Here is a 144,179-nt window from a genome sequence, read left to right on the forward strand (position 1 = left end):
ATTTCCCAGCATGATTGCTCTTAAAGAATCCCACCAGCCAAAACAAGCCTAGAGAGGCATGAACATGCATATTAAAGTCTGGTACAGTTACACAACCTGCTTAAAAAACCCTAGGAGAGCAAGTTCAATCATCCCAAACAACATCCCATTCCCTTTACAGGTATCACCAAAACCAACAAAATAAAGCCCATAATTATCAATTTGAAAAGTTGTGTTGCTAGCCTGTTCTTTTAAAACAGAAAAAAAACCCCAAACCCAGTTGTTCCCAAGATACCTAGAATTACTACTGAAAATTGCGACAACATAGCATTTCTTCACTAAAAAAGCAAGTTGCAGAAAAAAAAGAAATACGCTTTTTCTAAATTCTTGTACTACATTCTGTACAGAAATATAAAACTAATTTAACAGTTTGTAATAATAAAACAAACTCAGCTGTTCTATTAAGTACTTTAGAGCCACTTCTTTGCACTCAGAAAGTAACGGGTGAGGTTTGATTCTAATGCTGCATGATGCGGTAGGTGTGCTTGCAGCCCTGTGACTTTCCACACCTTTGCTATTTGCAAGTTACACATTTCCTTGGCACTGCTCTGTAACCCAGACCCTGCTCTGAGGATGGGTAAAGCCAGTGGGGGCCACCACGCTCAGACCTTGTCTCTCAAAGTGAGATACAAGCTAATAGGACAATTTAAAAACACCTCTGGTTTCATTCCGATCCTTTTATTTCTTATTTTGAAAAAAAGTGGACTTTTATTTTCTGAAGTGTAGCATTTATCACGTATCTGTAGTATATTAAATAATTTATCACTGTGGTACGTTGGGGGTGACGCTGAAGGAAGATCTTTGTGGTAGAATCCACAAGAAGCGAACCAACTGTATGTTAACATTGACTTTTCATTGTTGAGCAGCTTTTCTAATTCTTTCCATTTGGCCAGACTAGATGGCAAATCTATTCTAAATCTAAAAAATGACAGCATTTTATCATTTACACAGGTATATGAGTGATGCATAAGAAACACTGCGCAATGGTGTGAAGTCTGCCACTTAGCCCGTAACTCCATTCCGGAAGCTTAACTGAGTCATTGCCCTTCGTGGGCTCATGCCTGCTTCCTTATTGTTAGCCAGACAAAGCCAAAATTTTTGGAAGAGAGACCAAATGTTATGTGCTGGTTACAAATATCTTTGCATTGAAAGAGGTTTTAATTAAAATGACAAAACACAGACAATCATAAAAAAAAGACAATATGACTGTATGTTTTGAAGATAGTAGTAGACTGTGGAAAGCAATGCTTACGATCTGAAAAAACTCCAATCTAATTCATGGAGAAGTTTCAGTTTTACAGTTCGGTATGCCTTCAAATCCCTGCACGCACTGACACACCAGAAATTGTCTAATTTCTTTCTTGAAGTCCTCTTTTTGATACTGTTCATTGATAGAGAATGTGTACATAAATCTACCAGCCCAACTATAAAACTCTGTTTGCACTGAAAAAGTATTTCAGAGAGACAGGAATCTTTCATTTTTAAAAATGTCATTCCCCAACTTACAGAAAATAAATAATAAAGCCACATTCCCTGTCTTTTCTCCTCCTGCCCTCCTACCACAGAAGGAGCAGTAAGAGAAAATACTTTCCATTTTTCAGCCCACTCTCTCTCTTCCTCCTCCTATTAGAGGAAACAAGACCAGGTTTTCAAATAATGTACTTTCAAAAACTTTTTGGTTTCTACAGGAAAGACATTTTAAATTGAATTAATTTGGGGCAGGGGGAGACAAACATTGAACATCAAGAGGTCTTGGAAATTCAATGACAGACATGTAGATTTAATGAAAACACTGGGGGGTTTTTGTTTTGTTTTAGGGAAAATGTTTAGAGATATGCAAATAATATCTACCTATTTGTGAGGAAACTAGAACCATATCCTCTGGAGCAGGAACAAAATAAAACCCACAATTATTTCTATGGAAATAAAGCAAAGAAAGCACACAAATGACTTGTACGTTTGTGTGGTAACAAAGATTATTTCAAATGCATTTTAGGATGAAGCTCAGCTTAGGGGAGGTGTGCATATTTTGAAACCCACATCCCCTCAACTAACTCAAAAATATTTCAATTCACAGCAAATCATCTTTTCCTTTCATTTTCAAAGGAGAAACATATAAATATAATCCTAGAGTACAAAAAAGCTTCTAGGTAGTTTAATCATTGATTTGTTGTGTGATTTCAAGCAAATGAGTTAGGCAATCATACCTGCATTTCTTCATTAATGAAACAAAAATGAGAATTACTCTTCTTTGTAAGATATTTGGCACACCTTGTAATAAAAACATACCCAGAGAGTATGATTTCATTTTGTGTCAGTTCCCAATGCTGCTTGTAGAGTATTTACTGAGAATCAACAATGAAAAAAAATCACCTTGTTAGGAAAGGAGATGTGGTGGTTTTAAACATTTAACTAAAGAACGACGAGAAATTGTTTTACAATCCAGATTTTGTTTTTCTTCTTGCACTAAACTTACACAAAGCCTTCTTCAGATTTACATTTTAGATTTCTTTTCAGCTTCTGCAAAACATATTTTTTGAGAGTTTTCAAAGAGAGCCGGACCGGGTCCTGCCTACAATATGAGTCCAGTTCTGCCTGGTGCACTTGGACAAATCTCTATTTTCTTACTTGGTCTGACACTTGAGCAGCTCAGATCAAGCACTGATTTGATACGACTTAGGTTCCTATTCATCAGTACTGAAGGAAGGTACAGAAGTAACATCTAAGTTACATAGCGTAATTACGTACTTCCACATTCTCGTCTTCCTGAAATACCAACAGAAATTGGAACAAACTAAAAACCAAGCGACAGCAACGTAACCATGTCACGCTCTTTGCAGACAATAACAAAGGGCAGAAAATATATTGCCGATTCTGATGGATCTTTAAGAGATTAATGTGCGCTACCCAAAAAGGGCATTCCTGCACTTCCTGTGCCTGCCTTCATGTCGATCCAGTTGAAAGCTATTATTTTCGTAAAGTTAGTTCTCAACACCATCAGCGGCTCTCCTACAGCAGCGTGGCCGGGACAGCTAGTGCAAGGGAAAAAGCAGCAGCACATGGGGAAAGCAGAGGAACGGAGGATACTCGTCTCGGCAGCAGCGGGGGCTCAGCTGGGGTAGTTTATCTCACTGCCCTGGAAGGTCTTTAACTCCACAACAAACAACAAAACTTGATTCTTGAGGTTTAGGACTATAAGACTTTTGAAAGTTTCCACAGAATTATAGACTGTCCAACCCCTGGGCAGAGATCAATAGGCCCGATGCTGATTAAAATGATGTAGGGCGTCGGACCAGCAGATACTATTGCTTTCAGTAATGAAGCTTAGATTAGGTATCTAGAGATCCCTGACCTAACCTGACTTAAAGTAATTTCATTCATTGATGTGTGACAGCAATTTGGAAGGTATTTCAACTCCATTTGAACCAAAATTGATTAGTGTGCTTTGAAAGAATCTGTAGCAATTCAAGACAGTAACAAGCAAGCGAGATGCAGCAGAATCCGAATAGTCAGAACAATAAGAAAATGAGAACAGTCCTATGTTTCAAGACCCACTTAGGTCTTCAGAAAATATTGTACATCGATACACATCAAAGGATTTACAAAAGGAGGTTAGGGGTTTTGTTTGTTTGGTTTGGTTTTTAGTTTATAGCTGCAGAAACTCAAGTATGGTGCGGTAAAATGACACTGAAAAACTGTCTGTCTCTGAACCATTCAGAATAGAAACGTTTTTTGTTTTTTTCTTTTATAAGTACCTCATAGCCACTCTGAGACAAATTATGTCTCTCCTCCGAGAAAATGACTGAAAATCTTTAAAAGGCTTTTAATAGATCTGGAAGACTTGGGAGTATCAAAAGATCAGAAGAGCTCACGTGTGGTGCCTTAAATCCACAAAAGGCTGAAAACAGGAAAATGGTATTTGTGGGAGCTGGGTTTTGTTTTGAAAGAGTAATCACAGTGAGATTAAAAAAAAAAAAAGGAACAGTTAGCTGTGATAAACATTCTAGGCTTTACCTAAATTAGCCATTAGCCCCTACGCTGACACACATCAAGTCCCCACGTATTTTCTCGTATTAATCCAAGAGCCCATGGCAAAGCAGTGCCAGTGCAGTTTTCTTTCCAAGCTGCTCTCTCACACCTTCCTCCCAGTATATCCCTAGGACAGAAAGCTTCTTGTAGACTGCTCTACAAACTACAAGATCATTCAGATTAAAACCAGACTTGTTTTTTCACCTGGAGCCTCAGGTGTGAGGAAGCCAGTATTCAAAACAAGTTGCCCTTTAGAAGTGCTGAGCAGAAGAGGAAAGAGATCTTTTTTTAAAGGTGTGTACCCTGAGAAGGCACCTGCTTTGCACAGTCTAACCACCACAGCAGGGAATTAACCTGTTTCAGAAGGATTCGGGAAAGACATTTCTGCAGGAACAGGTCAACTGATGCCACTTTTTTCTTTACAAAATACAGCCATGTCATTTCAGTGTCATTATTTCAGTATGAGCAAAAATATTTTCGTTCTAAGACACTGTTACACATTTTTGGACTATACTGTAGTTTTCACAAAATAACATAAGCAATTATGGTACATTTATAGAAATGTAAAAGTCAAAACAAAATATTTTACCTCAAAAGAAAACATTAACAAAGTGCTTTGTTAATCTTAAGTGCTGATTTGCATTTTGGTGTTTCGTCTCAATTTCCATTTTCATTTCAAAGGAAGTGTTGACAGTTTGTTTTTTATTCGGATCCAGAATGAAAGCAAAATTTCCAAACATTGCTATTTCTTTTGAAGCACAAATAGCAATTCCTTATCTCATGCCAACGATGGTTCTTCGGGAGGCTGAAGTCTGCACGGATCCCAGCGTAGATACGCACTTGCCTCAAGAGCACAGTGGGAGAATGTTTCCAGCCTCTGCGGGGGACAACCCATGTACCTGTGCCATCCCATCTCTGGGCAGGTACTTAAGTGCCTATTTACTAGCATTGTATTTGACTATATCTGACGGAGAGGAGCAAAACATTCTCTGAAAGTTGGCTCCGTTGTGGTTACAGGTACCCGATTCTTAGGAGAGGAATCTCTTCTTGAAGCAGTGGGAAAGAAATTTGAAATTAAATGATCAACAGTTTGTGCTAAAGTTGATAAAGTGTCAAGATTTATCCTAGTAGTAAAGTCTCACATTTTTTTCGGTTAGTTGTACTTTATTCCCAGCTCTAAATGTCACAGAACACACAGAGAGGTTATCTCTACTAGAATTGTACTTATGAGGATGAACGTAAAATCATAGCTGAGCTCCATTTACTCATGCTCCACGACAATGCGACGAGGATGTCTCCTGGAGTCCGAGCCACCGTTATCGATGTGCATGCAGCAGTGAAGGCAGGGGAGAAAGAGACTATTCCAGTACCCAGGACCCTCAGCTGCGGGTAACCGAGCTCCAAGGCCTTGCTTCAGTGAACTGAGAGTTTATGTGATCCAAATAGGAGAGCTGCAGCCGACGAGACTTAAGACTGATGTAACGAATCCAGCAGTACGGCAATGGGGACGGGGGAAATCACAGTTCAGGTCCTTTCCTCTGATTCACCAGCAACAGGTCAATGCCCATCCTGTTGGCTGTTGTGCCCGTGTTACCTCTGCCTAGCCTGTACCTTGGAAAAACCGTGTCTCCTCCCCACAGCAATACTGACTGAAGCCACATTTGCAAGTGAAAAATCTTGGATCAGGACGTCACCGACCAGTTGGATTATGGCGCCTGTAACCAAACACCACACAACTAGACACTTCCCAGGCCAGAGATGAAGAAACGCTGTACAGAGTACTATTGTTTTACAGCTGGCCTTACCTTTTCTCATGAATAGCAATGGGAGTTTTATTCTTGACTTCAAAGAGAGCGTGACTGAGCCCAACATACCATACAGTTGAGCAAGTTGAGCAAGTGAGAAAACAAGTTCATCACCAGGCGGACAACTGGTTTGGCTGAGTAGACAGCTCACAAACTTCTGTCACACAGAGATGTCGCAGCACAACCAAGGACATCGCAGCAGTGACCATACAAGAGGGTCAAAAAAATAAAATTAAATGCAAGAAGAAGGGAAGGGAAATGATACTAAATGACCAAATCCTCTAAGGAGCAGAAGATATTGGAGAAGCAGTAAAAAGTAAGAGTAAAATGTAAAACTTTGAGTTTCCTTTGAGAGCAGGTTCTGATCTATGGTCACTGTAACACAACCGGAGTTGCAGCATGACACATTAGCACTTTGAGGAAAGTTAAACGTATGTATTTGTCTCTTTCAGTAATGTACCCAATATAATACTCTCTCACTACGGTAAAATTGTAGAAGAGTGACATTTTTGTCTGCTCAATGCAGACATACCCCATATACGTACACTATAACGTCATTAATACTAAACTCCATCCCAGCCAGACCCAGTACACACACACACACACAATCTTGCATTTAAAAGAAAACTATCAAAATACAGAGCTTGCTTAAAACTTCATTTATTTGCAATGTAAGCCAAAGGATCTTATCAACACAGAAATGCACTGCTAGGCCTCCTTGGGAGCTATAAACAATTGGTGCACTTGTCAAATAAAAATACACAAACAATTAAATGATAGAGAAAAGGTACAGAATTCTTTACACGTACGCTCTTGTTCTGTACACGCGCACGCACACACACACACAAACACACAGAGAGCAGTTTCCAGTTTCCACCTGTAAGCGAAATGAAAGCGGAGCTATCTAAGCCCACTTTGTAATATGCAGGCAAATAGCCTAGAAAAACTCTCGCGTTGTATAAATGATGCAACCAAATGCTTCCCACTCTGGCAGTTCTTTGTTGTACAATGCGCACTGGTAGCCTGACACTTTCTTAAATGGCTTTGGGCTAAAAGGAGGTACTCAGCAGCTCTTAATATAAAGCCCCTATTTATCTATCTTCGGCAAGTTCAAGTATAATATAGCAAATTTAAAACCTGAATATTTGACGCTGATACAGCAAGGACTTGGTTACGTGCTTAACTTTATGCATTGCATATAAGCCTACTGACTACACAGGCAAAATTCAGAGTAGCAAACATTTGCTGGGTTAGGGCTTATGTTCAAATAACCTGGGCACAGTTCTCTGGGCTGTACCCTGCTGTTTCTTTCGCCGCGTGAAAGGTGATTCTCTTCCTTTGTTATCAATACATTCTGTGTGCTGGAGTTTCTATTCATTTAAAGAAAACTATTTTCGTTGCCCCCCCACGTTATGATGACACTGCTCAAGGTGTTACATGAGCAAAGGTGTTTTGGTTACATTATACGGTTGGGAATAACTAAAATACATGAGACGAAGGGGAAATGAGGATATAAAGTCTATAGAAGTATTTACACATCCCATTATTAAAATAAATGAAGGCTAATTAACAAGGAATTAGCCACAAGTATGAAATACAAAGTGAATTAAAACTGGTTTCTAAATAAGATTAATACTAGAATCAACTACTGTTAAAACCAAAATATAACATGGTTTTGGAAGCTGTAATAAAATATAAATTAGTAATTCTAACAACAACAACAAAAAAATCAAAGTTACATAATTGTTTTAAAACACTTTGGAGAGCTCAAATGATAGCTTTTTTCCTCAGAAAAAGCACAGCAGGGGGGAACCTCCCCCATTCTTCCTGCAAGTTGGTATTACATTAACAAAAGTCTTCATGTTAAAGCATATACTTCATATATTTTAATAGCTGTTGAGAACATAACACAGTTCTTTCTAAACATAATGTAGCACCTCCTGTAAACATAAAAAGCTCTGTTTTAATCTCTAATCATTTTATATGCAATAATGCCTTTGTTTTGTAATGAATTCCATTCCTTCATTTTAATGTGCCCATAGTTGCAGGGTTCTGCTGAATCATAGCTTACACAATCACAGCCTCCTAAACTTCAGAGGCTTAGCACCAGAGTTGCAACTGTCTGGGCAACAAGACTTTTGCTCTCCAACTTTCTGTGGCTGTAGATACCATAGAAATGAGGAATTCAGAGTGCCCAGCATGCGTCTCATCTAGCCTCGTTTGACCTACAGTCAGCTTTACCCTGATGCTTGAAAATAAAGATCAAAAAGCAAGCTAATATTTTTTACAAGTTCTCAGTATTGCTAGTCTAAAAGGTTTACCTGTCGTGTGTTAGGCTTACATTATCTTAAACTTTTTAAAACAGCATATTGAATTTTCCTTTCATTGCCTTCTGGCTCTGAAGTCTTCAAGGTTCATTTGGGTTACGTTTTCAAACTTTTCTCTGTAGCCAGAAATGTACTGTTCTTTTTAAGTAGCAACTAAAACTTCAGATAAAAATAGGAAGTACTAAGGCAAGCTGCGAGAGACAGTAACGTCTACACTTCAGTTTAAATGGGTCCCGGGCTTTCAATCAAAATAGATGCAGAGCTGCCTCTGTCCTTTGCATGTCGATTTACACTTACGTGGCAAAGGCTGCAAGATAACGGATCTGAGTCAGAAACACGCACAAGTTGTTGATTAGAATTTGCAGCACGCAGAGGCGCAAACAACAGACGTTTCTGTTTGTCATGCCTGTGTGCACAGACCAGCAGTGAAATTGCTAGCACCAAGACCGTCTGCCCCTTATTCCAAGCCTCTATCTTAACACTTCCTCTACTCGGATGGCTCTGCAGTGATGCTGTTTGCCATGTGGTGTCATTCACCATGCACACTTACGGATGTGTCACAGACATTTTCACACTCTAGTGTTTGGAAAAAGTTTGTCAGCACTTCATCCTGTGTACAGGCTGTTTATCTGGCAGCCTGAGATGCCAGCAAGGCCTGCATTTTCCCTCCTCTCATGAGCTGCCACACAAGGAGAGAGGAATGTGCAAGCTAAAAGAACTTTCTCTTGGAGTCTGTTTTCTTATGAAACTGTGCATCAGTCCTGACTGGATAGGGTAGAAACCCCCAAAACTGCAATTCTTCAGAAATCCTACCTTTTAACTCAGGAAACATATCCTTTCCCTCATCCACACACACCAAATATTTATCTCGAATAGATGTATGTTATATGTACAGGACATACAATCTGTATCAGTTTTTCTTTCATTAGAGAAAAGCTTCATGTATCTCACCCTCCTCACCCCTCTCCTACTTGCCTATTAGACGTAAAGTGAGTAGTTCCAAGTAATGGCTAATTTTTTTTGCTGAACAGACTTGAAAAGTAAGATCATTTTCTCTGCTGTTTTCTTCAAGCGCTCACCTACACACACCCCTCAGGGCTTACACTTAGAAAATGCCCTCTGGGAGTCTGCTCTTCTATCACTGCTTTTTAAGAGTGTCCTCACTTTCAGTTCCCCACTGACTCGTCCCAAGCACCTTTCAGCTACTGCAAGTTTTAATAAGCTCATCTGTGCATATCGTAAGATGATCATCATACTTTCGAAATCTAAACTAAATGAATTATTTTCAATAAACATCAAAGCCATCATGTATCCTCTTTTACTTTGGGGCTATTCATTATGATCCTAGCATAAAACTCTTGACTTCCAAGAACGAAGGTGCCAGGCAGAAATACATTTCTATGCCCCAGGCTTCTGGTGAAGCAGAAGAGGGGAGTCAGAGGCAGCATTCACAGTCTCCCAACATAGGGATGGAAGAACGGTTGTCGGTGGCATACCCTTGTTACTCTGCAGTAAATACCAATTAAAGGGGATTAATTAAAGAGTACTTGTTTTTGTACTCTTCATTCACAATATTCTTGGACTGTGTCTAATGTAATTAGTATTACCAAGTTAGAGAATACATTCTGAAAACTGTAAGAGACTGGAGGGGAAGACCATGACTGTACTCCACGCAAGAAAGGATTCCCTTGCTGTTCTCCATTGGCTGGGCAGGTGCCACAGCTTCCGCTGCATCGCCCTCCCATTTCTTGCACATGGTTTTCCTATTTATGCTGTAATTATTTTCATTCTAATTCCTTCACGAGAAGCCCTCACAAAACTACTGAAGAGCAGAAGGGAAAAATGACAATCACTAGACAGAAAGTGCTGTAAAATACAAAGTAAATAGGCACTTCTATTCCCCTAATCTTTTTAAGTAAGAGAAATCTTAGGTCCTACATGTGAAGAATAGCAGGTAAGATACCTTCAGACAGAAGTGCAATTTTAAGCAAATACTTTCCCTTCACTATAGTAAATTTTAACTCATCCTATCACAAGAGTGATCTTTTCGGTAATTCAGTATTCTCATGACAGTCAAGAACATTTGCCCTATCATTTCAAGAGTTATATTCCTTATGTTACATAGCTCAAGCCGTAACTTCTTTGTAAAGCTTAAGATCAGTACAAGCTTTTGCACAACTTCCAAAAAAGTTACAGTGAATACAGCTGTACTTAAACAAATAACCAAATTAACTCGTCAAATAAAAGTGAGAATCATCACCTCTCCCTGTTGCAACCAAGAGTAAACGTAGGAAGAAAACAAAAGGCCTAAGAAAGGACAGTTTAGGTAGACTTCTAGGATTTCCTCTGCTTTTGTAATTTCAGGGGTTATTAGGAAATTGGATAAGGAAAATATTTTAATTCTGAGTTTCAGTAAAGGAGTTCATACTCTTCATTTATATGCTTCATGAGATGAGGTGCAAGAATTAAAAACTCTGCATAAAAATACAGCTACATTTAGTATCTGTGGTTGGCCCCCAAGTAGACAATGACACGATTTTCATACACTTTCTTCATAGTTTTCTCAATTTGCTTCAAAAATACTTGTGGAATTCTCCCACATAAAGTGTGCACTGTATCCAGAAACTTAGACTGCAGAGGGTAGTACAAAGACTGGAAGAGATTGTCTTCAAATGGAAACTAAAGAAAAGAAAAAAAGAATTATTAGTTTTCACTAGTTACAAAATGGCATTTTAGAAGTTTCTGTAAGATAAAACCTTTTATAGGTGGGCAATGACTTGTCCCTCACCTTCCCAGAGTGTCATCAAAGCCTATCAACTTCAAACACTGGTCTGCTTGAGAGTGCTTGCTTTCAGAAAAGTTTGTCTGGGCGTATTACCTGAAATAGCCAACTTCCCAGAAACTGTACTTCTAGAGTCTGTATTTAAAGGAGGTTTACTGACATAGGGATACTGTAACGAAACAGATATTTTAGAGAGTGGAGTTGTACGTGAAATGCAACATTCAAAGTGGAAATATGGACCTGTGTCTGTGTGCAAGCTTCTGCCTCCCATGTGCCCAGAGGCTCTAGGTGCTCAAGGAGGAGAAGCTTTCATTGGGTATTTACGGACCAGAGCTGCAGTACCAGCAGGAAGAACTCCATTCAAACGCTTTTTTTCTACCTCCAGTATTATGGGAAAGCAATTTATCAGCCTTTTGGATTAGAAGTTTACTATAATATGAAGGAGGATCGTTTAAACCACCTCAAATACACGCATGCAGTAAAACAGGAGAGGCCAAAGCAACCTTGTTATTTTGTGTCTGATGGATATACATAAAGCACAACTATGGTCAGCCTGATCTGCTGGAACAGCAATGGGAGTGACCCAGTTAAAGCAGTAATCTACATTGAAATAAAAGGACTGCCTCTATCGAGATAGAAGACTTACATCACGTATCACTTCATAGAGTGCCTTGAATGTAGGCTGTTTGTCATCATGGTAGACACCTCTATTTCCATGCAGAATAGAGACACCTTCTTCTTCTGCACCTTTACAGTTGCTTCCATACATACAGTGATCAGGCCGGTAGTTCCACTGACATGGAAACACATAGAGACATTCTGCCAATGTCGGTCAGGGGAGATGTGGGGGTGGGGGGGAGAAAAAAGACATGTCAAACAGGAGTTAAAACAAATTCAGTCATGTTTCTGTGAAAAAGCTGGGACTGATGATCAGAAAAATTTCAGTTACTTCGTCTGCAAATATCCCAAGCAGCAGCTAGACACAGAAGCTTCCTTTCCTCAGGGCATGACTCTACAAATCTCAGCACTGGTAGAGCTGAGGGCAACACAAAGACTGGGTGCAAACATAAACCAAGACAGCAGTTTACAAAGCTAGAAGTGACAGAATCAAACCCAGAGAGCATGCAGCAGGTGGCACTATCCAGGGTCCTCTGCCCTAGTAAGAAGTTTCTGGAGTTACAGAAATGATTAGGGAAGCACACACAGCAGTTATGCAAAATCCTGAATCCTTCTGGAGACAGGATGGGAAAGCTTGCAAAGTATGTCCAGTGTTTGCTGCTGAAGCTTTCACTGACGCTATGACAATTTGTTATACTGAGGTACAGCAGAGCATAAGAGGTAGTGTGTTTTAGCCACAGTCCTTCTAAGAGTTGGCATCCATGAATTTCACAGGTCTTGGTTATTTAAAGATGAGCCTAATTTCTCGAAAGGGCTTATAACCTCCTTTCTCCTAGTCATTTTTTTTTTTAAACTTTCTTCATGCACCCACAGTATTTGCAATATGCTTATAATAAACCACACCAGTCCCTGTGACCTTTTTGCTTCCGAAATGGAGTACAATGACTCATTGCATGATGCCAGCAGGTCACGTCAGAAGCACTGAAGACTGAATTCTTCACTTGGCCTTTCCTAGCTTCCCAGGAAGTCTGCAGCTGGTCTTGTGTGGTTCTTGAAGAAGTAGGAGAAAAAGTTTCTGAAACATTTCTTCCCTTAAGGCCTCTCTAGCAGGAGACTTCTCCAGAAAGGGTAGATTGTAAGTGGTTTCCATTCAGTCTGACCTATCACACATTCAGAATTGCTCCCCAGTGTTGCTGAAAGGGCAGGAAGAGCAGCAACGCCTGATCAAACCCAGTTACAGTTAACGGGGATCCTTTCGGTAACCCTGAACAGATGTTTGCAAGTACAGTTCATCAGCAGGTCGCTATGGGGAGAGGATGTCGTCAGGTGCTTATTAGCTTTTGTACATGTCACTTGAGTATTCTTGATCTTCTCCTCACTGTGACGCTTTTGTGCATTTTTTGCTGTCCCAGCTGGACTCAAACGCTAGCTGCTCTGTGAGCCTTCAGATCCATTAATCATCAGAACAGCCTTCGGAGATGGGAAAAAGGGTGCATCTCTTCAGGCCCCGGGTAGCACAGTTCCGTGTATTTTTAAGCCAACGTACCACATCTATAAAAAGCCACCTGCAGCAGTCTTGACTGATTCCTTCCCAGGCCAGTCTCAACAATCCAGCAGTTTAAAACCTCGGGAAAGTCTAGTTTTCTGTTTTAATTGTATCCAGTTCTTTTGTTTTCTTTTCTTGTGCAGTCTGATGTTACGTAATACGTAAAAAATTATTTACCAGTTACAAGGAAAACACAGACTATGGTGCAGAAAAGAGTCTCAACATGTGGATTTGATAGAGAATACTCTCATTACAAAACTAAAATATTTTTGCAATCTTTGTGTTTTTCCTCCATGCTTAAGTTAGCAGCTTGAGTTTGACTTCACAACTAATCTGGCTTCATCTTTTTCTTCCTCCAGTAGACCCTATTCCCATAACATTAATTTCTTTTTGGAAATTAATTTATGATTTCATAATGAAGATTTCTTCCACTGTATTTTTTCCCTAGGATTGAGGGTAATACATGGCGTACCAGAGACACTGATGTTTGACATCTGTCTGCAGTAAACAGATGGTAGCTTATTGCTTTCCTTTTGCTCTCTCCTTTTATTTGCCTGGATTTGGGTATATCCAATTACCTACCCTATGACTCCTTAGAGAAAAAGAAAAGGGAACAGAATAAATAAAGATAAATCCAAACTTATTCTGTTCTTAAGATCACTTGAGGGAATACAAGGTCACATAGGAGACAAGGAAAAGCAAATAAGAATAGATACTCAGCATCCATTCAGAAGCACGAAATAAGGTTCTCAGCTTCTTTGGGAAGCACGTACTATGCTACGATTTTGAAATCCTTGCATTTCTCAGATGTTACTGTATTTGGAAATGCCTGAAGTCATTTCTGTGTCATCAGTGCAAAATACTTACAAGGGGCTGAATTTCCAGAAACTGTCTCAGCACTTGTGGAAAAAGTCACACCCTTTTAAAATAAAGATGCCTAAACTTGCCAGTTCCTTGGAAATACACCCTCATGAGAATACAGCTCCGATTCAAGAGGAAATGAAGGACAAACCAGAAATGTTACAAGTTGTTTATGGAAGCATGGTGCAAGGGTGACAGGCAGGAATCAAATACGACATTTTGCTGGGCTGACAAGTACATACATATTGGTCACGCTGGTCCACGCTAGGACAGGTGGCTTATGCCATCTGTTCTCCAAGAACAGGGTTTTGAGAGGCTTGAAGTCCTCCATAGCTCTTCATAGTCCCAGAGCAAGCAGAATACAGGAAGAGTGGAAAATGCACAAATCTAAGCAGCAGAATACAGATGACAGCATCCTGGTGCCTGCTGAGGCTGGATCAAGCAGCTGAGAGGCTGGAAGCATCTTTCTCAAAAAGTAAGTTTCAGTGAAGGGATGGAAGTAGCGAGGGCAACAGTTTTAGACAAGATATTCCAATGGCTGTGTCCATTTTCTGTTCATATTAGCTTTGTTACTCATTTGCATAAATATCAGAATTCAGCTAAATTTCAGAAAAATAGACCATAGCTTTGGAGAAAATTTGGCAATTTCAGAGTCAGATAAACACCTGAAACAAAAACATTTTTTCAGCTGGGCCCTAGTCCAGTGACACTCTTAAGCACACATACAACTTGAACTTCATTCCTGCATTTGATCATTAATGTTATACTTCCTTATTTTCTCAGAGTCTCCAGAAAACAGATTTACATATTCAATGGAACCAAGTCCGAGCCAAGTTCTGCAGAACTTTCAGAAGTATTTTCATAGGGTGTAAATCCTAGGTGCGCTTACACATTAACTTCATGCCAGAGTACATTATACGTATTATAAATAACAAATAGCACTTTTTTTTTTTAATTTTTCAAGTTCAAGAAATTTTCTTAACACAGATAATCATGACTCCAAGAATCATTACTTACCTGGGTTAAAGTAAAAAATTATATTTAGTAAATCCTGGTCTCCCCATGTAATGTAATTTTTGTACTTTTGGTATAATGGATATAACATTTCCTCCCAAGTCAAACCACTTGGTATCATGCTGTTCTGCAGGTCAGAAAAACAGAAGCAATGGGTTAATACCATGAACAGTGAAGCAATATATGACTCAGAGTGTGGCACCCACATGTTTGTAAGCCTGCTAAGCCATGTCAGATATCTAGGTGAAAAAGGAAGAACTGCCAGGAAATGTTAGACCTGGATAGGGTTGGAACAGCAGGGCTGACTGTGCTCTTGTTTATCTAAACAGGAAAGCAAGGTCTCCTGGGTCTGGCTCTGATGTCAGCTCCTGCTATTCACAATCTTCCTATTCTGAGCAATGGGAAGGAGAAAAAGTGGAAAAATGCAAAAATGCAGGGACAAGGTGAAAACCGAGGTATAAAAGTGAGGAAAAACGCAGACTAAAAATTATCTTTCCTGGGAATTATGATATTAAGAGCAAGGGCTTTTTTTACTCAAGCTGCTCCTGTAACAGCATAGGAACCCCCTGGCCTTGACTGAGGAACAAGACCACTTGGGGTAAATAAAGTTTTTAAAGAGATTAGAGACTACGTGCTCAATGAAACAAATAGAGATTTTACAAGTCAGGCATTTCACAAAAGAGGGAAGATGTCAGATGTCAGTGAAAATGTTCCCTTCTCATTTATATCGATTCATGGACTCACTTCATCTGCAGCAGGATACAAAATTCTATTCACATCAGATGCAAAAAATTACCAATTTCTCTGGATATTTACATCAAGCTTTCCAATTTTAAAAACAATACAGTGACTGCAATGAAGATCCTTGAGTTTATTCTTTCATGTATCTTTCAAGGGAAAATGAAATGTTGAAGAAGCCATTTTTACTACCACTAACAGACTGCTTCATCTGCAAGTTCTCAGTGCCCCAGCCTCTTGAGGAAGTTTCACTTGTTTTAATAATAATTTTCACTATAATTGCTTTTAGTATCCAATTATAGATATTCTATATTTTTCAGATTCTTTATATTACAAACTTTGTATAATTTTACACTAAGTTTTACAAGCTGCAAAAAATACATAAATCATTAGTTTCTGCAACAGCTGTATTTCTTCTCACCTTGAACTGAGTGTTGCGTATCCGTGTTAAATTCATTAGCATCACTCCAGAATTGACTCCAGTTGTCCCATAATAAGGGTGACGCGCAAATCGACTATACCAGCCAATCTTTGGTATTTCGTGTTCTGGGGCCATAGCAGCTAGCTGTGTGGAGTTGAACTCTTTCAGGATGTGCCAGATGTCATCGATGGGCCTCAGGAAGAGAACATCAGTGTCCACATAAAGGAGAGAATCCACATCCTTTAAAATGACCTTTTAGGTTTGCATAGTGAGGAGAGGAAGAGACGAAAAAGAAACCAAATAGACAACAAAAAGGAAGATTATTGGCAAAAACACTTTTATTTTCAACTGATAATTTGAAAGAGGTTATTGATTTGTCAGCTAAATGTAATTACACATAGGAACAACAATTATCAGGTTATTGGCTTGTTGTTTGTTTTGTTGGTGTTTTTTTGAACTGCACAGCAAAACAGCTACCAGACCACAGAAGCTGGATTCTAACCTTCATATGAAACAGTAATCCACTGAGCTCTCAAAAATACCTGCAAGGACTACTTAGTATCAGTTCAGAAATAAAATGCAAAGAATATATATTTACATAGCTTTGTTAGTTCTTTTCAAGATCTGTAAGTGGTGAAACATATAGCTTCCCCCCCAGACAGAAAGGATAAGATAGTATAACAGAATTAATCTCCATTTCGTATCATGTTTCCTTATGCCTTTCTAATGACTGTTTTTCCTACTACAACCTTGTGCTCCTAGGAGACTTACACTCAGTATTAATATACACAAATGTTTCACATTAATTAAGAAAACCCTATTGATCACAAAAATGTATATGTATCCTCCTGAAGAACAAAATTTGCTTGGTAAATAGAAATGTCATATTAAAACTTATCAGGTCAGATTCTCATCTCTGTTATTGGACTCTATATCAGGAATAACCACAGTAAAGTTAGTCAAGTCAGAAGGGTGTAAACTGTAAATTAGAGCCAGGATATTTAATCTATTCTTGTTGACAATGTTCCCCCTTGTGGCTATCCAAATCCTTACACGCTCATTCATTAATTTTAGTAGGGCAAATTTATACAGTGCTTCAACAGTCCAAGAAAACTCCCTTGACGTTTGCACTAGCTATCTGTGAGGTTGTTTGTTAAGCAATAAATATCATTAGCTAAAGTTGACCATCAGTTCCAGCTGCATTTTTGTTGCTCTTCTTCATTATTTGCTAAAACTGTCCAAAAATTCCTGAAGGACTGAAGTTTTCTTACTTTGGTCTCAGCCAAAAGCCCTATTGCTGTTTCTTTCTTTGAAAAGCAAATCCAAAAGGCTATTGATTTTCACCATGTTGTGGAACAGAACAATCACTCTCTCATCCAATTGCGATGACACTAATGACAAACTCTCCTATTTATGCAGGTAAAAAATTCTACTAAAAAAATTGCATTTTACATAAATTGAAATGTATTGTGACTGAAGATTACCTGTGAAATAGAGTGAACAACATTAAGATTTTGAACAAGTGAGGGGAAAAGATTACCTTTAAGCATGCTCAACAGGTATCCACTGAGATGCCAAATCCATGAGTATGGACTTAAATTAGATTTTTCACCTGACTGAACACTTTGGGATTCGGACTGACATTTAGCCAAGTTTAACAAATCCCTGACCTGTATTTCTGACATGGTAACTACATGTTCTTCCTACGTAGCAGGACAAGCAGGAGAAGGCGAGTGTCTCTACATTTAAACAAAAGTTATGCTTACAAGCAACTCCCTGTAAACAAGTCCAACACAATCCAGATCACTCTGCTGGATGGAAGATTATAGCAATACACCATTATTCCACAAAAAATACAAAACAGCATGTGGAGGTATCAATAAATGAGTGACACAAATAGTTCAATAACACAGTAAGAGCTCAGAGGTAAATATTTGCAAACAAGTATCCTGGAGTCCAGTACTAAAAAAAAAAAAAAAACCAAAACAAGTGAAAAAAGACAGCTACTTTAAGAGTAAATCAATAGAAGACAGACAGTTGAAAAGAAGAAAGATTTTTTCAGCTTAAGGATATCCTGGATGTTGTATATTATTCTGCAGCACCTAGAAGCCCTAATTCATAGGGACCTACTATATGAAGTCATATAAAATCAAAATATATTAAAAAAAAAAAATCACCCCAAAATTTAGTCCGAGACAGGAGATAACACATGAATACAAAGAGAGCAGAAGCTATTAGATTTTGCCTGAGGGATCCACAGCACACTGTATACCACATAAGATTTTTTCTAAGGGTACCCTGGTAGAGAGACAAGTCCAGGCATTTTCCAGCAGAGGGTTAAGGAGGAAGTTTAATGGGTGCATATAGACACTCCTCTCAAGCGTAAGTGACAGCCTGGGCACTGCTTCTTCCAGCAAAAAACTGTTCTTTTAGCAACCATAAACATACACATAAATTTAAGTCTGTGGAAGTCAATAGACTGTAATAATTTTCCAGTATATAAATAGATTCAAGCAGGTATTTCAGTTCTTTGTGAAGTGGGTGCCTACCAGCATTTGACCCATGCTTTCCACCTTGTATTCCTCCACTCAAGATTCACATGCGCTCCTTTCTGGTTTGTCAAAAGATTCTTCCCTCTCCTGTGCCCGAGGTGTTGCCCTGCAGTGACACCCAACAGGCTAAAAGAAAAGCTGTGCTACTTCCTTTAAGCCCTTCACACTTTTCTCTTTCACATGTGAAGTGTTAAGACTAACTTAAAACCTACACGTCAGTTTGAATTGATCACATCCCCTTCTGGCTGTGCATTTAACTTCGCCTTGGGTAGGGGAATTTAGTTTCAGAAATTGCGGCTGTGAGAGTTCCTTGCATAGCTCCCGGGATTTCAAAGGAGTTTCACTGGGCATAAACTTCATTTAAGTAACTCTGGCATTCCCAATGTCCCATAGCTTTCAGGTAGCTCTGTTCCCAAACTAAATAGAATTTTCAAAAAATTTCAGGCTTTACACAGCCCTTAAAACAATATTTAGCTTTTACTTATTCAAAAGCATACAAGAGAAGACGATGTATTTTTGACTCTACTGATTTTCAACGTCAAAAGCAGTTGAGTAGCGCAAGGCAAGCCTGTGGTACAAGAGACCTTGCTCCAGCTTGCTCTGCCTGAACCAGACGCTGCGCAGCTAGGGTTGGCAGCGTGCCGAGCCTGCCAGGAGGGCTAACCAGAGGGACATGACTGCAGGTTAAAAATGACGTGCATCTGACCTGGAGCATAAGCAACGCAAGACTGTGTCTGGTAGTCTGAGTTCACGCTTGCTAGCACAAACCATGTAGACGTACCTGACAGGCTGTGATTTTTTGAAATGAATGGTCAGGAATATGGCTTGACTGCGCTTGTCTTCCTCCTCGCTCTACAGGCGCTTACAGCTTAAAAGAAGTGTGATTTTTTTGCAGCTATATATTCTTAGTAAATCTGTCAAAAAGTTCTGCACAGAACTGGCTATATTTAGCCTGACACTTCACTTAAATACTGAATTATCTGTAATTTGATTTCACAACTTCTGTCTCCATAGATTCTCCCTGTGTTAGCAAGGTTGGCAAGTAATAACACACTACTGTGTAAATACATATTGATGTATTGTGAAGCTCTGTTACCTAATGGTTTGCAATGGCTAGCATGGCAGTTTATCAGAGCTTCATCCAAAATGAGGGACAGATCTCAAATCTTGATGCTAATGTAGCAGTACCATGAAGTAAGTTACTAAACTGAATTGTAGTAAGCAATTAACTCAAGTTACAACGGAGACTTTTGTCTAGATAAGGTCCTGGCATCTATTCCCAGTGCTGCCACTGATCCACTGGGTTGGATACGTCAGCGTACTCAGGAGGACAGCTATTATACAGGGATATTGCTAATCTACCTTAAAAGCTCTTAAATAGATAAAGTGTTTTGAGAAGGGTTCTAAATGTTAGTTACTATTAGAACTAAAATCATCCAAAAATCCCTTAAGCATTTCATGATACCTTAGCTGATTGTTTTGGTAGCTCCAAAACAGCAATATAGAGGCAGCTGCAAGCCAGCTCTGTGGTATGCAACATTCATGAGACCAGAAGACAGTTTTTCACCTGGTGTCTTAACATCCACGTTAGTATTATAAAACAGTTCCAAGTGATTGCTGAGAGCATTACCCCCCTAGTTTATTTTTAAAATTTCATTTTGTGCTCATGTTAAGATCCACATCTTCCTTATTCTGTCTTTGCAAATCCCATTGATGGTTTTATGGTAGTAGACTGCAGCAAGAGATTTAGACTTGTCAGATTACATGGAGGCTCAATCTATTTTCTCTGCACATAAGTGGTAAATGTGATCAGATGTCACAGAATGCCTCTACAAAATGCAGGATGCTGTATGATCTTCCTTAATATTTTAGCAACCCAAGTAGATTCAACAAGCTGGGAATGTGTACATCAACCTGTTACCCAGGACAAAACAGTTCATTACTACAAGCTGCAGGATCACATCCCAGAGCTCTAGTTTTATCAGTGAGTAAAACCATTGAAAGATTCTTATGCAATTTTCCCTTAACACATTCCTCATACCCTCCTGTCCACTTTCACATGCCTGCTGGTGCTGCAGAAGAGAGATTTCTTTGGCAGGAGAGGCACTTGTGAATCAAAGACTCACATTCCACTCGGGCTTAGCATTATCAGGAGCAAGACAATTTGCACAACTGAGAGCTAAACAGCTGATAAACTCAACTACTGCTCTCCTGGGGTCCTCCCTAAATCCAGTCACATTTTATGCCGTTGCAGGGGAAAATGCTTCGTACAGGGAAGGATAAGAAAAAAAGGATACTGACATGCTGCTGGTATTTATTTAAAATAAAAGTCAAAATAGTTCTCTAAAAAATAACACTAGAAACCCTCCGCTCCCGCTGCGTGCAGGCTGGATTTCTACAGCATTGTCCCGTTCAAATGGGGTATCAGGACTTAGTTATCAAGCACTGAAAAAAATAACGGTGGCTGAAATTACCCAGAAACAGCCCAAGGTTCTGTCAGCCTGTGAACTTGAGTACCAAAGTCCAAATGGACACTTGTCACCTCAGCTATTACTACAACTTGATTTCTTTACTATATCCACATCAACTTAGTGTCAGCTGCAACTACTCTCGGACAACCCCTCCTATTCAGAGCCATAAACCTCAGCCTGACCACACACAACATTTTGCAACTGCCCCAAGAGAAACAAACATTTACAGTTCAGGCTGCCTTCTAGTTTTGCTAAGACAACATCCAACAGTCTAATATTCCTTACAAGAAGTTACTGGAGAACTTCAGCAGCATGTGAGGGACAAAAAAGGAACCAAAAAAGCACTGCTCAGCCTAAAGGAATCAGCATGAATACATAACCCTTTTCTGTCATCAGAAGGGTGATGACAAATAAAAGTAAAACCGTTTCTGTGATGAGAGTCTACCAAAATGATAAAAAACACACAGAAATAAGAAGAACAGAGAATTGTGTTTATCCAGTGAAAACAACCCCATTTGAGTACCTCCTTACAAACAATCTGTATTGAACAAGCTAACGCTTAGGGATTATTTTCCAGGTGATATAAACATTTACTCAGGGAAGAGAGGATCCCTGCTGAAGTTGGAGTTACTTTCAGCCCATCTGGCCTTTGTGCATTTGATAGTCTACCCCTAAATGGCAGATAAACAAAACTGCTGACAGCACATATTTTCTCACATATGTATTCATAGTCTACGTATCTGGATGTGCAGCTGTCTCCTGATTGTTTCCATCTGAGAAAGTAAAGATTTCTTTGTCCCCCCCCATTTCTCATAAGACAGCAATCAAGAAATCTGGATCATGTGAATAGCATGTTACTTTATTGGAGTCACCCCAATCAACGGCAATGCACAAGATATTTTTGATAGATGCTCTCAATTCCACAGAAATCGCTTTATGCAAAAGTTCTTTCAATTTCTGATATTTCTGCATATGCAAAATTGTTATCAACACCTTCCTTCTCTCCAGCAACCATAAATATTTTCCAAGTTTATGACACTAAGTATTATATAGTAAAGAATACAAATTTTCAATGAACCTGAAGATCCCAGGATACACAGGGCTCTTGCATGAAATCTGGCTGTGAGCACATTGGAATTATTACCTTAAGGGCAAATCTGACAGTCTTGGAAAAAGAAATAAAACTCAAGGAAAAGGGATTGCTGAAAGCATCAGTCTAAGGGCTAACATATGGAAAGGGAGATAGTGGGTAAAGAGGATATGATGACTGCACGCTGAAAAGAATGTTATTTATGGAAGGCATGCAGCATCTACCCTGAAAGCATCTGCCCTGAAAGAGCTCTTGCGCTGAGTCTTCAGAGTCTGAGAGGCTAATGGAACTAGAGACAAATAAGAAACACACATCCTTTGTTAGCAAGAGAAAAAGCGAGGCTGGATTTCTGTTTTGTTTTTTTAAGTGGCTAAAGCACAGATTAAAACATCTTTAAGCAGATATTTCAGCCTGAAAATGGTTTTAATATTACACCAGCAAAGCTTCCTTTCTGTGGAATTAACCTTTTCCTAAGGCGACCTACTCAGAAATCCAGGTGCCTTACCGGAAGAAAAAGGCGCTGGGCAGCACATGGTTTGAATAACTTTTTCCATTCCTGAGCATTTCCTACTGAGAAGGTTATTGGGTAAATATTGTATTCAAACTTCTTTGTATATGAGGAAGGCCATTCCTTTAACTGAAAGACATGGGGGGAGGAATTAGACACTACATGTTATATAGCTTTAAAAAAAAAAAAAAAATGCATGCATAGGGAATTTATAAACCGCGTACAGTAAAAAAAAGTGCTTAGTTGCTACTTGTTGATGTCAATGTAATTTTTCTCAGAGATTTATGAATTATAACTAACTCATTTATTTATTTACCAAATGACAAAGAAACTCACCTTCTTCTCAAATTCAGGCTTAAGGGAATCCTCAGCAAAAATGTGAAAACAGAGCCTCCTGTTGCTAAAGAGAACTGCTGATTTCAGCATGATTAGCGTTTCTTCCAGCCGGTCCCCACATGCCACAACTGCCAGATGCATGCACTGCAAAGATGAAGGCTCTTTTGAATGTTTCTGTTCTCCAGGCTTCCTGAAAATTCATGAATAGGCATATAAATAAATAGAGGTAAACATGAAGAGAATCCCGCATTAACAGATATCAGGGTTTTTTTCTTCCCTTTCATTTTGTAAGGGATCGGGAGTTTTTTTCTGATTAGATATCCACAGAACATGCAAGTGGCATGCCAATTTTTGTCAACGGTACAAATCAAGAGTGTTAAAATTACAACACAAAGAAATATGCTATTTTCAGAAATTTTCTGGTTATTCCTACATTTCTGGATTTGCATAAATCACTGCATACACAGATGAAACTAATTCAATAGCACCTCAAACCAGACAACAACTTGCTCTGTGCAAATGATAGCTTTTTTTCCCAGCTTAGAGGTTATGAAGCCAGAATGAACTTATTACTACCTAGCCAACTTTCTAACACAATGCAGCTCACAGAACTACATCCAGTAACTTCATTACCAGGCCCATAATGGCTAGACTGGAAGAAGACATCCATACTTCTTAAAAAATCCACTCTATCCATATGTAAATTGTTCTAACAGTTAATTAATTTTGCTATTAAAAATGCATGCCTTAATCCTGGCCTGAAGGTACTGGCATAGTTTCAAAGGACTGCTCTCCATTTCACCCGGTGGAATCCCTGAGATTTTGCTAAAATAGAGATTTTTAAAAACAAACATATTCACGTGTCCCAGATGAATCAGACTATATTCCACAAGCAATCAAGGGCCAAACTATGGGTTTTTCACTTAATACCCATCTGTGCGGGCTTTAAATAAATTTCAGCTACACTATAGGGGAATCTGCATGTAAAAGGCACATTGAAGCTACTTGCTAGCCAGAAAAATCAGGGTTCTTTTGGGGAGTTGAAGACGTTTTGAAAATATGGCCTTTTGGTTTTGTGTGTGTGTCCCCCATCAGTACAGAGGTAAAATCACATCCTTCAGGAATGCTTCTACTGTATTGTATTCACATTCCAACACGGATCGCATTTATACTCCCTTACATGGATGTGGGCTGACAAAGCAACTAAATCACAAGCATCGTAATCATTATAGGAGAGTTCAAGAGGCTAATCATAGATCACTAGCAGTTCTTGACATACCACTGAACAGAGGACATCAATCCCTGCCTCTTCTCAGCACACACAATTACATACATACAATTAATCAGTAAAGTTAATACTAGAAACAAAAGTTCTAAATAAAGAGAAAAATGACAGTTAATAAAGCTGTCATTATCTTTTTCCAGACATTAAAATGCTGCTCTGTGTAACAGCAGCCTTCTATACTACCGACTAACCCACCTCTGTGTTAAGGAATACCAGCCAATGGTACTTTACTGACTATACAAAGCAACATGTTTCATTAAGGGTTAAAAGTCTTAGGCTTTAGTCTTAATTAAACCCCAATTTCATCAGTGTATAAATAATGGAATACTACATCTATGTGAAGCGGTATTTACTTTCCAACCTATTAGTGTAAAAACCACTGAATTATTGAAGTGAATAATTAGCTGCTCACCCAGATCCCCTTTTCCCCCCTTCTCCCTATCTGTTTAATGTTTCCTCTTAATTGAGTCTCTAAATCAAGCCATATGCAGGATGAGAACTGCTTTGATATAGCTTGTGGCAATGGAATTCACTGGCAGAGGGACTAAACTCTAAGCTTTTATTGCAACATTTCAAAACCCAACACCAAAGCACTAAGCTTTTCTTTGCAAATTTTAGCCACAGTGAACTCTCCATTATGCAGCTATTTTGATATGAAAAATCCAGTATATGTAGACAAGCACTTCCAACGAACAGACTCGGCAGAAGCAACCCTTGATGAAAGCAGAATGCCCCGTAAGCCCATGGGAGCTACGGATGAACAAGAGAGACCCCGCCTGCCAACACAGACACCCTCCCAGCCCCAGAGAGTGGAGGAGAAAGCTGAGTCTTGGAGACGAGGAATTATGAGTCACGAAGGCCTGGGCTGAAGGGGTTCAGGAGCCTGCAATGGCCTAAGTAGGAATAAAAATCGCCGAGAAGAGGAGCATGAGGTAGTATTTGAACTACCTCAGTAGTAGTCCAGGACACTGAGGGCAACAGTTAGTGAGGGAAGTAGCAACGAGGTACAGAAGGACACTGGGACACAACATTTTGCATCTTTTTTATCAGTACATCAGGAAACCAAGAGGACTGTGAAAACAAAGGTGAGCCAGAAAGGGAGATAAAAGAGTGCCATAGCAGGATGCATTTAACAGTAATTTTAGCTTAGCCTTTACAAAATTACTATTATTATCCAGAAGTCTGAAAAGAGGCAAAGTCAAACTGCTAGGAAGGCAAAAAAGCAAATTACAGCAAAGAACATCACAACTCCCCTTCCCTCCTCTGTTTATACGTGCACATACAATCAGTGCAAGGAGGAACGGAAGGGATGGGGAGAAATAACATCTGGATGAAAGGATATTCTGTAAAGATCTGCAGGACATGGCCAATGTCTTCAAACCAAAACAGTTCCAGTTTGTCCAACAGCATCTAGGATGCTTCTGCCTCACATAGAATAAATGGTTATGCTGGCTTATCTGGATCCCCTCTTGAAGTCAAGAGGGCCTCCACCATGTGTTGTCACGAGAGAAACTGGAGGTTAGAACTTAGCTCATACCAGTGGAGCAGCTACTTCTTTTCTACCAGGGGTAGGTCAGGCTGGGCACCAGGAGCCTTCTCGTTCAACCAGACTTACTGCTTAATGAAAGGCCTTCTTTACGCTGAGGTTTCGTATAAGGTACACACTGAATCCTGATTCGACACAGTATATCTCCTCTAATTGCAAATGTTTCTTTATCATGTAGTTACCAGTGGTCGATGCAAACATACTGGGAAGCTAAGAGTTTTCCGAAACACTACCTGCTCAGATGTTACTAGACAATACAACAAATGGAATAGATGAAAGATGCATACTTTGTTTTAAAGGATGGAGTATGTTCATACTGTGGTAAATTGTACAAAGGATAAAATTTGTTACAAAGAATAAAAAACAGCTGGCAAGCAAGAAAGAATATATTGCTAGGTTATCAACCTAAGACATTAATAGGCTTTTGACATGGAGAAGTACTCAGGTAGTGGTTGAAGGGTAAGTGAGCACTGTTTTATGGCTCTGTTTCAGCCCCTGCAAAGCTTTGGGTGAGTCATTAATTCTTTATGCTTTAGTTGTCCTACCTGTAAAATGGGAACAGCTGTTACAGTAGTAATAGTTACCTACCTCAAGAGACTTCCAAGCACATTAAAAAGCACATAGATCCACAGAGTACTACAATTATTATTATTAGCCAATTCTTCCTAACATTTATGCGCGCATTCATTCATTTATAGTCTAACTTATTGGTTATGGATAGAGTCTATAATTGGATTTTATGACCTAAATTAAATGTTTAAATGCATCTAAAACAATACAGTGACCTGGGCCTTAAAGTTTAATGTGTTTGACAAGAACAAATAAAGAAACTATATACACAAGGTCTTTGTTGCCTTGATATCCTTCTTCTAATTTCAGTACATAAATGTAGCTTGTTGATATATCATAAATCTAACTTATGTAAGATGTCAAACTCTTTGCTCTGTTCCCTGTTTTACCCATCTGTTCAGAGAAAATTGCTTCCTGCTCTCCCTTACCTGCTGTTCTCCTATTATATGGCTTTAAAATTAAGCACTGTTGCCTAAGATTAAGCACTACGGAAAGCATCACAAAATACTTGCAGAATACATCCCTATGAAACAGCTGAAGACAGACTTGGTAAGACGTAGCACGATAAAATGTTTATAGCAAAGGCCTTCCAACAATACAGACCAAACCCATCCAGTTGCCCAATGGTATTTTATTTACTGCATACATTTTTTTCTGAGAGGCATGGGTATTGACATAGCAGTAGAAGCCTGAGTGCTCAAGCACAATAGTGTACATTTCTAGGTCTTAAAGTTTAGATTACATGCAATTTTCTTATTAGTCACAGCTAAAGTGTCTCAAACATAATTAACCCAAAACCTGTCTAAATCAATCCAGATCCATTCAAAATAATGCATTCCCATCTCATTACAGAGCCTGCTAATCTATTCAAGCCTTCAAATTTATTCCTGAGAGAAAGATAATGCATGCAGATTCTTACAAAATGCAATATAGTTGTTAGTTTTTGAAACCTTCTTCATATTATGATCTCATTTACTCTTGCAGCATAAACAAGGTTAGATTTAGGCAATGTATCAAAACTGGTGATTCACTAAATAGGCTCCTTTCCTGACAGTCAACACTGAGTCAATGTCCCAACAGTGGCTCCATTATATGAAACACATTCTCTCACACACTTCAAAATATAAATTAGAAAGGCTCTAAGAGTTTTTAAATAAAGTTTTCTCACTTTAATGCAGTTGCACAAAACTGACTGTAGCTGCTGACAATCAAAAAATTGTTGAAGTTTCAACCTCCTTCTACCGCTCAGAGAAAGGGGAGAAAAACACTCAAAACCAGAATGGATGGTTGTATCTTCTTTTATCAAGTGGGTTCTTTGTTAGACAAGTATGAGGTATTTGGGCCTTCAGCATGTTATTATAGGCTATCAAACTCAAGCCAAACTTGCATGTGTGTGCACACAGGCTGCAAAGAAAGAAAAAGTATCTTGACAGGTTGCCATGTAAGAGATGTTTTGCTTTGGAAAAGTTACTTCCAGGGAACTAAATGTGCTGGCAAAGGTTCACTTCCCGAGCCTTGCCACGCTGGTTTAATAGAAAGTGCGGTCACATCTGCCCTTCAAATGTAAAATAACCCTTTTGCTTTTGGATACTTTGCACACATTCGTTTGGCACATACTTACAATTCTTCATATGAAAAAAATCTTACTGAAGGCATAGGACTTGCTACTTCCAAGACGAAGGATCAGTAAAACCACCATCAAAAATCAGTTTTCAAAGCTAACCAGAAACTTAAACGCAATGCTCATCTAGATTTGCCAAAATTATCTAATGACCCAAGCAGGACACGTGAACGTATTTACTAACATTTGCTAGGTACCAGCCAGCTAATGATACGTGACTAAGTTAAGCTTTTATTATGTATGACCACTTATATTAGAAGAAACCTGCACTTCTTAAAAACTAATGTCTTCTATTATTATCATGTGACTAGAGAAAGCAGTATTACAAAATCCCAGTTAAACTACAATTCACCTTGCCTGCAACATGACTGATTGTTACCAAGCAAACACACGTCCTAGGTAACACCCTTGATTATTTCTGAGTTCAGACCAAAACCTGCATCCTTCTGACGAAACTACAGAAATCAGCTTCGCAAAACTAATTAAAACTTTTTACATTCACATAGACAAAACTTTGCTAAGGTTATTTAATCAATCATGCAGCCTACATACAAACACATACATCATGATCAGATCACAAGATCTTACACAGTCATAATCAGATTTTTTTATTATCGTGAAGGAATCAGATCATATATGATCTCTCACATCAAATTAAAAAAAAAATCTTCCTTTGCTCATAAGGAGTAACTAAAATAATAATTATTTATATTATAGGAATGAACAGGCAGTAACAACCCCGATTCAGCATGTTACATTGGATGTGCTTTACTGTAAGCACATGCATAAGCAAATCCTATTAAATCAATGGCAATACTCACTCCCGAAGTTCATAACTAGTTAAATCGTTGTCTGTTTCTTCCACTCCAAATTCAAGCCCCCTGGGAACAGCCTCACACTGCTTTCAGTGTACCTTGGATCAGGCTTTTTAAGCCAAGCAGATCCCACCACCTGATGCCTTCACCATGCGAGTGTGGATGTGATTCATTCCAGAATGGCACCCGTTGGCGGGTATTTCTGCCTTTCCAAGAAGGCAGGCATCTCCTCAACTCGGACCACGTTATGTCACCCCCCCCCCCCCCCCAAAAAACATCCTTTTTTATGGATACCCTCACTTAAATTTTATTTTAGTAGTAACTAACACAATACAGAACATTTCAGCAAGGGGCAGAACTGGACCCACAGAATTGCGCTTCCCAGTTATACAAACTCCTGCTGGTGCCAATGGCGCAGGATCATGCCCTGCCAGCAGATGTGAGGGGAAAAAAACCCCAACAACCAAACCCCACAAAAAACCAAACCAAACCAATCTGAAGAAGAGGCATGTTTTAAACACAGCATTCCTCTCTCTTTTTTTTTTTCTGTTGTGTTGCAGACCTTGTAAAAAGTACTTGCAAAGTCAATAAATAATAGGAAAGTTAGATAATGTCAAATTTTGGAACATGAAGATGCTCACTGAAAAGCTCATTGAAATGGAACAGTTGTTTACACTCTCTAGCAGTTTCGTACTTTCTGGGCTCCTTCCTTCAGCGTTCTTCTTGATTTCCATGATAATCACAGAGATACGCCTTAAAGAAAAATGACTTCAGGAGGTACAGTTGCTAGTGGAAATAATCCTGCTTTAATACATGCATTTGAATTCTGTCCATGATCCATTCTCGGCCACAGTAAACATCTCTTGCATTCAGTAGGGTAACAATGCTTGTAAGAAACCAACTGCTTTAATAAGTTAAAGAATAAGAGCTCAAAAAACAGGAATAGTCTTTCATTCAGGACATCTCTGTGAAATCATGAATCAAAGACACAAAGACATACCAAGTTAATTAGATATATGAGGTCACACTGACCATAATATAGTTGGAATGCAAAGGGGAAAACAGTCCTCCACCCACCGAAAGCACGCTGCCCGTATCTTTCTCTGAAGTAATTACCGTTTTTTAAAAAATACTCTGCCTGTAAGGTGCTGAAAGAGGAAACACAACACACCACGACTTCAAACTCTTTTTTAAAGTTCTGCTAAATTAATTTACATATAAAAAGCATTCAAAACAAAAAGCTCAAGAGCTTAAAATCCGCCGGTGCCTCACAGCTTGGAACCCAGTGGTACCACACAGAAATAGCCAGCCACCTTCCCTTTTCCCTGTAGCATTAATGAAAAATTTGCAGAAGTGTAGCTCCCGAGACTGACAGCAGCTCCTCACGGGCTCCAGCCAGCGAGTACCACATTCCCCACGTCAGCCTTCAAAACAAGGCCAAAACTAATGGAAAAGCAGCTATTTCAGAGGCCGCCCTCGCACTGGCACGCAGAGGAGGTATCGCCCCGCTCGGACGCAGGGACCAGAGGCGGAGGTAAGACCTCCACGCACTTTCGTGGCATCTCTGGCAACCACCCTCCAAGTGAAAACACGCAGGAAAAAGTTTGTGCTTCTAAAGCCAGAGCAGTTTGCACAAGGGTTTCTAATCACCGGTCGCTGGCAGAGGCGAAGGGAAAAAGCTCTGGGAAAGGGAAGTGCCTGAAGGACCGGGCGGCAAAGAGACACCAGCGAGCGGCCACAGCAGAGGGGACCCGCGGGGCGGGAGGGCCCGGACACGCGTGGGGCTGGGCACCCTGACAGCGGGCGGGCTCCAGCGGCCGGGCCGCAGCCGGGCAAGAGGGGCCTGGCGGGCTCCCTGCCGAGGGCAGGGACCGGGGGCGGTCGCGCGTGGGGCGCCGGCCGGTCACGCGTGGGCCGGGCGAGCTCCCGCGTCCCGGCGCCGGCCGGGAGCGCGGCGGCGGAGGCGCCACCGTTACCTGGCGCCGGCGAGTTTGCCGCCGGCAGGGCTCCTCCGCGGCGGGCTCCGGCTGAGCCGCGGTTGCCGGCGGGCGAGCGGCGCGGCGGGTCGGGCGGGCGCGGAGGGCGCGGGCGGCGGGCGCGGCGGGGCGGCGGCGCTGCCCGCCAGCAGATAGAGCAGCAGCAGGCTGCCGAGGCACAGCAGCACCGCCGCCACCTTGCAGGAGAGCCGCATGGCGCGGGAGGTCAGGGCGCGGGGCGCGCCGCCCGCCCGCCCCTCAACCCGCCCGCCGCCGACATCGCCCGCGGCCCGGCCCGGCGCGGCGCGGGGACGTGGCCGCCGAGCCCCGGCCCGGCTCCCGGCAGCGGGGGCGGGGCGCGCCCTACCGTACTCTCTGGACTAGCCGCCCCGTCCCCTCGTCGGCCCCCGCAAGGCGGGGGGGCAGCCTGCAGCCGCACGGGCCTGGGGACGCCGGACCGGGCAGTGGGACGGGGCGGGCTGGTCTCCGCAGCACTCGCCCGATCGCCACAAAACCTGTGGGAGACGTTTCGCGGGCAGAGGTAACGGGATAGCAGAGGCTTTGTAAAGATCTTACTATTAGATAACGCAGTCGTCAAGTAGCATTGCCGCGTTGTAAGGAAGAAAGGTGAGGCGGGGCTCTGGGATCCGAGCTGCCGGCAGATTGTGTTATTCAAAGGTACCTTTGATTTCCGCGCCCCGCAAAGATCTCTGCTCGTGTAGGTGTGCAGCGCTGGAAGAGCGTGAGTGTGCACAGAAAGGTGAGCAGGAGAACAAGGTGAGAGAGGAAATCGGTCTCTGAAGAGACCAATTTCAACTGTCTGTGCTAACAGGCGAACTGGTGCTGAGTTTCCCGCCACCTTGCAGCCCCAGTTTATCACCTACCTACACACTATTCTTGTCCCACCCGCCAGGAAGGCAGGTTGTATCGCGATAAACTGCAATGCCTGTAGAACAGTGAAGGAATATAAGCATTCACTTACTTTTGGGTGGCTTTGGACTTGTCCTCGTATGACTGATCATATGTCCTCGTATGAGCTGGTCTTCTGTGCAACATCAGCAGAGATCGCAACACTGTGAATTTCACAGAAATAAATCCTACTTAGGTTCGTAACCTGATTTATCACCTTTAAATGTACAGTGTGACAGAAATACAAGTATTCTTGCTGCCCCACGGAGCTGGAGCATAAGCTGCGCAAAGAATGGAGACACCAGCCTTGGAATGGGGAGAGCAGGGAAAATGGAGCCTGACGTGTCCCTCACGGTGTTAGTACTGGAAGAGAACCAGACTCTGCGTGGCCGGTTTCAGCTCCAGGGACTGCTGTGCAGTGCAGTGACCACACGCTGCTGAACTACGCTGGAGAAGGGGTATGGGGCTGATGCCCAGCATAGCTCTCATCGTGTCTCTCACCTCTGCGGAGATGTGCTCTCCTATTTGATCTGTTAGATTTAAAATAAATGCTCAGTGCTACAGCTGTCCTGTGAAGACCACCACTGAAGTCACAGTGCTACCTGCGGGGAAGCACGACACTTCAGACAGGTAACCACACAGGCTGCGAGGACAAAGTCTCTCGAATTTGTCAATCAGGACCTTGCCAAGATAAGGGCATATTGTCAATGATGCGTCTCGTGCAAAAGGGTGAACCTCCTGCTGCACAGCCCTACTCTGTAAAGTCAGGTTTACTTTTAGGATAAATCTTCCAAGAGTTGGTCCTTTGCTATTTAAATGGCATTCACTTGGCCGTGAAACTATGCAGCCTGGCCACTTTATACTGCTGTCACAACAAGCCTTCACTAATGGTATCCCAAAATGTACTTTACCTTAGTAACAATGCAAATGCAATGAACGATTACTGTCTCAGAATTTCATCCAACTCAGATTCTGAGCAGAGGTAAAAATATAAATTACTTCATGCTAAGAGAAAATAGCAATACTAAATGAGAAACTACAGAAAAACCACAGTGCATAAACATATGCTCTTTTCTGAGAATATACATGCTACAATAAAACCCTACCAAACTTTATACTTAATAAAAAACCGAGTACCAGTAGCAGCCCCCTGAAATCCTCAACCTATACAAACGTGTGACTTTATACTACCAATAAAATCTCTTTCATATATAGGAGATGTGTCAGCAATGTCTGCATAAAACTACCAAGGTAAACATTATGAAATCTGAAAAACATTCCAAGGGATTTTTAGAAACTTTAAATCTGTGACATGCTGTAGTGTACCACTTACCTGCCTACTTGGGCCATTTTCTTTCAAATTAAGTTGTGCAAATATCAACTCTTCTGTGCCACCAGTGTGTGTGCTCAAACAAAATCAGTTCCACTGCTGGACTGAAACAGAATTACATTGCACAGCTTCAGATCAGCGCTGCTGAATCCACTGCGCTCTCCAAAGTGTTCAACTTTGGCAGCAAAGCAACAGACTGGCCACAATGTGCAGTCTTGATATGTGACAGTGCCTACTGAGATATTCAGTCAAACTGATGGCTTAGATCTAAAACAATAGTGAGAGCCAGCTGAAGTAAAACTTTACTTATTTTAGACTTGAACAAATTTATTGATACCAAGTGTGTTCGGCATATTTTGTATTGCAGACACAGTATCATGGCATCATCGTAGATATTAAAAAGCAAATCATTCAAAGGCCTGTGCCATAATGTAAAATTTTTTTATGTAGCTCTGTAAGGAATTAATTTAAAGCATGGTTATATTTTGAGAAAATCTTAAAAATGAAGCTTTCTTAGTCAATTTGGGCGGGGGATTATAATTTCTAAGGTTGTGTAAGAGGTGCTATTTTCTGCAGCAGCCAAAGATTCAAGCAACTTAACGCGAGCGTAAGTGACTGGGTTAAAAGAGCCAGGTTCCCAGGAACAGGGCTGTAACAGAAATGCACCCTCTACAGATCAGGCATAGAAAGAAAATTATACCACATACTATCTAGTGAGTAATAAATTTCAAAAATTCACTGTCCTACAACTGAGCTAAAAACCCAGACTAGCAAACAAAGGTGTTTATATGCTACTTCTGGAGTTGAAGAACTCCAAGGGCTCTTAACACACACGAGACCACAACAGATCCCTAGGAAGCTGTTTAAAAACCTGAAAGTTGCTTCAGCACAAAAAAATACATTTGCCACAAATACGTGCCATACCTGATGTACCTGCCTCGGCACTACTCCATGGGCCGTTGATCGAAGAACTCTCTTGCTTAGCCGTGGCAGGTCAGGCTCTCACAGAGGTTCATTAGGGCCTCTGTGTTACAGTTACTAATATTACAGTTTATGTCCTTCAGTCACGAAGAAGCTAAACTGTAACTTGGTCTCTCACATGCAAACTTTACATACACCTACTTCAAAGCAAGTCGGACATCTGTCTAGCAGGTAACACCACAAAATGTAACGCCAGGAAACATGTTACATATTTACATCCCTAAGTGTTACAATTTTATTCTTGTAAAGACTATTGCAAGTTTGAGCGTGAATTTATGAAAGACCACCATCCTGCCTCTAGAAACCCATGTTGTTATCCTTATCTGAAAAAGTACAGAAGGTCTTTGTGATCCAGGATCTTTCCCTCCTCCAGAGAAATAAAATGAGAAGCTTCATAATCTTTGGATAATGGAAACTGCAAGAGGAAAGAACAAAAATAAAGCTATGAAGATATCATGGTATTATGAACACAGTATTTCTGTAAGTGAAACTGTTAAGGATTATAAACTCCTGGAAAATCAAATCTATGGTGAAAGGAAACTCAGATTAAAATGCATTAGATTCGGAGGAATGCTTCAGGTCACTTAGACAAAAGAAGTCAAAATATTTGGTTTTCGCTTGTTTTCAAAGTTAAAGGGAAGAATAATACGAATTTTACTCAAGTGTGCAATGATATCTTCTATCTCCATCTCAGGAAAAGCCCTCAATTATCATTTACATTATTCATTTACGCAGAATTTTTGCAAAGTGTAAGTCTGACAATTACAGAACTACTTCTAGTTATTTATAAAAATTATAGCACTGATAATTTAGACAATGGAAATAGTTATGGAGTATATTGTATTTCATAATGTATTTCACAGAGAAATATGTTTCTGATTGAAACATATACCTACTTTATTTCCATTTGTTTCCTGGGTAGAGAAACAGTTTTATTCCTCTTTTTACTTGTTAAACTAAATGCATATTTTGTGTCTGGTTACCATTTTTATCTACGTGCCAATTACATATCTAGAATATAGTATGTATCGTATCCGTGGGATTATGCCAGATTTACTTGTTATTATTAGCCATGTAGAGTCAATTGTGCTCGTAAATTGCAAAGCTTCATGTTTCTATTTTTCAAAGGGACAGCAAGTTTTACTAATTACTTGCCCAAAACATTGTAGATGACAATGCATTTTCATTCTTCAGTGCTCCATTAAACATACAGCACCCAAATTCACTTCTTCATCAGAAAGATGCACCAAAAGATGTAGTCTTTCTACATTTCTAAACAAAACTTTTTCATTACAGTTCTAAAAAACTCTGTAAGCTTTTTACAGAAGAAAGCAATACAAATTTCTTTGATGAGATGCTCCTTCATACTTTACTTGGATGGAAAAGCAGAATGGCTGATGCACCATTTTCTTCACTGAAATCAGCATATAAATATTTCTTTTACAAGGAAAGTATTATCAGACAAAAAAGGCTGGGAGTTCTTAGACTCTAAAAAAATAATTCTGAGGCAGTCTTGCCAAGTGTCAGTTAGACAAGAATAAACTCTCTGATGAAACTTCTTCCTTATCTTTCATAGACTTGTCTTATGCAAATTTGAACTTATTCAGAGAAGATGGTGCCTACTGGTTCATAATTCAGCTTCCTGACCAACATTCTTGCTATAGATTACATTGGTAAGGTCCAAAAGTTAATTAGTTCTCTGGAAATGCATCAAAAGCTTCTAAGGACTTGATCGAGGCCTTGGTCCTAGTCAAATCAGCATCTGAAATTAGATGTTATTAACTTCTTAATATAAAAAAATGCATTTTATATGTCATGCATCTTCAAGTTCTGCATGTAAAACCTGGGACACAAGAAAGTTTAGGCTGAATATTAAAAACATCCATCAATTTTAGATCAACGGGGAGAATGATCTATTTTGAAGCAAGTATTTATTTTTTGTGCAGTATTTAAACTGCTGGTTCAGTTCTGTACAAGAGTGAAGATGTTTTCTCATGAAGAGATGTCATATTCAGTGGATTTCCAGCAAGAAATATCAATCTTTATCAGCCTGGAAGATTGTTTGTCTGTTTTTTTAAAAAAAAAACCTTCATGAGCAGAAATTACATAATTGTGTGTTTTCCCCTCCAGGAAAAATGTTTGAATGCATTTCAGAGTGGGCAGGGAGAGGAAGAGAGTCATTAGCATTTAAAAATGTAGAGAATTATCTGGAACCAGAATACTTTTCATGGTATAATGACAGAAAAATCAGAATAATTCTACATTAGGTGCTATATTTAAAGATAAGTAAATTATGGCTTTTAAACCAACTTTTCTGCTGTTAGCAATTTTTTGAGCTTCTTGTTGCATTTTCTTCTTAATGCTGTCTTTCTTTTGATTCATCAGGATCAGCCTCTATTCACATTGTCAATCTTGTTCACATTTATCTGCTGTCTTAGAAGAGACTTATGTAATTGGGAATTCCTATTCTGACAGTGCTCACGGGGTCACTCTTCTGTTTATTTTTGCAGTCCTCCACTTTGATGTATTTCAGTTCTTGAAATCATTTTATCCTTACCACCTCAATTTAAATTACATTAGGTCCAAACCTTCTGTTCCTATTTACTTAGTTCTTAACTTCATTCTCTTCTCTCCAGAGGTATTTGTTCTCACTGCATGCTTTACTTATACATACAAGCACTTCTTCTATTCTGAGCTGCGAGACACACAATTTACTTTCAGTAGCCTGTCATATTTAAGCAGCAGTGTCTGACCACGTCAGATGCCTACAGTTTTAGGTATGGCTGCAGCTATCACAAAGGAGGAAAGAGCTGAGGTTATGCAGGCAGTCTTCACACTGCAGCACCCCATCCTCCGACTAGCATTTTGATCGCTTTATCAGGATGACAGTAGTTGAGGGCTAGGATCTTATCCAATACTGCTTTCATCTCTTGAGATCGTTAGACATCCCTTGAACCAGGACGTCAGGCCCACCAAATCACCACTTTTGTTAAAAAAATAAAGCCGGCTGGAGGGAAGGGTCCCCCTCGCCGGCGGGGCCCGGGGCCCCCCGACCACCACCAGACTGTGAGGGAGCGTGAGGGAAGGCCAGGCCCGAGGGGTGGCGGAGGCTTTCCCTCGGCCTCCCCCCCTGGGCCGGAGACCGCTCACTTGTCGGTTCTACGCTCTCACATCTCTTCCGTTTTTGTTCTCTTCCGAAGGCGGGCAGCGGCCAGAGGGGCGGCCATGAGGGGAGCGGCCGGCCGCTCCGGGCCGGGGCAGCCCTTCGGGGCGGAGCTGGTTCCCGCCCCGCCGGCGCTGCCTGCGCATGCGCCTTCCCCGCCTCAACGCCACGCGCGCGCGGTGAGGGCGGGCGGCTGTGGGGAGCGGGACGGCGGCGGCGCGAGGCGGGGTGAGTGGCGGCGCGGCGCCGGGCGGGCCGCTGCTTCGGCGGGCACGGCCTGAGGGGGAGCGGCGCGGGGACAGAGCCGCGTCCTCGGAGGGCTCTCTCCCCTCAGAGGACCTCGGGGAGGTGGCGGCGGTTCGCGGCCCTCGGCCGTGGTGCGGGTCTGCTGGTGGGGAGCCCGGCTCGTCCCTTCCCTCACCGCGTCCCCGCGGCCTTGGCGGCTTCTCCGCTTGTCCCGCGGTCGTCGGGGGTGCGGCCGAGGGGCTTTCTTCTTGTGTGCCCCGCGGTACGGCTTGAAAGTCGGCCTTTGACCCAGTTTAACGAGCAGCGGAGGGAAATTTTGACCCAGTTTAACGAGCAGCGGAGGGAAAGTATGTCTTACTGTAGTGCCTTTGAGGGAAAGCAGAGCAAAGCGTTTGTCCCTCTTCCTGCCAGCCCCTTGCTGCAACAGAAACATTTTAGTTCTGCATGCTGTTTTTTTTTCTCTAGTGCATAGCGGTCTTTTTACAGAAAAGGCTGGGAAGCGTAATTATTTTGGGGTACCTGATTTTTAGGTCATGGCATGCGCTGGTGGGGATTGAATATCGTGTTGTTGTGGGATGGGTATCGACGGTTCCTGGGCTGTGGTCTGTGAAATACCTGGGGTTTGTGTGGGAACCTCCACGTTAGTTTGGGGTCATTAGTTTGTGTCGGGGATGCCAAAAGTGCAGCAGCGCTGAGAAGCTCAGAGTGGGAACAGCTGGGCCTGGATTTGGGGCTGCTGTTAAATGTTACAAACCTCTGATTTTGGAAAATAAAAATGCAAGCTGGCATATCATCCTTGAAGGGTCTAAATGGGCGGGTGGATTTTTGTTACCTCTTACCCCATGTTGTTAGACAGCGTGTGGTGTTTAAAGAGATAAGAAGAAAGTCCACAGAAATGTACATCTGCTTACAGGTGTTCGTCAAGCCAGGTATTTCCTATCTCGTTTCAACTGGATAAGCACATGACAGCTTCTCAGCCTGGAAAGGGTGAGAATGTTGCCCTGGAATCAAGTGATACGGTGAAATGGGGAGTTTCACTTCTTTCATACCTGTCAATTGAAGTAGATTACCTGTATGAATTACCTATATGAAAAAAATGGGTAATCTGTTAATTTAGCCCTATTAGTGGTTAATGCTCCATGTTTGCTCATGAAGTTGTAAGAATGGGGATATGTTTAATAAAGATAGCTGTGAAAGTCAGTGAAAAGTATCTCTTTCCCAGATACTAGTTCTGGTTTGCATTTTTTGGTAAAAATATTTTTGTCTTAAAAAGTTAATTTTCAGAAGAGTGTGATCCTTCATATCCCCCCCCCCCAACTGGATTCTGAGTTAAACCTGAGGAATTGTCTTGCATTTAGAAGCTACTGAAGGGTCAGACAAGTTGTATGTCAGGTGAATGGTACTATGTAAATTCCCTCTCTCATGCTAAATACATACACATGCCCATGTACATACATACGTATGGTTCTGATGGATGTTCATCTAAGCTGTCCTTAAAAGCACTTGGTGAAGGAGATCCCAGATGTCTTCTAGGTAATTTAATTCAGTTACAACTACTGTATTATTTATGTCGTCTTTGAATCTTTGGAATGAATGTGAGGTTTTTAGGATGCTTCTTCAAGATTTGTGAGAACCCTGCAAACTGATCAAAATAGTAAGCTTGTTCGCATTGGACATCCTGAGTGTGTCAACTGCTCATGTTTAAACTGTTCAGACAGCTCGTGTGTCATGAGCCTGCTGCAAAGGAGCATCCTTGACTTACTGTACATGTACTATCCCAGTGGCTTATGCATTAAATTTGACATGAAGAGCAGTGTGCTTAGTGTGTGTGCTCAGATAATCTTTGGGGTGTACTGAATCTATTGCTTGTATTCTGGCTAATATGTGTATGAATTATGAAACACAGCTCTAATTTTTTGAAAGTATTACTGTTTTTCAATATTTTCTAATAGTGGTTGGTGATCAGTTCACTAATGAACTGTAAAGATCTAACATCTGCTACGTGTGAAATTATAAACAACAGTTACAAAAAGCTGCCAAGTTCTAGGACTGAATTTAGTGTGTTTTTTATGCGGAATATAATAGGTGCTTTCCTGTGCTCCAAATGTTTGCATTCATTTACGTTCAGTTGTTTCATTAAGGTGCAGAGAGATGGTACCTTCAAATTCTTGATAACACTTTTTTTTTTTTGTTTTGTTGCTGTTGTCATGAGTGTTTTCTTCTTGACCATGCGGAAGATAATGCTGTGGGAATCTGAAATGTTCTTCTTACAGAATTTTGAAGAGACACTATTTGCTCTCATAAATTGGAAACTACAATAATCTTTTCTTGTTTTCCTGTTTTGATAGGGCCACACAGCCGGTGGTTGCTTTTCCTGCTGGATTCATCATGATAACTCCAGCTTTTGAACTGACCCAGGATCCGGATTTTCTTACAATAATAATCAAAGTACCTTATGCCAGAGCTTCAGAGTTTGACGTGTATTTTGAAGGGGAAGATTTTAAATTTTATGCTAAGCCATACTTTCTCAGGCAAGTAGTGGAAGGATTTAAAAAAAATCGAACTTTATAAAATAAATAAAAGTCAGTAGAGAATGAACTTCATTTTGGTCCCTTCAGAACATTCCTCATCTGCCGCTTTTACACTGTGGACTGCAGACAGCCCATTTTGTGCAAAGAATTGTTTTTATGGATCTGGCCTCTTTGTTTCTAGGATTAAATCACATTAAAGGGAGTTTAAAGAAATACTTTTCTAAATTTACTTTACAATAGATTTTTAATTGTAAAATGGCAAGACGACTCTCTGGATGTAAGTAAGTTGTGTAGAATAAGTGTGTATTTTCCCCGTTGAGAGCCAGGTACAGTATATTTGGTGAAGAATGGATTTTGATGCACTCGTAATAACATAAAGGGAGAAAAGCCATGTGAGTGGAGGCAGTAGGAAGTGAGGTTCCAGGCTGTATCTTTTCTCTAGATAACAAGTTCCCCACTACACTATAGAAAAGGAACAAGAGGCAATCTCAGTATGAAAGTGTTAAGAGAACCTTTGTCATGTAAGAGCTGACGAGCTATTAACCTTTCTTATTTTCTGTTTCCTGTGTTCTTGGACATGCTTCTCCTATATACATTAGTAGACCACAAGGGATTTTGGTGGACTGGTAGAATGCAGTGACTTAGTTATTCTGAATAAGCAATACAAGAACTCTGGATGAGTTCTCATATCCTGTCACTGTGGGTTAGCTTAGAGTTTTTAAATTGCAGAATCTTCCAAATGTTGCACATAGTGCCAAGGGCGTCATCTCCGTGGTGGCTGTGACCTCATCCAAGCTGGGAAACCAGGAGTCACAAATTTTCTCTAACTCAGATGCTGATCTCTTGTGCCAATAGTTAGCGAAAAAGATTTTGAAGTACATGGGGATTTAACTGCATGACTTCCATTACTATCAAAAGGAGTCACATAGTTAAGTCCTTTGTGCTGCTTTTGGAATGTGCCTTACATTTTTATAGGCTGAGACGTTAAGTTGCAGAATTAGTCAGGCATTCAGTGCGGCATCTCATTTTTTTACCGCAGATTGACGCTTCCTGGAAGAATTGTAGAAGATGGCAGAGAAAAAGCATCTTATAATACAGACAAAGGTATTAGTTAATGTTGTTGTTATATGTGTCGCTAAAAATGCTACTAACTCGCCAATAATTTACACTTTGCTGCACTGGAATTGCATAGAACTTTAGTGAAGTATATGATATTGTAAATAAATGTAAAGTTTCTCCTATGTTATGTAGTATAAAAAAATCTTCCTCAGGATTTATTGTATGTACTTAGGCCATCCTTAAGCACAAAGAACATGTTCAGAACTGCCCTAATAATGAAAAACTTATGTACAAGTCCTCTTCAAGCCCTGTGGGGGCTAGACATGTTACTGTACCAAGATCACTAGTCTAGTAAATCTGCAAAGAAGTCAGGTAGTGCTGAGTAGAAATGAGATAATCCTGAGGCAGTCTCATGGCTACATCTTAAGAGAGAAGACATTAGCCTTTCTCCACACCTTAAGGTGGAAGGTATTTCTGGAATAAAATATGTACCTTCTGGAATTCATGTATTAATTAAAAAAACCCCAGCAATAAAACTTATGATTTGCTCCTTGCAAAGCCTTTATTACGTGTTTGACTTAAGACAATAATCAGATTGCTGAATGTAGTTTCCTGTAATCTTTTGTTGATTGCTTGATTGGTGGAAGGATTAAAAATAAAATAAAGCTTGTATTCTGTTTGTTTGTGTTTATACAATGTGAGTCAAGAGACCACAACTGGTTAAATATTCTCTGTCATGCTTTATCATTAAAATCTTTGATTTTTGTGAGACTTGTGAAGTAAGGTTAAAAACATGCACAGAGATTGATGCATAATAAAGTGCTACCTGCATGTGTCCCAGTTCCTGTGAGCCTTTTTCATTAGCAGGAAAATGCATGTTTTTGTTTGTCTTGGATATTTTAATGCAATAACTTTATTCTGACTTTCCTTTAAGGAACTTTTACAATTCGGTTACCTAAGGAGATTCCTGGCCAGTATTTTGAGGGACTGGACATGCTGACATCTCTTTTAGCACCAAAGAAATCAAGATCAGCAAAACCATTAGTAGAAGAGATAGGTATGACCAAAAAAATCTTGTTTATACTAGTGATACATGTACATAATGAAATAGTTATAGATCTACGTAGTGATATATGTAGAAAAATACAGTATTGCTATTATTGTCTAGTCCAAGGTACGAGAAGGGTGTGAATGAATCTGAAAGTATGGGTAAGTATAGAAATAAATGTGTTGTAGGTGGTATACATTTCATCTTTATAGGCTTAGTTATGTTTACATTTTTCCAAAATGTGCTTAACATATGCTAATCCTTTGTAGATCTTTGTACCCCTCTAGTGGCTGTATAATACACACAGATTTGAGTCTTCTGCTTTCTACAAGCTAGCACAACTGGGCTTTGAGCTCAAATGGTGGAAGCTAATTAAAGCCACAGGTTCTAGTGGATGACTTGCTTCACATCAGTATTTAACAGACAAGAATGTTTGACTATCTGTGTTTAATTTTTTAATACCTGTCTTAAATTATTGATGACATCACTTTGCTCCTGTCAGGGTTCTCTTAGCATCAAATTCTGATCTTGTTGAAATCAGTGGAACAATTATTTCAGTCTTTGAGGGAGTATACTTAAAAACTTTAGTGTTCCCAGTCTTTGTTTTTGAAAGTTAGAGAATTTGGAGCAGGACCTATGGATTACTGATGTAAGCTTCTGCCTATATGACCCAGTGTTGTAGAAGATTTCTTAAAAGACGTAGTAAAATGAGAAAGGCTGATTGTGGTACCAGTGTTTGCCTTTCTATTAAATCACATATATTTTCTATGTAATAATTTTCTTTCTCTGACCATGCAATATATATAGCTGCCTCTGCTGAGTTGTCTGAGGAGGAGGAAGAAGAATTTGACTGGGAAATAGAGCAGACCCCTTACAAAGAAAGTGCAGAAAGCACTCGACCACTACAGTACTGTTATGGATTTGGGAATTTGCGGTCAGGGGTGTTCCAGCGGCTGCAGGTAGATGCATTTTTGTCTTTTCCTATCATAAAAGTTCTGAGTAACTTTCTTGTTGGGTAGGCTTCCTGGCTCATTCCATAGTCAGGAGGGATCATTAGGTGACTGTTCTCCATTATCCCATTCTGTGACTGAGAATATTCTGCTTTTGCATGTGGTAGTACAGACAAATCCTTGTTCCTGCAGAAGTAGGGGGTGGTTGAGACTGAGTTAATTGTGTAGCAGAGTCAACAGACCGATCTGTTTCTGCAATAATTTCAGTGTTAGAGGAAAGGGCTGAATGGGGTCCTTGGTAAAAATGGCCTCTGGAAGTGGGCTGCTGTCACCAGCATGGTTCAGCTAGCCTGTGAAGGCACGGAGAAGAAGGCCTGTATGAAGTAGGCCATGTGCCAGGTGAATAGTTCTGGCAAGCTGCAAACAGTCTACAGGCTGTTAGCTGTCCGCTGTTAAGACTTTTGCTTTATATTTGGTATTGCCTTCTGTTCTGACTTCAAACATACTTAACGTCAATGTACAGTATATTTCAGATGCCATGAATTTTAATTTATTTTTAAATTAAAAAGAAATTACTCAAAAAAAAATGCAAAATAAAGCTGGCTAATCTATAGGTCTTGTTATGGTAGTTGCATTAAAATTTTGTTCATTGTGAAATTCATGGTAATTTTCTCTTTGTACTTTTTATTTTAGACTTGATTTTCTCACAAGACAATAACTTTTGAAGTGTGCACTCTTCAAGGTGTCTGCCCACCTGGTATCTGGGATTTACTAGGGTTATGCTGATGCACTGAAATATGCTTTTGTGGATTAATTGGTAGGATAGGAGCTTTCAAATGCAGTTACTTTGCTCCTGTGCATTCAGCAGTTTCTTTAATTCATTAATAGCTTGAAGCTAATCTACAACCTGTAGCTTGCTAGGTAGTATGATAATATTTGTAGTATACAGAGCTTTTATTAAAATAGTAGATGATAACTTAATTTTTTGTGGTGTTCTTACTCTAAGCAATTTAAGTTTTAGCTGTTTAAAGCAATTTAATTATGTAACTCTGTAACTCATTATTGCATGAATTACAGTATTTTCAGGGTTTGGAGCAGAAGGATTGCTATTTATGGAGAAGGTATTTACATTCTCTTAGGATATATACACTGGTTTATTACCATGAAATTCATGAAGAAGTACATTTCCCATCAGCATTAATGTACTGCTACTTGATGCTTAAAAGGGCACTGCAATTGCCCATTAATTAATGTATAGCCACTTCAGAGTGTGAGGGTAATCTCAACAGTCGCAAAACAGTATCTACGGTTTTTATCTTGTCTTTGTTGTGGTTGTGTGCTTTTGTTTAACATGGCAAATTTTATTGTAATGCAAAATAACCTGCCTGCCTTATGATAAAAAGGCCTGAATAGACTTCATAGTGTCACGAATTCTAAGGAGCTTCAAATAATTGAATTTCCTTGGAATTTTGAGGTTTTATTTGCACAATGGAGCCTGAATTTGGAAGATTTGAAAGGGAGGTTTAAGAGCAACTAAGGATTTCAGTGTAATGCTGATAAGCATCCTTCCTAAACTCTTACTAAATAAGCCTTGCATATCATACTTGTGACTTGGTCATATAATTTTTGTTCCATTTGCAGGATGAACTCAGTGATGTTATTGACATTAAGGATCCAGACCAAACTCCTGTAGATGAACGTAGGAGGAAACGCCTGGCAGCTGAGGCTGCCAAGTTTGAGCCTGATCATTACCTGTGAGTATTGATTTGCTTCACCTGGTCAAGTAAAAGTACCTCAGTTGAAATATATTCACATTTTCTTTTCATAAATGATTGGTTTTGAGATCACTTTTGGAAATAATAGCTTTACTTCTTATTTGTCTGTTTCTGTCTCATCACAGCAGGCCTTAGAGGGTACTCTTAAGTGTGACACTGACACAAGACATTGCTTATCTGTTTTGGGCTTACTCTACTGTTTAATTACTGCTTAAGTCTGTATTCAAGCAGGGGCTGCTGTGAACTGTTGCAAAAAATTGTTTCATAGTTCACCTCTTCAGCAGCTGAGTAGCCAATCCCTGCCTGCATTTTGGGTTGTAGATGTCAGAACTTTGTTTTCCCCTTTTGAAACAAGGATTACTGAACCATCCTGGTCTATGAGGAAGTAAATTTGAGTTTTGAAATGATGAAGATTTTGTCTAGGCCACTTTGTTTTTTGCCTTCATCACATGAAACCTTTTTTAGGGCAGAATGAGGAAAAGTTCCAAACCAAGACTTTGTGTTTCTTTGTGCTTCATCCCATGTAATGAAGGTAGAAATGATTCTTTGTGCCTTTCGAGTTGGAGTATTTCAGGTCAAGTTAGGTTCAGAAACTTCCAGATAAGTAAACTAAATTGAAGCCATGAGATCTATTAATACAGTGATTCCTGCTAGATTGATGAGGTGGGAGAAGAGTGTATTCCCCAGTAGGGAGAATTAGTGCTTGTGGTGTGTTTTGTTGGGGAGAGGTAGGCTTAACCCATTTTGAGTTGTTTCAGAAGGTATCTTTGCAAACTGGGAATTTTTCCCCAGTCAGGTGTTTCAGAGGCAGCTGCATGTCTTTCTGTAGCACATAGAAATTAGAAAAGCTCTCTTGAAACATCACTTGGAAGTACATTTCACTAGAACCGAAGTAGTTCCTAACCTATAATGTGATGCAAATTACAGTAATTGTAAGTTTCCATCTTAGACCCTGTGTTCTAGCCTGGTAGATGAGCTACAACTGTTTAGTTTAACGGCTGTGTTTTGGATGCTTCAGAACAGATGATACCAACCTTTCTTCAACAAAAATTGTTTTCCTGTGTACCCTGATGAGAAGAACAGATCTGGGACAAATGGTGGCAAACAAGTGTTCTGTTGCCTTTGAGGAAAATGTACACTGGCTGGTACCTTTAAGTTACTTTATGAAGACACTGAAGGAAGGCATCAAAAAATCTGTCAGTGTGAGAATAAAGCGAATTACATTCTGTGTTCAGTAGACTGGGCAGGTTTTGTTTGATGATTAAGAAGGTATTAAGAAACTTCCTGCATTTTTTTTTTCAGTTCTCAGTTTTTATACTATTGTTTGGCTTGAAGAAAAAGCTAAATTGATAAGAGGAGGCTTAGAACTTGAATCCTTTAGTATAATAAATCCTCCCAGAATTACTATATTGATATTTTTACCACAGTGGCTTTGTGCTGAGATGGAGGTAATCTCTCTTCCGGAATTCATGTACGACTCTTCTACCTTGCTACAGCATGCTTTTGTTTACCTAAAAGTCAGTCCCTATCCCTACTTTATCTTTGCCCTTCAGCTGCATACCCTTCTTCCCCAAAGGATATGCAGTTTTGAAGTGGGAGAGCTTCCCAGTAAAATCAAGTTTGCTGCCAGTGACATTCTCTGAGAAGTCTTCTCTTTGGAATGTTTTCCTTTAGATTCATCCACAACAAATCAGGTTTGTTCACCTTCATGTCATGCTGCAAGCTCATCAATTTCCTGGGCTGCTGGGTGGCTCAGGAAAGGTAGAGGAAGTAAGTAAGGGGTACTGTAAGATAAGAAAATGTTGCTTATGCTTTTAATAATGATTATTTTCTGGTTTTAAGTCAAAGAACAGATCCTGGTCAGGTTTGTTGTATTTCTAATGTATGGAAAACAGCCTGGAGCCAAGTCAGATGTATTCTATGTATGCATTAAAATATACCCACATGTACTATAAACTGAAATAAATAGCCTATGACTTTTTTTTTCTAGAGCCGATTTTTTTGAAGATGAAGCTATTCAGCATGTCTTAAAGTACAAACCATGGTGGGTTGATGCTCATAAAAAAATGATAGCCTTGCAGGGAGAAAGTCATAAGGAACACGACACTCGTACATTTGGTGAGAACATATATATCACACACCTGTTGCTTGAATGATAATTGCGGTGATGCTGTTACATTCTAGGTTATTGTTCTTAAAGGAAAAAGTATGGTTTTACCCTACGATTTTCAGTCTTAACTGTTCTTCTTAGATGAATATTCTGTTACTTCTGTCCTCAAAGAAAAATTTTTTTCTCTGACAGACAGTTATATACTGAAATCTTTGAGGCAGTTGTGTGTGGAGCAGTTGACAGTATATTATAAAGAGGTCATTTCATCTTAAGCATTTAGCTGTTAGTTATGTAGTGTAGTGTGTGATCTCTTTTTTGTCTGCACAACAAATTTTGGAGTTAACTGTTCATAAAGGCCATCCTAGAATTTCAGGTATCTATGGAGAAAAAGTTCCCTTTTAAGGGTATGCTGTAATCTTTAAGATTTCAAAGGAGCTGCCAGTGTCAGTAAGTCATGGCATCTAAACCTATCTTTGTGTAGTGATTGTAATAGCTAGCAAATGGGTCCTTTGCTGGTGCTTATCTCCTCTGTTTTTCAGATTTTTCAAGTAACTGTTCTCCCTTTCCTAGTTGTATTTTCAATGGAAAAAAAATAGTCAAAACTGTTTTTTGTGCCCACTTCCAAATATGGTGCAGACACTTCATAGCAAGTTTTCCAAGAATCAGCTGTGGAAGGCTGTACTAATATCAGCCCTTTTCTCTGTCTGATGAACATGTCTTCTGTAGGATGTTTTATTTACACAGTACAACAGAAGGTCATGGCATTTATTACTCTACTGCTATTTTTATGGGTCTCAGACTTTTTTCAAAGGAAAATCTTTGTGTCCTTTTAGAAACTAAAAGGGATGGTTTCAGGTTTAGTAGATGACGTTCTAACAGTACCGTTAGCAGATAACTGAGATTACCTTTCTGTACACAGTGATTGCAGAGCATTACAAGTTACTATTATGCATATTCTTTTATTGTCCTTTGTTCATTTCCTATGTAGTATGAAAATTCGATATTACTAAAGTAGATAATGATAATCCCTTCACCAGAGGTTCTTAACGAATATTAGTGCACTAATAATACCTGCACTTTCACATTTTCTACAGGAGAACAACAATGGAATTTGGGTAAATGTTGTGTATTTTATTGTGAATGTAATCTGATCTTCATTACTGGTCTCTTTTCAGCCTCTGAAGCCAGAAATTGTTAATTCTATCAGTAATAAGCATTTGATTTAAAAAGCATTGGACAAAGGTACAAGAGGCATGAAAATAGAATAATGAGGGGTTCTTTTGTTTGTTTTTATCCATTCACTCCTTAGTAAATGAAACACTGCTAATGTTTGAAAATGAAGAGCTGCTGGATGATTTTATTGATAAAGAATGTTTTTACTCCAAATTGAGATTCTGAAGAAAAACACATAGGTATGTTGCTGGGTCTTAGGGGCAACAACAACAGGCAAACTACTCAAAAGCCTGGCAAGCCTGCTAATGAAAGTTACGCAGAAAATGGGGCTACATAAAGGATCATCTTTTCTCTAAGTCATTTGTTATAACAGATATATAAGGATGATCAAAAAAATTTAGTCTGACCTTCGTATGGATGAGTGAAGAGGCTCATGTAGTTTTGTGGATCTTCAGGAAATTTAAGTAACATAATAGGCCATCTGGTGTTTGGGTTATGTTAAGGACAACCCACCCTTTCCCTTAGCAAGACCTCCGTTTTGATAACATTGTTACTGCTGTTTGAATGGCAACAGCGGCTGGGGATGGCAAGCGGCTGAATGAGGATCTGAAACCTTTGGAGGTTCCTAAACCTGAGTGAGTTGTGGTGAAAGAAACCACCATGAGAGGGAGTACAGGTTCCACTTGAAGGTCTCTTATGAATGGAAATACGAAAGGGCAGCAGGTGGGTCCAGGCTCTTGGACCTGGAATCTGATCATCAATCAATAGGATGAGTTCCCTGTGGTTTTATATTGCTTTTATGCTTTATCTGATCAAAGGGATGGTCCAGCTAAGCTGAGTTACAGATTCAGGAACTCTTACAAGCTGAATGCAATTTGACTGCATTGCTGCATTAATATGTATTCCAGTATGCATGCTTAGTAAGTGGAAGTGACATAAAAAAGGCACATAAAAGAAACACAGACTGTGCTAAGTGAAGGACCTTCTTTACTACTTGAGAAATTTTATGTTATTTCCACTAGAATTGGGGAGAAGTCTGACTGCATTAAGCCAAGGTGTGCTATACAGCTAGAAGGATGAGGCAGCTGTCATTGGTATTAGAGTGTGCTTGTAGTAAGAAGCCTTTGAACACTAGTGCTTAGCTATAAAAAGCCAAAGGGTACTCGAGCACAGAAGCTCTAGGGGCACAAACGTTATATGTATTGCAGTATGTTTCAAGGTGTTTTATGAAGTGATGTGTGGTGATTCTTGGAGCCTGTATATGCATGTATCCCCCTGCAGGTAGGTGTGAGGTCAAACCTTTTTTGTTATAAAAATCAGATACAAATGTCCCCTGTTTACTTCTGAACCTCTTTAAGGGCATAAAGGAGGAGGTACTGAAACCTTCATGCAGTTTCTTTTTATTGCTTATGGAGAAGAGGCGTAAAATGAAGAGTACCCAGATTTTGTACTCTTCCTGAGTTCCAAATTCATGGCTTGTGTTAAGGAAAGCATCTAAAATAAGGTAATTTCCATCATCTTCCATGATGAGGACTTTGAAGCATACAGCTTGTAAAGAGACTTCAAATATTGGGGTGTTTAAAATGTGTACAGCTCGTGGTAGGTGTACTGCCATGGCCAGCTTGCAGAAACATTTGTCTGTCCTGTGTGAAGGAAGGTTATGTTCTTGATTAAACATGTGCTGTCCAAAGCCATTACACAAGAACATGGAAACTGAGAGATATGATGGAAATCGCATGCTGTCAGATGTGCAGCATCTCGTACTGGGGAAGTCTGCTAGCCTCAGACATGAAACAGTGTATCTTTTTAGAGGGTTGTCTATTGAAGGTAAATGACTGGTGAGACAAGAAGGTAGGAATGGTAATGTTAAAGCTAATGGTAGATTACAGTACAGGCTACCACAATATTGGGGTATTGGCACTAGAATTTGACAGCTGGTACCTTTAGAGTCCCTGTATTTTGTGTTCTGTTACTGCTGCCATTAGGACAGTTCCCACCTATCTGTGGAATCAGGAATGTCATTGGGAACTGACTCTTCGAGTTACTACATGGAAAAGCGAATTTAATGTGGGAAAGTGACATAAAAATTAACAGGTTCTTTAAAAGTATAGTTTCTTATTCAGAAACACTGAACTAAGAGAATTATTTTTTGTTTCTTCCTTTTGCTGATTTATATTGATGTCCTTTTGTTTTTTATCTTCATTGGCTTCTTGGAACCAAAAACTTGATTACTTTTGTCTTTATAATGTCTTTGGCTACAAGGAGTAATTAGAAATACAGATCGCTGCCCTTTTTTTTTTTTTTTTTTTTTTTTTTTTTGCATGGCATTACAATTAACTGAAGATTTTGTTTGGTTGATTACTGCTCTTACGTTCATCCCTGGTTATTCTCTCTTGTTTTTACATCATCAGGTTTTTTTAATGTCTCATTACAAGATTTTTTTTCTTTTTGGATCAGCTCTTCTCATTAGCATTTAAAGTCTTCAGCTTTCTTCTTCTGTCCTTACCTTGTATCTATTTTTATTTAACCTTTTTACTTTTTCTCCAGCTTGTGTGCATGGTGTGTGCGTTTTGTCTTTTTTTTTTAGTTTCTTCTTTTATTGTCCTAAGTGTCTCTTCTTTCTTTTGTCCTTTTTTACATTTTACTGTGTATTGTCTCTTCTTGCCCTTTGTGGTTTTTTTGTTTGTTTGTTTTCCCCTTAGGCTTGTTAGCCACCAGGCAGCTAAGGTTATTGCCTTTGCAGTGTGGCTGAGGAACCAGAAGAAACACTAGAGAGCAGGTTTCACCATCATGTTTGTAGCAAAATATCATTTTTGGAGTGGATGTTTTCTAAAGCTGAAAGGCCCAGATTTTGTTCACGCTTACAATGTCTAATGCAAGTCAAGTAATACTCCATAAAGCCTAACTAATTACACAGCCTTTCCCATGAGGGAAGCTTTTGGAAAGCTTGCTTGCTGCTGCTGCTGAAGTTTACGTTAGAATCTTGCTTCTACAGATTCCAGATGAAAGATTTTGTATTTTGTAACAGTTACGTTCAACTTAGTTAAAAGTTCATTTTTATTCTACTTCAAATTGCACAACTGTAAAAACTCCTTTTTAGGCAACACAATAATCTTCAAAGGCTCAGGCTGACATATGTATTTAATATAACATTTATATGTTCCAGGGATAATTTATTTTGTTTATGGTAACCTACCATGCTTACCAGTGACCATTCTCTCTTCCTGATCTCTTTATAGGATGAGAAGCAATTTCTTTTTAAAGATCTATCTTTCATTAGGGCTCTGCTCAAATATATACCATTACTGGTAGATTCATAAGTTTAAGATGAATCACTTTTCTATCAGATTTCTGCAATTGTTCTGTCTACCTGTTTTACTCAGTCTTCTGGGCCTTTGCAGCATGTGTACCTTCCTGACACTGTTCTGCTGTAGAGCAAGTATTTTTCATGTGAGGAAAGATTGCTGTTAATTCGTGCAAAATTCTTAACATGTAAATGATAGGTCTCTATTGTAAAGTATCTCAGATTTTAAAAGGCAAGAACAGTAAGACATGGAAGAAATAATGATGTATGGCTTTGATATGGTTTATAGGAACTGCAGATTTGTTAGAGAGTAATGACAAAAATTAGTATAAAGGAAATTGTGAGATCCAGGAAAGACTGTCCAGGTCCAGTGACTTTATGGAGAATGCCTGGAGGAAGAAGGTCAGAAGAGGTATGGAGGAAATGTGCTGTAAATGTTGATTTGAGAATTAGAGAAGGGTAGAATGGTTGACATGGAAGAAGAGATTTGTGAAGGAGCTAAAATTTGAATGGAAGAATTATAAAGAAAGGGGGGAGGATGAATGAACCAGACTTGACTTAAATCAGAGTTTAGAGTGAATATAAGTGTGCAGAGGAAGACAGCTTTGTGTTTTTAGGACTTTCAGTTCACTTCCTGAAGAACTGAGGCTCATCTGATCACAGTCTCCTTGACAGAGCTTTAGGGGTCTCAAAGATGGCCACTTCCTGCAAGTTCTGCAAAAATGCCCCATGTACAAGGGAGAGAGTGCTTTTATTGAATCTTCAGTGCCATCTTTTTAGATGATGTAGAGTCCATACAGGAAAGAGATGTTATCAACATGTCAGTACTGTGGAAAGTTTCAATAACCTTTCATACCTTATCAGATAGCAACAAATTCAAGCACAAGAGACAAATCAATAGAAAATCAGCTTCATTAGTTCAGTTACTTGTTTAAGTTTACAGTATTATTGTCAAGTATTTTTAAGGCAGTATCTAGCACTGGGGGAAATGCTGATCCTGAGCAAAGCCTTTGGGCGTCTTTCTAGTGGGAATAGTGCTGCCTTTCCTCTTTTAATGTCTTAGGAAGAGCTTGAAAAGAAAAGAGATTTTAATCAATAGTGAACTTTATTCCTGACTAATCTGTTCTCTGCTGACTAATCTGCTCCTTTATCTGGTTTTGCTGATTCCTTAACTTACAGGGATAGAAGTACATATTTTAAAACCTTAATATTGTAGCGTAATATTTTATTTAACATTAAAAAAAAAATAATGGGGGTGGATCAGTTCTGCTCAGTTATTTTCCTTTGAGATAGCTGTGGAATTCAAGACTTGGCTTGACAGGACCATAAGCCAAGGCTCTGCTTTCACCAGAAGGCTAGACCAGCTGATTATCAGAGGTCCTTCCTGACCTATACTTTTCTGTAATTTTCTGAGTCTGACCACTGAGTCAGCTATCTGTCTAGATAGCACGTTTTATCTAAGTACCCCTAACACATTTAGAACCGTGTCATAGTAGTTGTGAGATACAGATCTTACACTGGCTTGATTTAAGTCATGTGACTGGCAGCATAAAATATCGCTAAGACCGTAACAAAACACCCTCCCTCTAGCTGTCAGACCTCATCCTCCCCTTTAGAGATTAAACTGTACTTCATTGGCAGCCGCATACTGAAGGGCAATTTGAAATATGTTTATTTTAACATGAGGAATGGCTAGTTTAAAATAAGTAAAGGAGATGATTAAAAAGTAAGGGTAATCTCTGTAGTATCATCTAACAGTAACACTGTATGTGAGATTAATTTGTCTGATTCCTTTAGACATGCATATATTAATACACACAGTTATACTGTGGCTAGAAGAAGCATGATTTTGGCACTGACAAATGTACAAAACATTTTAAAATCAAACTTAAGGAAAACTTGCAAATTTAGTACTTGATAAGTAGCAGCAGATGCTGCTTTGCATTAGATTAATATTAATTGTTGTACAAATATTGTTAGGTGAAACATTGGTAACAAGTGTACAAAAGTGTACAGGCTTAATATAGCAGAAAATGTAATTACAATTTTACTTGTATTTTTGAATTGGGAAAACAAAGTAGTGGTGTTTTTGACAAGTTAATAATGAGTTTCAGGCCTGGATAGTTTATTATTCAAAAACTTTAAGGAATGGATAGATATTTATTTGTAAAATTGAAGTATTTTCTCCAGAGAGAGAAATTTTATTTAGAACACCTGGCACTTTGCAGTGAGTTAGTGAACATCTTGTAACATTTACCCTTGGGAATTGTCTGGTCTACGTCGTGTTTGCTGTTGTCTAGTAGACTTGCAATTTCTGTGTTTATGGTCCAGTTGTATATGTTATGATGCTTCAGAGAGTTTGCATTTCATAGGAAGAAAACTTTATCTTGTATGTTTCATTAACTTCACTAGGAGTTTCTTTGCTTTCTACTTAGAAGGGAAGTAGAGTTCACATTTATGTATTCCTCTAGAATGTGGATTTTAGGGAATTTAACAAATACTTGTTAGTAAAACTTTAAAAAGCCAATTTTTTTGCTCTCAGTGTTGGACTGTTTCTTATCTCTGATGATAAGAGGTTAATTTTGATCAGCTATGAGACAAAACCAAACTTCAGGTTGTAGTTGCTGATTAAGAAGAGTGGATTCTCAGTAGTGGATCCAGTACTGAATATAATGAGTTTCTGAAGAACAGTTGCATTCCTGATATGTGTGCATCTTGACTGCTAACTGTAGCAAGCAGATTGAGGTGGGCCTAGAAATATGAGAGTGCTGGCATAACTGTTTAACAGGTATTCTTTCTGTGATAGATTCTCATGTGCTTTGAAGGAATTACTTAGCTTCCTCGTTACAAACTTCTTTATTACTATCTGCTGTAGTAGTCTGTGCTAACAAACTTCTGGCTGCTTGCTTTTCAGAATTTCTTTTCCATCTTTAGCTTCAGTTTCACCTCTCCTCTTCTGTGCTTCTCTTCAGGGTGAAAGTGCCACTTGCATATGATTTTATAATAAATTGTGTGGTACTCCAGGAGAGGGTTTTCTAGTGAAAGCTAGCTGAAATTGGAAATGCCTTTTTTCTTTCCAGTTGGACCTTCTTCTAACTGTAAACACCCTGTTGTGATACCTTATTAAACCCACCCTACTGTACCAACTTACAAAGTGGTTTTATGTTTTTCAGAAACTAATTTTTTTCAAATGTGCTACAACATTGCACAGATGGTTTTATGGATAATTTTCATGTGAATGATAGAGGTGACTCACTGAAGAATCAATGCGATTTAGGGACTTATAAAGAAATTTGCTGATAGAATACAGATACATCATCTATATTTGTGATTTAAGGGGTAATACTGAACTGCATTGCATTAACAGAAAAACAGAGTTAGAACTGCCATAGCCTTGCTAAATTGTCACTTTGTACTAGATCATAGCAAGTGGAAGAGATTGGCTTTCTCAAGATCGTATAAAAGCTGGAATTTCTTTTTGTGGGAGCTTGTAAATAAATGGAGGCTGACTTGATTCCAGAGAAATGTTGAGCTCATCAAGAAGTTTCCATAGGAATTTAAATCAAGTATTTCATGGTTATGAAGCTGATAGAAACATTAAAAAAGTTCATAAAGAAGAAACATTCAAAAATGTTTTTCCTAATTTGTAATTTTATGTCTTGAGATGAGGTGTGTGCATATGTACGTGCCTTTGGCATCACAAACATTTGTTTCAAACCATGTCATAAAATTAGAAAGCTTGTAGAAAGCTCCTGGGATAAAGACGACCACGTCTTATAGGCGGATTGTATCCCCGAGAACGTGGATTGTGTGAAATGATGAGCGATGTTTGAAGAGAAACATCTATAAGCACACTTGCAATCATCATCCTTATGATAGAGAAATGGGCAAGGGGTGTAAAAAGGAACATGGTTTACTAGGAGTTGTAACCTTTTCTTTCTGTAACCTGTGCTGTAACAGCCCATCCCACCCCTCTGGGGATTTAGCTGCCTGTGTCCCAAGGGTCCAGGGCTCTGAATTGTGGGTTATGCCCAGCTGCCTGACCTTGGCTTACGTTGCTGAGAAAGAGCTGTGAGAAAGTCTGCAGAAAAATAAGAACAGTAAAATTGCATGTAGGATTTTTGAGACAGGATCATTAGTAGCTCAAGGATTCCAGAGGTAAGTAGCAATGTGGAAGATATAAAATCCTAAACTGGAAAAACAGAGAATCAAGTTGGGGCAGGAATTGTTGGGTTATCAAGTCAAGTTGTTAGTGCTGATGAAGCTGGTGGAAGATGACGGCTCGGCAATATTCAGGGATCCATCCTGGGGAGCCACAAAGGCTGATCCTTCCCAGCTGCCTGCCTGGCTAGCAAGGACTCTTCAGGTGCTTTATCAGGGGTGATGAACATATTAATGCTTAGCCAGTATCCCATCCTCATCTTAGTGTGTTAAAAATGTAAAACAATTAATGGTTAAGTTTATACATCTTGCCTACTTTGCCCAGCTTTTCTCTGCCCTCAGCTAAGTATGCCAGAACATAGTGACTCAAAAAAGGGGTGATAAAAGAATAATTGAAGAGAGATTTCGATATTAGTTTTAAGGTTTGGGTTTGGTCCTCCCCCCCCCCCCCCCCCCCCCCCCCCCCCCCCCCCCCCCCCCCCCCCCCCCCCCCCCCCCCCATAAATAATTAAAATTCAGTGAGTTAAGGGGTGCATCATGTATCTACCCCTGGCACTTAGGGTTTATTTTGAAAGTGTAATGAGTGCTGTATTAGGCTTGTTCCTGTCCTCAGAGACATCTCCTTCAATGAGTGGTATTTTAAACTCAGGCTGGTTCCAGTGTTACTGGTGCTTGAACAAATCACGGAATGGGACTTCCTCAAGGCAACGAAGCATCAGCTGTCAAGCTAGTAACACTTCTTTCTCCTGTCAAGTCACCTTGTGCCTGTAACTTTCTTCTGTGGTGTGACCAAAATGTGCTCGCTACATCTATCCTATTCAGTAAATCAGAGTCTGTTGACATGGAATGCCTGCGCTCCATGCAGCCTGAATGAAAATCTCTTAGCTCCGTCTTCTGGCTGTTTTAATTGTACTAAATGGCTTCTTGATTTACTTTGAGTTTGTACAGAGATGGCTTCTAGTCAGCTATCTACTTAATCTCTACTGTTATTTTAAGGCAACTCTGCCATCCTTTCTGAAGTGTTTTAAGTACTCTTCAGAAGGGTTACCATTCAATATTCAATCTTAGCTATCCATGTCTATACCACTGTTTCCTAGAGAAATACTTTGATCCGTTGTCACAGCATGCCTGCTATGTTGTTGTCTTACTTATGCGTCCCAAAGAGAACGTACTGGGTGAGAAGATTCTTGATTGGCTCAGTATTGCCATTCTTAACTAAATGAGGTACACTGAAGATAAGCAAAATTTGATGGTCACTGATGGTGGATACCATCGCCCTTTGGAAGGAGATGCAGCTTTCATACCAACATTGGTGGGGATAGAATTTTGATCTTTCTTTGATCTTCCTCAGACACTGGAAGGATGTTATCAGACAGCATAAATGAAGCTCCTAAATCATGCCTAGGCTATGAGTTGAAATTGATGAGGCTTGGAAATACAGAATTGTACCTTTCCTTTTTTTTCCTTCCCCATTTCTTTAGTTCTTACCCTTTTCTACAATAAGAAAATACTTGGTTTTGTTATCCTGTTTTCTTATTTTTATCCCATACAACGTGGACTTAAGAAACTTCAATTTACTCAGCTCCTGACTGTGCATTTATCTGTGTATAAGATACCCAGCATCCACAGAAATCCTTGGCACTTTCAGAAGGGCTCAAAATTGCCAGGGTGTACATGCGGTACATTGCAGGGCTGTAACTTGACTTTGAAAGGAGTATATCAGAGTTTAATAAAAGTTAAAAATGAAAGTAAGAATGATTTAGGCTTTTTCTTGAGTGGTGAGTGACTTGTGATTAGTTACACGCTTCTTTTTAAAGAGACTGTTGAAGTAGTAGTATCACCTATTAAAATGAATGTGCCAGCTTTAAATTAATAATCAATTATCCTTTTACTTTTTATAGTTGTCTTCTCTGAGGAAGAGAGAGAGCAGCTGAGAAAGTTCACAAATAAATCTTATCTTCTGGATAAAAGAAACCGTCATCGTGTATATCTTGGTTTAATTGATATCCTTCTGGCATATTGCTATGAAATCTGTGTCAATGAAGGAGACAAGAATGTAAGTTAAAAACAGGAAATTTAGTATGTTTTAGGAACCTAGTGCTGGACCATGTACTGTCATTTAGGAAACTTACCTTTTAAAGTGAACTTACTTCCAAGCATTAAAAATATATAATTGAGTAAGTTAAAATGAAAGACTTTATATCTCTAGTTTGAGCTGTTGGGGTACATGTGGGGATTAATATGATTTCTAAATACTTCTGTTCTTCTGGAGCGGTGTTTTAGCTGTAGGAGAGAAGTGGAGTAGCAGGAGACTCCAGACAATTCTGTTTGTTTCTGATTTTTGTGTTGTGATGTGTCTTGATTTATGTAAATTCAGATTTCACAAAATAGTTGTTCTTTTATATTGATGGTTCTTCCATCTGTTTTTTTGGACAGTTCCATAATAGGTATGTTTGTAATAACACCACTACTGATTTGGATTCTGAAAAAGCATGGGAAATCATTAAGTCTGTAGGACTGAAACTACGTGTTTGGTGTTTTATATAGGCTACCATTATATGCCTTTAACAAAACTGGGTTTTATTAGGGTTTGTGTGTGTGTGTGTTTGTTTTTTAAAGCTTATGCACTGATTATGGACGGTGTTTCCTGAGGTATTCTGGAAACTAGAGTGAGGCATTTAAAATTTTTAAAATTGACAAACACTTAAAAAATAAAAAGATCCTAATACAGAATTTCCTTTTTCTAGTATTCAGATGTCGAAGGGAAGTAGGAAGGCATGTTTCCATTTTCAGGATTCTGGTGTTTGCCCATCTCTTACACAAGCAGCAGCCAGCTTTATTTTGTGTTCTGTACCCTAGGCTTTTTACAGGATATAAAGAATGAAGCAAATAGCAGAAGTTTAGAATGGATTCCATGCTATTCTGTGGATAGCTTGCCTTTTTGAAATGGACTTGCTTCCCAGATACAACTTTGTGCCTAGCATCTCCTCTGCTGATATTAACCAATGAGATGTTTTCTTAATGCTTTCAGTCAAAATATTGGAACATATAATCAAAACCATTCTGTCTTAATCAGACTGAATTGCAGGGCATGGATTTTTAGAATGGCAGGCAGAAATGTCCAGACCTGCTTATTCGACAGAATAATCTAGGGTGGTTGTTGTATTGCATGTTAGTGTTGCACAAAATTGCAAATATGCGAGGAACACAATTGTCCAATTCTTTATTGGTCTTTGCAATAACCGTATGGTATATGTGGAAAACACACTGTGGGTTTTTTTCCTTTTCTCCCCCCCACCCCCTAATAGGAAAACCAAGACATTCAGGCCACACAAATCTTTACTAGGGCCAGGATTATAGATCAAGGCTTCCTGGCTTTTTGCCCTGATCATCCCACTAGACCACACTACCACACAAATGCTATGAATCTGTCACATTTTAAGAATAATGACATTTTACATGTACTGCTGGCTTTAGGACCCTCTCTGAAAGCCAAAAGTCTTGAGCTGTTTTCACGAAGCAAGGCACTTTAGCTTGAGCTTTGTTGATTCAAGTTTCTGTTGCTTGGTGAAAAGGGACAGAATTCCACTAAAATACTGTTTTTTTGTGATTGCTGTTGTATTTTAAAGGCTTTGTGCATGGGCTAGATATTCCCAGTACGGAAACCAATTCAGTTATTTAACATCTGCATTGCAATATAATTTTTAATGCTGTCCTGTGGCCATTTCAATGCACATAATATAATTACTGCTTCATATTCACAAAGGTTCTTAAATTGCTGCCAGAATGTTATCTTAAATAGTTTGCCAGCAGTCTTGAATGTTGAATTAGATAATACTTGTTTTACGGTCTCCTCTTAAAATCAGGTTGAATCATCTTGGAACATCAGGAAGCTGAGTGCAACATTGTGCTGGCTGGAGGTAAGTTAAAACTTAAGTTTTGCATTATGTGTTTGCGTATTAGTTGGTTTTGGTATTTTATGTTGCTTTTGTGGAAAGTTTACTCTTTCAGTATTGAAGATGAATTAAGTGTATGTCCTCTTTTTAATAAATGTTACAAGAAATTGATCATGACTTCTGGGCTCCCAGCTACTAGTAGCCTTAAGAGGCTGGAGTATGACCTCTTGTCTGTCTCCGGTGCTGGGCCTTCTTCTGGCCCATTCTGGAAAAGCTAAGGATAGGCACTACAATAAAGCTGCTCGTCTACACACTGTCCCTAGCTCCTGGGCTTGATTCACAAGTCCTGACCTTTATTTAGGAAATAACTGTAATTATTCCTCACATATGGCCACAGTATGTTTTTGCAACTCCATGCTTAGGGCAAGAAAATATAGACTTCTAGCTCCTTGATCAGAAGTCATAGATATCTTCCCATTTAGCTGGCTAAAGCATGTTAAAGTAGAAGGGGCACAAAGGGCATAAAACCAGGGAATGTGATTTCTTAGTGTTCTTGTGTCCTTTAAGTCCTACCTCAGATATATGTTTTAATAACTTTTGAAGATGGCAGGCCTTAATAAAGCACTTATTGTTCACTTATTGTTCACTTCTGGGGGTTTTGACTGCTGAGCCTTTCTTCAGCCTTCCTAGTTCATCATTCTGCACTTCTAGCTTGCTCTTTTTCTTGGCTGGAAATCTTGGCTTCTGTCTTCTCCATTCTGCTGTGTGGCTTCAGAGTACATTGGAGAGTGGAACTGGGAAGCCCACAAGTAAATGCAAACCCAACGATAGGAAAAGCTCTTAGAACTCAATCAAAAGGTGTTCGGGTTTTTTTTTCCACCTATCATGGAGAAGCTGAATTCCATATTCTTGTAGCAAAAAAACCTCAGTTCTGTAGTTGTAGAACTGTTGTCTCATTAAGGCTTTAATGATTGTGTGAGCTTTCAGACACGCACTGAATACTTCTGTTTCGGGTTTCTTGCAGAGTTAGTTAGTGGACATGTGTTGCTTTACCCGCCCCCTTCTTTTCAGCGTTATTGCCACATCCCTATTTGTTTAGTTGTTGCTAGCCCTTTGAAACCAACATAGACTAGAGGAAGAGAACTGAATTCTATTCTTTGCAGTTTCAGATTGTTTACTGAAAGCACACAGGCCTGTGTAATTAAGTTGTTACAGAGCTGGAAGTGGAAGGGACTTAACCTGGCCTGTAATCCATTATTTCTTATGATGGCAGCAACCTAGAAAGGACTGTCCCGTCCTCATTCCTGAAATTACTGAGCCAAGTCTCAGTTTGCAGGATCAAAAATGAAATTTGACAGGATTTTTGGGTTCAGTCCTTCAAACATTTCTAGTAGTGGCGAATGTTATAGATATAACTCGTTCTATGACAACGGGTTTTCTAGATCAGTTAGTTTTAATTTGTTTCCAATTGAATGTTCTGCAGTAGCAGGTCACAAGGGAGTGCAGTTAAAATGCAGTGATTGCCTTAACTCTCAAATTTTTTTCAGATCCATATCCTAACATAGTGAAGGAGTTTTCTGCATGTGCTTATCCTATAATATAGCAGTTCTTGGCGCAGCCTGTGCCAACAGTATATTTCACACCCAGAAAATTCAGTCTCCTGGCACCAAGCTGTTAATAACTATATCTGTTATACAAACCATGTAGAGGCGGGTGTTTTCATCAATCTGTAAACAAAATTGCCTCAGCTATGGTTTGTTTGAACTGACTGCCATTTTGCTGTGCATGACATGTACACACCTTAGACTCTAAATATTAAATACCAAAACATAAATGATTTAAATGCTTACCAGCGATCCATTAAAATGAAAAATGGGTTGAGGTAGTCATATAATGCAAAAAAGTGCTGGCCGTCAGCAAAGCGTTTTTATTAATTTTAATAAATTGAGAATTCGAGATGAAATAGGTATTTTTATTTGAATTCATAAATGGAATATTTTGTCTTGAAAAGTGAAAGCTGGAAAAGAAATCACTCTCTTAAGAAAATCTTTAATAACTCATTAATGCCTCTGGCCTGAGTAAATTAGAGGTCTTCCTCACTCATAGAGGAGGACAATGAACTGCTTTCCCTAGGCAGATATATTTATCCCTGTCTTGAATATCTATAATTTTCATGAAAGGCAGAGTCATGTATCATTTTTAAAGATCTTATATGTACACATGTATTTTGTTAATATCATGTGGTTTTAATTTTTCGTTATTCTTAAAAGGCTTTTTATAGCTTCCCCTTAATATATATAATAATGTGGGACAGATGTAATTTATTGCTTTAATCTAAAGAATGGCAAAGTCTTGAGTTAGATGTTTTATTCTAATGTTCTCTACATTCTTTTTTTTAATTCAAAACCACTAAAACGTATAGGACTTCTGTTATCCTGCCATGCAAACTAAATGTGCAGTGTCTTGTTTCTATTTAACATGTTGATTTCCATATCTATTAAAATACAGATTTTTAGATGCATAATATATAAAAATGTGCTTTTTCCCTATTCTGCTATGACTTTTTTCCTTAAAGGAAAACAAACAAAAAAGCCTAATTCTTTGTATTGAAAAGCACACAGACTAATTCAGATTTTTCACTGATATGCACAGAGTTTCACTAGCATTCATGATGTCCTGGTATCTTTCGGAAGAAGAGTGCTATGCTATCCCCTATACAGACATTTTGGATTAGTGACACGTGCCTTCAATGATACTGTCATGATACTGCAACTAGGTAAGTTTTTTAGGGATTGGAAGTGATGCCTATATAGCCACATTGTTTGTATGTCTGTTTTTTTAATAACTTCTGAATCCTTTGGCCAGTTTTACCCAAACTTGATAGATATTGACATTTCTGAACATCTTGTGGTTTTGTGAAAATGGGGCTGGGGAGAAGAGAGAACAAAATTAGTGTCCTTACCAGGAAAAAGCCCCTGAAGCAACTCTTTTATTAGCCAGCAGATAATACATGCAGTTGTGGTGTAAATTCAGCTGTTATTCACGCCAGAAAATCTACACAGAAGAAATGTTATGAATGTCTCATCCTTAGAAAAATCTTTGATCAGATCTTGTATCTTGGTAAATCAGGATAGTCCAGCTGTGATTTGTAAAGCTTTAGGAAAAAGATCTTTAAAGTATTTTTCTCTATACTGTACTTGTCTGTAAAGAGATTTCTCTGTTGGAAAAAAACATTTTAATGAAGCTTTTGTTACGGTAGGTTAGACACTGTACATTTTTTAGACTCTATTCTAAAGGTGTCTAAGTTTTTATTTCAAAGCAGGGTCACTTACTTTTACAACTATAGCAGCAGTCCTGTTGTTTTCTGTTGTTCTTTGTGTTCTTTAATTACCTGACTGAAACACTGTTAAAAAAGATTGGAAGGATTTGTCTCCATCTAAGGGAAATTTTTAAAGCATCATCATCTTCAGTTGTTCCAGCTGTTCTGTTTGATTAAGTTCTGCTCATCATGGTTTTGCAGTTGCAAATCTGGGCAGCTTCCCTGCATGATTTACTGTTTGGAAGAACTATTGTTTTAATTTAGCCCTTGTCAGTGAAGTTAGGATTTTGACAGAAAGGAAGCTTACCCTAATGTTGAATTCCTGTTCTTGCCAGTTTCTTTTTCTAGAATTAGATCTTCTGTTGTTTTGTTGTTGTTTTTTTTTTTAAACTGAGCCAGTCCACTAATTATTTTCTTTTTTCCTGTTCAAAATAACTGTATTTGACATCTAGCCGTCTTAATTCCTAAACTGTTCCATTGTGTGTGCCAGTTTAGCATTGCCATACAGAATCACACATTTGAGGGCAAGGGGTAGTTTTGTGGTTCATATTCAGTGTTACAGTTCTTTGTAGGATTAAGGCAAAATGGTTGAGATGACTTTGTGGTAAGTCTAGTGGTAGTCTGGGAAGAACAGAAATCTTGAATTTGTATCAGCATCAAAACTTGTTTTGCATCATTGTTCTTTTAGTACTTCCTATATAATTTTTTTCTCTTAGGACTAGAGGCCAAAATCTCTGACTTGCGTATGTTATCTTAGTTCTCTGCTTGTTCTTAGGAAAATAAGACAGTTCTAAATAACAGCCAAGTAGAGCTGTTCATAAAAAACAAGCAGTGAATACCATGAAAACTATTCTGTTGAAAAATAAATAAATAATAATTAAAAACATTTAAAACTGAAGAATAAAAAACTGACTACACACTACATATTTGTAGCTTTGTTTTGTTTCACATTCAGGAGTGGAGCTGTCATCTTAATGACTGAAAATTATTCTTTCAGCAGTGACATTCTTTTTATATATTCCCTGTTTATTCCATTCAGCTTTCATGTAACAGTACAAATTTTCAAACCTATAGTTATTCCAGCTTCACTTGTGCAGTTGTACACAACCATGTTTATATCTTGGGTTGTTAAAGTTACTTGCAACTTTTCTATGTATTGTGAGTTACTACTTTCAAAAAAAGCGTTCAGTATTAGTGGTTTTTTGGTTTTTTTTTTGACAGAAGAATCACTGAGAAGCAGCTCTTTGGTGGTTTATTTTCAATGCTTGTGAGCTGCAGGATTAAAAAAAAAAACAAATGGCAATAGTAATCTCTACTACTGCCAAAAACTATTGATGATTCAAAATGCCATTTACATTATAACAGTCAGGTAGTGAAGTTTTAAGGGGAAGATATATGCTGTCCCTCTTCACTTATCTGCACTGGCTTATGCTGCAGTTCATATGTGTGAAAGAATAAAATTCTGATAACAAAACTGAAATCATAGAGCGCTGCCAGCCTTTTGGATTTTTTTCTTAAGAGGATGGTACATGAGAGGTAAGCTATTAGCTTTTCTTTTAATGTTATGATGGAAAATGGTATTGGAGTGAACGTTCAATGATCCAACAAAATATTTTCAGTAGTTTGGTAAGGGAGGTGGCATCTACAATAACTGTGTGTCAGGTTTCCTACTCCGTCCTCCTACTTTGGACATGTGGCTGCTGTTGCCTCCTTACCCTCTGCTTCCAAAATACAGTGGCCCCAGTAGTGCTTATCGTCGTGGTCTCCCTGTGTCACCCATGATGGTCTTGCTCCAACAGCAAAGTCCCCGTTTTCTCTGAAGGAGTAATTTGAGTATGCTAACTCATTCTCTACTGGGATGGGAGATAGGCTAGCCTTGTTTTTTCTGACCTCAGTGATTTGCATAAAAATTACTGCCATAAGCTTTAAAAGAAATTCAACTTTATTTACTTGATGGTTAGAATAGCTTAGAAGCAGTGGAAGAAGTTAAGAAATGCAGCAGGTCTGGCTTCATTCTGTGCATGTCTGTGCTGTGCTGGTTGCCTGGGAAACGGTGCAGGATTGGGTGACCGGCTGCCTCCGCAGAGCTGGCCGTGGATCTTCAAGACACTGAAAAGGCATGTGCAAGCCTCAAGAAAAGAGAACATGTGCCCATTTCAACTGGAGTTGTTAATAGTGGAGAAGAGGGGACACTCTTGAGTATGAGCTGTGATAATCTCCAGGTGCTGCCTGGGAAGCAGACACCAATGTATTACTTCTTTCATGTGGATGTAAATGTATTGGGAGGGGCATTAGCAAGTTAGCAGTGTAGTGATAAAGGTAACGGTGATTGATGTTAACTTCTGAAAGTTCTGGGGTTTCTGTATCAAGTTAGTATTTACTACTGTGGTGCATGTATAGTGTGAAAAGCACTAAGTTTTTTAAGTAGCCAACTACCAAAGAATTAGGAAAGATACAAAATGGATGTATTACCTGTCTATAATTAGAAGTGAGGCAGAGGGGAAGTGTGTGTCTATGTATTATTAAAAGAAATAGATTTGTAGATAATGCTTGTACTGCCCAGGCACAGCTCTTCAGTCAAAATGTTTCCTCCTTCAAACTTCAGTGGAAGTTGAGCTATGCTTTTGAGGAATTTCTGTTTTTATAAAATACTTAGCAAACTATGCAATGTGCAAAACATAGTAGTTGTAGATAGCATTAAATACTGTTACCCTCTTTGTTTACTGGAAATGATGCCTCACCAGTTTGGCACTGTATTGCAATATATGTGTGACGAACATAGGTAAAAGTGACTGTCAAGTAACAGATAATGAATTCAATTAAATAGTACCACAAAACTATTCCTTTTCATGTAGATGCAAGAGGACTGTTGTTTAACTTAAAGAAAGAATCGGTTTGAGTTGACCTCATCCTGACTTGAGGTTTCTTTCAGGATGCTGGTAACGGAAGCTGGGACATAGTATAATACAATGTTTTGATGATAATAATAAGCACAGTAAACGAATTTATTTAAAGATAGTAAAGAATTCTGATGGGACTGAATTGTTATGCCTCAAGTTATGTGACTTTAAAAATATTAGTGCTATGTTGGTGGACCACTTCCAAGGTACAGGATACTGCATTTTTAAGCTATTAAGGATCCTTGCGTGTGGTTGAAACACTTTTTATTTTGAATTAAGACTCCCTGCCAAAGTGTTAATTGTAAGACGAATGCATTAAGCTGATTAATGTTGAGGTCCTCAGCAGATTTTTTCATATGCTGTTTTAGTGATCGATAATACCTAAAATACTTCAGCAAAACTGTTCAAAATTCAGCGTAGTTATCTAGGATATCTACTATATTTATCTGTTCTTTGGATAGCATTAAAAAAGGGAATGAAATGCAGTGGTACACCCAGCTACAATGCTATTTCCAACAAAAGGTGTATACTGCATTTGACAGTTGACTAACAAAAATTTATCAGGTATGGTTTTTATGTAAATATATGGAGCCCTTTTTCTTTTCAGTAGACCTGTAATTAGTAAGTGGTGTGGGTAGGTTCTGTCAGTATTTACTGACACCGTGTTACCATTGCGTAATACTGATTTGGAAGTTATCATCTATGAGCTAATAATAAAGAGAAAACTCATTTGTGCTCTTTTCTGCAAGATAACATGTGCTTTGCTTCTTTCCATACAGAAGTTAACACGAATAGATTTAGGATTATATAATTACCTTTTGAAGAGAGATAGTACTGTTGCCTAGCTGGGTAAGTTATTACCAGGGCGTTTTCATTTAAAAGTCCGGAAGAGTTCTTTTCTTGTTTTTAAGAATGCTGTTCTCTCTTTTTGAGACGGTAAAGTTCAGTTTATCTTCAGATGAATGCTCCTCCTTCTTGAAAATGTGGAAAAACATACAGAAGTCTGCAGGAAAAATAACTTAATGCAAAACAGAATGATGGGACTATTAATTTCCTTTGCTTCCAAATATTCAGTATGAAAGCTGGTAGAATTTTGTGATGGTGTAAAATCAGTAGGTGGTTATATCAAATGGCAGATACGGAGCTAGGGTCAAATTGTATCCTTTTTTGAACTGATCTGTGGAAAGAGGACTGGATTTCTGAAACTGTAGAATTAAAGTTGTGGGCTGTCATCTACCAGCTGTCATAGCAGTGAACTCCAGAAGAACCCAGTGATCTGCAGACATGTGCTCTGACTTTTATGATTTTTGCCTTGTCTGCTCAGCCTCTCTGCTGCTTTTCCTCTGAAGTTGCAACTCATCCTCTCCCCAACAGCAGTGTCATGATTTTTAATGGCAGGAAAAGAAAACCACCTTTGTCTCAGAAAAACAATGGGTTAGTACTTAGATTTGGTATCCCGTCTTGATATATATTCCAATCTCAAGTTGGTTGTTATCCTCCTTTACCTCTAACATAGCTCTTCATGCCAAAAAATAGTGGGTATTAGAGTCTGTCTTAAGTCATATACTTTTAAGTTCTACATCTTAAATTTTAATAGCTTAGAAGATCAAGTATTTTTGATTCTGTTACAGAAGTTGGAATCTTTTTATTCGTACTTTTAAATATAACTAGTTGTTTTTTTGAATAATCAGGAAATAGTATCTGTACATGACAAGCAGGGTATTTATTGTTCAGTGTAATGCAGAGCTGTAACTTTACACAGAAGATATGCAAAAACTGACTTAAAAAGAAATCATTCATATTTTCCTGAGGTTATTATCAAAGTTTCTTGTGCCTGCTTTTAAACATTTATTGCTGTTTTTCTAAACAGACAATTTTTCTTCACCTTTGAACTTAAAAGTGTTTGCTTCTTTAAGCTATGTGAAGAAAATGAAATCGGTTATCCTTGACGTCTTCATCTTCTGTTCCATGGCTTTCTTAACTCCAGTATACAGTGAATTTTAAAAAATGACAATCCTAGGGCTACAAAAGCAATACGACTTTTAAAACTAGCACATTTTAGGTTTGCTTTGATAGACAGCCTTTCAGTGAGTTGGACTGACATAGCTGCCAAAAAAGCCCCTAGCCTGTTCATCTTTGGGCTTCATCAGTTCTCTGATCCAGTTTGCTGTATAGTTTCACAAATACTTGCACTGGCACATAACAAAAAGCTGTGGAAAAGGGGGAGGTAAAGAAGTGCAAAAAAGAGTACTTAAGCCAGTGTAAGTAATAATACTACTGAATACATAACCACAGCCTGAAAGTTAAGACCAGATGTCTACTGAAGACTGAAGTAGATATCCAAAGACAGAACCTATGGTGTGGAATTTCACAGGAATAGGCCAAGAATCATCTGTATGTTATGGAATATCCTACATTAAGGCTTAAATAGTGTTCACTCTTCAGCTCTTATTTTTTATTGCTGTGGTAAGGAGTTAAATGCAGTTTTGTGTAAGGACTTCATGTTTATAGGATGCACGTATAAGATGCATATTCTGAAAGCGGAATTTTGGTAGTTTGCTGTGCTCCGTGTGTTTGCCTGTATGTAGGGTTCCCTATTTTATTAAGTCTGGCTAGATTTTCAGCCTCTCTGATTAGAGGCCCATTAAGCTACTATAATCTTTAATTTATGAAGAAAGACTACTTTTATTGAGAATTAGTGTTATAGTCACTAATTTACATTGTTACTTGGCAGATGAGTAACAGTAGTGGATGTTGTAAATGGTTTGGGCTGGCAGCTTGACAGCTAGAACCTTAAAAAATTAGCAAAATTTTAATTCCACATATCATTTCTTTTTAAAAGAGCACACTTCTTTTTAGTCAAAATAGTCAAGTTTGACAAGCTTAGCTTGACAAGCATTGATGGTGATACAATCTAAAAGTTCATCAGTTATATTTGGGATTTTATGTGTTCTTTCCTGACTTTTCTTCAACTGGTCCCTTCCAAACCAGTGGGTTTTTTCAGTTGTTGTGTTTGCCATAGCTTTTTACTCTCCATGTTCTTTCTCCTTATTGCCATCTTCCACATCCTTTAATTTTCATTCTCTGTCTATATTTTTTCAGCATGGAATTACTTAAAAACAAACAAATTTTGTGCTTGAACAGCAGGGGGAGTTCTGATCCTTTTTTTTTTTTTTTTTTTTTTAAATCTGTAAAATGTAATTTCATCCATGTTCAGGTTTCATAGCCTAGGAGGAGCCAGCCTCTTGGGAGAGGGTTATTAGATTCCATTTGCAATAGTGGCTGTTTTCATTTGTGTGGTTTTTTTTTTTTTCCTCCCCCCATTAAACAGTGAAAATATTTTTTTTTTAATGTTCCAGCACTTTAACCCTTTAGCAACTTTCATCAGAAAACCAAGGGAGGAGATTCCAGCTAATTGGAGGTTACATTAATCAGTTGTCTTCATAAACAATGGTTGCATATGAAGAAAATTAAACTGACTACAGAAAGATTTCTGGTTGTGGAATGAGAAAACATTCAAGTTTTTAATCTTTTACTGCATTTATCAACTGTATGTCAAATGGCACCTTCTTGAGCCTGAAGAGAGGTTTTCTTTCTGGGGGCTCAATTTGCCAAATTATTCTGTAACTAACAGAAGTAGGAAAAGTTCTGCTTAATTTAAGGCAATGGTTAGATGTTAGGTGATGGTATCGCTTACATTGGCTTACACAATTGCTGTGGCTCCTGCGTGCTTGACCCTGCTGTGGGCTGTGTGTTCCCAAACTTACTATTTTCCAGCACAGGTATTTGTGTAGGCATACAAGGAAATAGGTTTTCTCTTTCTTCAGATAAATGATGGGGCATAACTTCTTGTTATTTGTGAGCTACTTTTCAGCTTGCCTTTTTTTATTTTTTATTTTTTTAAATATGGTGCACTGTATGACTGTGCTAAAGTTTGGGCTGGCACAGCTCAGAGAAGTGGGAAAGCTGGGGGAGGGGGCTTCTTCAGCTGCAGAGAATTACACGCATGACTATGCCTTGAGGCTTTAGTCTTGCAGAGAGATTCCTACTGAATTCAGAGGTTCCACATCGATGTGGATACTGAAGGGCATAGTCATATTACTGCTGTTCTGAGACTGTGAATCAACTTAAAGTTACAAGATGGTTGTAGACAGCATGGTTATTAAAGCCTCAAAGGTGAGAAGATGGTAAAGATTATCTATGATGATTTCTAGTGAATTACAAAAATAAAAATCTATTTCCAGGAAAAGCTGCAGTTTTGAAGTGTCTGCTGGACATTCACAAGATTTTTATGGAGAATGACCCTGCCTACATCCTTAATGATCTCTTCATTACAGACTATTGCATCTGGATTCAAAAAACCAAGTAAGTTCTTAAGTAGTTATTGATGTGGGAAATGTTTTTAGCATGCTTCATCTATGAACAAGTATCAGTAAAATCAAAAGAAATGCTATCTCCTATAAATGACAATGTGATCAGTCTTTTTCATTTAGTAACCTTGGCTATCCAGCTATTCTTACTACATAAGCGAAGACATTCAGTGCATTTTTTAAATGTAGTGACATCATTGGAGAAGGGAGGGAGGAAGGAATTGCATTTTAAATAAAAATGTGAATTTTCATTAATATATTAATGGTTTGGGGGGGAAAAAACAGCTTCTGGGGAATTTTCGTTCTATTGCGATCTTTCTTAGGAAGAAAAATGTTTGTATAGCACTTATGTAACATTACGAAAAAGGTTGGAAATAACTCCTAGTTCAGGATTGAATTTATAACTTCCAATAGAATTGACAACTTCCAGCTCTGGTCAGACACACATGCAAACCATTTACATTTGTATGAAACAGATGATTTATGGACTGTAGCAGTTGTACCAATTGATTATTAACACCAGAATAAGTGTCACAAATCTCTGTGCACTGTGTACTCTTTCCCCTGTAGTTGCTTGCCAGCTCACTCTCCCTGGCAATATGCTTTGGCTTCCGCTTCACTTGAGAGGAAACAGCGACTCTGCCACTTCCAAAGTCCCTACGCTTCGGCACTTCTGTGTCTCACCTGTGTTCTTTCAGTGGAGTCAGCATGGCTTCACTTATTTCCAGAGTCTTGGGAACTTTGCAACCAGACTGGCTGGAAGTGTCATCATGCTTTAATGGTTTAAAAACAAAAGTATTGGTAGGAAAGCAGTGAGAAATGGATTAAATAAACAAAGCAAGCTGCATGTTCAAATCTTACTGAGCTTTATATCGTTCTTGTCAGACTGATTCTATTTTTCATACAGCTTTTGTTTTTTCTTCCACCCTTTTTATGTCTTCACAGCCTTCTCTGAAGGCCCACAAAAGTATGTGAGTTGCAAGTAGTATTTCTCTGAAAAGGAAGGCATTACTAACATAAACACAAAAAATGCCATTGTCATATTTGTTAATATAGCAACATATAGACTCATAAAACAGTGGTTAAAAATAGTCTTTGCATTCCGGTTCATAATTTAACGAGAGACTGTGGGAGAAAAAATAACTTCTTAAGTGTACAAGACACAAGAAGCAGCGAGGGGATATAGAGGGAACTTGGTAATAATCATGAACAGAAGGGGGAATATGAAAGAGAATTGAGCCAGCTTGCATAGACTGTATATTTAGGTGTGACCTTACCAGTGCTTCTTAGAGAATTAAAGGCCTTCAGCTCGTAGCTGCTTATTACATGTTGTAGGTACTGTTGATTCTTATTCTTCTCTGTTCCTATAGGTAACAATGCACAAAATACTCTAAAGCAACTACAGGTGTTTCCAAACATTTTGGTTCATCAGTCCTGATTAGTTACAGGAACAGCCAGTTCATTTTACACTGTCATTTTTGAGGAGGCCTTTTTCGGCCACACCTTAAATACAAGTATGGGGAAATACATGTCAGGTTGAAGTTGATTTGAAAAAGTGCAGTAAATGAAGGAGAAAGTTATTTCATGCATCTTTCACAAAGAAATTAGTCATAAGACAGTAATATCACTGCTGCCCATATCAATGAATATAATGTCTAGCAAGTCAGTCATAAAAACCAAGGCTTCCTTTAAATACAGCAGGGGAAAATGTATGGTAGATATAAGTGACTGATATATTAACACATTTACTCCCAGACGCATACATTATGTACCAGTTAAGCAGAACTGACAGCTTCTGGAAAGAGGGCAATTAAGCTATCTTATTGTCATAATGACATGGCACAATAGTTGTCTGTCATTAGGAGAACAAGAGAAAGAGGAACTGCAGAAACCATTCCTATTTTTAGGGTCTGAATCAGGAAGGCATTTAAGCATATGCTTAAGTCATTCCTGTTCAGCAGTGACGCATGTGCTTGAAGTTAGCATGTGCGAAGTGAACAGGAATGCTTTGTTTTTTCCCTGATGCTGAAGGGAACAACAAAGTTCACTTGTGATTCAGAAAATACCTTAACAGATATAGAAATGGGTGGTGACTTGTCTGTTAAGGACAAGGGTTCCCAGCTCCCCAAGGTGAGTAAGGCATCTGGAAAGCAGGATGGTACATCTTCTGTTCCAGGGGAAGAAGATTATGACATCCCTCTGGTAATTGCCTTTATGGTGAAAGAGTTTTGGGAGGGGAAGGTATTTATAGGTATTTTTGTGGTGCTCTTTCAATGAAGTTATTTGCACGTCCGATCAGTCTGGATACTTTCTCTGTTTTATTTCTTAGCTATTCTTTGCTCCATGCAAGCTTCATTAACTTTCTTTGTCTCCATTTTCTCCTGTCTTTTCATAGCTGCAGTCCCAGGGCACTCTCAAAATCTGTGGAGGGTTTTTCTTTTCTTCCCCTCTTTCCCTGGTATGTAACCAAGTCCTAGTGGAGGTTGGGGCCTCTTTGCTTAAACAGTTAAAACAGACTGTAAGTTCTTTTTAGTGAAGAATCTGGGCACTTTAAAAACAGCTGGAAGCAAGCTTTTTAGCTCACCTGTACTGGCAGAGAAAAGTCTGGGAGCTGTAGTTTTAGAAAAAAAATTTGGCACAGGCAAAAATGTAATGGATGTGTCAAGTGGTAATAAGCATACAGTCCCATTCCAGATTAAGCCTCCAGGAGAGGAACACCGCTGGTAGGTACTAGCTTTTAAATATTCAATGTGGAAACAAAAACCTTATAGCCAACAGTGTGTCAATAGATGATTACAAATTTGGTTTGAGATCACAGTTTGGCTGTGGCTAAATTAGATGAATAAATGAATGTGTCACTGGGCTGGCAAAAGGTGATTTATTTTAAGCACAACATATCTGGAATTGGAAATGATTAAGCTGCTGAATAAAATACATGCAGGTGGCTAATAGTCAATTGGGTAGGATGAGTACAAGCTAGTTCTTTAATTCTAAGGATTCCCCCCCCCCCCCCCATTATTTCATTCAGGTGCCTGTTACTAAGAGAAAAGTAAATTCCTAGAAGTCTTAGACAATGCAAGATATTGGCAAGTGTAGCTAAGATTTCATCTTCCTGTTTGCAATCTTAAAGCTAGTTTTACCTGCTTTCTAGGTTTCTAGTATCTCTGAGCTACTTGTGAAGTTAATAATTTGATCTATTGTATAAAGTGGCATGTAAAATCTTTTAAACTGTTCATTAGGTTTTGAAGAAAGGGAGCATGTTGCTCAGCAAAACATCAGAAAAGAGGGAAAAGTAAATGTTAACCTGGGTAACAAAAGCTAGACAAAGACCTATGGAGGCAGCTTGTAGTAAATCTCGGCAGGTGGTGTCAACATTTATGTTGAAAAGCCAGATGCAGCCAGATGGAAAATTGCATCTTTAACCCCTGAGGTCATAATGACATGTCATCACTTCATTTGATCCCCCTGCTAAGTGAGCTTATCATCCACCCTGCTGTCACTTCTGTTATTACTTTCATTTCCATAATAAAATTAAATTTAATTTGTCTGGTTTACATGCTTTTTTTTTCTTTAGGTCAGAGCTTTTACAAACCACTATGATACATATGGCAGCCTCTCCAGGGTGAAGTTGTAACTGTATTATAAGTCTGAGCTTTTCTCCATCTTTCACGCCTTACTTTGAGCAGAAAGAGATGAGGGAGAGGAGAAGGAGCTTTGGGGAAACGACTGGTTGTCTGATAGCTGCAACATGGGCTGCTAAGACCAGAGGAATCTAGGTGTGGGTTTGTTGCAGGAGAGCTTTTCCCCTTCTGCCGGAGGGGAGTTACGTGTCTGTGACCCCACAGGAGTTGTGTCCTTTATAGAAGTCAGAGTAGTTTACCCACTGACTCTTGCTGTGCTGAGGTTCCTTTGTGTAGCCTGATGTCTTTCTCCAGTGTTGTGTATTCCCTTTGTGCCAGTCTCTATTCACATTGCTTTTTGTTGTCCACTGTTGTACATATGTGCCTTCTGGTAGCTCGGCCGTGTGATGCACGCTGGCCGTAACATGAGTGGCTAGGTGGAAGGCTGAACGAGTTCCTGTGAGTCCTTGTCCAGGCAGGCAGTTAAGTGCATACAGTTCTGCATCCCTACAGAAGAGAACAATTGAGCCCATGCCAATTTAAAATATTTTTACCTAACATTTAAATACATGTTTAGTTTTAAACATGTACCACTTTAGTATCAGTAAATGTATATTTTCTGTGTTCCTGAATTGGAGGTGAAGCTGTTAGTGTTCCTGGCAGTTTTCCAGGGGTTAGTACACTTACTTATGCACAGTTGTATAGTTGTATGCTTCTCAAAGTTTTATGGGTATGAGGAATGCAGGAGGATAAGGTGTTTGATCCCATGTAATTTGTATTATATTTTTCATTATCACTATTTCTCTACTTTTTAACTTACCATCTCGCCTTTTATTCATGATCATCTCTATTGCAAAAAATTACAGAATTATTTTTTGTGTTGTGTATTGTAGTAGCTTCAACTCGCGCAGTAAAGGAGATCTGTATGTTGAGAGATGAGCTGTTAAATTGCCTCAGTCTGTCCTGTGGAACTGTATCTGCAACTTGATTTGTTATACCGGTATATAGGCCGCTTTAATGTATGCATGCTCTGTAGTCGCACCTTCATATATATGTGCTCCACAGCCTTAGACAAATGTAATCTAGCTAATTTTGGTGACTGTAGGTGTAACATGCCAGTTCAATCATGGACTACTTGCTTTAAAGTAAAAACCAGGATTTCTGGTGGCATTTATACAGTCTCCGTAGAAGCTGCTATCTTTATTGGAACTAACTAAATTAAAGCTAAGTCAGATATTCCTAAGCATGATATTTGCTTCTCTTGATTTGCAGGTGAGACATACCCTAAAAGATAGGCTAGCTTCATATGTCTGCTTTCCTTTTCATCTCTTTGTTATAATCGAAACCTAGTCCTTGTTACAACATAATTACCTAGTCTGAAGCCAGCAGGGAGTTGCTGCTTTATGTATAGGGTGTGAAGTTCTCTAAATAAATGTAGGATTAATTACATTCACAGCATGTCATTGAGGTGATGAGATTGACTGTGATTGTTCAGCTCCCCTTTTCTTTTCCCCAGGTTTTCTGAATTACTGTTTTAATCAATATAGTGTAATGTGGGCCTGAAGTGTTAAGGCCTGATGTTGCAAAGGCATTAAGGAGTCCAAGTCTTTCAGGGGAAAAAAAAAAAAAAGATCCGTGAGATTTAGGATTTTTACTGCCTGTGTCACACTGGATTGTAAAGTGCACAAGGGAGTAAGGAACTCAACCTTCAGCATCATAGTTTCAGTCCATTGCATTGGTTAGAGTTTGGCAGAGGGAAGATTTCTTTATGTTCATTCTGACCTCTTTCTTGGCTTTCATTGACTTAAAAATTTATTTTACAAGTTATCATCTCTTTATATTTGCAAAAAAGACTGGGTTTGAATGTATAAGACAGCCTACTAACATTTTTTCGAAGCATACATTTGATAATCAGAGTAGTGCTGATAGTTTGCTGTTGTGCCCATTTAAACACTGTACCACACTGAATCTTCAAAAGCCTCTCTTCAGTTCATATAAGTATTTGCATAGCTGTATAGGTCTGTTTTAATTTACATTAAGTTCTCTCCTCTATAAAACATCTTATTTATTTTCCTTGTATCTTGTTAGACATACCAGCTCACCCATATCCTATGCTGTGCTTGCTTGTAGGGCAAAAAGCATTTGAGAACAGGTCATGTATTACAGCCTTCCTGAAAGAATTACCTTAAGCTTTTGCTAGATTTGGGAAAATATTTTGTAACATATAACACCTTTAGGCTTTAGTAGTCAAATATTATGATCTTTAGATGAATGTAAATAGAATTTTGACATATATTCCAATTGTATGTTAAAATTATTTGTGAAACTGATCATCTATCTGCAAACTTAGGAAATTTGACCTGGTTATTATTTGCTAAGATCTGGAAAACTTTGAAAAGTGTTTCAAAGTGTGTAGAAACTATTTTGATTATGCCATTTTTGCAGCTGTTTCTTCTTGGCATTTTTGTTTTCTTTAGTGGTTTAGGGTTTTGCAAAGCTCAAAATACTTGAATAGAGGAAAACCAGGCTTTTAAAAATCTTTTTGTCTTTGCTTTTTTGCTGCTTGTAGGGTTGATATTTATGAAATCCTATTCACTCTTTGTGGCATTGACATGTTCCTAGGAATAACTGAACTGTAACATCTGAAACTGTACTGCTAAGTGAGGGGTGCATAGAGTAACTCTTGTTGACTGTGCACCTCTACTATGAAAATACTAAGTTCAGACAGGAGGATTCAAGAACAAAACTATCCTAAAAGGTTTTCAAATGGTGTGCTACTAACATGTTCTTTAAATTTTCGATTTGTAATGGCGGGAGGAGGGAATGGATTAACAGACAAGAAAAATTATTCAGTGCTTTAAAGCATTCTCAAATGTTAGAGGAATATGCCAGTTTTCAGCTGTTAACCTCTTGGGTTCAGCAGCCATGATTCAGAAGAACAAAGGCATAGGCAGTAATATGTTCTGGATGAAAATCCTGCTTCTTGGCTCTGTGGGATTCAGCTGATTTTTACAGCATGTTTAAAGCACTTCATACAGTTAAGACTTTAGGAAGAATACGCTTCATCGTATCGTATTTTAGGTGCATTACAGTTTCATGGTCAACTGTACTCTGCTTTGGCTGTAGTTTAGGTTTTACTTTACCTTCATTGCTGCCCATGTTAACCTTAGCTTAGTGAAAGCTGCGATAATTTCAGGTTTGATAAAAACTCCAGTATTCAAAGTAGGTGGTGCAGAGAAAAGCCAAATTGCTTTCACGTTGCTACTTTGAAAGCAGCCTTGCCATTAGCATATGCTTTTAGCGTATGTTCTATGTAGCCAGTTATGTTATTTATCAGATAGTGTAACAACCCTGTTGCCACCATCGCAAAATCCCTTATTTTGATCTATCTAGTAGTTAGAGGAGTACATTTTTCACTATACTTCTTTAATGGTGCTGTCATTGCGGATACACTGAGGCCACTTAATTCCCTGCCCCCCACCCCCTGCAAAACAAAAAACTTGTTGGATTTTGGAAATTTTTAATTTGAAGGCTATTCTTTCCTTTGCTGTTTCAGCTTAATAAGAGCCATACAGGTACAGGGGACAAACCAAAAAATCTTGGTGCTGCTTGTGATCACACCTTTTCCATGAACACAGTAAGAAAGCTGTTTTATCTCGTTACATAGGCTTCACCCTTATTGTCCTGCGATGACTTGCTGTAGTAGCTCATGACTACAATCCCCAATTATTGTAATTCCTTCTTAGCAGGCTTTACAAGCTGGCGTTACTACTGCTGGCAGCTAGTTCAGCATGCAACACTACATTTGCTTACTGCCTTGAGTAATCATGCTGCATTAGGTTTGCTTTTCATTCACTTCTTTGGTGGCCTGTAGTGGTGTATTAACTTTCAGATGTCCCAGCTGGTTTTCAAACTTTTACCAATAATGGGAGTGGCCACTTCAAATGGTCTCTTTGCAGGCTCTTTGAGGTTCATTGTATGCATATTTCAGTTTACATACCACCAGCCGTAGGAGTTGCTACTAGGTCAGTGTTCTAGGAAATACTGGAAAATGGGGGGGGGGAAGCCCACCTGGGAAAAGACAGGTAGGTTTTTGTTGCTTTATAAAGTTAAGATAATCCGTTGTTTTCAGAGTTTTTGTCTGAGTACTGTCCAGTATCTTTAACAATCTGTAAGAAAATACAGTATATGTCTTTTTAGATAAAAAATTTTGGTGACATTAAATGTTATTTATTAAAAGGTAAAAAATGAATTGCACAGACTGACCCAGATTGGCAATATGGGCTTATTTGAACAACATGCATTTTAATACAATCAAATATAAGATGGCACATTCACAATAAAGGATTGTAGATCCTAGTTATGGATTGGAGAATATAAGACAGTTGGGGGCAGCAGCTCCAGAAAAATAGGTTGGGTCATGCTTGAGAACAGTTTGAACCTGAGCACCTATTTATCTCTGAGGAGGTAAGAGGGTGAGTACAATCTTCAGCTGAAGAAGCAGAGTAGTATCATTTGGGAGAAGGAAGTGGCATGACCTTAGAATGCATCACTTGAGAGACTGCTAAAACCACAGACTAATTCTAGTGTCTATTCAAAAAGATGTTGAAAAATGGAGAGAATTAGTGGAAAAAAGGTTCCACGAACGTACATGTCTGAACGACCTATGTTATGGTGAAAGACCGAATAGTGGTTCATTGGTAAGAAAGTTAAAGGTTGATTTGGGCTTGTCTGCAGGTATGATGGGACAGAGATTTTGGTTTTGAGCCATTGTGTAGTATAACAAAAAAGAATTACAAATAAAATCCATCTAGTTGAACAGGAAACAGGAAAAATTCAGACAGCAATAAGTTTTCACATTTTCCTAGTGAAGAATAATTATGAGTTGGCTCCTTCTCCCTAGGTTGTTGGGTAATTCTGTACTGTCTTATTTGTTTCCATCAAGATAGCATAGCTCAAAAAAATACCTTGTGGTTCAAACACTAGCTATGGGTCTGGTGCAGAAAGTATTTGAGATTCTGTGCAATTTATTATGCTACTAAAACAGCCTTTTCTAGTCTTACAAGAGGAAATGCTATCATTTTCCTTAAAACTTAGATAAGGGTTTACCAACTTATCAAAGAGTACGTTGACTGTTGGTGCCTGAATTTGGTAGAGAACCCAGATTTATTTATTTTCATCCCAAGTCATCTGCTCTTAATCCTTAGATCACAGTTCTTTGATTTAAAAATAGTAACTAATAATTTGCAAGCACATTATATGTCTCCTCTTTCACTGTTTTGATGCATGTTTTTAATACAGTTTCTTTTTGTTTACTGTCATCTTGAGCTGCCATGCCTCTCATTAAGTGTTGCATCTTATTTAAGGCCTGAGCTGTCACTTCAATTGTCTGTAAAGCAGTAGGTGCACATAGAGCACTTTGTAAATAACAATACCCAAGTAATGTAATATACTGACTTAAGAGGCTTAAAGCGAAACACTGTTTGCCCTGAAGGCTGAAAAAGGTGATAGACAGGTGGATATAATACCAGAAATTCCCCTTTATATATGTTTTAGCAAGCCATGTAAAACATGGATTTTTAAACAAGGGATTTAATCTCTCCTCCCAGCTGCTAGCTGCAGTTTCCTTTGATGTTTTTCCTCTCCTTTCCTCTGTTGTTTTTTTTTCTATTTATTCCATCACTTTTCTATAGCTTGTATTCCTTCAGGCTGTGTCTGAATGCACCTTGCTGTGGGTAGAGAAGGCAAAGAAGAAAGCCATTTTTTTCCCCCTCGGGCTACTGCTTTGATTTTCCAAAGTTGTTGGGAGGCGGTTCCTATCTGCCTACAGAAGGGTCAGTGATCTGTGTCATGTCTTTTCAGTCAGCACATCTCAGCTGACTCTTCTTCTGTTTTGACTACGGGAAGGATGAACTTGTGTAGTTGTTGCCTTTCTAAGCTGGTGGAGTGTGCAGCTGTGATCAAAGTGGGAAGCCGATCTCCAGGCTGATAATGTCTTCCTGTTTTGTTTCCAGCCTTGTCAGTAGCTAGCTTGGTCTCTCCCACCTGCCCCTGCCCCTTGCAGTGATTGCCCCATAAATCTCAAGACAGAACAGAGGTAGAATGAGAGAGAAAAAATGTTGAATGAGATGATAATTTAGTCTGTGGCCTAACGCCCACTCCCCACTATTCCCTGGGGACTCCTTCTTGCAAGAACTGGGCAGTGTAGGCCAGCTACGTGACGCTGCATGCATGGCCTGCAAGTTTCCCTGTCGTGGTCAGGAAGCCAGATCTGCAGCCAATTCAGTGGGGTGTGGTGGTATTATTATTATTATTAATTATTATCATTCATAAAAGACATGAACATGCTCTAGAGCATCTGATACTAGGTGCCCTACAAACACAACAGGGTAGGGCGGGGAGATGATGGGAGCAGGCTGTTCAGTTTAGGCCCTTGCAAAAATCTGCTTTCCTGCCAGGAATTTGCAAGATGCTCAGATTTGGTGTCTTTTTATGTTTAGATTGTGTGAGTTGAGAATGGACTGTGAGTGGGAAGGCTACAGGTGGTGTTTTCCCTTCAAGTGTTAAGGGTGTCAGTCAGAAGCAAAGGAGCACTGTTAGAGTTAAAACTCTGATTGACCTCACTAGGACTTTTGTTGTTTGGTGGATAAATTCCATTGTAAAGCGGTAGGATCATGTTGGAGTAATGTGTTTTTAATTGTGCCTTTGAGCCTGTCTGTTGTCGTTGTTGTTCTTGTTATTTTTTTAATACATGACTTTACTAGCATTATCCTGACACTGAAATTCCCATCTTCTGCACTGCTTTGTGTGAGTACCTTTCATTCCCGTATTGTAATACAAATTGTATAATTTACAGTGTTAGGAGTGCTATCTCCTAGATCACAAGTGGTAATGGTGAAGACCAAGTTCTAGGTAATGGCAGTTAAGAAATTTGAGGGAGACGAGGCTAATGTAGAACAATTGTCAGCGTTCCATTTCTGTAATACAGCCAATACTTACTATCACATTATAAAATCTGTTCCTTTCTCTGCATCTGTTTTGTGGTGAGTTATCTATTCATCTTTCATTATTTGTATTTATCATATATAACTTTGGAAGCTGTGCCATTGTTAGATATTTGGACTGGCTGCAACTTACTGAAGCTATTTTGGCAACACTGAGCTGCTTCTAAGCTCAGTTGAAGTATTCTTAAAACATATAAATACTGTTCAGTTTCTTTTTATAGTCCAATATTAATTCTAAGTCTGTTTTCTCTTATGAATATTTTCATGGTATCATCTACATAAGTAAGCTGTACTTGATTTCTTTTATAATCCATGATGTGTTTGGTTTCAACTTATCAAAAAGACCAAGTAATGAAAGAAAGATGTTATATTGGAAAGCTTCATCTGTTTTTGAAATATTTATAAATGTGAAGTTCAGCTCATGCACTATTTAGATTCATTATGAAAGAAGCACTGTGGAATTTCAGAATAAATATGGAGGGAAAGTCACTTGAAATATTCAGACTTATTAACATAAAAGAAGTCACTTAAATTGAAACGATGGTGGTATGTTTTATATTTGATTTATGGTTAACAAACTGTAATACTTTAAGCTATGTAGATAGCAGTTCATGTTTACAAGACTTCAAGTCGGATTGCAGTGTAAGTATATCACACTCTTAGTTTCGGAATTCATGTAATGCCCTTTGAAAGCCAGAATTTCAAGATGAAAGCATTTCATGTTCCCCTTAAACCCATTGGATTCTTCCACATCAGCCATTGTTTTATGGTGCAGGACTGCTTTCTGTCACCTGAAGATAAGTGCTGGGTTTCTCTTGACAAAAGTAGTCTCTTTGTGCTGGATTTCTGCTCTTCTAATCCTGTCAATTTAAAGTGGTGGCATCTTGCTTACAGGGAGATGTATTTTCCAGACTTCTTTTTGAACCCAGTGCTCCCTTTTATATAGTGTGGTTTTCCTGTATTTAAGGTAAAGATTTGGTGTGCAGTGAATGCTTTTCCAGTCTCCGCTTTATCTGATGTCTACAAGGGAGGGAGGAAAAAAAAGATTCTACAAACTTCCTACAAACCCAAGCCTTGTGCCCTAGTCTCTTCACCACATCCTTTGACACTTCCACCAGGCAAGAGGCAGCATATGCAGTAGCTGGTTTTAGCACTGATCAGCTGGTTGGTATGTGCATGCTGTGGCCTCCTACCAAGCCAGTACACGATAGCTGTGTTCTGCCGGCCTTTTCTCATGAGGGTCATTATTTATACCTCTGCTTATTTTCATGAAATATGTAGGAATTTAAAGATCTTTTTTTTAAACTCTGGTTGCTCTTAAATGTGATTGAAGTTGCCTAGTGTTTCCAGGAGCTGTTAGAAAGGAAATAATCAACAGTGAGTATAGACATGGACAGTATAACTGTGTTAACCTAAGTTATTTAGGCTAAAAATCAGAATCCATCCTCTTGAGAAATGGAAAGAATGAATTCTTACGTGCAATTGCATAAAATATCTTGAATAGACTGAGCACATTTTAGCAGCTGGCTTTTCACAAGAAAGTGTAGAAATTAAGCAGTCTTTAGTGCTGTGTTGTGGAGATGGTTTGTGTCTTTCCTATGAAGACAGGGGTTAATCTAGTACTAAATCATATGAACAAATGTTGCATTATATCTGTTGTGTTTAGTCATCTGTCTTTCTTTTGCTGCAGATAATGTAGAAGATTAGTTAAAGTTTAGGTCATTTTTACCTGAGTCCTGAAGAAAATGGTCCTGTTTCTCCTTCACTAACACATTAAATCCAGCTTTGTTCTTATATTATCTTCTGTACTCATTGATCAGAGCTAATGAGATTTTAATGGAGTTATTTATTGGTTCTGCCTCTTACCATAAAAACGTATAATAAACTAAGCACATGAAACTGTTGAATGGTGCTGTTTATCTGCTGTTTGTGTTTATCTCGCTGGCCGTTAATTGTACTACCTATTCTGTGATTCTTTCACATCTCATAAGCCAGGTAGGGTTATGATGATCTAACCAGCTAATAAAGGCTGGAAAGTGATTTAGTAAATGTTGCATATTCATCTTTCTGCTTAATAGATACAATAAGGAATTTTGTGGATAGAGGTGCCATTTTTGAAGAGATGTAAAGCAGGTTTTAGACTTTTCTGTTCATTAGGAACCTATGGTATTTTCTGTGCGTGGCGCAAGTATAAAAGAATATTATCTGTGTTCTTCTGAGTGAGGGCCTTTCGTTTCCATGAAAGGGTTGCCCTGTGGTTCAGGTGCTGTGTGTATTTTCTTTTCCACTTCATGCCTTAAACTTCATGGTAGTATTGTTACGCTTTGTTAAGTTTTAGCCGTGTTTCACTGGAGAGAATAGTTGTGTTCCCAGAGCTGGATGAAATAAAATTTGTGCATAGTTTCCCCAAGCTTGTGGGAAATTTGGGTAAGGGCGTGTATAAGGTACTTTGCAATAAAAACAATGTAAAGTTAGGTTTGTTCTCATAGTCTGTAATACAATAGTGTGTACAGATAGGCAAAGCGGTTGTCACTGTCTGTTAACATTTACCAACACTACAGGCTTTCTGCTCTGAATTTCTTTCAGAACGTAATTTGGAGTATTTTTGTTCACTGATTCTGAGCTTGGTTTTTCAAAACTATTTCGCTATGGTTGGAGGTCATTGACTAGTGTAGAACTTGAAGCACTCATTAGGAATAACCTTGAAAGTGGAATAAAAAGTGGTGAAATATGGCATCTCATATAAAACACATGCTAAAAGGTGTAATTGAGTCTTAGTCTGTTACCTCCAGCCAGATTCTGAGGCTCATGTTCTTTTGTAATCTATGACTTGTAAAGAGTAGTTTTGGCAAATGGATGGTGTGGTTAGTGTGATAAGTTTCTTATTGCAGCTGAATGTCCATTTGTAAGGATTCTTTTCCTGAACTGGAGGATTTTTTTGTTATCTAATCTCATTGTTCGACCATTTTATGCTTTTTTGGTGCATGTTGACTTTAGATGTTTCTACATTAATGAAGTCTGCTTTTGCATTCAGCACCATCATCGTTATCACTTCTATGTTTTACCAGTCGGGGTTGATCGAACCTAGACTCTTTCATGTCTTGAATATTTTATTAAAATCAAATTGTCTTTCAATTCTGTATCATAAGAATTAAATCATTGTATTATTTTTTTCTTTCTAGCTGTTTGAAATTGTATGTCAAATGTGGAGAGATGTTTGACTTTGTTAGTTGCCTTTCTGAAGGAAGCATGCTACTGTTGGTCTAAAGCCCTGAAGTTTAAGTTATGTTACGGTAATTCAAGAGTATGTGTCTCTCCCCGACTTTATCCTCCACCCCTGGGTGTCAGGATATGCTGTTCCAGTGACTTATGGTGTTGCCTAACAGGGTGAGCTCAATTATCAGCTTCAAGAGACTCCCCAGAGATCACCAGGTTGGTTGCTCAAGCAGCTGTGCAGGACTAGATAGAAGTTGACATCTGAATTTTAGATTGAAGAACAATTTCTTTTCTTCTCAAGTATATATAAGAATAGTTGGATGCTTTGTCAGCTGTGTCATTCTTGTATGAGCTTACTTTCTTATCTTTTGATATCATGTTTGGCTGTAACTTGTTGAGCCTTCAGTCTCAAGAGAGCTTAAGCAGTAGACTTACTGCCATAGAGATATTAATTTTCATCAAGATCATGACAGAGTTCCTGTGGGAAGTTAATGTTGGCATTATCAAGGGCGTGAATGTTGAACAATGTCTCTTCATACCCCTTGTGTCTGGACAGATAAGGCTTGGGCTGGAAGACAGTGATGGATGGAATCCAGCAAGAACCACTCTCGGCACGGGAAAAATAAGATGATCTGAAGGGTCTGGAGAGTCTGGCCCTCTTGCAGGTGCCCTTTTGTTCACCAGTGACAGTCCATGCAGAAATGTCAGTTACATCCTATTGCAGCCTGTCCTGAACCAGTCTTGTGGCAAGGCAGAAAATTTCATTGTCCCTTATAGTTTAATCATTGAATAATAGAATGGTTTGGATTGGAAGGGACCTTAAAGATCACCTAGTTCCAACCCCCCTGCCATGGGCAGGGACACCTTCCACTAGACCAAGTTGCTCAAAGCCCCATCCAGCCTGGCCTTGAACACTGCCAGGGAGGGGGCAACTGACATTTCAATGTCTTGCAGACACTAAATTTACACATACTCTGTATCTGAACTGCTGAGGCTCTACTTTGGGATAATATCTGGTGATGTCTGAGATAATATTAACTCTAGAATTGTCTTAACACTTATGATGCCTCTGGCTAAAAGAATAATTGTGGGAAATTGTAAGCAGTGCTGCCAGGTATGTAATTTGGAACACATTTAAAGTGGTTATACTCTTGGCTGATTGTATTGCTTGTTATCTTATCTGTTCTATCTAAGAAAGAGGGTGTCTATGAATCTTTCTCTCATAATTCTGAGTTTTGCCAGACCTTGTTGAGAAAGGTAGTTTAAGTATAGACTGATGCTTTCTCCTTAAACTTGGTAACTTCTCATACAGTAAATGTATAAAATTAAGGCAGTTGGGAATACCTTGCGATCCAGCAGACAGAAAGCCTTTTGCTTAATGCAACAGCTTTACTATTAGATGGATCCTATGTGTCCAGAGCTCCTGTTGAGTGGAGATAAGTTAAATAACTGCCCTTTTTATATTTGTCAGCCCTGCTGACTGGCACAGCATGCTGCTAGTTTGTATTTGAATGCATCTTAAGGAATTGTAGGCCTACCAGGGGATGGCTGCTTGGCAATGAGACAGGCCCATTTTTATATTTGGCGGAACCTACGACACTGCAAAGGCACGTCTGCACTTGAAGTATCTGCTGTTTCTTTGAGACTTGTTTATCTTGCCTGTAAGGCTTAAAGATAATTAATGTAAAGTGTTTTACATTTAAAACAGGGCTTGTCAGCCCTGTAGGGCCAAGCAAGAGCACTGCTAGCATGGAGGACTGATTCCCATTGTAACACAGTGAATAGGCCCTAACCACATTCGAACAACATAATATAACAAGACTTCAGTTGGTTCTAAGATTAGTTAGATTCCAGCTTGGTTCCAAGACCAGTTAGGTCACGTTCAAACACCAGGCTGGTAACCAAAGCTGTTGTCAATGTTTTTGATATACAGGTTCCCATGCTTTGTTGCTTTTGTGTTGTGCTTGGGCAAGAATAGCTCAATCTGCCATGACAGCACTTGTGCACTGTACGCTGACTTGATTGTGATTGAGCCGGAGTAGATAAGAAAATTCTGTTGCGTTTTGCCATGTCTTACACCTAGTTTATGGTGTGTGCTTCAAAAAAGTGGATGTTTGTATACATCTGTGACATGCAAGGCCAAACTTATGAGGCAGTAGAAATAATCCTTCTATTGTTTACAAAAACAAAAGCAAGCTAGAACTTATGCCTGTACGAGAAAAGTCACTTTTTTTCCATAGTGAAATGTTACTGACTCCTGCTTTGAAATGCTGTGCTGCCAATTTGACTATTTACTCCCATGTTTGCAAATACTCGGTACAGTGTTTTACATATGTAACTCCCATGCCATGATCGAGTATGCAGTGCCACCCATCATACAGAATGAGGAGCAGAATGCTGATTTTCATATTTTCAAGTTGTTTTTAAGTTGTTTGGGTTTTTTTAACATAACTAAACTGCTAAAGCAAGAGAATTGGATGTAAGGCAAGTACCAGGCAGATGGAAAGGCCTGGCCCATTAACACTTTTTCTTTAAACCTTTTCCTTGTGTTAGTGCTATTTCTGACTGATGGACAAAAGCATAATTACTTATTTTTATTTTAACATTTGGGAACAAGTAGAGGTTTTTGTGGCTGGATGAATCCCACAAGTTCTGCATTTATTTTTTACTTTCTGTGGCTAGGTCGACTTTTGTCTTTCCTTCCAACTTATGTTAAATCTTCCTTGGAAACAATCAAATCCCTAATGTATGTCTTCTGTGAGACATTTTTCTTGTAGCTCTGTGTTCTGGAGATAACAGCTATCTTGATTCATCAGATCCTAGTGCCCTTTTTACTCCTTGGAACAGAAGGTAGAACCAGAGCTCGTAGGAGCATTAGTCTTTAACTGGAGAAGTTGTGTCCTGCTTCCCTCCCACCCCGGCTGCCGGTTCTGTCTCAGCACTGCAGTCGGTCCCCATCACCATCACTTCTCTTCATGCTGCCACAGGTGGGCTTTGCTGTAAACCTGTAATGATTTCCCTTTCCTGTTGCCATAATCCTCTTTTTTTTTTTCCTTGTTTTATCCATCTCCCTTTATTTGCTAAATCTCCTTTGATTCTTTGTTCTTTTCACCCTAGTTTTACTCTTTCATAATCTGAGATCTGTGGAACAAGAGGTTTTTTCTTCTAGCACATGGAGAAACTCTCCTGCTTCCTAGACAAGGATTACAGTAGTTCTGTCTTGAAATTTTAATTCCAGACTACCTGGACAAGACCTGAGATGCCTCTGTTGGTATCTATTCCTCAAAGCTATACATTAAACAAAACATGCATCTGATCAATTTAACCTGTAATTAAACATTTTCCTTAAGCAACTGACATCTTGATAACTAATAATTATCATGTGTAGCACCTTTAAAGTCTATTATGCATGTTTATGTAAGAACACTATTACCATAATAATAAGATATCATTACTGCAAATGTGCATACTGAATGAGCATGTCGTAAAGTAATCATGCGATTCCATTAATCATACTTGAAAAATTAAAGTATTTGCTGTCTAATCTCTAAAACACTACTCAAAAGATTTTGGAAACAGCAGGACCTGTTTACTGCAAGTCTCGAATTCACGGTATCTCATTTCTGGTGTCTCATTTTTGTTTCCTGAATTGTTGCTTGTCTTTCAGCTAGGGAAATCATTAGCTCAAAGACCCATAGTCTCCTGTTGAAAGCATTTCCATGCTCTGATTTTTATGCTGTTTGCCTTGTTTTGTGTCCAGGGAGTGCTGCCACTTTTTCTTAAGGCTGATGTGAAATGCACTCCTGAAACTCAGTTCTCCTTGAAATTAGATAATTCATTAGATAAATTAGATAATTGCCTTAAACAAGATGGACTGATAGCTAATTGTAATTCTGTTAGTCCTTTGCACAGGGGGAGGAAAAAAAAAAAAGCTGTTGTTCAGGTGCTCTTTTTTCTTCTTTTAATAGAAGATTGGAAAGTTGAGGAGTGGAGTTTTCTGCTTTTATGTATAAATTTGTCAAGAGCATGACAGTCTTGAGGTTTTTTTTTCTGGAAGAGACTTGATGACCAGAGTGAATGTTGGGAAGAAACATTTAGCCTACTAGGAAATCTGAGTAACTGAAAAGAGACTTTTTCATGCTGTTTAAATCAAATACCTGATATGGCTAAGAGCAAAAAAAAAAAAAAAAAGTTAAAATAATCTTCTAGTTTTTTAATGATTTATTAGAAGATTCCTATTGTGGTTGGCCTAACATGACCTTTGGGGCATTGATGGTGCAGAGAGAAAGAAGGTTGTGCACGTCTGCATGAAATCTGCACCCCTTCCCTTTTCCTGAAACGTGCTGGTTAGTAGTTCATGGACTGTGTCCCTGTGCATGGTGTTGGCAATCACACTGCTCCATGGGACCACTATGTGAGAGAGCTGAAGCAAGGCAGTTGTAGAGATTAAGAGGATAGATGGAATTGTTGGCCTTTTGCAGGCATTTACTCATCCAAGCCGAGTATCCATTTGGGCTGTTATTGTTAGAAGGGAAGAGCGGGCTGTTTAATCAATGGCTTTTTTTCCTGTAATCCTTTGTAAAGAAAAAAAGCACGTCCTCTCTCAGTAGTTCTATCAAAACTTTTGGGAAAAAGGACTAAATGTGAAACTTGAAGCCGCAGTTGTTTTATGAAATCATTATTTCATAGTGTATTTTGATCACTCAGAAGGTTTTCAGACTAAGAATGCCTTTTGCAGTTTTACAGTTGTCCAGTAGGACGGATGTTTGTCTGTAGCTGTCACGCACCAGCCTTTTCATTCATTCTCTTTGAAGTCATTGATAAAAATGCATTTGTGTATAGAGTGACCAAACACTTGCTGCTTTGGAGAGGCCATTTTTTATCTGTCAGCAGTACCACATCTAATTTAGTAACATAATGCGTGTTGAGTCAAATGAGTATATCACTGTGTATTTTCTTCCTTAACACTTGGCATTAAGTAATCTGGAGCACAGTGAAGTATTTATTAATGCCAAAAAGTACCTGATGCCATATATTTCCTTAACACTTGATTCAGTTATGTGACATGTTTCTATATCTAACATGTTAACTGCATTATAAGAGAATAGTAAAAGAGGAGGAGAGGATTTTAAGGGAGTGATTTCAAGGACTGAGAGTACCTAGCAGGAAAAATATGCATGAAAAATTAGAACAGCAGAAATAGGGAAAAGCCAAAAAATACATATAGGATTGGGAAACAAAGTGACAGGCATGATAGAAGAGATGTGAGGACAAACAGGACTTTCAAAATTGATTGTCTATCTATAATGGCAGCAGTAAAACAGGTAGGTAAGACTGAGGTATCTGGAGCTGAAGATGTATCACCGGAGGAAATGGTTGTGCCTACATTTAGTTGCTCATGGCTGTTAATGAAATTAAAAGGAACTACATATAAAATAAGCACAAAACAGAGTTCTCTGTCACAAGGCACATTTAGCTTTTGGAGCTCGTTGTATTCTTGCGGACAGTCAGGCAATAGTACAGGAGAAAGGATTGTACCTTCATATTATTCACAACTCTCACAGGGGAAGGGGGCACATGCATACACATATGTACGTATAGTTAGAAGGAAGGAAAGAGACTGTTTCAAAAGCAAAGCAAAATGCTCTCTGAAAGGGATATAAACTCTTTTGACTTGGGGTATAAACCAGCTTCTCGCCAATGTGTTCAGGAAGCAGATATCCCTGCAAGCCAGTTATTCTGTTACCACCTACCTGCAAGGTTTCATGAACCTTTCTACGTATCACTTGGCTTCTTTGTCTTTCTTTTTACCTATGGAGCAGGAAGAATGCTTTCTTTGTTCCCAATTAAGTTGGCAATTTCTCAAATCCTCCATAACTTTTCAAGAAAAAGTCAAGTTCTTGACAAAAATGAAATGGAAATATATCACCAAGAAGAAAAAATTAGTATAGTGCTAAGTAAGCAGCTTTTTAAAATTTGGTACCTGTGTTTATATAGGAGGCTGCTAGGATAATGTGATCTAATTCTTAGCTTTAGATTTAAAAATTGTAGAAATAGAAATTGTTCTCTGTTGCTTCATTTACTTCTGGGAAACACTTACTTCTTAGTTTTCTAGTCTATGGGTTGAACTAAGGAAGTTTAGTATGTTTTATTCCAAGTTCAGCTTTTAAATGTTGCACTGTCTTTGTAAAACGTGTAAGAAGCGGCATTGAATTTCCCTTCCCCCACTTTTACATACAGGTCCTTGTATGAGAAAAAAAAAATTGAAGCGTCTATGTTATACTGAGTAATTATGCCCCCTGGGAAATGGAATATAAAGATCTTTAAAATCATTCGACTGAGAGAACAAGCACTTTAACTTTTGCCTCGCAGGAGTCATGTATTACATTATCAGCTACTTGCTCCAGTGTCAGTGTGTCATGCCTTGCAGGTTAGCAGGTTTGGCAGAGGAAATGAAACCCAGTCAGTTACTGCAGGATTTATAGTAGACCTGCTGTTGCAGGAAGTGGTGAAAAGTTGATTGATAGTCTGAGGCAAAACTCTACAACAAGAAACAGGATGTATGTTTGTTATTTTATACCCGTTTTCCCCTCTGCCCCCCCACCTCCATTTCAAGGCACTCTCTTACTTGTTGTGCTCTCTATTTATAAATCCATGATGCACTTTTCTGGTAAAGCACGTGCTGACTTCAAAACACTTGAGGAAGTGGATATGGCTGTACCAAAGATTTGAAGCTGACGTAGCATGCCTGCTTTATTAGAGGCGTTTATGTAAAAGGTCCTGATATTTCCGTTGAATTATGTTTCAGCTGAGTTACAAGTGAAAGGTAAAGCACATCTACAGACAGAGTATTGAACATCTCCTGCTATCATGGGTGCACCAAGCTAGCTGTGAGAGGAGGAGAATTATCACTGAGATGGACCTGATTAGCTATGTCCAATTAGTTCATCTGCTTTTAACAGACATATCTGGAAGGGTAGTAAAACAAAGTGATTTTGCTGCATATAAACTTAATTCAGCAAGCCACATGCTGCAGAGTTCACTGCTAACGACAGCAATCTTGAAAAGGTTTGTTCTGAAATCCCTTTTCCCTTACTGTGTGCTGCTGAAACACCAAAGAAGCAGTAACTTTTCTGAAAGTGTCACTGAAGACTTTCAGTGGGATATTGTTTAGCCTTGTGGGAAAAGTTACCCAAAAGAATAGTAATTATGAATACTTAAGATTTTTTTTTTCCCCCATAGCATCTACTTTTGCAATCATAATTGAAGAAGAAAATTGGTTGCAAACAAGTGAATAGTAGAAATGTTTAAGATTTGTGTTCTCGTTATCAAATGGGAAAGTTCTGTTTGTAAAGTTAAATAATATATCTTGTTCTTTGTTAAAGGTCAAAAAAGTTGGCTGCACTCTCTGAATCCTTGCAGAAAACCACACTCGCTAAGTCCCACATAGGATTTGAACTAGAAGAGCTGGAAGCAGCAGCAGTGCTGGTACAAGAGGAAGAGAGCATGTTAAAAGCTGCTGGCACAGTTTCCAAGCAACAGCTGCCTTCCTCTGAGTCGGAGACAAGTGACTCTGAAGAATCAAGCAGTACTTCATCATGTGAGACAGAAGGCTTTGATTCAGATGAGCGAGAGTCCTCAACCAGTGAAGACGGGAAAATAAATTCTTTAGAAGGCACGCTTCAAGAGGAGAGGACAGCTCCACTTATTGACTGTAATGGATTAAGGCAGGGCACAAACACTTCGACGTTTGAGGTTAGTGATGAAAAATCAAAGGTTTCTTTGCAATCTACATCTCTTTCTGGAAAATTGATAGAAGAATTAGAAAAGCAAATGCACACTGCAATTAGACTTTCAGAACAGCCTGAAGGATTGGCTACTGCAAGCTGCATTTTACAGGAACAAGAAGAAAACTGTGTATCTGAACCTGACAGATTTTCAAAAGATACTGCTGGGAAGGGAAATTTCTTGGAGGTGTCTTCAAAGACAAACCCACTGCTTTTTCTTTGCAGCACAAATGAAGATGAAGACTAAAGGACCATGTAAGAACACGGTGTGACCCACTAGCAACACAGCTCATTGCTATAATGAGGTGTTCCCAAGGCTATCCTGAGCTGCAGAAAGAAGTTGATATTTTTCTTCTTTGTTGTGTTGACAGTTTGGAGGACAAAACTGCTTTGAAAAGAATTTATGTGACTGTATGATAGATACCCTCATAGTTAGATTTTTATTTTTCTTCTCTGATTCAACAGAGTCTCAGATTTGATCTCTACATGTGGGAATGTGTAACTTCAGTAAACTTCTAGAAGCAGTTTTCATTAAGCTTATTTGGTGGTAGAATGATGTCCTAATCAAATACAACTGAAATGAGTTGTAGCATCATTTTAGTTATCTTTAGCTGTTGGGATTTACTTGAAAAATATCCTCATAATGTTTGTATAAAATTGTTTATGACATTTTGCTGCATTTTTTTCATTTTAAAATGCTTTATAGCTAACCACTTCAAAAATAATGGCTATAACTTTAAAAGTCTAAATAGTGCTGACAAATTGTTTTTAAATATATGAATATTTTCTATTTTTTGTACAAAATAAATGTCTGTCATCAGTACAAGATAGAAGGGTTACAGCTTATATTTCTACAAGATAGAAGGGTTACAGCTTATATTTCTGCAGTTCTTACGTAAGTTATTTCAACAGTTTTGTCATGTATTTATTCTTTTGTGCTGTTTTTGAAATGTTTCCATGTGTGGACGCTAAAGAACAGAAATCATAATTACTTCTTACTTCTTTCTGCGTATGCTCTTAATATTGCCACAGTAATGTTAACCAAAATGAAGAAACAACATGGTACAGCAGTCTTGAGTGTAGGACTGAAAGCAAACCTGTGTGGTCTAGACCTGGCTTTGTTATTAGTCTGTCACGTAGCTTTGGCCAACTCATTTGCTCCTTTTTGTCTTTATAATGTTAAAATAATCCAATCAGTCAATATATTTTGTGGTAATTTCTGTTAACTGTAGATAGGTTCTTGAAATCAGGTGGCTACTGCAAATTATATGCTGCTATTCAATCTCTACCAAAGGATTTGGGAGGGAGGCAGGATGGGGCATGGACCACCAGGCTTGGTTCAGCAGCCTGACAAAACAGGAGCACCTGATTCATGCTTCTGGAGGGGCGAGCCATGATTACTTTTCAACCTTTTTACTATTAAAAAGTGTATAAAAATCCTAAGCTTAAAGACTTATTCTTCACCAATGCTACACCCTGCTGGAAATCAGTAGGCTAGCTCTGTTCCTGTGCTGACTCCTGTTCAGTGAGAACTGCAACCCTGATCTGCCAATATTTTTTATGTTCTTAAATACCTACTGGTCGCTTAATCAGTCTCTGTGTTCTGTTCCCCAGGGGAGGAACCTTTCCCATCTTGCATGTCAGTGAGCACTTACTCTTCTAAATGCTAGCAATAAAGTCTACACTGTAGCTGCAATTATGCAGCATATGTCTGAGAGAGGGGGAAAAATGTGCTTAAAGAAAAAAAAAAAGTAACTCTACTCCCTCTCTCCCCAAATTAGAGGTATGAACTCTGAAACTTCCTTCAACTGAACATGGGCTGCAAAAAGCTATATTAGTATGAGTTAGGAAATACATGTGGTGAAAATTGGTAGGTATTTGTAATATCCCATGTCTTCAGCTCTCTTTTTTTTTTTTTTTTCCCCTCCCCTTCTCCATTCTCCCATTTTTGTGGCAGACTGTTGAGGAGAATGTTCCTCTTTTTCCAACAGACCTGCTTACTTGCAGGGCCTGACTGCCTCTTCTGGAGTGAGGACATCTTTCGTTACTCTTTTTGTTCTTTCCTCTGCGTGCCTAAAAGCATGGTTTCTTTATACCATTTGTGAGCCTTTTCCATCTGTCTGCGTGAATCCCATTTGGGTGTAAATATCTTCAGTGTCCATACAATGTGATGCCACAATAAATGCCAGATGAGAACATGGCATGCACACAGACGTTAACTCCCAGATAACTTCGATGTCATTGATGTCTTCACCTTTGAGACCCTGCATAGTTGAGCTGGTTCTGCCTCCGAAAACATACTGGTGCCTGCTCACTTCCCGCAGGTCTGCAGTGTGCTGCCTTTCCTTCTGCTTCTGCCCTGCTATTCCTCTGCACGTCTGTGCTTGGGGCAATGTGCTGTCATGTGTCGTACCCTGAGGCCCATTCCCAGGTTTCTTCCCCTTTTTGTCCAATGTTGATGTTCATCATTGCCTTTTTGCAAACCTCTGTTTGCTCGTTGTGGAGCTGATAATGAATGTTGATTGTTACATATTGATTGATAGCAATTTTATGTGACCTTTGTAGTGGTGGAGTGGGAATAGTTTCTGTATTGGGTGATAAGAATTTCACATGTGGCTGCATTATCCAGCACACCCAGAGTGCTCAGCATGAGCAATGTCTGTATGAAAGAGAAGCCTTGCTTCTCCAAAAAGAACACACAGAGACACTGCTACAAGAAAAGTGGAGCTCTGTAACCTTGTTTAGCCAAAACTGAGGCTTGCTGAATCCATGAACCACAAACACTTGGGAAAAACAAAAAAACCCAAACCCCACCACCACGCCTGACCCCTCAATCCCGTAAGCTGGTGTGGGTTCTGAAAGAAGCGAGTGAACTCCAATAAGGAGTCAAATTTATGTAGAGGAGCTATTTGGATGAATCCATAGGAATTGTTCTTACGCAGGTTTTCAAGGCTGGAAATTGGTTGATAAATGAGGAGCTCAATACATGTGTAGTCTGTTCTGTTGGTTTTAAAATTCTCCTTGTTTCTAGTGCCCCTCCCCACCCTATCCAGCCAAGCTTATTTGTAGCACAGCCAATACTTTGTTTTAAGGCATTTGTTGCTCATCATCGTAATCAGTCCAAAGGGAACAGAATCCAGTGGCTGGACAAAATTCCTACTGAAAATAAGTTTGAATATGAGCTAAGCCTGAGAGGAGAAGAGCTGTGGCATTTTGCTGGAGGAGGGGAAAGCAGGTTGTCTGAGGTGTACGGAGTGCTGTGGGGGAGAGATTAAATGGAGTTGGAAATATAATTTGTTTAATGTCTTGTTATTCATCAGTTAACTTTATATTAGAGATTCATGCTAAATAGAGCATTTTGTCCCGATGTTATGTTGTGGCTGTGGTGCAGCGCTCCCCTGAAGCCAACTAAGGTGGCCATGGGAAGATGGCTCCAGTTAACGTCCTGACACTTCTCCGCTGCAGTAGCCTGTCATTGGGACAGCACCGACCTCTGTTCCTATCCAGACCCGAGCGAAGGCAAGGTCTCGTTCCCAGCCTCACATCTTCGCAGAGGTGTTTGTGAGCTGTCCTTACAGAAAGCTGATCTTCCCTGGGTAAGTGAATGGCAGCAGCCTGAATTCTTGCCTGAGGCCCCGGGGGAGCCTGTTCTCCATCCTCAGTGCTGCCTGGAGTGCTGCTCCTGCCAAGGATAGCAGGAGAGGGATCTGCAGGCCCTGTTTGTGCATATGTGCTAGCCCTGCTGTCTTGAGCTGCCCGAGTGTAACAGAGCCCTGGTAAATGAGAACGAAGGCAAATCTGGTGCTCTCAAGCCTTGGCTGCACTGCTTGGCAGGACTGAGGGAGCAACACGACGTGTGTGTGCGGAGGGAGGGAGTCCCTTGCCTCCAGGAGTTGGCTCTGAAAGAATGGAGATGCACTTACGTTAGACAGGAAGACGCTTGTTGATGTAGTGCTTTAAAAAGAAGGTGTTAAAAGCAACAAGTGGAATACTGGAAGTAATCAGTAGATAAACTTTTTTTTTCTCCTTTTTTTCCATGGGGACAGTGTCACCCACAGGACGTTGCCACCTTTTCATTTCTTTCCCCAAAGAAAAAATCAGTGCTGAATTGATTAAATAATTTATTTCTTTTTTCCCCGGCTTTTTTTAATTCCAGCCAGCTTTCTGAAAAGTTTGTAAAGGCTTTGCTCTATATCAAAAGAAAAAAGCATCCATTAGACTTGATTTACTACAGTAAATGATAAATATGGCAAAGAAATTGATTCACAGCACTGGAGTGAAGGGGCCAGGCAACCCTCTGCCGTTGACATAGCTGAATATTGTCGAAGCCTGAGCTGACTGTCTCAAGGCTGGAGAAAACAAACAGGGAAACACATGTCAAACAGATAAATAGCTCTGCTGTTTAGAGCTCTCCGTGGAGGCCATTTGTCTCCAAGATAAGGAAGAATGCACTCCAGAGCTGTGAGAAGATAAGCTGGGAGAACAAAATGAATATGGAATTGCTATGGTTGTACTTGGGCGTTTACACACGGAGCAAATACGGTACCCCCACCGCGGGGGTCTCTGCAGTGAGCAGGGTGCAGCACCCAGGGAAATGTCTAATGTGAACTTGCAGACTTTTCTTAAATATTTCAGCAGTGGATGATATTTGCACCTTTATAGCATACGAACAAATGGTATTGGTGTCAGTTGTCTTAGCAAGTCACTAATTTTAAAGTATTTTCTGAGCCTGTCGTGCATCTGTCTCTCTCCGTTTTAGTGGTAAGCGGGCTACAGCCTGTGGTTGTGTGGGCATGTGTGAGGCATGATTTTGCATTGACACAATAAATTTGCGTTTGTAGTACTGTGGTACCCATAAATCGTACTATTTTTATATTCTTAGGTTTCGGAGAAGTGACAGTACCATTTTCACAAATACTGCATTTGGAGACCTGACTTAGATCGTATCTGAAATGCGTTTGGTAATGTTGGTTTGCATTTCATTAAACGTTTTCTCATATTCAAAAGCCGCAATACAGTTGAGCGTAGTTGGTGGCATTTTGGAGGATACTTGAGGACAAGAACAAAAGCTGTGTCCCTTAGGTGAGGACTAAGATGTTGGCAGAGCTCCATGAAGGAGGACAGCTCTGACCCAACAGCCGGTCATTTCTGTGGGAGAAGCTTCCTTTAGTCAGGTAGTACTGGTTAGCGATTAGCATGGAAAAGAACAGAAAGTTTCAGGTTTATAAACTAGCACGGTCAGCCAGGTGGTAACCTTACTAAGCAGTAGCCCCAGGAGCTCAGTGGCCAGTCCCTCTCTTCACTGTTGATGTTCTGAGTGACTTTGCAAATCATTTTCCCTGCTTTCACAGAGGTACCGGGCCTGACTCGGGAAGGTCCAGCCTTTGGAAAGGGAACACAGAAAGAGAGTAAAAAGGAATAAAGCTCAAATCTGATAGTGGAGACTTCTTTCTCTGCTACTGACTTGTGCTGAGCAAGGGCAAGAGGCTAACATCTACAATTTCTGATGTATTCTTAAATATCTTTCTGTGTATCAGTATCTGAGTGTCTGACTCAAGGCCGTCGGTGCCTTGGGAGCTGCAGTTCTCACCCACACCAGCTGGAGTCACTGCTCCTCTAAACCCCTGAAAATTAGACAAACCTGGCGAAAATTAGATGGCAGAAACCTCTTTTAAAAAAAAAAAAAAACAAAAACAAAAGGATGTGTCTGAAGGCTTGGCTCTCTGTTGCACTGTGTATCAATACCTCTGTAAAACAGACCTCTTAGCCCTCTGCCCAGGGGGATCTGTGAGGCCTCATCACCACTTGAACAATACTTTGGTGGTGGTCTTCTGGAAAGGTCCTGTTCTTGGGTAATCCCTGAACATAGCCTTGCTTCAAGTCCATAAACCAGGATAAAACCCACTGTGCGTGTGCAAGACTGTTTCTAGCAATGGAAACAGATCCCTGGTGTTTCCTCTTGGCAGGCAGATCACCTTCTCTGAAGAGCCCAGAAATTTTAATAGCCCCTCTCATTCTCGTTACTGATTTGGCTTGCACCACTCTTCTCCGTGCATGACCCCGCTTTCAGCGCAGAACCCCCCTTCTCGTGTGCTAAGTTGCTCATGGAGGTCCCATCTCCGTACGTCGCTCCCCTCGTCACCTCGCCTGTCTGTTCACAGGGCACTTGCCCGAGCATGCCTGCTCCTTACGTTGGCGTATTTTACTTCTCACGCCTCTACTCTGCCACTCGGACATGGTGAGACCGCACCATCTCCTGCCTTTGGCGGGGTGGGAGCTGCAGGGGGTGAAGGAGGAGAGGAGAGAAGCTGCTGGGCAGGGAGCATGGAGCCAGCATTGACCTTAAAGCTGTGCCGGGGAGCAATGGGAGGAGAAAGTTCAGCAGCCGGTTTTATCAGGAGACGGCAGCTGTGTGTGCTTGGCCTCTGCCATGCGAGCTTTGGCTTTCCATGAAGGGCAGGGAGGGCCGCTGCTGGCAACAAGGATTTTGCAACCTTCAGTTGTGCTTGTCGGTCTGGAGTCAGTGGTAGGGTGAATGGCAGTAAACATCATTCTCTCTGATTATGGATGTGAGAGAGATTTGGGAGTATAACTCATAAATGGTAACGAGATGTTTAAGGCATAAATCAACTGCGTATCAAGATGAGAACAAACTCCCCTCCGCTGTACTCCAAAAAGTCCAGGTAGTGACCTGATTGCAGCACCCGACCTGCCAGGGCTGCAATTACTTTTTGTCTCCTGTCCGCAATTCTTGGCAATTATGCAGAAATATCCCATTTCCTGCGGTAAATAAATTGGGATTCATGTTTTGCCTTGATGTAACTCCTCCTTCTCTAATATGCTGCATTGTCCATTGATTTGCCTAATTATGTGTATTACAACTGCATAAGGCGCTGGGTAGCAGCAGGGGTCTGTACTGTGGAGAGGAGGAGGGTGATTGCTCCATCTGTTCCTCCGAGCTGCTGGGAGAAGTGTCGGGGAGTGAAGTGGGAAATGGAGGGAAGGAATTACCATTTAGTGCAGGTGCCTCTGGAAGGGGAATCCCACTGCCAGGTGCTGGCAGGCAGCTCTCCGGAGCTCCTCGCGTGCTTAATTACCCTATAGTGAGACTTCCCATCTCAAATTAGAGCAGGCAATTGCAACTGAAGTCTTGAAACAAAATGGGGAGTGTAGCAGTGCTTAATCTATTTCACTATAGAGACCTGCATTTCTCATTCAGCAAGATTCATGCCCCATTCGGCCAAATTTAAAAGCAGTTACCTGGAATTAGATGATTAATTTTAAAATCTGAATGTGGAAGTGTAAAAGCAGACAAGGTCAAAGCATCTGAGCCTGCGAATCTGGGTTTCAGTGATGATATTCTAAAAAGCGAGTGCAATACTTCATACTGTGGATTTAGGAAGAAGTTGCTCAGGACTATCAGAGCCAGAGCGGGGAGTACCAGGCAGAGCACGGGGACGAGCTGTCATTGCTTTTCAGTATTTGCTGTCCTGGACAAGTAGCTTAATGCCTCCACAGCTGCCTCTCCCTTTCACACTCGCAGGCTCGCTGATGGATCAATAGTGGCAATAGGGGAACCTGTTGCTCGCTCTCCTGCTGATTTCTGCCAGGCTGCTAACAACTGGAAGCGGGTAACTCATCAGAGCAGTTTGTCTGTTAGTCCGACTGGAAAATATCTGAGGAATAAAAAAATGGCCAGAACGTGTTGTGTGCCATCGTAACGAGTAATGCACAGGGACTGTAACGTCCTGGGAATAATGCACTTGGAAGGGGGAAGGCTATCAAAGTTGAAGTCATGGTGTGTATCCTTTTGTGTTTTAAATTGCCTTAGCACTTTTTTGTGTGCTTCTGCACCTTGGAACAGCGCTGCGAGGAGTTACACACAGTGTGCATCTGTGCAGGTTTGATTGTGTCCATGTGATATATCCTAACTTTGCTGTACCTGGCAGATTACTCAGGAGTTGCTAGTCCTGTCGTTAATTTAGGAATTAAATTGTCTGAAATGATCACATAACCAAGAGTGCAATAAAAAGTTGAGATTTTTGGTCCATCCTTCCAGTCACCTTCCCACGCTGCTTTGTACCTGTCCTGAGTGACCGGTCCGTTTGTGCCTGGTCCCTATAGCTGGGGTAAAGGGGTGAGCTGAAATTGCCTCTCCCTGAGACCTGGTGTAAGTTATAACACTTACTGTGCTTTTCTTCCTAACTCTGCGGTACGTGTGCCCCGCTCAGGCCTGCAAAGCAACGCCGTGCCTGCTGCTTTGGGAAACGGCAGAGGCGAAGGCACAGGAGCAGAAATGTGCGTGGGAGCTTGCCGTGGCACCGCGTGGGAAGGATCACCACTTCATCCGCAGTGACACACCGGGCTGTATCAAAGTCAGAGTTGTGAGGATCATCTGCGAGAGCTACGAAACTAAACCAAGGTGCCTGGCAGTGATCCAGTCATTCATCCGTGGTCTGAAGTATAAGGCAAGGATTTGGTGTGGGGCAGCGGCGGGAAGTTCCCTTTTCTCTTCAGATATCCGACAGCAAACTTCATCGGTCACGGTAGTGCAGGATATGTTGGGTCTCAGAGTAAGTGGAATAGTACTGTCTAAAAATTGGGAAGAATCTTTATTCCAAGAAGATACTGATGCTAACGTGATTATGCTCTCAAATCCTTAGGGATTTGAGTTATAAGTAATTACAGTGATATATCTTTCCTATATCGCTGAAACAATAAGCTTGTGGAACCTTAATACCATGCTCTTAATGACCCTAATGAAAAGTCCTAAATCACGCTTTTCTTATTAACTGCAAAGCTGATTGGGTGTCAGTGAATATCCAGCACAGGCGGCAAAGGAAGCGTGTGTGTGCGCACACGAGTGTGTGTGTGTGTTCATCAATTTGCTTTTCAAAGTGGCTAAAAACAAAAGTCTGAGGAGTTCCCCCTGCGAGGTGATTTCCCTGGGTGCTGCTCAGTTTGCAGCCTTGGTGCTAACTGCTCCTTGCGCTAATGGTATCCTCTCACCAGAGAAAACGTCGTACTTCAGATCTGAAGTGGTTGGCAGAAGCTGTAATTGAGGTGTGAAGTGACTTTCCACACAAGAACCTGCCTTCCAGTGTGGGGCTCCTCGCTTGTCTCACCCCAGAATGCTGTTAACAGAGACTCTTCGGCAATTAGCTGTTTATAAATGGGCTTCGAAGCCTATTTCTATTCCTGCTATTCTGTTTGGATTGCTAATCCTCCAATTTGCACCTTAAATCCCTTAAAATAAAACAAATGTGGAAATGCTATTGCATTGATTGCAGTAATAAATGTAAGAGAACAGAATACTTAAAATGTAAATAAATATTTTTGGCCCCAACTTTATCAAAACCAAACTGCAATTAATATTTTTTTTAATACTGATAGTTACTAGAATTCTGAGGCTTAGAAATATGGTTTAAGATCATTTTTGCTTAACGAATAATCAGCTTTATTAATTTTGTATAGATTTATATGGGGAAAAGAGAAAATAAAGAAAATAACGATGTATTAGGCTGGTAGGAGGTATGATTCAAATTAATCCGAGGAAGCAGGTGAAGTCCCAGACCAGTCCTTTAAAAGAATTGGGTGGATTTTGGCAAGTTGTGGGAAGATATTTTCATTGATAATGTGATACAGACCCCGATGCACGTGTTCGCATGCATGGGAATGCAGGAGGCATTGCGCTGGGAGCACCAAGCCGCCAGTGTGCTGCCTGCTGCCTCGGGGATCAACATCTGCCTTCCCCGGGGGCCTCTGACCTAACCAGGCCCTGCAAAAAGGTCTAGAGTTGCAGTATCGTGTTTTCCTGGCTGCTTATGTTATTTTAATACAGCCCTGAGTTCCCTGAAATTGGCTGGGTATTTCCACTGGATCCAACCCCAGGCAAAAAAGAAGAAAAAAGGGGTGGAGGAGGAGGATGCGGGATGGGGAACAGGTAATTTCAGCTCATTACTGTGCTGCTGTTTTCTTGAGTGACCACAGGCACCTCCCTTACGCTCCCGGCACCCCGCTTCCCTTAAAATGGAAATAGTAACGCTTCCTTGCCGTGCAGCGGTGCTCCCCAGTTAAAAGCATGAAAGAGGTGAAATCTGTGTTCATATTCCGTTTTCATCTTAAACTTACATTTTACTTACAAATTACTTAAATTACAGGTTAATCGATGGTATAGCGTAAGTGGACAATCTAGTGTAACTAGGCCTGAATGTTGGAGAAAAACAGTGACAGCTACAAGCTGTAGCTGTCAAAGCCCCACTGCGATATAAATATTAGATGGATGTTTTATAGATTAGGGAAAATGGGCTGGATGACTGACAGCGATGTGGAAAACGTAAGTACCTGTAGACGTTCAACGCTGGAAATGTGGTTTGAGCACTAAACTGACCATTGCATTACACAAGCAATTACAAGCTGTGTGGTAAGCAGATGTGAACTCCAGGGAGACTTTAAGCTGGTGTAATGCGCGCGTGAGGTAAGGCAGAAGAAGACATACAAAACTCCCCTGGAGAGCACGAGCCGCGCACGCTGGAGTCCCGGCTGGATTTGGTCCACGAGCGTGCTGGTGTGATGGTGTAACCCCGCTCTGGTGAGCTGGATGCTGCCCAGCTGCCTGCCTGCTGCCTGCACCCAATCCTGCTGCCTGCCTGCTGCCAGCCCCGACTGCCGGTCTGGGGACATTGCTCCTGCTCGGGAGAGCACCCTGGCTGCGGGGCTGTGTGAGCAGGCATGGCAGCAGGCACGGTGCAGTTTTGCTGCCTGGGATGGAGCAGAGGGGCTGTGTTTAATCCATCCTAAAGATGCAACAAAAAGGTGTTAAAGCCAAGTGTCTGCGGAGGCTGGCTGTGTGTTCAGCTACAGGAGATGCTGCAGTCCCGCGGGCTGTGCTCGTGTTTTCTGCAGCATGCCCTGAGCTCCAGGTCTGCCAGGCTTTGATGAGACTTTCTGGTGCTGCTGTGTGCTGGAGGGGAGCCACCTGCGAGGACAAGGGCATCGTGCTCAGGTGAGGGACAGGAGAGTCCTTTGCTTTTCAAACTGTGTTGTGGCTGCTGATGTTTTGTCCCCCAGGCTCGACCTTGTGTCCTTACAGCAGCCTGGCACGGCAGATTCAGTAGAGCGAGAGGCTGGGAGCTCTGCCAGAGGTGAGACCACAGCTTTCCTGGCCTCTTCCCTCACTGTTAAATTTGCATCTTGCTTTGGGGAAAGTAGACAGGAAAAAAATGGACACATTCGGCTTAAACTTGAAAATAAGCTGCTGAATTGCAAATTCCATCAGCTCCAAGAGATGCCAAGGTGCCCAGCAGTGGCCTCTGCCCGCTGCGGGTGGGGTGGGAAATCGAAACCTGGAGATTTCACAGGCAACAAAACATTGAGGCCTGAAGAGCTGTGCAAAACAAACTGAAGAACTCGATGAAAAACTTTTCCAAGTCGCCAGCCTGTATTTTCACTCCACCCTAGTCCAAAACCAGCCCCTGGCAGTTATTTGCTGGCTGAGATTAGTACGTGGGCGTCTTTAATCTCAAATGCTAAATCAGAGAAACAGTTTCAGTTTGTGCAAACCGAGTTCTGATTCTCTTTTTCTGTTACTTTTTCCCTATTGCTACAACAATTAATTAAGAGTGGTTCTGCTGAATCCTGTTGATTCATTTGGCACTTGGAAGCTTAATGAGGTGTAAACCTGCAGACTGCGGCAACGGTATAGCTGACATGGTAATTTATATCAATTGGCGTGATTAGTCCAGGTCCTCAATCACTGCATTGTTTCTCCCCGCAATCTGTCATAGCCCTAACAGGGGGACCTTAATGCTGGATTTCTGTTACATTGGCAGTAATGTTCTCGAGGTGCTGCTAACAAGGAAAGTACAACTCATGTGATGCTTTGAGAATAGCAACATACAAATTGCTTTTGTAATAACATGTACTTTTCACTCCAGAGATGACTGAGATCCAGACTTCAGAACTGCCTGCTGTCTAATTTGTGTTTGCAGTTATAGCAGCTGCAGGTCTGGTGTGCAAATACCTGCTGGAGGTATAACTGCCCGCTTCGGTTGGTGTGGTGTTTTGGGAGGGTTTTCTTTCGAGACCTAGAAAACAGCCGGCCGAAGGTCCTCATCGCTTCAGACTGTTAGGAGCCTGCTGGGACAGGGCTGTGAAAATCACTTTGTGGGTTGCCATGTGCGCTCTGCCTTGACGATGTTTTTCATCGGTAACTATTAGTTCTGCAAATTCAGTCCAGGGACGTTGGAGCCACCCTAGATTTCTTCTCTTATATCACCCATAGTAGAGGGGTCGAGTAGAGCAGAGCAAGGGTTGTGTGACCTCTGTGCAACCACACGCACCTCAGTTATATCATTAGTGATGCTACTGCATCCTATTAACTTCCATATTCCAACAAAAACGCAACTATTCAGAGTTTTGGAAACAATTTTGTTGGTGAGATATGACAAGAAATAGAAGGAAATGCTCCCTTTTGGCAGCCTAGGCTCAGCAAAGCCAACAACAATGAAAACATAAATCAACAGCCACGTCTCTGCAGTTCAAAAACAATTGGTTTATGGGGTAAGCATTCAGATAGGTGGTGCAGTTATGCAGGCTCTGGTTTGAAAGTACATTGCCTGTTGCTGTATCGTCTCCAGGTATCCCCATACGCACGTTTGTGCCCTTCGTTGTACGAGGGGGGCACTTTGCAGGCCACCGGTGAGCCCATTGCCGTATTGTGGCTCGGGGCAAGGGCTGGGACGAGCAGCAAGACCGTTAGCGAAAGCTGCTGCTGAAGACAGAGGAGCGTCAGAGCACAGCGGGACGTGCAAGGAGTTACTGGGCGGCAGTGGCACAACGGCTTAGCAGAGGGCAGTAAATCAGTCCTGGTAATGGGGAGCGGTTTAAATCAGCCTAATTGAGTTTGTGCCGTTTGTATGGACGTGGCGCTACTTTTGTTTAATTTTTTGGGCCCGATCAATGGAAAAACAAACGAACCTATCCCCCTCCCCCCCCAACTGAAACCAGAAACGTGAGAAATTGAGCTACACCAAAATAAACCCACCTTAAAGTATTCCCTTAAAATGGGTCTCTAAACAGGTTAAATGGATACATGAATAAATCTAAAAAGGCAGTACAATTAAGGTAAAGATCTTTTTACTGTTCGCAGAACCAGCAGGAAACTTTGAAGTTGATTCTTATGGAAAAGAAAATCTGTCATAAATTCTGCATATTCAATGTTAATGCTTTTAAAGTGAGCAATGAGGCATGGGCAGATCCATTTCTTTACCAGGACTCTTCTGTACCACTGCAGTTGTGTAAAGTAATTTTAACACCCGTTCGATTTTCAGCGCAAAGAGTCCTTAGAGTAAATGAGTGTTTGACCTGTAACCGCTGAGAGTAGTATTCACTTTGGGGCCTATGTGTAGAGAAATATAATTTATTTTAATGATATTTAAACTAATGAGCTTGGCTAATAGATATTTTTGAAGGCCTTTATAGGGGTTCAGTCATGGGACAACACGCCACTGGGCAAAAATGCTCGTTTACTCTGCGAAATGTCAGAGAATGGCCCATCTATTAGTAAAGTGCATTTTGTTTGATTTTTAAGAATGTATTTCCATAAATTACTGGCCCAAGAAATAAAATAAATCAGCCAGCTATTCAGTGAAATCTTAAATGTTAATTGAGAGTCATGGGAGTGACTCGAGCCAAAGGAGAGAAGGGCATGGGGGGGGCGAGCTGTCGGGATGGCTCCGCTGGGTGTTTGCTCAGAGGCTGCGTCACCCGCATGGTGGGTTTTACCGACAGGTCTGTATTAACTTCTGCTGATGGGGACCCTGGCAAGAAACTTCCCTGTGGCTGGGCAAATGTCCTGCCACCCTGGCTGCCGAGGGGCTGGGGGTTAGCTGGCTGTGCTGGGGCTGCTCCCCGGAGCAGCTTGGACAGCCTGGAAGTGAAAAGTGAGCCCCAGGGAGGAGGAGGAGGATTGAGAAGCTGTCTCAGGACCAGAAGGGTGACGGTCAAATGGGTCACTGCAGCTCCACCCTGAGTATCTCGGTGCAGGACCTTGAATTAGATCACGTGTAGGCTGGTATCTGTAAGCTTAGCTGTCTTCCCTACAGACCTGGTCAAATTTTGCGTGACATGATTGTTCCTTGCGTCTTCCTTTCTACATATTTATTTTGCTCAATGCCAGCTAACCACGGTTGCCCTTTGAGGGAAGATGGTTTCTACCACTGGTGCACCAGTGGTCAGCTTGAGCTGGTCACATTTTCATCATCCCCAGAACTTTCCAGGACCGGGGAGGGAAAACTGTACCCATAAAGTCATTGCATCAGGGAACATGGGAAGGGAACACAGCTTGCGAGGTCCATTTTCCTGCCCTCAGGCAGGTTGATCTGTGTCAAAATAATTCCCAGCAGCTGCTTATTTAACCCATTCTTGAGCTCTGCCAACACTGGAGATCCCACAGTGTCTCACTGCCATTGCCATTACGGTTTTGGTTACAGCCCACGGCATGGATATATTGTTATACAAGTGCTTCATAACAAGGATGGCGGGTTTCTCTTCCTCTCGTTATTAGCAGTAGTGACGTGAAGCTCCTTTATGCCACAGAACAGCAGCAGCAGAGAGAGGGGGCAAGGGCAGCAATTAAATTGGTGCGAGTCCTGTCTGTGGGCAAGCCCTGAGGCTGCTCAGCACCGGAGCGGAACCTCAGATCTGAAACTCCCCCCTCATCTTCTTTCCTCTTCCTTCTGTCACGTGAAATGGTTTGGGTTTGTGCCGTCCATCCTCCTTCCCAGGTCTCCATCCGGGGAAGGAGCGAGCGGCAGCGGCAGCAGCACGGGCAGGCACCATGCAGCCCGACGGGCTGCTCCGCAAGTAGAGCTGTGGCACCTCCGAATGCCAGCAGCCCGGGTCTGCGCTGAGCAGATGAAAGATTATAGCGATCAATTTGGTGAGAAGGGAGATTTTTCTCCATCTGTCTACCCTCAAGGCTCTATTTCCTCATAAACCATTCCCCGAGACATCAAGAAAATTGAAGCTGTTCAGAAATGGAAAAGATAGTTAGCCCAAAATGAATGAATATCCGATACACTGGCTGGCTCTCCTGAAACAGAAGGGAAGCAGCCAGCTGAACCGATGGCTTCCCTGCAGCATGCTGATTTTTTTAAAATAGGAAAATGCCTTTGTAGCCTGTTGTTTTCACCCAGCATCGCTCATCTCCGAGCCGCACCGCTCAGTGATGCGCATTGCAAACTCTCCTCCCCCACCGCTCAAAGATGCCTCTTCCCCAAACCACGTAAGATGTGGGGCTGAGATCCAGCCCCCAAAACTCAGCTGCTGTTGTATACCCTGGCCGTGTTGTTAGCGCTCATTCGGAAAGCCTGGGGCTAACGGACTGGTCCTGGCTGGCCTCGGTGGCTGCTATTTCCTCATTTGGAATATGGGCTCCCAGGCCCCAAGGCTTTCTGTTCATTTAGTAATCTAGTGTGTAATGTATTTTTTTTTTTTTTAAGGGAATAGCAAAAGATGAAGATGAGGAGACATTTTAAAGGGTGTATGTTTGTGAAGCTTTCATGTCCCGTGCTTTAAATCCTCTTGGCTTTGTTAACAGCCAGCGCAAATTGTTTGCAGCAGGAAGGTCACCTCTGGAGGACCGGTGCAGATTTCCAGGTGGGAACTCGGGATACAGCAGGGGCACCTGCCTCTGCTTCCCCCTCGGAGCTGGCTGAACGGGAGGGATGTAATCCTGTGTCCTTACCCAAATGTGCCCCCCTCCCTACTCTGGTTCTTGCAAGGAATTTAACTGTCTCTTCCTCCTCCATCACTTTTCAGGGGATTTTTTTCTTACTGCTAGGATGGAGAACATTTCTTACAACCCCACGTAGGCTTCTTGCCAGCTGAATACACACCTCTAATATGCTCGTATATTTGCAGACTTTTCTTAGTGCATGTTCTCTCAAACAGTTTTCAAGCCACCTGCCAGGTTTTTTTTCTTTTCCATCACATTTTTGAACTACTAAAGACCACTGGGTGCACATCTAACAAGCTGCAATTACAGGAGAGGTCCTGATGCAGAAGTGCTATTCCCATTCTGTGGTATTATCTGCGGAGCGGCTTCTCTGCATGTGCAAAGACCTCCAGAAGCTGTAGTTTCTTCCGCTGCTCCGAGCAGGAGATGCCCAGCCAGCTGGTGCTCGTCGTCTCTCCTCCTTCCTTGCTGATGGCTTCTGTAATGCACGAAATCTCGGAGTTCATATGGCAAAACTGCATGTCCTTAATTTCTGCTTCATTGCCTTTTGGGGGAGAGGGGAGGGCAGGCAGTTCATCTTCTATAAGGCGCTGCGTGTGACTTGGTTTAGCAGTTTTTAATTCTGTGCTTCTTATTGTTCTCAAGGAGTTAACTTCTTTCATGGGGAAATGAGTGGGTCAATATGTGTATCACTTCAGGTCTGACTAAGGTACCCGATACTTGCAGGGGGCAGTGGGGTGGGGATGCTAAGGAGGGTTGAGTGGGAAACCCAAGACTGGGCAAGACTATCTACATGGGGCAGTGCAGGAGAAAGTGGCCATTCCCCAGACAGGCCAGAAGAAAGGGCTGAGACGTTGGGTTTGGAAAGAACCTGCAAGGAGTATGCTATGGATGGATTTGCGGGTAAGCAAAGGATTGAAGGAAAAATCTGAGGGTTTTCTGTAGGTGCGTGGGGGTGACTTTCCTGAGGGCCAGGCATCGTCAGGGAGCATGAGCTGGGAGATGCTGTCGCTCCTTGGAGAAGTTGGGAGCCTGCAGCAGGGCAGGCCTCAGCCTCCCTCTTGGCCCTGTTCAGCCTACAGATGCTCCAAAGCCCTGAGGAAACGAAGGCATTACATGATTTTATTTTTGCTTAAAGCCATGTTTCTGTCAGGAAAACTTCTCCCACACGTCCTCATCTGAGTCTGCGTGGGCAGCCCCCAGCAGCTGGTGCTGTCTCCCACCAAAGTCCGGTGGCAGCGACTGCGGCGGGGAGGCCAGAGCTGCATCCCAAAATAGTTGGGGTCCTCACGAGATGGAGACTGGTGACCTCAGTCCGAGGGAATGAAAACCACTTGTCCTACAAAAATACCCCAGGCATGAGCCGTAGGCGATGCCAGAGGATTACGGTGCAAGGGAGAACCTCGTGGGAGCACCTCGCGGTCACCCCAGCCCGTTGATGCTGCAGGTCAGGGCTCAGCTCTTCCCACAGGCACCGTCCCCCTGCCGTCCCCGTCCCCCTGCCAGCCCCGACCCGCGGCTCCCTCTGGGCTTTCAGATGCTTCTACAATGCAAGTGAGGGTATGGAGCAGCATGCTATTGTAAGCATGAATGCAGGACCAATCCTTTTCCTACCAGCTGTCAAAAAGTATTATTTAATCTCAAATAGCTCTCAGTAGCTTTTTTTTTTTTTGTTGTTGCTGTCGTTTCCTCTAGTTTGTTCTAAGAAGGTTGTTGAGTGTGAGAAAGCAGGAAGCGGTGTCAATAACACAGTGGGTTTTTTCTTTTCACAGACACCCTTTGAACTCCCTTTACTCTGCCTCCCCTCCAGTTATATTTACACACCCTATAAATAACCTTCCAGTGCTTTGAAATGCTTTAATTAAAGCTAAAAGGGATTTTTTTTTTCCAAATCCAGTGTTTTCTACGTTATCTGTAGACAACCTTCAGAATAATTATTATAAATGGCTTTAGGTTTTAACCCGTTTCACTGTGTATGCTAAATGAGAAAGCAAGCCGTGCATAAAAGCGGCAGAAGCTTGCGAAGGCGACGACTGATGCGATGGGAGCCCACCGGCCCCAGGTCTCCTGGCGAGGGGAGCCGGGGCCGAGCCCGGCCCGGTGCCTTAACTGCCCGTGGTCCTTCTCGGGGACAGCTGCCGTGGACACTTGCAAGTTCCTACGTGAGCGCTGGATGTCTGAATCCTCCAGTCCCTGCATACGGCTGGTCCGCTGGAAAGCCCTGGGAGTAGTATTGGGGGAGTGAAGGTTAAGTGGGTGAGATGTAGGGCTGGCTTAGTGGAGCGGGTGCAGGTACATCCATGAGCAGGCTCTCCCCGAGTCCAGCCTGCTCTGCCCAAGCCCCCGGCGGATGCAAATGTGTCCTCTCTGCAGCCTGGGAGGGGACCTGGGGCCGATGTCCTCACGCTTGGGGTGAGTTCAGCACAATCTGACTTTCTGGGATGGATGTTTCTGTTGCTTAGTTGTTACTTTAGGCTTTACCTTAGTAACTCCGTGGGCACTCCTGATTTACACTGATGTAAGTCAGAAAATGATCAAGTCTTCCGTAATAATTCTCTGCTGCACACAGTGCTATGTGTGCTTGTTTTCCCACGCTAGAAGCATTGCAGATCTTCCAGTAAGGCTTTGGGACGCCTCTGCTCCAGGTCGCCTGCCTTCCTACTGCTGTCTGTCCTTCGCGGTGCAGCAAATTGATGACAGAACCACCCTTATAGCTTTTATTGACCAGCATTTCTCTCTCTTCCCAGTTTTTTGATATTAATCATCACTAAGGCTGTGGCTTAAAGAAGTGCTTGAGACAAGTTTTGCTATGTCCTCTGGAGTCAAGTCACCGGAAAACCACCCAGTCCTGTTAGCGTAGCACTTAATGACAGCAGATGAAGATTTCTGGAAACTTAATGAACCGCGAGGTAAGACCACTCCTACCAGCCTTGCAGCCTACGGAAGTATTTATCTCTGCCTCTTGTTATCTCACTGAATGATGAAAATCTCGTTCACCATCATCGATCTTCAACTTTCTGTACCAAGGGGTTGAGCCCGGTAGGTAACCCCTCCAGCTCACCCGGGCGAGGGAGGGGGGCTGTGGGGTGTCTCTCCAGGGCTGCTTGATGATGTCCCTTGCAGCCAGCTGCCGCAGTTTCTATCAGGGACAGTGTCACCCGGAGATGAAGCGGGCCTGCGCCCATACTGGGATACCAGATCCTCTGCTACAGTGTTTAACACGCCCAGCTTTCACTAAAAGATTAAGGTTTGGTGCGGGGACATTCCTCACCAAGTATCTGAGGCTGTTAAGGCACTTGTCACCTTCATTGACTAATCTTGTCACCAGTTTAAGCCTGGCCAGGCAGTCACTCCCATTTTCTGGAGCAAAACAAGTCTTTGACCTGCAGGTTTTTTGCATTACTTTGCATTACTTCTAACAATAACTGTTTTTTCTCAACTGCTTCCCCCCCCACATCTATTAGTTTCTGAGTTACCAGTGGCTCTAATTCCTTGCCTACAAAACTCATAATTTACGATGTTGACCTGAAAGTAGGGGAAAGTTGAATTTGAAAGTCAGGAGATGGCAAAAAACCCACATTATTTTGAAATAATTGAAAAACTTCTATTTGCGAGCCCTTTTTTTTTTTCTTGCTTTGTTAGTATCTACAGATGTACAGTTAAAAAAAGACAGCTCCTTAATATGTAGTGTGAGACCAGAAAGTTAAGAAGTCTATCATAATTTTAAATAGAATAAAATATTGTAATAGCGGCAGTAGTGGATTAGATGTTCTTTAATGCATTTACATATATTCCTTTGCAATTGATTTAACTGTTTTGGGGTGGACACTTTTGGTAAGGTGAATGAAAACAAGCAAACAAGAAAGACTTTTGGAAAAACGTTGTTATTGTCTAAGAATAAACCCACTAGTCCTGAAATATTTATAAACACATTGTTGATACTATTGGGACAGTGCATTTTGGAGGAACTGAATGAGGGAGGAATTTTTTTGACCAGTCTGTTGTAAGCCTGGCAGGTCATTTTCTATTCTATATGTAGCTTTTGCAGGAGAGTGCGAGCGATGAAGGGCATTAGCTAAATAAGAGATGATTTAGTGATGATGGCACTGTTGGTCCATGTATCCCACAGCTGCTAAATTTCAATATAAACTCCATAACTCTGGATGCAGAAAGAAGCGAACATGCACAGGAGACTGTTTCTGAATATATTTTTCCCCCTCTCTCCAATAAAAGGCACAAATAATAGCATATTTTTCAAAGTGCAAAGCACTTTACATTGCAAATAGTTACATTAAATTTGCATTTCATGGGTGAGTGGCCATAGCTGCCGCTTGCCACATCCCCGCTGGTGACACTCCAGCAGTTGTACATGATCTACTGCTGCTGGACCGCGCGTGCCTGGATTGTCCAGGATTAGAGGTGGCTGAGGGCAGAGTGCTGTTGAGCTCCACGAGTATCTTCTACAGCCTTGCCTGCAAAGTCAAAAGGCGAAGGAGTGAACGCGCAGGAGACCAGGTGGTTGGAGAAAGCCTTGTGCAGCTACGTAGTGATTTCTGGGCAAAGCCAAGGGCATATACTGGTACTGGAAGGACATGATTCCTGTGCCCTCGAGGCAGGGGATAGCGAGACACCTCCTTTTTTTTTTTTTTTTAGGTAACCGGCAAGCAGCGCACTTCTGCTCTGCAGCAGAAAGCCTGCAGATACTTGGTGCTTTCCCTTGAAAGGTCAATACACTCGCCGTCCCCATTTTCTCCAGAGGTAATCGATGCAACGCAAACGCTGTGTTGACAGTTATGCCTGCCACGGAAAACTCATTTTCTGCCGTTCCTCATTGGGACGTGCAGCACGGCTGCCGTTACCCCGCTAACGGCTGCACGCCCTCCTGCCATGGGCGACCTTTTTGTTTTGTGTTGGTAGAGACAATTTTAATGCATTCCTTTGGCGAGCTCTCAGGTCGGAGCCATCCTGGCAGTTATAGGCTCCCCGATTTTCCTACCTAATCAGAAACAGTCGCCCTCCCCTCCTTGTCCCTGCAGATAATTGCTGCTGCGCCTGAGGCCACCGAACAAAATCTGGGTGCTCCCTGGGGCTGGGTGGGTTGTAGGAACAAGCGTGCAACCCCCTGGCCACGGCTGTGTCCCTCTGCCAAGTCCCTCTGCCACCAGCATGTCACAGGGCGGGTGTCAGGCAGGAGCCCCGTGCTCCTTCGCTGCCTCCCACTGCCATAAGAAAGTGTGGGGATTTTTTTTCCTCCTTTCTTTGCTTATCTGCAACAGCCTCGGTGACTTTTCTGGTCAGTCCCTATCACGACCTTTCCACCCAGCACATTGTTTTATTTCTAGTCTCAAGGTTCGTTCTTTGTCATTTATCTGTGTTGGCTTTGGCACCTGCTAGCCTGGGGTATGTGCCTGAGTCACTCGTTACCTGGCAGGGATTATTCCTCTTTAGTTGCTGTGCTGGCATTTACCATCCTGGCAGCCCTCAGATCCTGCCTGGTGCGTGAGGCCAGACTGAGTCACGGCTGGGTTTGCTTCCATGCAAAATTAGAGGTGACCTGAGAAGCAGCACTGGGGTCTGGTCCCATCTCCAGGGCAGGGGTGCTGGCACAGGGAGCCCCGGTGGGGATGTGTCCATTCCCCAGCCTGGCCAAGGCATGGAACAAGCCTTTATTCCCTGTGGGATTTCTCCTGCCATGGTTTTTGTCCAGCGGTGCCCACACTCACAGGTTAAAAACCCATGTGGGTTTGCCAGCCTGTGCTGCAGCCGTGACTTTGCTGGTGTGCAAGCCGTAGCTGCAGCCCTGCTCACGCCTGCCTGTTGGGATTTGCTCTTTTACATTTGTTTGCAGGCTCCTGGGAGAGATCTCCCTTTTTATGGCTCTCTTTTTCTGCACACTGTGCTCCTGTTCCCTGCGAGCGGCGACGCAGCGGCACCGTGCCAGCAAAGCCACGCACCGTGCCACCAAGCCGTGCCGCATCGTGGGGCCGGCTCCTGCTCGCAGCATCATAATTTCCAGAACGGTCCCTCTACGCAAAAATCTCGAGCAGCTCCTTAATAAACTAGTTCAATGTATAAAGTATTTAACTGTTGTGTAATTTCCTGGTAAGCCAGCGGGTCCCCTAATAAATGCAGGAGCGTCATGCTGGCTCCCCGCCAGCGCTCAGGCATCCCTGGCGAGTTGCCATACGCCAGCTCGTAAAACCCTCCATCGCCGTCTCTCCTTCCCGTCCCGCTCCCCGCTCGAGACCCCTGTGGCGGCACAGCCAGGTAGAGGGGTCCGTGGGAGCCCCCCGAGTCCGACTCGGAGTCGTCGCCCCGTGCTCTGCGGGGAGGTGGCGAGGGCTGGATGGCATCACCCGGCCACCCCGTCCCCACAGCTTTTGTCACAGAACCAGTTTTTCTCCTTGGCGTTTGCACGCAGACGGAGCCCTTTCCCCGGGGATCAGATGGTTTCTGGCATCTGCAGCAAAGCCATGGGAAATATCGCCGGCTTCTAGGGTTTCTCTCGGTTTTAGCTGTTTCTCACCTTTCCAAGCAGAGGGGAAAGCGTGGAAAAGGGATTCATCCCACCCATGAAAACCAAACCAAACCAAAACCCACCAGGGAACCAGCCGAGCCTCGGGCAGCAAGTTAAACCTCCCCGTGCTCTGAATCAAGGGGTCATGATTTGGGGGACCTGACTCAGATACCTCAGCCTTTAGGGTCTGATCCTGGGGGCCTGACGGCTCACTACAAAGGCTCAGCCTTTCTTTCTGCCTATTATTTCCCCGCAATAACCCCCCCAGCTCATGCCTTCTCCGTGAATCTCCCTTGAGACAGGGCACCTGGCTGAGGGTACCGCGGCCAGACCGAGATGCTGCCGGCGTGCCGGCGGATCTGCCGGGTGCCACAGGCGCCCATCTAGCAGTCGCCGGCTGTGCGCTGCTGCCAATGTGCTGGCCAGCTGATGGAGGCACGCCGGCCGCGCCGCGTTTGAACTGGGAGGGAGGTGGGACTGGGATGCAGCTTCAAAGGCTCTGAACCAGTTGCCAAGAAGTTCAAAGTGGCAGCGCGAGGCTGAAGCGATCCAGATTTGGGGTTTATTTCAAGCCTCACGAGAGTCTTGGTACCTTATTTTCTGAGCCATCGGGATGTCGTTATGGGGTTTGGAAGGCTCTCCTGGCCTGACCGGCTGCTTGGCTTCGAAACAGGTTGTGTGTTTGCTGCAGACCCCCTCCGGCTAGCAAACGCAGAGTGCCGATGGCCAACCTGGTGCAGCAGCCCCCAGCCCCCCCCCGACAAGCCCAGAGGAGGGGGCCGGATGCCTTTACGTGTGAAGTGAAACCATCTGGCCGCAGCCGGACAGGCATCCCGCGCTGGGCTGTGAGAGCCCGGGCCGGGCGGCGGGGGCTCTCCGGGGAGGAGGATGGGGAGAGGAGGATGCAGGAGCTGGGCTGTGTGAAAACGCCCAGCGTTTCCCAGCCGGGCTGCGCTGCGAGGGGATTTTCTCTTATTCAACCAGCTGCTGGGACTGGGTGGACTGGGCAGGCTGGGCACGCTGTGCTGCCTGGGTTTTCTGTGGCAGGTCCACCACGGAGGGTGATACCTGACCTAGGCTGCCTGCGCAACGGGGTCTGCTGGAAGGGCTTTGCTGTGTCTGGCATCAGTTACGATCGTCCCATTCTACATTTTACATATTTTTTTTTTTTTTCTTCAGACCCTCTACATCTTTAAACGAACGTCCATTTGGGTGTGAGCAAAGATTAAGCTACAAAAGCTGTGTGTGGCTATCCCGTGTTTCAACCGCATTAAAACAAAGAGCAAAGGAGATTTCCTGCGTGTGCCAGGCCCGGTGTAAAGTCCGCTGAAGCTGATGAGTTTTTCTGCTAACTTAGTGGACTTTGGACCCTGGCCTTTGGCACGCACGTCTGAGTGCTATAGGAAGCGATTAGTGCCCTGTGTGTAAGAGAGGGAACTGCTGGGAAGCCCCTTGCATTTTCCCATCCACAGCATTATTTTTTTTTTTTTTTTAGTAGTGGACACTTCGTTGTATTAACGTATATTTATTGGGTAGGTCAGATGAAAGCACGTGCAAAATCGTTATCCATATTTCTGAAGGAGAATCGCTTATAGGATCTTTCACAGCATTTGAAAAGGTGTGCTGGCCTGAATCTGCCCAAGAAATGCAGTTGTGCTGGGGATGATTTTGATCTGTTTGGGTAATTTGTGCCAAGCCAGAGAAGAAGCAAAAGCATCATGCTCCTTCCGCAGACTGAATGCTCATTGGAAGGATTTAGTTCCCCTGGGACTTTTGTTAATGAAAATTGGCTTAGCAGGGGGTGGCACTTTTGAATTATCCAATTCCTACACTAAACGCACAAGAAAGTAAAATCTACTGGCAGACCTTCCCCTAGAAATGTTCTCAAGCCCCCAGCTTAAACTCATTTCTCATCAGCCAGGCGCTAAAGTGCACATTTCAGTCCTGTCCACGTTAGTGGGACTCACACCGGCCCTTCCAGGCAAGCCCCTGCATATATGTTCACCGCATAGGAAAGTGCCCGAGCACCTGCCTAGGTGCTCTGCTGAATCGTATCTTTAGAGCACAACTTGTGGCTATGAGACAATTTAGGATTGTATCCACTATTTTGTGGAAGACCTGTACGTACCTTGTTGCGCAGTGTGGTTTTTTCTCTTTCCAGGCAAACTGCAAATCAATTTCTTTGCCTCGCTCGTCCTGCAGCCATTTGCTACAACCAGCTTCTGTGGTTGAAGGTTTTGTTCGGGTGCACCGTCTCACAAAGAAATCAGTTGTGTTTTTGTTTGAAATCGCGCAGAAGGCGACTAGTTATCCATACTTCCTTATTTTTGGTTAAGTGGCCATCACCTCCTAATTATAGTTTCTCTTTTTTTAAACTACTGTACTCAATTTACAGCCTAATTACCCTTACCTTGTTTGTTTAATGAAGCTTATATAATGATTCCTGTGATCTTCATGAAACATTACACTGGGATTTTATTTTTCACTTTATAAACTCTGATTTTATATTAATGCTTTATAACCTCAGGTTTCTAATCATAAAGTCATAAGGAGTTTAATTGATTTGAAACTGGCCATGCCCTGAAGTGTGTACATGTCAGATTGATTCAAATTGATCCAATGTGGTTAAATAAAGCTCGTGCCAAAAGCACGTAGCACCTTATGCTACCAGATATTTGCCCAAAGCCCTCCGGTAACTTAATTATGCTGCCATCTCAGTATAATAAGTTATTGACTAGGACATGTTTTTATGTGTGTTTGTTGTAGTTTGAGAAGCCAGAGAAATCCCCCAATCCCGCAAGACAGCGCAGGCACATCGTGTCGGAGGCAACTGGTGCAAATCCATTTGGTGCTGTTACCAGTAAGAGCGCTGCGGAGAGCTGAGGCTCCGGTCCCTGCTCACTGCGGCACTTCACAAGTGTCTGGTCGCATCCTTGTGCCTTCTCACGGTTCAGGTTTGTTTTGGCACTCTAAGAAGCTACTTTTGCCATTTAAAGAAAAGAATGGGAGGTCGGAGAAGAGAATACGACATTGTGGAGCCAAGCTGAAGCCGACGCAGCAACGGCATCTGATTTCAAACAGAACGGTCAGCCTGGAAACCCTCTACATCTGATCTGCCTGGTATGACCTCTGTGCATGGACCTGCAAAATTTGTTCGGATCTGGCGGACCCGAATGGTGTCAGATCGCACACATTCAGCTCTATCGCGCACAGAGGCAGACAGGGTCTGCTAAGGCTGCAGTCCCCAAGTCAGTCCTGCAAGCTATAACCGGCGCTGCCTCCCACAAGATGCTAAATTTGGTATCTCTGGCTGAGGGATGCAGCAGCTATTCCTGCTGTTGAAAACATCCAAGAAATACCAAAAATCGTTGCTGGATCAACCCTCATGGCGAAAACCCTGCTGACCAGTATGAAGCAAAAAGGTAAGGTCGTCAGCAGCCGTGGGAAATAGCCTTTTGGAGAGTAAGATGCGATCCACCCAATCCAAGATGCAATCAGCAAAATCAAATGCTTGTTTACCTGAACCTGCCTGAGCAATGCTCAGCTTGTGTCACCCGGGGGGTGTCTCGCCGGGGCCCCCATCCCTCCCTTGGAGTCGTTTACATGCCTAAAAAAGCCTGATGGGCTGATTTACATGAGTACAAATTTGTGAAGTAAAATGAAGACAGTTTAATCTAGAAAGACGGCAACAGGTTTTTGTCTTTAATTAGACCTCAATATTACTATTGGATTTTTATTTATTCTGTAGTTGGATTAGATTTTAATAGAATAGTTACATATGTTAGTACAGAGAGGTAAGCGAATAGTTACATATGTTAGTACAGAGAGGTAAGCAGAGACAAAACTGCTGAACAGGCTAAAACACAGCAAAGTTGATTTTGGTGACTAGTGCCGTGCTGGCTAGAAGTAATGAAGTCGTTATGTTCAGCAGTGTTTTCCTTAGAGTCTCATCCTGATCCTTTTTCTCGTGGCACCACCGGCTGGGTGCCTCTGTCCCGCCGGAGCGAAGCAGTCAGGATCCGTGCTGCGCTGATGAGAGCACGACCACGGTGGTGGGCGTTTGCAATGCACTTGCAACGCATGGCTTAGGCACGCGGTTTTAGCTGGCCTCCTCCTGCAGCCCGTGAAACTCCTCGTGATTGAAGAAAATACTTATCTGTTCTTGGGATGGAAGAAATAAAAACCTCAGGTTTTTGTTTTTAACCATCTTGGATTATTGTACTATAAATTTATGCAAAAAAAAAATTGGTTGAGCTGTGATATGTGTTAATGCAAAGATGTATGAATAAATAAAGAACCCCAGGTGAATGCTGAGCCCCAGTAAATATTTCCTGACACAGCCCTCCCCTCGCAGCCTTCACTGCACGAAGAGCGAGTGACTTCTCTCCTTCGTAATCGCAGGGGTGAGAGGTTGTGCCTGCAGACCTCTTTGTGCCTGAGGTGAAGAGCTTGAGCTCGGCTGCTCCTGCTGCCGTGAACGGCGAGGTGAATCACGTAAAAAAGCATCCTTGGAGTCGTGGGCCTCCGTGATTTGCCTGAGTCAGCAGAGCAGGGCAGGCGGCAAGGGTGTAGTAAAATGCAAAAATGCTGTTATCATTTAAGCACCTGATTTCCAGTTTTCAGGGTAAATTTCCTGTGCCGCTTCAGGTTTGGTTTTGAATGCTCTTTTCTGTGTAAACGACACTAATTAACCAAATGAGCTCTCTTCCACACAGACAGGACTTGTGAATTCAAAGAAATCAGAAACTGCACCTGGTGGGCGAGCTCAGAAAACCGATGTTCGATGTTCGTTTTCTTTTATTTAAATTTTCGGTCCCTTGAGAGCACAGCAGTGAGGGCGGGCTTTGCGCCCACAGCAAGCGCACTGGAGGTGCTGCAGAGCAGCGACCGCATCTTTCGGCTGCACGAGCATCGCTTGTGAGCTCTGCGTGCCACCTTGGCCTGCAACAAGCAGAGCCAGGGTCTTCTCAGCTGAAATTTTACCCCTGAACTCCACGAGACCAAATTAGTGAATGTAGTTCTCATTTTAAACAGCACAGATTCCACCCGTTTTCCATAAGCAACTCCTGACCGATGATCTAGGGGGGGTCTGAACCAGCATCCTCTGTCCCATGAGGAAGCTTTGGGATTGATTTCCATGAGAGCTACGGTCAGATCAGGGCAAGGAGCCGGCACTTCACTGCTGTTTCGAAAGTGCTTTGAGATCCTCAGGTGTCAGGAACCTTGAATGTGACTGTGCCCGCATGCAGCATGGACCGGCTAGCCGTTGCTCTGCGCCGTGCGAGGACGGACATCGCAGTTAGCTGGCCTTATCGGAGCAGTTTGTTTCTCTGCAAGAATTCGACCCAGTGCCACGCACCTGGAAAGAAGACACAGATGAATATATTTTATCTAGATTTTCATGTTCGGTTCTGTGAACACGTGGAGAGCTGGAGGAAATTGCTCCGCTGTGCTGAAGGTGTTTAAGACAATAGCAAGAAAAGATGCAGGACTGCTGTGGATTTTGTTTCATCACACTGGATTTTGTCCTGCTTGGGAACGTTGCTGTTAAAAGCTTCTGCTACTTTTCTAACAGGAGAGATCCACGTAAATCCTGGCTTAGATCATCGTCTCTCCGCAGGCCAAACAGAGACGCTGTGCATTGATTCCAGGGGAGAATTCCCCACGGAGCACTCGTGCTTGTGCTACCCATGTCGAGGTAGCCCTCTGTGTTCGTTGTGTAAATCACACATCTCCGCACTGACTCGCTAGTAAAATACTGGAGCTCTAGAAATAATGTGCATTGCTCTCATGAGAATATTTTTTATCAATTGGCCCATAAAAGTTCACCAAGGAATTATGCGAGTACCAATATATCTCTAACATCCTTCCACTGATGATAGCATCTATTTGGTATAGATGAAATTGAATTTTAATTTGTTCTCTTTCACACACACAGTTTTATTTTCCGGGTGTATATATGGTGCTTATATAAAACAATGAGCCTTCTGCGATTTTGGTTCTATGCATCACTACTTTTCATGACTTGGTGGCATTGGCCGACAGCAAATATCGCAGGCCTTACGCTATTTATCTATGGGCAGCCAGCTCCGTTTGCAGTCTCTTGAATAAAGCGTGCCTCGTAATCATTGCTGAATCAATTGGAAGAGACAGCTTTCCCTGGGTGGCCGTGGCAGCCCGAAGTCCCCTTAGCACCCTCCGCTGCCCACGCTCTGGACTTACCAGCGCTGGCAGGCAGCGGCTGTCTCTCTCTTTATGCACAACCCGAGATTTGCACCAACTTCTCGCACCTGAGGACACCTCGGTGCCGCCTTCACGGCTGTGACGGTCCCTAAGCGCTAGCGGTGAAGTCGCCCACGCGAAGCCTGGGCTGCTCTGACAGCAGCCCGGCCGGTCCGCCGACGTGCCGCACCCACGCAGGCTGCAATCCCAACCTTGCCGGCAACGCCGACGCGCTTTGGGCCGTAGCAAACCCTCTTTGCAATAGCAATAGGGCAGACCTGAGCTTCGGCCCGCGTGGTTTTCTGCATCCCCCGGAGGGTCTGGGGCTGTCGGAGGTCTCGGGAGGGGGGGAAACGCACGTCACGGAGGCAGCCGTTTCCATGGGGTTCGTGGCTGGCGGTGCGGTGGGGCAGCAGCACGCCCTGGCCTCCTGTGGGAGCTGACAGGCACAAAGGGACGGTGACACCCGTGAAGCTGGTGAGGGTTGGCTGCAGAAAAAGGGGTATTGCCCAGCCGGCGCCTGGTCCTCAGGCCGCCCCTCAGACTCCAGCCCGTGGGATCCAGCCTAAAAACCAACCGGATCCAAACGCTGTTTTTCCTGGCGCCCAGCTAGGCGTCTATTGAAGCTGCGGTCTCGATAGGCTATCCAGAACGGGGCATTTATAGCTGAACTGTAAATTAAGCACTCCCTCCTTTCCCACACTGCGGGGAGAGCGCTAGGATGATTGAAAAAGACCCAGCCACGCTCCTTCGTCCTGGCTCTCGCAGCTAAATTGTGTGACGATCGGAAGGGGCCAAGCAGGGGTTAGGCGTAATGGCAGCGCGAGGACAGGATGATTTATCCCAAGTCACTGCTGGGCAGGGGGATATCTTTATCTCCGCCGAGCCCCACAGCTGGCTGATAGAGCACAGCTCTTTCTCCCTTGATAAGCACGCGGGCAGCATATATAATTCTTGCAGAGGTTTCCTGCTAACCTAAACAGAGATTCTCCAAACTTTATGTGCTCAGAAGATAAAAGGTAATGAGACTCCATACATTTCCTGGCCGGGCCCCTTTACCAACCTTTCAATTGCTTCCCAAATGCCCTCTCGTAACCTCTCCATTAGAAATAGATTGGAGGTCTTAATTCTCCTCTTATCACAGACAGTGCCCAGGGGAAAGAGTCATGTCCTTCCCCTCCTGCTCTCCGGGAGGGATTTGCTTCCCGGTCAGGTTGTAACCCAGAGCAGGTCCTGTGCTTCAGGCTGTAATGCACACAGATGGGGAGGTGGCAGGGATTTGTGGCAGTTCATATATCTGCACTGATGGAGAAGAATTAAAGAAATGGGGGTGCATTGAAAGCAGACGACTGTATTCCTGAGGTTGGGCTATTACATTTTATTTATCATTTAAAAATAATATGTCTGCTGCCCTTTGAAACCTGCTGAAATCCAGCCCTGCTGGTGCTGTCCTTAATTCTCAGAAAAGAGCAATTTCTGTTCTTCATTAAACAAAGATGCCATCAGCTTTTGGTTTTGTGGTTCAAAGTTGCTCAAATCTATTTTAAGCTTCCTGATTGTTTTAAACCATAGCTGGTGCTTGGCATGCCCACCTTTCATCGCTTCCTGCCTCCCTGGTCAAGCCAGTGAATGGAAACATATTGCTTCAGCCTGGTCCGATGCCGACTCAGAAATCCAGGGTCAGTTTCCAGCCCTGAAGCAGCGACCCTGTTTCTAGCACTGAATTCTGTAATTCCTGTTCTCTCTGTTTCTGTAGGTAAATAAGCTACGCTAAGGTAAATAAGCTGACACCTACCCTTTGTGCCTTGTAGTCTTTCTGGAGCAGCCTGGGAGCAGGTCTGTGTGCGCTGGGTCCGGCCCTGGGGAGTTCTCTGCCCGCTCTCCTGCCGCAGATGCTCAAAGTATCCATGCTCCACATTGGGGCCGGCTGGCGATACCTGTTGCTGGTGTAGGCTGGGATGTGTTCCGTATAAATCCAACACACAAGTCTGTCAAGGCTCTAGCGAGGCCGACGCGAGGTGCGCACCCCGTTTTTCAGGACTTTTAGGATAAGCAGGCAGGCAGCAGCGAGGCGTGCACCGCACTGGCGGGGGAAGGACGTGGGGAACGCGAGGGACCCTTCCAGCCTGCTCCCTGCCATCTGATGGGCTGGGGTAGTCTCTTGGACAGGCACAAAATGAGGCTCCTGAAGTTTGGGATGGATTTATCGGGCTGTGCTGCTCAAATGGCCCAAGAGTATCTGCTCAAGGCCAGTCTGATCCTTACTGGTTTTTGCTTACTCTGGAGACTGGCAAATCGGAGCTGTTCCTCCCAAGGCATTGCAATGCAGCGAGCCAAGTGCCAGAATATCACCAAATGACTATTGATTTTCTGGCAGGGTGTCTGAGTTGTAGGCAAGAGAACTGCTCTTTAGCCTGGCTGCATGTTGTGAAGAAGAGAAAATCAGCAAAGTGTCACTTAAAGGCACCGGTGTGCCTCGCTGACCCTGCGCACGCTGGGTACCAAAGAGATCTTCGCTTCCACGGGCAGCAGCAGGCATCCGTGTTGTTTCTGCATAACATTGATTGAACACTTTGGGCGCTGTGCAAGCAAAGGAGGCACACGGGGCTTGCTTTTTTATGGGTCTGTGCCCACGGGTGAGGGTGCAAAGGTGGCTGGGGAGCTCCCAGGGCGCCCGAGGCAGGCGTGTTGCAGCAAGGGGCTCATGCCGTGCCTGAGAGCCGCCCCCCTCGCCCGGGCCCATGGGTTTTTTGTTGCCGTTGCTGCTGAGAGGCTTTGTGCAGCGAGTTGCACTTTTCAAGGTGCAGCCGAGAGTTGCATAACTGCTGCCGATAAACGACAGCGCCTGTTGCTATAACTACAGCGCTCAGAAATTCAGCCCGCGCTTCCACACGCGCGTCTTGCAGGCAGCGCTCCCAGCGTGGCAAGGCGCAGAAGGGTTTGTTTGGTTTAATATTTATGATATCAATTATGGTGAAATTGTGTCTCGAAACCAAATTCTCCCAGGTTTGTTTCTGTGTTTCGGAGACTGCAGGAGAGACTGGATCTCCAACGTTGGGGCTGCCAGCCGGCAGAGCGGGGAGGGTGTCCCACAGCCACCGTGCTGGCACCCCCAGGCCCTGGCACGGTGCCTCCCCGAGCTGCAGGGCTGGCCTCCAGCAACAGGCAGGTTCATTCCCTGGGGCCGTCACCAAGAGGGATGCAAGTCTGGGCCAGGGCACCGAAGCGATGTTCCTCCAGCACCTTGAGAGCCATTTGTGTGGCAGAAAGTGCTGCCTCAGTTTCCCCTCCATCTCTCCAATAAGCTCACACTTACCCATGGTACAAATACAGCTCCTCTCCTTGTCTGTTAGGAAGACGTGGTAAGAGCAGACCTGACCTCAGCGGACAGTCCTGTCCCCACTCCTGCCTCCTCCCTGCCTCTGAGTCCAGCCTGAACATGCTGGAAGCCCCTGCCCGTCCCTGCCACGGCTGCTTCTGCTCAGGGACCTCAGCAACCAGGTTAGACTCCCGTCCATGCTGCTGCCTCCAGCAGGAGGTGGTTTGCCCTGACAGCAACGCTCCCAGCAATGTCTGATCGTGATGCTCTGGCACAGGCCTAAGCTGGCATCTTTTGCGTGGCCTGCTCTGATCCCTCAATCCCAGGCACAGTCCAAGGGATGTTTTCCAGCAGAAAGAGCCCTGCAGCAGAAGGAAGAAGTCAGTTCTGCCTTGGCGAGTGCTTCATCAGGAGCGATGGCCAAAAGCCGCCGTTTCTTCCCACTCATTCTTTAAGCTGCAGCAATCTGGGGTGAGAGGAGGAAGGCAGCCTGCAAACTCACTCCCAGGGCTGCTGCACCCCAAAGTTTATCAGTTGCTTTGCTCCCCTCTGCCCCAGTGAGGTCGGTCAGCTGCGAGAGGGATCAGAGGGCACGAAAGCCTCTGCAAAACATGGCCAGGCCAGGTCAGGGCGGTTTGGAGCAAGTTTTAGCTGCTTAGCATCAGCTCCTTCCCTCTGCTACAGCAGGGCAAAGGTGGCTGCTCCGCAGGGCCAGTGGTTTGCAGCTACTCTTGGTTTGGGAGACTGAAGGTTCCCTGGGCTAAATAAAGCCTCCAAACTGGCGGGCTCTGTAGCTCGAGGAGATGTGCATCCTCTCGCTGCCTTGCAGTGACGATCTGAAGCGGGTAATGACTCTACTTGGCTAATTTAGCCCCTGCCCAACTCGAAATAATTACAAGTCCTTTTAGCTTTGTTCTTGCATAACCCTATAAGAGTTTCCTTTGGAAAAGGCTTTGCTCGTGCTAAATGCGGAGCCTGTGAGCTTCTCAGAGCCTTTCCAGGATAGCATCAAATGCAGGCTGCCAATAAACCAGGCTGCAACACGTGCAGAAGGGCTGCCGGGTCTGGTGCGGGAGTGCCCAGGGCGGGGAAGGTGCCGATGGCAGCCAGCACCTTGATTTTCCTCCTCTCCTTTACAAGGAGGGAGGGAGGAGGAGGAATGCACAGCCGCATTAGACAACATCTTTCCACTGCATCTTGAGCTGAGTAATAAAACTGTACCGAGGGATTCATTTTTGGTGCCTCGGGGCACTGCTCGCAGGGGAGCTGTGGGACATAAATTCCTCTGTCGGGTCAGGCTTTGCAGCCGGGCGAGGGGGGAGCATGGGGCAGGCTGCTGCCCGGGGCCACCGCTCCCGTCCCGCTCCCGCATCTGAGGGGTGACCTTGTCCACACGCCGGCTGTATGTCAGGGGACTGGGCTGGGGAGTCGCCTGCGACCCACCGCTGGAAAGCGCCGGCTGAGAGGCTTTTTATCCTATAGCTGTGCTGATGTAGGGCTGCTCTTGCACGCCAAGGTAGGCATCGCAGATGTACACCCGTGCATTTGGCGCTCTTTGATGAACTGGAGGTCATTTAGATGCATTTTATAGCTGCAGCGCCCTGAAGACGGCAGCAGGAAAGGGTCTCCCTGCGGGGAGCAGACCCCGGCCGGGGCTCGCCGGCCCCAGCAATGAAGACTCGTGCTGCCTCTCCCCACAGCACCCATGCACGTGTTGGGGCAGCTCGTGCCCACATCTGTCCCCTGGGCAGGTTGGGGAGCCGAAAGCTGGGTACGGAGCTGGCAGTCCCCTCCCGCTGGGGCTGGGCACCTCAGGGCTGTGAGCCTTTGCGCAGCCTGGGAAGCGAACGGGCAGTGATGGTGTTAAAATAAAGACATTTTGTGCGGTGTGGGCAAAGGTGGTTTATGGCAGTAAGCAGCTACCGGAGTTGTGAAACGGGTCTGGCAATGACTTGGTGTAATAAGTTGCAAGGGGAATACACATGGGGGAAAGCACGGCAGAGTTATCCAGGGATCAGCAACCCCCTCAAAATGCATTAACAGCGAAGATTCAGTATTTATGTCTTAATTGCCTGCTAGACACAATGCCCTGGACAACAAATGGCTTATTTTCCCTCCTCTGCTGTAAAACACGGATGATGATCTCTCCCTCACTTTAAGAAGGGATATCGCACTGTCAGAAACTGCTGGGGTATTTAAAAATGCGAGGGTCCAGGCTGGTAAGATGGGGAAGGACCCGCGTATGTTTTCAGCATCACAACTTAACTTCTCCTACAGCACCACTGAATAGCTGGCATCACAGAGTGCTCTGCAGAAACGGGGAGGTGTGTGCAAGTGTCGCTGTGACACAGAGAAGTGTTTATGAATGTAAAATAGTTATTTAGCAAACCGCCAGAACTGGAGGCTAACTGATGTTAAATGGAGCAGCTGTTGGCTTCTATTTTCCTCCAGCAGCTTATCAGAGATCATCTCTTCAATCAAAGGCACTTAAAAAATCTCTGACAATCAATTCATATTCTACTCTGTGCCAGGGAGAGAAGAAATACTAATAAAAGACCTCCCATGATTGCCTCTGTAATTTCCTTTGTACAAGATAAGTTTAGGTCCCAGTTCGTAAAGTACAACACGTAGGACATTAAGTTGTTGTTTTATTCAGAAAAATGCTGCCAGCCCCTAAAGAATTCAATTTTGTGATTCATTAAACCTTTATTCCACGTCTCTATATCACGCTCTTTGACTACATAATCCCAGACAGCCTTGATTGGTAAAAAGATAATCCTATTTTTAGCTTGGAAAAACATCTATACAACAGCAAGGAAAACTTTCATAGCAGAGCAAGGAAAAGATATAAGATCCTGCGACGTTAGGGTAACAACAAAACGCTCATTAAAACTGACGGCTTAATAGAAGCTAACTGGAGCCAGGGAAAAGACTGTATATAAATACATGAATGGCACTTTGTTGTGTCATTATCACACCTTATTATTCATGTCCTTGAAGCATCTCCTGCAGAAAAAAAAGTGCATGTTGGGATCCCACGGAGATGAGTGAGACTCGTGCTGCCGAGGCAGGGGGAGCAAGCTCTGGCCAGGAGGATGGCTTGAAGGTCCGACTGGGCTACAGGAGGAGAGGTGATGGTCTGCTGCTTGCCTGGGGGGTGAGGCAGCTCTTCTGCCCACAGAAACATAGGGGGGACATCCCGAGGGGTTTCAAGGTTAAGATGTGACTCTGCACTACTGTGGCTCGTCTTACCCTTTGCACTACAGCGAAACAGGTTTGCAGTCTTTCTGCTGCTCAGATCTGAGCTTTTCTCTTGAAGAATGAGCAGGGATCTGTAGTTTTATTGCCTTTTCATCTTGGTTAAGACCTTGACAAGAAGGCTGGTTTGTAGCTGACTGCCCCAGAGAGCTGGCAGCGGGCTGCTCAGGCTGCTTCGGAAAGCAACTCCCCTTCGCTGGTGAAACAAACCTATTAGGAAAATGCAAATTCACCAGAGAGCAGCTATCAGGTGAGAGATACTCTGTCTGTTCAGGTGTTTGTGCTAAGGATACAGTCATGTGGATGTGCTAGCTTAGATTTTGCTCTTTCTCCTAATTGTAAGTAATGGGAAAGCAGATGTTTAGGGCCATATTCAGCACGGCACTTCGGTATCTAACTACCACTGTAGGGTTTGCAAGTCTCAAATGCACATCTTCAACTCCTTTCCTCCAAAATCTCTACAAGGAGGATGTGGGTTTTTTTTTTCACGTGATGCTCTTTTATCAATTAGAGATCAAACGGACGAGCAGGGAGCCAGGTGCTGGCAAAACTGCGCCTGCAATGCCTCTGCTGCAGGCAGGCTTCTCCCAGCCTCCGCCCCGGCCGCCTCTGGACCCGGCTCCCGAAACCTCCCCGGCTCCTCGGGGCAGGTTTGGGTTTTTACATTGTGATCTGAATTTTTGAACCAGGTAGTGTTGGGCACACGAGTACAAGCCTCAGGAGCCCCCAGCCTGGGAGCTCCTGGGTGTGTTGGAACTTTTTCAGATTAAATGTGAGTGGCTTAAATGAAACCTGCAGCAGCCCAGCGGCTGGGACACCACGGCCACAGCCATCGCCTCCGCCTGGTCCCTTCCCAGGCGCTGAGAGAGGCTGCACGGATAATAAGGGAGTTGCTACCACATCCCCGGCGCTGCAATGCTTTACACTGCGGGGGCACTGGGGCTGGGGGGTGCCAAGGTGCCTAGCTCTCCCATCCTGGCCGGGACCCCCCATAAATCCCCAGGATCCCTGCGCACCCATTTCTGCCTCGCTTTCTGCCAGTCCTGCTGGGAACGGAGCTGTTTGTTTCTCCTGATTGATGGTGGGCATAAAACCCTCCTGCTGAGACAAGCGTGGTTTATTGCTCCGTAATTCATCCCCTGGGGGAGGCGGCTGCCCTGCGCCCCGACCGTGATACCCGGCTGCGGTGATATACGGCTCGAAGGCCACCGCGTGCCCTGCAGTCCCCAGCCGTGCCCCGTGGTGGGACGGGGCTGGCGGCGGGGGGAGAAACCCCGGGGGCTGCCGAAAGGGTTTGATTCAGGCTGCTCAGTCTGGAGCTCCACCATGCACAGTGCCAGGTTGTGTATGTGTATATATATATATGTATGTGTGTATGTGTATATATATATCTACATACATCTGAAGACCCTCTTCCTAGCATCCTGCTCGAGGTGGAGAGGTCCAAAATCTCCCAATTAGCTGAAAATTAGCCTCTGGGCCATGCAAGGAGCAGCAGCCTGTGGGCATCCGCAGTTGTCTCAGGGCAACAGGTAGCAGAGCCAGCCGCCGTGCAGTGAGCATAGCATCGCCCGCCTCACGCCTGACCTTTATCTGCCTGAGGAAGGAGAGCGATAACTCACCAGCAGCATTGCCACCACCGACTTAATTGGTCTCATCTCACAAGCAAAGATAAAGGTCGCTTCGTAGCTGAGTTCAGCCAATATGTTCTCCATATGGACAAGAAATGTTGCTTTTGTGTTAGCCATGTGCTGAAGTAAGGCTTTTTTTTTTTTTCCACGGGGTTTTAAACTTCAATGTAGCTAAGCACCAGTCATTAAAAAATAGCTCCAGCTATGAGAAGAAGTTATGGTATTTATAGGCAGTTAAAAGAAATCGCTGCTTCCCATTTAATGCTCCAGTTCAGCAAATCACTTAAGTGCACGGTTAAATTACAGCATGTGATGAATCCTCCCCACGTTCGGCAAAGTGTCGCAGCATGTGCGCACCTTCCCTTGCTATTGGAGGGGCTTAAGCATGCTTTTAAGAAGGGAAAAGCAATATGTATAGGCTTTACTCGGGGCTGGGCTGAATTGAGGCCATTTTATTAGCAGAAAATGTAGAGATATTACATCAAAGCAAATGTTATTTATAAAGAGCCACATTCCTTTTCTGACGACAAGACAATTGTGGGAAGTGATCAAAGAAGGTTTGAAAGTTAAGGCCAAGGCGTTACTTGCACGGCACATGGGAGAGGACGTCCTCACCTGCTCCAGCTTATCTGCTCGCCGTTGCTCACAAGCTAATATTGACATGGGCTCCCGAACACCATGCTTAAGGGCACCGCTTGTTTAAGTAGTGGTATTTAACATGACAAACACGGTAATCATTGTATCAACACTCACAGCTGGGAGATCTTGCATATCTGAGGAGGGTTTCAGCCCCCTGGAGCTGGCTGCAGGGAGGGCCACTGGTCTTGGCACAGCCATGCTTTGTCACAGGTGAAGCGGGTGGCAGGGACAGGGAGAGCGTCCTCTCCTGACCCCGCTCTTGCACAGCAAGGAGGGATGGGGGACGGAGGTGCCCAGCAAATCTCCATCCTCCACCACGCTTCTTCAGCAAGCCCTGGCTGAGCAGCCACAGAGGCGTTGAGGGGGACACGGGGTTTGGGAGCTGGTGGCTGACCCCTGCCTGACGCCGGGTCCCAGCAGCACCCTGCCCACGTGAGGGGCATCTCTCCTCCGAGCTGGCCCCGGCGGGAGGGGACTGGGGGGGGGTCTCGTGATGCTCACGCCCAGTGCAAACGGCTGTGGGCCATCTCCCCAGATCCTGCTGCCTCTGGGCAAAGCTGAAGCCTGGATTAAAAAGCTGAAGTCTGAATTCAAAAGCCAGTCCTGGAGCAAGGAGGCAGGGGACAGGGACAGGGTGAGGCGTGGAGGTGGCATGGGGAGGTGGGGTCCCTGGAGCCCAACCTGGCAGGGACGTTGCCTGGGGAGCCCCCACCACATGGGACAAGCCCCCAGGCCCAGGTATGGGGCTCATTTACCTCCCAGGAGGAGGACAGGGAATGCTGGTTAAGTGTTCTCTAAACGCTGTGCATTAATAGCGCTTGCTCTGCTGATTACCCCTTAGGGTGGCAGGGCCTGGTGGGACAGCAGGCGGGAAGGGGTGGGAGAAGGCGAGGAGGGAAGCCAGTGTGTCCTTGTGCTGAGGAGCTCCCCTTCAATGTCCCTGCGTGTACGTCTAGGGATGGCAAAGCACGTTTTTGAAGGCTGAGTGTTGCAAGCCCACCCTGTCTGACTTCGCCAATCCTTTGCAGCAGGGACAACAAAAAAAGGAGCATTTCCTCTGCAAGGTAACTCCGGGCGAGTGCCGGCTTTCATCGAAACGTAAATGCCTGAATAATCTCAGCTGATCTTTTTTCACTCCCCACTCGGGACCGAGGTGTGGAGGATCAAATTCCTCTCCCTCCTTCCTGGTAATACAGCTTATCCAAAGAAATCCTGTTGCTATCCAAAGAAATATCCTTGTTCTCTAAAGAAATGGTGTCCACGGGAACTCAGCACTAACGACCAGAGCCGGTGACCGTCCCAGCTAGCCTGGGGAGGTGAGAGCATGGCAGCTGCCTGGCATACGCCGCCCTCCTGCCACGGCGGGCAGCTTGCGGGGACAGCCACCGGCGCCGGCCTGGGATTCACCGGGGTTGAGGTGAAATTTGATTGCTTCCTTTGCAGATGGCGGTAAGGCTGTGACCCAAAGGCTCGGGAACATCTCCGGTTCCTGAATTTGCTTCCCTTCGAACGCTCGATGCCAAAAAAAAAAAAAAAAAAAAAAAAAAAAAAAAAAAGAAGTAGCAAGATCCTAAGATGTTTTGGTTTCGTGACGCTGGTGTCACTGCTGCCTGAGAGCTCATAGCTGTTTGTGTTGGAGGCGGTGAGGGCAGCCCTGCCCCAAAACGGATGGCTGGTTGGGCAGATCCGCTTTGGGCTGCCTGGGAGGGGATGTCTGCATCAAGGACCACTCCTCCTTCAGACATCTGTTAAGGCTTTGAGCCCTTGAAATCCATTATTAAAAACTCTCTTTGACTTCAGCAGGAGCAGGATTTCGTCTTTAGGCTGGGTTTTGAGCAGGGAAGGGATTTCAGCTTGGGGAAGCTGGGCTGGATTAGTCTTTTGTGTATGGGCTTCAAACATCTTTCACATTCACTTTAGCTTTACCTGTGTTGAACCAGGAAATAAATAATGTATATGGGAAGTAGGGTAATGCATTGTGGCACTGAAACCCTGGAGATGGCTGAATAATAAATAAAAGCCTCTCTCCTTTTATCAGTGGCTTATGTCCTCACTGGCTGAGTATCAAGCTGGGCAGCCAGAAGAACAGTGTAAGGGTGAAGGGAGAAGAGAGGGAAAGGCAGCGGGAGCACAACAGCTCTGCGGGAAAGCCCCCGGGACCTCCCAAGAGTGGCAGCGGACTGCCAGCGGCACTGCTGGCCCGGATCCGGCCCTTGGGAGCCACAGTTAGCAGCCACCCTCTTCCCCAAACCCTCCCGCCCAGCACCATTTTGGGGTGCGCCCAGAGAGAGCGGTGCTTTACTTGCATGGTGTTTTTGTATAAGGGTTGCTCGTCATTTTACGCGGCTGTGTCACACGCAGGCTCAGTGCATACATGGGTTCTGGCGAGGATGGGGTTTTGTCCTACAAAGCAGTGTCCCCCTCGCAGGGGGCTGTGACCTGTTTACAGGCAAGCGCTGAGACAGGATTTGGGAAGTTTTGCTCATTGCCTGGCCGGGGCATCCCACCGAGCCATGCCAGGGGAACGTCAGCACCTCCAAAATTTAGAGGGGAATTCAGTTCAGAATGACCAATTTCGAGAAAAGTGTTAAATCCTGACCTCCATCAAGCATGGAGTCATGAATTGCAGGAAATGCTGGGAGGGGCTGTGGGGAAGGGGAGGGCGGAGGGGAGAGCCTGAGCCTGAGCTGAACCCCAGGGGGAGAACGTGCACATAAAGACCCCCGGACCAAGACCCATTTCCATGAAAGCAGGACCCAGCCTGCGGTCCCAGACCGCGGCCGCAGGAGCTGTGCGTGCATCCCAGCAGCCGCTCAGCCGCTTCAAACAGAGGATGCTTTGGAGCTGAAATGAAGCGTTGGCAGCTACAGGCACGGATTGCTCCTCTCTCTGCACAGCTGTCTCCAAACCTTGTAACTGCATTGTTCATATTTAGGTTGCGGCAAAGAAACATGTTTTCTACTTAATGTTTGTCTCCTCCGAGGAGTGATCCCAGGGGGGCTGGCAGGTTTCTGGGTCCTCTTGTCCCCGTGTGTGCTCCTGGAGGGTTTGGCCTCGGACATCTGAGAGATGGAGCAAACGGGGGCTCACCCCACGGCTCTCCTCGGGGAAGGAGGCACAGGGGGATGCTGAACCACCTCCCTAAGGAGAGAAACACGTGGAGGAGTTTGTCTCCATGAGACCTGCTGAAACCCAGATCACTTCTGCAAGTCTCTGCGGCCACTGGAGTTAATCGATGCGGTTTGTTTGCCGTTGGGGCAGAGGGTATCGATCCTCTTTGTCTCCCTCCCTCCTTGTGTGATGCCAGGTGTCTGAAACATGTCCAAGTTGTGCCGGTGCCAGGCTGAGTGTCAGCTGAATTATCACCTGGGTCACCCGGTTGCTGTTGGAAATGCACAATAAGCTTCCAGCTAAGAGAGAGAGAAAAAAAAAAAGCCAAACAAAACCCCCCAAGCAGCTGCTCAGCAGCCTGGGCAGGCAAGCCCTCTCTGCATACACCGGCCGGCAAACAGCGTGGCAGGAACAATGCCCCAGCCCGTGTGCTGCCGACTGCTCGGAGGGGGTGTCCCCAATCGTTTGGTGTGGGGACCCCCCTCCACGAGGGCCGTTTGCAAGGGCTGGCCCCGTGTCGGGGCTGCACTCGTGGGAGGTGGCCGTGGCTCCCCGCCGCCGGGCTGGGAGCGCTGCCTCTGGGGCAGCTTTCCCGGCTCGGTGGGTGGCAGCGGCTGCGGCATGGCTCTCCTCCTCCCGGCAGCTTCGTTCTCGTCGTTAAACAGCTTAATGCAATTCCCCTTCCAGCCGGGCCCTGCAACAGGTACCAGCTCTAAGGAGGATAACTCGAGGAGCCACGTGCGGTGGCTTGCGAGCTGACTGAGCCTTTGCATTCGGCCGGCTCCCAGCGTGACAGCTTCCCCAGCAAGGTTTGTGCAGGGACCGGGTTTGCCGCTGGCAGGAGAAGGGGTCCGTGACCCACCTTGTACACATGTATCGTCACCAGTGGACTTCCACCCTGCGCAGCCAGAGAGTGGAACAGGGTGAGGCCATTGGTGCTGGCTCAGTTTGTGTGGGTCCTCTGAGTACCTGACTGCGACCTGTGTGGCCAGCCATGTACATATGTGTATATATATATATATGTACTGTATACCTGTACTCTGTGCATGTGCCTGCTGGGGGCACGGAGCTGCAGCATCCTCCCCTCTCTCAGGCTGTCAGATCCAGCATGGTATATTTTCCTCTAACTGTTAGGACTGTGCCAAGTGCTTAAAAACATATAGTGGGTGCTAGAAATAGTGATAGTGATCTAAGAATTGGGATTCTAAAATAATAACTATTTGCTGCTTCATTTCTTTTGCGCTGTGGTCATTGAGGCTGTGCGTGGACCAGGCTTTTCGGGGCAATTTGGAGACGCAAGAGAGGACTCTACACATGACAGTGACAGTCACGCGACTGCCGGAGATGGAGGTTTTGTACAAGCTGATTATCATTAATTTCCCAATCAGCTAACAAGAGATAGCGTTGCTAGTGCCTTTTCAATGCCAGCAGTGTTGGTAAGAGCCAGGTCTGGTTGTCACTCTGATGCCAGCCAAGCCTGAGTGACCAGAAGGACTCAGCCCACATAACTACAGCTAGAGTTTCCCTCCTGTTTGAGCACAGGGATGATTTGGCAGCATCCCAAAGCCTTTGGGTGCTGTGCACCTCGCAAAACTAGCTAAGGCACCCACGAAGTGCTCGGAAACCCATCCCTTGAACAGACCAGATTCAATGGGAGTTGCTTGTACACCTCCAGGAGCACAAATGAGCACTGAAGTAGCAAAGCGTGTTATTCTAGCACAGCCGAAACCATCAGGAGTGCCCCTGCTAAGGCCGGAGAGGCAGGTTTAATGCCTCTTTTGATACACAGCAGAAGCATTCATAGAAAGCACGGAACATTTATCAAACACCTGAAGCACACGCCTCTGCGCGGCTGACGGGAGCCAGCTGCAAATGTTTATACTCGTGCCCTTGCCGGGGGAGCAGAGAGGGGTTTCCTCTGCTGCAAGGAAGTGCTGTGTAAGCTGCAAGTAAGTGCATTTGGACTGGGGCTGCTGGGCTCTGGCCTGTGTCACTCGGGCTGAGCGGTGCCACGGGGCGTTACAGCGAGTCAGTGCTGGACCGTGAATAAATGGCCAAAGGAAGCTCAGCGCAGGCTGGCTCCTGAGCCCCGGCGGGCAGAGAGCAGCTCTCCGCAGGCTTTACACCAGGCCGATTCCATCAGTCTGGGTAGCAAGGGAAATCCCAAACCAAGAATGAGTTTTCTCTGTAGCAGCTGAGCTGCTTGGGCACATTGCTGTACCCAGCACTCACATGCTTTCATCGCTCCTTTTCATTTTCCTGTGGGAAATAGCAGAAGAAGCCCTCCTCCTGTGCCACGTGTCACCGGGGAGCTTACAATTTCCCTGTGCAGCTGGGAACATCTCTTAGCGGCGCCAGGCATCTCACCCCCACAGCGTGGCCCTCGGGTACCCGCGCTGCGGTAGACGGGAGATGCACGGCCCTTGGGAGATGCACGGCTCTTGGGAGCAGCCTCTCGCAGACGTAGCGGTACCAGCCTGATCTGTGCTGCCGGCTGCATCGTCTCCCCAGGCACCTTTGCTGTAAGAGGGTGCGGGGGGACGAGTGCCGCAGGACCAGCAGCACCCACGAGCGCTGGGGTGGGTCACCACGTTTGTCTTCTTGCTGCTCGGCCAGGCGTCGAGTTCCACAGCTGCTCTCTAGATGCGATTTAAAATCCTGTGCACACGTTATTGCCATTCACCAAAAGGTATTTTGACAGGGCTCTGTGATACACTAATTAGAAACAGTCACTTAAAATCCACATCTGAAATGCGTTGTGGAATTGAGGTTCAAGGAGTGCAGGTTTGCTAGACACTGGATTCCTAAAGAACAATTTCCCACACCTAAATAATGATGTTTTCCATCATGCTACATCCATTAGCTATAGCTTGGCAGTTGCATCCATCATAATATGCTATTTCGGGGAAATAAATGAGTGTATTTTTCTCAGTGAGAACCAAGGCAAAAATATCTCGCTGCTGAAATATTGAGCAGGTTTATACAGCTAGACCAAGCGCAGATTATTCCTCTAATACGTTGATTCAGCCATTAACATACAGCATAGACTAGTCTGCTTTCTTATAATCCTGTAACTTCAGAACTAACATTTTCATAGTTACTACTTATTAAGTTTGCTTTTAAACTATGCAATTAGCCTTCCAGCAATGTTATTAAATGATATCATGACTCTGCCAGAACCAGCCTGCCTGTATTTATAGCTGTTCCCAATAGCCAAGGCACTTTCTAGTCTCCTTGTCTTGGGAGGGTGTCTGCTTTCCCTTTGCTTTTTAAAAGCATTTCAATTGAATTTCCTAAGTTCTTCCCCACCGTCCGTGTGTGCCAGCAGGTCCCTGATTTTCTGTTTCCAAAACGGGGACTCGGGTAGTGCATTTCAGAAAGAAGAGTGACACAGCTCCAGACACATATGCTTTCCCTGGTCTCCGTGTGCCGTTGATGGGAAGAGCATTGACGTTCCCGTCGTACTCTGTCACCGTCATTTCTGCTTTGCGTTGGAGCAGGATGTGCTGCTCCGGTGGGATGAGCCAAGGAGGAGGAGCGGAGGAGCATTTTGCTGTGCCCTGAGCAGCACCCCTCATGTGTGGTCCCCGGGTGTCCCCGGGTGCCTGTTCTCTCTCATTTTCCCATCTGTAAACTGGAAATGAATGCAGTTCATCGTCCGTCTCGTAAGGATTAACAAGTAGTTTGCAGGGCACGCAGGATGCCAGGTAAAAGCTGCATCTTGCCAGTCTGAGGGGCCTTACCCAGCGCCTCCGAGCTCGGTGGGACCGGCAGCGGATTTACCATCCCCTGGAAGAAGGAGATGGCCCATCTGGGGTTGATTTAAAACCGGCCTAGGCTGCAGCTTAACTGCATCCATGAGGCTGCTGATGTGAAACCACTCCTCGCCTAGGAGGAGGAAGAGAGAGGAAACAGCGGCTGCCAGATGCTCCCCGCGTCCCTGCGGGTGCTGCCTGGCCCCCCAAGCCCCCCCAGCCCTCCAAGAAATGGTGCATCATCTGCTGGGGTGCAACCGAATTGTGGGTTAGGTGGACAATAGCGCATGGGAACAAGCGATCAAATATACCACTTCTTCTATGCTCTGGCCACAGTATTTGCCAGCTGGGAATCCTTTCGCTGATCAACAGCGGGGTAAAAATACATTGGGGATTGTAGCGGGGTGTCACTCTGCCTTGCTGTGGGACTGACACTCAGGTGATGTTGTACGGAAATGGGTGTACTGGGGGGTGGAGAACCCCGGGCTGATGGATAAACATCACGCAAACAGCAGAGAGTTTGGAAAATGTGCCAGTTAGAGATTTTCAGTGATATAATCACAGGGTATTTAAAAAGCTTGATTCTCAACAAGCCTAATCAAAGGGAAGTTCCTGAACCTCAGCTACAAAGTGAGACCCCATGCTGTAACAACATGAGCGCTAATCTCAGAGGCTTTAATAGACTATAAGAGCCAAAAATGCTCCTGGGACAGTGACAGTAGACACCGCGTGGAGCGAGCGAGCAGCAGAGAGAAGCAAGCTCTGGAATCAGCACCTTCCTCTTGCACACCGGGTGCTGACACAGGAGATGGGAAACACCAGCGGGATCTTCTGCTTCCAACAGTGCTGCTCCCTTTGATTTCTAAAGCAATAAAATTGGCCTTTAGTCAACCACTGCAAAGTTGCATAAAGCATATTTGATGGATTACACCTATCAAAACTTTTAGCGAGAGGAATAGGTACAATTAACAGGCTGCGTACAGGATCTTCTCTGCAATTTTTTCCTTGACATCATCAGTAATTACCTGCACTAAACATGCTGCTGCCGCGCGTGGGCTTGTCAATCAAGAGGCAGCTCAGACCCAGAACATCATAAATTCACTGTCATAAACTTTGCTGCCAGATCGAGGGAGAAGCGCTGTCAGAAGGGTACGTAGCATCCGCAGGGCTTCGCGTCCCTCCCCGTGCCCTTGCGGCTAAGAACGGGGAAGGAAATTACCACGGAGCTGTGCCACACGCACCGGCTGAAAATGCCGGTACTTCCAGCTCTCCAGAAGAGCCATCCCACAATTACCTTATGCGAGCCTGGCAGTTCCCTCCACTGGAGAGATACAAGGTTATTAAGCAAATATGATTAATGAATAAAAGAACCTCTGGCACGCTGGAACGAGGCTCCGAGGCCCGCCGGGCTCCGGGAGGATTCATCAGCTTGCGCTTTGGGAACTGCGTCAGGTTTCTGCAGTAATATGATTAACACGCTGTGTAATGGGCTAAATCCATCCCAAGTGTCCCTCCGGTTAAGCCTCTGCATGGACACCTGGGATGAATTTGGCCCTTTTACAGTGGATGCACTTGACAGAGCCGTACTGCTAAGCTGGAAAAAAGCAGGATACCGAGTTACTGCTACAGCTGGGGAGGGGGTGGCAAAAAGGATGGAGAGGAGGGATGGATCTGGGAGGGATCCAGACCAGCCCCTGCCCTTGCCACCCTCCCAGAGCATGGGGAGGGCTGCAGGGTCGGAGCAGATGTGTGCTGAGCCCGTGTGCCCGCTCTGCCGTGCCTGCCATCCCCATGGCCGGCTGCCACACCGCGGCACCTCCCGGCCAAAGCCGTGGGACTTGGCCACGCGCTCGTCTGCCGTACAGCGCTGCTGTCTCCAGGTCCAGCAAACGCGGAGCTGCCAGACCTCACTGGCTGGAGGAACGGGAAGGATGGGGAGCGCTGCTTTCCTTATCTGCAGGGCCAGATTGCGAGCAGCTGTGGGCAGATAAAGAGCGATGGAGATCGGCGGGAGGAAGGCGTTTGCTTCCCCTGCAAAGCACACTCTCTCCCCCTTTTCCCAGCGTACTCTGGCAGCGGCCGGGCTGCCTTCTGGGCAGGGAATCTTCTCTGCTGCAGGGGTAAAAGCAAGAGGATGGATGATGTAAGAGCAGGAGCTTGGGTGACCAATTTCAGTTTATTTGCAGAATTCTGCTTTATCTTGCTCTGTCGCGGCTGCTGCTGCTTCCTATCTCCCCCCGCCCGGGACGGGTGTCCTGCGCCGAACGGCAACGTGGCCGGGAGCAGCCCAGCACAAGCTGGGATAGGCCATGGGTTTTGCTTCGGTGTTGCAATGCTCTTTCATAGGTAGGCTCCGTCCTGCTGTAGTGTCCTGTACAGCATTAATTGCAATATGATATTTCTTACCCATTCCAATATACCTTCCATTTTGGGCAAGTTCCATGTTTTTGTGCTGTTTTAATAATTCCTAGCAAGTACCTTTGTTTTCCAGCCTTGGACAGTTTCAGGCGCGTGTTCATTGTGGTCCCTTACAGTTTGCTTTAGTCTCATAATTACTGAGTGATCACAAGGAATCGAGTCATTTAGAGGAACTGCCTAGAAAGGGATTAATCGCAACCAGACCTCGTTAAAATCCCGTTGCCACACCAATTCCCACACTTACAGAACCTGACCACAGTGTGAAAATTGATATTTATGCTGAGGAGTGTCAATGTGCTGCCTGTGCACCGTTCCCTGATTTACTGTTCTCCAGGGTTTGAACTCTGGGGCTGCAGTGAGACGCGCTGCTTGATTTCCAAGCCCCGAAAATGAAATAACTGCCCACCCGGGCCCTTCGGCACCAAATGTGATCAGCACATTAACGCCGCTAGATTCTGTGGATGATCAGCCTCCAGCTTTAAATTAAGTCGCCTGATTTCTTGCAGCCCTATCCCTGCAAACTTGTTGAAGCAGATGAAAACAGTAGCAGAACAGCCAGAATTTGCGATAGGGATTAAAAGTCTGCTGCTGGGCATGATTTAAATTCATTTCTTTTGGCCTGTGCTCTCCCTCCATCCTGCCGGCTAATGGGGGACAGCCTCGGCACACTGGTGACAGATTTCCAAGGAGGCCAAAACCGCTGGGGGAAGCTTTTCCAGAGGCGAGGCGACTCTCCGGGGTTGCTGCAGACCGGTCTTCTCCTCCCCGGGCAAAGCGTCCTGCGGCTGGTTGAAGAGAGCTCCCTCCCCAAGGCCTGGGACGGGTTTCAGAGTTTGTTGAAAATGATAAAAATCTCTCTTAGTTACCATTATTATGACACAACAAAATAGAAGTTTTTGTGATATTCCGTGCAGTGGAAAAACTCTGCAAAAAAGTGTCTGTTGGCTTTGAAAGTCGCTTGCTCCAATACTCTTAACAGATGGAGGGCTGCTCGCAGCGATGTGGCTGGTCTGCACTTGCAACCCTTTAGCTCCCGTGGAGACATAAATGTTTTGTTAGGAAAGAGCAAGTTCTGCCTGAAATTGCGGCTGTGGCCTCTAGGGCAGGGGGGGTGCAGGCAGGAGAGTGGGAGCCCGATGCCCCACGCCTGGCAGGGCACAGCCTGCCCAGCCCCACACGCTACCCGAGGCACGGCGTGACATTTACACTCTGCAGCTCTTCCATGGGATGCTGCTAAGGCCTGAGTGGAGCATCTTGCTGAAAAGGATGCCAAGGCACACTCACCAGAGCAGGGGCAACGGGTGCTAAGAATTGTAATGATTCTGGTTTGACCAATAACGGATCTGTTAACGTAGTCTCTGCAACTAGGAAAGACAGATTTATTTCTGTAGCTCCCAGGAGACGGGCTGAAGCTATTATAAAGTTATTAAGCTATTATTATACACAGGTATTAAGGCTGAATGAAGAAGTCGAGTGTTATGAGGGCGTATGAAAGTGAAACCCCAGAGGTGCACAGGAGAAGTTACGGGAAGCGACGGTGAGGCATTTGTAGCGGGAAGGGGCTGGTTTAGCTGTGGGACCAACCAAAGCTAGAGAAGATAAACCATAAGTCACCTTTGAGCTCTTGACAAGGTGTGTAAAGCATTTGCTTCTGCCATACGGCTGATCTGTGAGGATTCCTACAGGGAGGTGAGCAAAAGAGCTGGCCCCGTGCTGAGGACATCCTGCTCACCAGATCTCTAAATGCCGTTGTGCTCTGCAGCGTGAGCAGAGACCAGCTGAGCTCCAAAACTCGGGGAAGAGCCCACCTGGGATTGCACTTCTTATGGGCCTGTGCAAAAATTATGTTGTAGTCTGCAAAGCTTGTGTATTTGGTGTGAGCGAGTGTGCAAAGCCTGTAAGGTCTGAATCCAACTGGCCGGCTGGAGGAGGGAAGCTCGGCAAGAAGGGAGGATGCTAGGTGGAGCTGGCACGTGGAGACGATGCCTCAAAACCCAGTGTGGGCAGCGTCTTGGATCAGCTCAGAGCTTAGGAACTCTAAACACAGTGGGATACAGCAGCTGGATCTTTTTCCGGCAATCTGAGCATCCACCACAGGGAGCAGAGCCAGGGCTGTGACACACGAGCACGAAACATTAGTCACAAAGGACAAATGGAATGTGAAAAACCACCAGAAACTCCCAAAGTGGGTCAAATTCCTTGATGCATCTAACAATAGTCATAGGATGGGAAGGGCAGGGTCGATCTGGTTGCGTGCCCTCCTGCACCTCCTGAAATCTGGGCTCCACTGTGGGCCTGACTCCATCGTGGTGAAATTCAAAGCAGGTGGCTGAAATCGTGGAAGCCAGAGGCTCCGGCTGTGCCTCCTCCACCCAGGCCTGCCTGGCATAATATTAGCTTCACGCCTGAGCGAGGAGGACTTAGCTTATTAAACGTGCAAACCTGCCTTGCGCTAGCCCTTGGGTATTTAGGACTGCCGGGTCTCTGGGGCAGGATGCTCTAATGCTACTTTTACGCCACGTCTACCGCAACGAGGCCTCCTTAATTGGCTTGTGGTTCCCACCAGCACTGCAAGCAAAGAACAAGCGATGGAGAAAAATCTGCCAGCACCACAGCTACCATTCGGTGTTGGTGCATCATTAGTTCACGTGGCATCTCTCTCCCCAAAGCCAAACAAGCTGGGTAGCCAAAAAGGTCTGCGGGGAGGATGCGCAGCAAAAATCCAAGCACAAGAAGTGGGGGGACACAGGCGGTCCTCACCCGCAAGGCATCCCCCTGCCCACTCTGATTTCTCCCCTCTGCCAAGTCCTGAGTTTTCAGTAGCATGGGGGCAGCTTGCAGTGAAATTTTCTCTTTTTTTTCCCTCTATTTTTAAAAAACCAGCCCCCCGCCCTTCCCTGCTTTAATCACTTTAAAGCAACCCTGGAGGAGCGAGACTAGGGTAAATAAATGTGGGAACCAGGGGAGTTCTTGAACCGTTAAAGAAATCAATACAAATCACAGAGTAACCTTGCCCTGATATCTTCCTTATCACCTCTGAGGCTCTACCTGCCTTTGTCTAACAACAATCTCAGTTAATTAGATAATTAATCTAATTATCTAATTAGGTGGAATTGCTAATAGCTATTCCACCTAATTAGGCCAGTGGCTGTATCTCAGCAGCGGCGGTTCTCTCTTTCTGGCTAACCCTCCACCTTCTGCCATGCCTGAAACCAGGCTCTGACACAATTCACGGCTCTTTGTTTGCTTTAACCAAAACCACCTGGAAACGGTTTTACATTTTTACTCAGGCTTTCCTTGAATGAAAGCAAGGTGGCCAGTTGGAAAGTAGAAAAGGAAGCTCTCAGCAGAAGATTAATTTTTTAGCAACGAAGGCAGGAAGCTCTTCATTTTTTTAATTCATTCTCCTGGTGTAAGATTAATTTTAGCTCTGAACACAGCAACCTGTTATGAATTGATCCTAGGGAAACATATTGCTCCGAGGCTGGGGAAACAACATAAGTAGCTTTTTTTCCCCCTTTATTTGGACAAGTTTAGCCAACGCATGGTTGCGGTCCCAAACACGGTCTCTTCTCCTGCGGAAACGTGGGTTGTTCTCTCGCTGCAGCTTTACCAATCCGTCCAATGTGCGACGGCACGAGGGAGCTGGCCAGAATTAAAACCAGCCTAAGGCTGTCGGTCCCCCTGGCAGCACAGTCCCACCGCTCGTCTCTGCAGGGATGCTGTAGCTGGCAGCACCACGACACTAGTTTTGGACCGGTGACGGCAGCACCGCTGTCCCCTCAGGAGCTGTGGATGCCTTTGGGGCCGCAAAGCTACCATACGGCACTCGGGTATTTTTTTCCCTTAATGCCTAAATTGGATTTTAGGGCATTTTTGTACATTCCAAAACAAATCGGTGCTGTCTGCAAAACAGGCAGCCAGACTTGGCCCTGAGAAAAGATTGATATGCTCAGGCTTCGCACCCAGAGCTCTGCTTTCTCGGGATCCCACCTTACGCACCAGCCTAAGCACAAGAAAAGCCATTCAACATCTGAGCAGTCAAGAATTTAGACCCTTCCAGTCCTAGGAATGTTTGATGGCTCACACCATTGCTATCCCTTGCTGGAGAACCTCGCTGGAGCCCCTCCGATGCCTACAGCTGTGGCAGGCACTACTTGGTGCGGTGCTTGGGGAAGGAGACATTGGGCTCAGGAATCAGCGCTGTGTGTCACAGAGTCCACGGGAACGCTGGCTGGAGTCTGGATGAGGTAAAATGGCCAGGTAGGTTCTGCAAGAGCATTTCTGCGGTAGACCACTTCTATCTCCTGGAAATGCTTCCTTCCCGTAGTGCTCCAGGGTTAATCTGCTGCAATAGCATCCAGACCCGTGATCTGGTTCTGGGGAGAGTCCTGCTCCTGCCTACATCCTCCCGCATGACTGGGATGATGGGCAACAGATGAATCCATGGCTTTTCATTTTGCTTTCTCTGTGTTTTGTTTTCTTTTACATATATATACATAACTGAAGCACCATAAAATGTCTCCTTGGGGTAGTTTGATTTTTCTTTAAAAAAAAAAAAGTTATATATTATATATATATTTTTGAACTGCTTGGAGCAAAGTTGTCTCAGCATTCTCATTTTGAAACCCCCATATTGAGGTGTTTATTACAGCATCGTGAAAATTCACATTTAGTTGAAACTTGGCAAATGTTTTTTGGCTTGAAGCAAGTTTTCTTTTGAAGGAGTTTACTATTAAGTGTTTAAGGGTTTTTTTTTCCTTTCTCTCTATTTTTCTTTTCAAAAAGCAGTACCTTCCAGAACTGGGTTCAGAAGCAGTAGGCCAGCTCTGCAGCAAGTGTGAAAGCTGCGAGTCAAGCACAGAGCTGCAGCCATTCATGCTTTTTTCTGACATCTGTTAAGGGAATGGGAGGAAGGGAATTCAGCTGTACTCTATAAGAAAAGAGGCTTTTTTGTTGTTGTTCTTTTGGTGAGTCCTGAGTAACTGCACTCCCACCAGATGCCGGTGATCCTAATGCCAGCTGCACAGAGCACAGCATCTCTTGATTGCCTGGAGCTGGTCCCTTCACACGCCCCAGAGCAAGCCAGATTTGCTGTACCTGTAAGAAAACGGAATGTGCGGCAGGCTTGTTGCTGTTCTATGACTTAGATGTGTATTGAACAACGACAATCCCTGGCAGGGGCTGGGATCACGTTGTTACAGTTCCACTGGAGTAAATGCAGTTGCTGCAGATCTGGCTTGGGCTATGGCCTCAATATCGATGACACAGCCTATACGTTGCTTTATACTCACATGCTTTTCTTATTTTTCAGGTGTGCAGACCCATCTTTTTCAATGTGAGGGCGTGCAGGTAGATAACTAGGTTTGTATAACCTGTGCTAGCAAGCTGCACGTCCCACAGAGCCAGGAGCAGGGGTCACCTTCGTGGTCCTCTGTTGGGCAGCAAGCCTTGCTTCATCCCTGCCCTCCATGGAGGACTCACTACGAGGTGGCAGGAGTGTGTGCATGGAGCTCTTCCATGTCCCGTATTTCTGCATGCTGTGGTGGGTGTGCAAGGAACAGCCCAGGAACTGGTGTCTGGCACCGGTGGGAAACGGCTGTTGCTGACCAGCGTTGGGTCCCTGGCTGCCCAGGGGAGCCCAGCGACACTGCCAACCTCCTCTGCCCCTTTTCAGCCTGCCAGCTGTGAGATGGGCGAGGATGAGGATGGATAGAGCAGACAGCCAGATCTCAGGCAGCGCATCAGTAGGGCCAGCCTTAATGGCC

General features: G+C 42.8%; 2 protein-coding genes across 4 annotated transcripts; one reads left to right on the forward strand and one right to left on the reverse strand.

Annotated features, from left to right (window-relative positions):
* Nucleotides 1–7,395: 7,395 nt before the first annotated feature.
* Nucleotides 7,396–31,165, reverse strand: GXYLT2 (glucoside xylosyltransferase 2). Its single transcript, XM_050904782.1, has 7 exons — nt 30,951–31,165; nt 23,138–23,327; nt 22,799–22,930; nt 16,181–16,432; nt 15,025–15,148; nt 11,629–11,801; nt 7,396–10,879 (listed from the first exon to the last, which is right to left on the reverse strand). Exons 1-7 carry the CDS (start codon nt 31,163–31,165, stop codon nt 10,697–10,699), a joined length of 1,269 nt encoding a protein of 422 aa, XP_050760739.1. The 3' UTR covers nt 7,396–10,696.
* An 8,793-nt stretch (nt 31,166–39,958) lies between these two features.
* Nucleotides 39,959–93,232, forward strand: SHQ1 (SHQ1, H/ACA ribonucleoprotein assembly factor). 3 transcript variants are annotated; one of them, XM_050904668.1, is made up of 12 exons: nt 39,959–40,105; nt 41,145–41,214; nt 42,104–42,226; nt 43,025–43,176; nt 44,809–44,921; nt 46,933–47,060; nt 57,592–57,746; nt 59,557–59,610; nt 62,239–62,362; nt 70,050–70,170; nt 91,401–91,770; nt 92,028–93,232. In XM_050904668.1, the coding sequence occupies exons 1-12, from the start codon at nt 39,968–39,970 to the stop codon at nt 92,034–92,036; spliced, it is 1,557 nt and encodes a 518-aa protein (XP_050760625.1). In that variant the 5' UTR covers nt 39,959–39,967; the 3' UTR covers nt 92,037–93,232. The 3 variants fall into 3 exon arrangements, with proteins under 3 accessions (XP_050760625.1, XP_050760623.1, XP_050760622.1); XM_050904666.1 differs by having other exon boundaries at nt 39,959–40,110; nt 41,150–41,214; nt 91,401–93,232; XM_050904665.1 differs by having other exon boundaries at nt 91,401–93,232.
* Nucleotides 93,233–144,179: the final 50,947 nt, after the last annotated feature.

The sequence above is a fragment of the Gymnogyps californianus genome, chromosome 13, assembly GCF_018139145.2.
Source record: "Gymnogyps californianus isolate 813 chromosome 13, ASM1813914v2, whole genome shotgun sequence".
Lineage (NCBI taxonomy): Eukaryota > Metazoa > Chordata > Aves > Accipitriformes > Cathartidae > Gymnogyps > Gymnogyps californianus.

Coding starts and splice junctions, on each gene's coding strand:
- GXYLT2 (XM_050904782.1), bottom strand. CDS start 31,165: ATGCGGCTCTCCTGCAAGGTGGCGGCGGTGCTGCTGTGCCTCGGCAGC. Junction 22,931..23,137: donor AGCCTGAATTTGAGAAGAAG/GTGAGTTTCTTT, acceptor CATGTCTTTCAG/TTAAAGGAATGGCCTTCCTC. Junction 16,433..22,798: donor CCCAGCGCCTTTTTCTTCCG/GTAAGGCACCTG, acceptor CAAACCTAAAAG/GTCATTTTAAAGGATGTGGA.
- SHQ1 (XM_050904666.1), top strand. CDS start 39,968: ATGATAACTCCAGCTTTTGAACTGACCCAGGATCCGGATTTTCTTACA. Junction 44,922..46,932: donor TTTGAGCCTGATCATTACCT/GTGAGTATTGAT, acceptor TTTTTTTTCTAG/AGCCGATTTTTTTGAAGATG. Junction 59,611..62,238: donor CAACATTGTGCTGGCTGGAG/GTAAGTTAAAAC, acceptor TGATATGCACAG/AGTTTCACTAGCATTCATGA.